The sequence below is a fragment of the Lynx canadensis genome, chromosome C1 (assembly GCF_007474595.2).
Source record: "Lynx canadensis isolate LIC74 chromosome C1, mLynCan4.pri.v2, whole genome shotgun sequence".
Taxonomy (NCBI): Eukaryota; Metazoa; Chordata; class Mammalia; order Carnivora; family Felidae; genus Lynx; species Lynx canadensis.
Window position 1 is genome coordinate 83,598,515 of NC_044310.1, and position 144,179 is coordinate 83,742,693.

Sequence of the window (144,179 nt, forward strand, 5' to 3'; positions counted from 1 at the left end):
ATGTAAAAAGATTTTTTTAGGCAGAAGAAAAATTATATAGGTCAGAAACACGGATTTATATTTTGAAAAAGGAAAAGTATGAGAGAAAAATTCTATGAAGGTAAAATACAATATTTTTCTTACCCTTCTTTTCTTGATAATCCCCATTAATAATAAAACCAACATTTCAAATTATTATGGATAATTAAAGTTATGTTTATTTTCATTCAGAAAAAAAACTTTGCATGATTTTTATTTTTAGCAGTAGTTATACATTTATTTTTCGTTATAATTTTGTTTAGTTACTTATTTTTATTTTTTATTTGAGGTTATAATTGACATATAAATTATGCTACTTTCAGTTGTACAACATAATGATTTTATATTGCATATACTGTGAAATGATCACAATATCTAAGTCTAGTTTACCATCTATCTCTACACAAAATTATAAATTTTTGTGTCTGTGATGAGAAATTTTAAGATTTACTCTATTAGCAACTTTCAAATATGCAATACAATCATTTTACATAATCTGTACAATTATATCCCAGTACTTATTTATTTAATAGCTGAAATTTTGTTACCTTTTAAACCCCCTTTACGCATTTTTACTCATCCCTCAACCTCCCTCTCTCTGGCACCCACCGATCTATTCTGTGTATCTATGATCATGAGCTTTTTTTTGTTTTATTTTGTGTTTCTTTTTTAAGATTCCACATATAAGTGAAATCATATGGTATTTATCTTTCTCTGTAGGACTTATTTCACTTAACATCATACTATTAATGTTCATCAGTGTTGTTATAAAGGACAAGATTTCCTTCTTTTTTATGAACGAGTAGTACTCCATAGTGTATGTATACGACCTCTTCTTTATTCATTATCCATCTCTGGACATTTAGGTAATTTACATATGTTGTCTAATGTAAATAATACTGCAGTTAAACTGAGGTGTATATATCTTTTTGAATTAGTTTTTTAGTTTCTTTAGATAGATACCCAGAATCGGAATGTGGAATGATACAGTGGTTCTCTTTTTAATTTTTGCTGTCAATCTTTGGTACTGTTTCCCTAGTGGCGGCACCAATTACATTTCTGCCAACAATGTATGAGGCTTCCCTTTTCTCCACATCCTCACCAAAATTTGTTATCTCTTGTCTTTTGATAATAGCCATTATGACATGTGGGGGTAATCTTTCATTATGATTTCTTATTTTTTAATTTTTTTTTTCAACGTTTTTATTATTTTTGGGACAGACAGAGACAGAGCAGGAACGGGGGAGGGGCAGAGAGAGAGGGAGACACAGAATCGGAAACAGGCTCCAGGCTCCGAGCCATCCGCCCAGAGCTGACGCGGGGCTCGAACTCACAGACCGTGAGATCGTGACCTGGCTGAAGTCGGACACTTAACCGACTGTGCCACCAGGCGCCCCTCATTATGATTTTTTTATTTATGTTCCATGATGATTACTGATGTTGAGCATCTTTTTATGTGCCTGTTGGTCATCTGATATCTTCTTTGGAAAATGTCTATTCAGATTCTCTGCCCATTTTTATCTTATTTTATTTTAAAATATTTATTATTTATTGGAGAGAGAGAGACACACAAAGAGAGAGGAAGACAGAGAATTTCAAGTGAGGCCCCATGCCTCAATTGTAGAGCCTGATGTAGGACTTGATCTCACAACTGCAGTACTATAACCTGAGACGATTATCAAGATTGGACACTTAGCCAACTGAGCCACCCAGGCCACTCCATATATGAGCATTTTTTAATTGGGTGGTTGTGGTTGTGGTGGTTGTGGTGTTTGAGTTGTGTGTGTGTTCTTTATATTTTCATATATAAAACCCCTTATCAGATACATAATTTGTAAATATTTTCTCCCATTCCCTAGGTTCCTTTTCATTTTGTCTATGGTTTCCTTCACTATGCAAAAGCTCTTTAGTTTGATGAAGTCTCACTTGTTTATTTTGTTTTGTTTCCTTTGCCTTTGGAGTCAGGTCCAAAAAGTCATTGCCATAGAGTGATGTCTAGGAGTTTACTGCTTACATTTTCTTCTAGGAATTTTATGGTTCAAGTAAACATTCAATCTTTACGTCAATTTTGAGTTTGTGTGGTGATAAAGGTATTAGTCTAATTAATTCTCTTGCATGTCCACTTTTCCAACACATTTATTGAAGACAATGTTCTTTACTATTATATTCTGCCTCATTTGGTCATAAATTAATTTGACCATATATGCATAGGTATATTTCTGGGCTCTCTGTTCTGTTTCATTGATCTATATATCTGTCATCAGTACCACTACATATCTACTTTTATTACTATAGCTCTCCAAAAATTTTGAAATTAGAGAATATGATGCACCTACCTTTTTCTTCTTTCTTAGATTGCTTTTTGTGGTCATACAAACTTTAGGATTGTTTGTTCTGTGTGAAAAATTCCTTTGGAATTTTGATAGGAATTTTATTAATCTGATTGATGGCTTTGAGTGTATGGACATTTTAACAATATTACTTTTAATCCGTCAACATGTAATGTCTGTATACTTATTTGTGTCTTCAAGTTTTTTATAATATCCATAGTTTTCAATGTACAGGGTTTTTACCTCCTTGATAAATTCATTTGTAGGGTTTTTCTTTTTCTTTTCCTTTCTTTGAGAGAGAGCAAGTACATGAGTGAGTGGGGGGGGAAAGGGGAGGGGAAGAGAGAATCTTAAGCAGGCTTCATGCCCAGCATGGGGCCCAATGTAGGGCTCGATCTCACCACCATGAGACCATGACCTGAGCCAAAATCAAGAGTCAGACACTTAACCAACTAAGCCACCCAGGCACCTCTATTTATAGGTACTTTATTCTTTTTGATGCCTTTGTAAATGAGATTGTTTCCTTAATTTTTCTTTCTGATAGTTCATCCTTAGTGCATAGACAAACAACAGCTTCTGTATATTGATTTTGTACCCTGCAATTTCACTGAATTCATTTATTAGTTTAACAGTTTTTTGATGGAGTCTTTAGAGTTTTCTATTTATAAACTCATTCCATCCACAAATAGTGACAGTTTACTTTTCCTTTCCAATTGCATGCCTTTTATTTATTTTTCTTGCCTACTTGCTCTGGTTGGGATTTACAGTACTGCGTTGAATAAAAGTGGTGAACTTGGGCATCCTTGTCTTATTCCAGATATTAGAGGAAGGACTTTAAGCTTTTCGCTGTTGAGTATGATGTTAGCTGTGAGCTTGTCATAGATGACCTTTATATGTTGAGGCAAATTCTTTCTATACCCATTCTATTGAGAATTTTTATCATAAGTGGATGTTAAATTTTGCCAAATGTTATCTCTGCAGCTGTTGAAATGATTGTATGAATTTTATTCTTTATGTAGTCATATGGTGTACCATGTTTATTGCTTGGTAGATGTTGAACCATCCTTGCATCCCTGGAATAAATCACATTGGATCATTGTATAATCTGTGATCCTTTTAATGTGTTGTTGAATTTGGTTTGCTAATATTTTGTTGAGGATTTTTGCATCAAAGACATTGGTCTGTAATTTTCTTTCTTTCTTTCTTTCTTTCTTTCTTTCTTTCTTTCTTTCTTTCTGTCATGTCTTTGTCTGGTTTTGGTATCAAAATAATGCTGACCTTGTAAAATGAGTTTGGAAGCTTTTCATTGCCTTTAGTTTTTGGGAGGGTTTGAGAGGGAGAGATATTTGAATATTGAATGTTCTGTATGTATTTAAGTCCACCTTGCCTAATGAGTTAAGACTTATGTTTCCTTTTTGATTTTCTATCTGAATGATCTATCTGCTGATATGTATGGGTTTTGTTGTCCATTTCTTAACTTAGGTCTATTAATATTTGCCTAATATATTCAGGTACTTCTATGTTGAGTGCATAAATATTTACAAATGTTCTACTTTCTTGTTGGATTGACTTTTTTATCATTATGTAATGTCCATTGTTGTCTTTTATTATGGTCTTTGTTTTAAAGTGTATTTTGCCTGATTAAAGTATAGCTAATTCACTTTGTTTTGATTTCTATTTGCATGAAACCTCTTTCTTTTTTTCCATTACTTCACTTTCAGTCTGTGTGTCCTTACATCGTTTTGTGTAGGTAGCATATAGATGAGTGGGTTTTTTAATTGACTAGGCCACTTAATGTCTTTTGATTGGAAAACTTAATCCATTTACATTTAGAGTAATTTTTGATAGGTATGTACTTATTGTCATTTTGTTATTGCTTTCTGGCTGTTTTAAGAGTTTTTCTCTGTTCCTTTCTTTTTCTCTTGCTCTCTTCACTTGAGATTTGATAGCTTTCTTTAGTGTTATTCTGTGACTCCTTTCTCATTATCTTGGGTGTATGGTTGCCATGAGGCTTATACATAACAGCTTATTTATGTGTATATATGTATTTGCATATATATGTATGAATACATATGTATATATGTATGAATGTATGCATGTGTATATTTTAAGTTGCTAGCAAGTTAAGTTTGATGGCATTCTAGAACTCCACATTTTTACTCCCCCCCTGCCCCACATCTTATATTTTTTTTTTTTTAATTTTTTTTTTTGACGTTTATTTATTTTTGGGACAGAGAGAGACAGAGCATGAATGGGGGAGGGGCAGAGAGAGAGGGAGACACAGAATCAGAAACAGGCTCCAGGCTCTGAGCCATCAGCCCAGAGCCTGATGCGGGGCTCGAACTCCCGAACGCGAGATCGTGACCTGGCTGAAGTCGGATGCTTAACCGACTGCGCCACCCAAGCGCCCCTTATATTTTTAATGTCACATTTTACATCTATTTTGTATATCACTTAACTAACTATTGTAGCTGTAGTTCTTGTTACTACTTTTGTTTTTAACTTTTATATTAGCTTTATTAAGTGATTACTCCACTACCTTTACTGTATATTTACCTTTGCCAGTGAGATTTTTAATTTCATGTTTTCTTATTACTGATTATTGCCCTTTCTGTTCAGCTCAAATAATTCCCTTTAACATTTCTTGTAAGGACAGTTTAGTGGTGATTAGCTTTAGGTTTGTTTTCAAAATAACTCTTAATCTCTCCTTCAATTCTGAATGATAATCTTGCCAGGTAGAATATTCTTGTTGTTTTTCTTTGTTTGTTTGTTTGTTTGTTTTTCTTTCAGGGCTTTGACTGTGTCATGGCTACTTCATTCTGGCCTGCAAAGTTTCTGCTGAAAAATCTACTTATAGTCTTATGGGGTTTCTCTTGTTTTTTGTTTGTTTGTTTGTTTGTTTTCTCACTACTTTTAAGATTCTGTCTTTATCTTTTAACTTTTGGCATTTTAATTATAATGTGTTTGGTGTGGCTATCTTTGAGTTCATCCTTTTTGTAACTTTCTGAGCTTCCTGGATCTGGATATTTGTTTCCTTCCCAAGGTTAGGAAAGTTGTCAGACATTATATCTTCAAATAATTTTTCTGCCCTTTTTTCTCTCTTTTCTCTTCTGGTCCTCCTCTTATGCAAATATTAATCCACTAGATGTTGTCTCATAAGTCCTGTAAGCTATATTCAGTTTTTTTAATTACTTTTTTTCTTATTGCTGCTCTGTTTGCATAAGTTCCACTGCCCTGTCTTCTAGTCACTGATCTTTTCTTCTGCTTCATCAAGTCTTCTGTTGAACCTCTCTAGTGTATTTTTCATTTCAGTTGTATTCTTTAGCTCTGTGACTCCTGTTTAGAAATTTTGAAATATTTTTGTGTCTTTGTTGAAGTTCTCACTGAGTTCATCCATTCCTCTCCTGAGTTTGGTGAGCTAAGAAGCTCACCCTTACTGTTTACTCTTTATCAGGTAGATTACTTATCTCTATACCATTAAGGTTTTTTTTTTTTTTTTGAGGTTTTGTTTTGTTATTTTAGTTGGAAAATATTTCTTTGTTTCCTCATTTTGCTCAACTTGTGGTGTTTGTTTCTATGTTTTAGGTAAAACAGCTGCATCCCTTGGGCTTGATGGAGTGGCCTTTTGTAGGAGATGAAACTTCTCCTTCCACCTTGCCCTAGCTCTTGGTTTTTCTCTCAAACCTTTATTATTGCCTGAGCAGCCTGATTTATTCTTGTTAGATCCAAGTTGTTGAGTGTGTGCCAAGACCTGTCAGTGATCCAAAGGGAGGGGTCTTAGACAGGAACTAGTTTCAGGCTGATTGGAAGCCAGATCCTTAAACAGTAGTTTTTAAAGTAAATAAAACTGTACAGTGCTATTTTATTTCCATTGTGAACCCTGCTGGCTCCAGACCAAGTGATCCGAAGATGTCCCATTGGTGATAGTTACAAATATTGGGGTTCTAGACAAGTGTATAAGCTCCTTTCTGGGAAGTCTTATCAAACTGTGGCGAAGACAATGGAGAGAACTAAGATGGCATCTCTTGGCCTATATTCTCTGAGTACTCCTCCATAGCTTCTAGGTGTTTGTCAGACTTGAAGCCTGTCCCTCAGGCTGAAGCTGGAAGACAAGTAAATAGGCCTTATTCCCAGTAAAACTGGGGTCATGTTTCAGTGTGCTGTCTGTGCTGTGTTCTGGGGGGTGATAGCCTGCTAAGAAATATCTCTCAGATTGTTTTAGTTCTGTGGGTCCAGAAACACAGGCCCCACTGGCCACCGTAGCAAAGACTCAAGGGAAGCTTGCATGTGTCCTCCAGCTTTAGCAAAGGAAATTGGGAACACAGGGCCAGGGCACACTGGCCAATAATTTTAGACACACAACAGGAGAGTGCAGGGCCAGGGTGCCCCTACTAACTTAGTAAGGTAAGGTAGAGTACAGGGACAGGTGTGCCTGCTGGTTTTAACAAGTCAGCAGGAGGGCACAGTATTTTTCTTATTCTTAACTGGCAAAAAGTTGAAACTAATAATAGTAACAGTATGTTGGATAACTATAGGATATGGATAAAGTAAATGAATGACAGCAATGTTATAAGATATGGAGGGACAGATTGGGTATACCATGTTAAAAGATACCTACACTACACATGAAATGAAACAGTGTTATTTCAAGGTGGGTATTTCATGCTGTGATGGGTTAGAGTTGTAAACATCAGTGTGAACTCATATTTAGCTTACTGTAGATACAGATGGTTACATATAGAACTGTTTGTAGATTTGTTACTGTATATGGTTTCTACACCATATACATGAACACTTATACATAAAATATACACAACATATACATTAACATGTATAAACAAATATATCTCCTTGTTTTTTTTCAGCTATACTGAAAAAAGACCAGGCCCATGCCTAATTTCCATGAAAAGGAATCAAGGGTTCTTGGAGAAATAGTTGATTCTAAGGCTAGTGTAGGAAATATATAAAATTCATCTGGTGCATCTGGTAGTGGCAGAAAGTATTGAAAACAAATGAACAAATAAATTCACAACAGTGAGGATATATCAAAGGGATAAAGGAGCCAATGAAAGAGCTATCAATGGCCAAAGCAGGAAAAAGTTGAGTTAAATAAATAAATAAGTAAATAAATAAATAAATCAGATTATATCCCAAAGTATAAAATAAATACCCATGAGTCTATGTGTTAAAAATACACAATTGAATACATAGTATTGGATTATATCCCAAAGTATAAAATAAATATCTATGTATCCATACATTAAAAATAAAAAGTTAGATAAATTAATAAATAGTGGGAAAACAGACAACTCTCTCATACAGAGGAGTCCCAAATAATGTATGTAGATTCTCTGCCCTGTAGAAAGTAGAATATAACTCTCCACTCCTTAAGTGTGTGTGCTTCACACTGTCACTTGCTTCCAAAAAAAGGCAGGGTGGAAAAGGGAAAAAAAAAGTGCCTTGGCAGTGGAGAAACCTGACAAACACTACCTTAGGCCAAGCAATCAAGATTAATATTAACAGTGATAAGTCAAATTGATAGTATGTATCCTTGATATGATGTGATAAGAATGGCACTTCACCTCTGTGTGAACACCTCTGTGTTCTTCTTCCCTAAAACACATTACCCAGTCTAATCATGAGAAAAACATCAGACAAATCACAATTGAGAGACAGTCTCCAAAATACCTAACAGGTAATCCTCAAAACTGTCAAAGTCATCAAAAACAAGGAATGTCTAAGAAACTATCACAACCAAAAGTTACATCAGTAGACATGATGACTAAATGTCATGTGTGGTCCTGGATGGGATTCTGGGACAGAAAAAGGAGTTAAGAGAAAGATCAAGGAAACTGAATAAAGCATTGACTTTAATTAATGAAAATTTACCAATATCGGATAATGAGATAATGAAAATTATACAATATTAATTGTGATAAATATAGCATACAAATTTAAGGATTAATAATACAGGAAACTGAGTATGGAGTATAGGGGATCTCTCCATAGTATTCTTACAACAATTTTTTAAATCTAAAACTGTTATAAAAGAAAAAACTTTTATTTAAATTTAACCAATATTTCCAGAATTTTTAAATCATTTATTATTTTGAAATCTAGAATGATCAAATAATAAAAAAAAAGAAAATTTTAATATCCTAGGGTTTTTTTAACAGGAGAATAAAGGAAAAATTATTTCAGAATGGTGGTTTACATGTAATAAAAGATCTTATAGCTGAACTTTTCTAGGTATTCACCATGTAGAATACAGAAAGGAAAGAAGGGTAGCTGCAGGATGAGATTAAGCATAAGAAAAGATTTTTTGGTTGTTTCCTTTGCTGTGCAGAAGCTTTTTATCTTCATAAGGTCCCAGTAATTCACTTTTGCTTTTAATTCCCTTGCCTTTGGGGATGTGTCGAGTAAGAGATTGCTACGGCTGAGGTCAGAGAGGTCTTTTCCTGCTTTCTCCTCTAAGGTTCTGATGGTTTCCTGTCTCACATTTAGGTCCTTTATCCATTTTGAGTTTATTTTTGTAAATGGTGTGAGAAAGTGGTCTAGTTTCAACCTTCTGCATGTTGCTGTCCAGTTCTCCCAGCACCATTTGTTAAAGAGGCTGTCTTTTTTCCATTGGATGTTCTTTCCTGCTTTGTCAAAGATGAGTTGGCCATACGTTTGTGGGTCTAGTTCTGGGGTTTCTATTCTATTCCACTGGTCTGTGTGTCTGTTTTTGTGCCAATACCATGCTGTCTTGATGATGACAGCTTTGTAGTAGAGGCTAAAGTCTGGGATTGTGATGCCTCCTGCTTTGGTCTTCTTCTTCAAAATTCCTTTGGCTATTCGGGGCCTTTTGTGGTTCCATATGAATTTTAGGATTGCTTGTTCTAATTTCGAGAAGAATGCTGGTGCAATTTTGATTGGGATTGCATTGAATGTGTAGATAGCTTTGGGTAGTATTGACATTTTGACAATATTTATTTTTCCAATCCATGAGCAGGGAATGTCTTTCCATTTCTTTAAATCTTCTTCAATTACCTTCATAAGCTTTCTATAGTTTTCAGCATACAGATCCTTTACATCTTTGGTTAGATTTATTCCTAGGTATTTTATGTACCATATGGTTTCACTCTTATGTGGGTCCTGAGAAACTTAACAGGAACCCATGGGGGAGGGGAAGGAAAAAAAAAAAAAGAGGTTAGAGTGGGAGGGAGCCAAAGCATAAGAGACTGTTGAAAGCTGAGAACAAACTGAGGGTTGATGGGGGGTGGGAGGGAGGGGAGGGTGGGTGATGGGTATTGAGGAGGGCACCTTTTGGGATGAGCACTGGGTGTTGTATGGAAACCAATTTGTCAATAAATTTCATAATTAAAAAAAAAGCATAAGAAAAGAAAGAGAATATCAAGATAAAGTGTAAGAAATTAGAAATTGTATACTGAAAACTGTATTGACTGGAGTTTGGAATTTGTGATCTAGCTGTAACAAAGATTATGTCTATGACTTTGTATAAGAAGTGTCATTTCATGGGCCTGAGATTTCTTGGCACCATAGTCTTTATGTCAAAGGATTAATGAATGAGTCAACTTAAATAGTACTAATAAGGCACTGAAGTAAATAGTAATGATTATAATATTAGCAGGAGCCACTGCTTAATAGTAATACGTATTACTAGTAATAAATACGTATTATATGCTGTCATATTACATGTATTCCTTCCTTTTATTCTCATAAGTTTCCTTGTGAGAATGGTAGATGTTACTATTCCCATGTTTTGATGGCAAAACTTATGTTTATAAAATACCAAAGTCACACAGTTAGCAAATGCAGAGCCAAATGAGATCTGTCTGGCTTCCAAATCTAAGCACTTTTCATGATACTAGAAAGTCCATGAAAGTGTAAAGTATTAGGGCCCCAGATATGAGTCAGATGCATGATGTCAGCATTCACAGAGCAAGAGTGTGAGTAATCTAGTCTGGTGTATCATCTACAATACATTTCTCCTGGACTGGTAATGCGGTGTTTTTAGGATATCCATGTTTATGACATATTTATCTAATTTATATTTCGTACAGATAAATGTTAAATTTTATGTGCATTTTTGAACATTCTTCAACTAATGATGCCAAATTGGAGAAGGCAACCCAGAAGTGTACTCACTTGCTTACAGGATAAAGATTTATACTTTATCATTTATTTATTTGCAAGTAGATAATTGAGAGGCTCTCGGTGTTAAATTGTTTGCACTCTGTTAAATGATTTGATGCTGATGGGCCCCAGATGTACTGAAAATGTTCCCACACCACTGATGGCTTCCTCCATACACTCATTACTGCTTTAGCATGGCTGAACATATTTACAAATTTTAGGTCACCATCTGCAAAGATGTTATGTTGTGTCTATTTCAAATAAAAAGTGTACTCATCACATACTACAAATAATATGCTCTTTGAAAAATGTAATAATAGTAGAGTATAATGATCATTAGTGTATCTTTATGGTTAGAAGTTTCAGCCTATGTGTCAGACAGACCTGCTGACAGTCTTAGAATTCTGTTTGTTAGTTGTTTGACTTTGAACAAATTACATAACTTCTCTGAGCCTCAGTTTTCTCATCTGCATAATAGGAAGAATAATACCTCTCCAGGTTGTCATAAGAATTACATCCAAGGGCCAGTTCTGAGCATATAGTAAGTGATTAATAAATGATTGGTGGTGTTAGAAAACCAGTATAGTAATTTTGCAAATGTTAGACAAATTTTGAATTTAATTTTAACTTCTCTGCAGACAATGTTTTCCATAAACTACTCACCTTTGAGATCACTCTATTTTTCCCAATGGGGAAAAAATGGATGTGGAAGTCAGGAATTGTATAGAAGTGATTTCTTACTAAATTTTTTCAACTCTCATTTAACATAACATGCTTAGTTATCCAGAATATTGAATTTAACGTGTCACAGATATGAAAAAAAAAGTAAGAGAGAATCTACTCACTTGGGACCTTGGAAGTGATAAGAAGAAGAAATAGTGGGAATTACGGGTGGGGGTAGTTTTCTTTCACTCCCAGTTGGGACTCTGAGAAGGCCCAACTGCTTAGGAACAGACACATCTCAACAAATCTGGTACAAAGTGGTTGGCCTGAAGAACAACTTCCTGCTCAGCTTTTTTGAGCTGACGTGGACTACTCAGTATAGATAAGACTTAGAAGGTCATCACTGCCTCTTCTTTTATTATTATTATTATTATTATTATTATTATTTTAATTTAATTTATTTTTTTAATTTACATCCAAGTTAGTTTGTATATAGTGCAACAAGATTTCAGGAGTAGATTCCTTAGTGCCCCTTACCCATTTAGCCCATCCCCCCTCCCACAACCCCTCCAGTAACCCTCAGTTTATTCTCCACATTTATGAGTCTCTTCTGTTTTGTCCCCTTCCCTGTTTTTATATTATTTTTGCTTCCCTTCCCTATATTCATCTGTTTTGTATCTTAAAGTCCTCATATGAGTGAAGTCATATGATATTTGTCTTTCTCTGACTGACAAATTTAGCTTAGCATAATACCCTCTAGTTCCATCCACGTAGTTGCAAATGGCAAGATTTCATTTTTTTGATTGCCGAGTAATACTCCATTTTGTGTATATGTGTGTGTGCCCCTATATATAGGTATAGATATAGATATAGATATAGATATAGATATACACACATAGTGGTGTATATATAGATATATACACACACACACACATAGTGGTGTGTGTATATATATATATATACACACACACACATAAGTGGCATATATATATATATATATATATATATATATATATATATTCGCTGTGCAGAAGCTTTTTATTTTGATGAGGTCCCAGTAGTTCATTTTTGCTTTTGTTTCCTTTGCCTCTGGAGACATGTTGAGTAAGAGGTTGCTGCGGCCAAGATCAAAGAGGTTTTTGCCTGCTTTCTCCTCGAGGATTTTGATGGCTTCCTGTCTTACATTTAGGTCTTTCATCCATTTTGAGTTTATTTTTGTGTATGATGTAAGAAAGTGGTCCAGGTTCATTCTTCTGCATGTCACTGTCCAGTTTTCCCGCACCACTTGCTAAAGAGACTGTTTATTCCATTGGATATTCTTTCCTGCTTTGTCAAAGATTAGTTGGCCATACATTTGTGGGACCATTTCTGGGTTCTCTATTCTATTCCATTGATCTGAGTATCTGTTCTTGTGCCAGTACCATACTATCTTGATGATTACAGCTTTGTAATACAGCTGGAAGTCCATGCCACTGCCTCTTCTGAGTTGAAAGTTAATGAGTATAGCATGGGAAGAGGCCAGATGACCCTGAAGCAGAGTCTGAGATTATTGTACCTGATTAGGGGGCTCAATGGGAGATGAGACATAAAGATTCAGGTGGTCCAAGAGCTGCAGAAGGGCTGCATTAGTGCACCCAACTGAGGTAAGAGGTATCACAGCATCAGAAATGACAGACTTTTGTTATTAGTATCCATAAAATAATCAGCAACCAGGTAGACCAGAGAGACATCATACCTGAGACATGAAGATCCAATGATACTGCCCTTGAGGTCTTCCTCTGCCTCATGTAGCCTGAGCCTCAACATTCTCCACTTGGAACCTGGATGCCTTCTGGAACAGGAGCTAGTTAGAAGGGCAGAACACATAGAAACATGAGAAGCAACGGCTTTCTTTTTTTTTCTAAGTTAAATTGAGCATTATCTAAAAGAACATCTTAATTTTCTAGATCAGACTAAATTTTAAAACAGATATAACCAAATATTTTGGGGTTTTTTTCTCCTTCAATATCCAATATGTTGGGGCTTAGGAAGAAATTCAAATTAATGAGTCCTAAAATTAAGGTGCATTTTTTTTCTATACTTCTAGGTTGTAGTATAAGGAAATCTGTGGCCCCATTCTATTATTACTATTATTATTATTATTATTATTATTATTACTACTATTATTATTATTATTCCTACTACTCTAGCTAGGGTCATTGATACTCCTTACACCCTTTAACCAGCCCACCTCTGAGTGCAGTATTCAGAAATAATGATTGGTTTGCATTGAGAACCCTCTCTTTTACTCACACTGGTGTCTACCACATGTTTAGAATTTGTCCTTTCATAGCCTTTGGAAGTAGAATAGTTTTTTAATCTCAACAATCTCCAAAAATCTTTCTAGTTCAAAGTGGATCAAAGCCACAAGCTTGGTTTTCTTAGCACTGGGTACTAACCAGCTGAGCCAACTAGAACTGTAGGGAAGCCAGACAAATAAGCTAAGCAATCCATGAAGACTTTCAAATATCATTCTTGATGTTTCTAACTACTCTCCTCTTTAGGGATATTGAAAATTCCTGTCCTTTTCATGTACTTTTTCCTAGATTGTCAACAAGTAAACGAACAGTAGTAAAACAAACAAACATAAAAGGGCTTCCATGAATGGATAGTAAATTTTGAGCATAGCATAAGAAGGCTCATTCACAGCTCTCACTCTGTATAGGGACATTGATATATTTAAAAAATGAGAGAGCAACCAACCAATATGAAAAGTCCATCTAAGGGTTTTCATTAAAGGAAGTGGGAATAGTTAAAATTTCAGATTTTCACATGCCTGCTGGGCTGCTATCTGATTGTGTGGTTTGCACTTTAAACAGCCCAATACCTTCTATGCTTTTTTCAGTCATGTTTTGCATATGTGTCAGTGAAATAATCTGAATTTGACATCAAGAGACTTATCTGTACAGACTTATATAATGTCTAAAGTTTTTGGAAATCATTCGACCAAAAAAGAGCCATTTCAGCCTCTCAGATTCACATTGCTTCCACCTAAATGGAGTAGTGCTCTACTTAATTCAGTCAAGGAAGCTACAGAATACAAACACTGACTTCAGATTACTTCCACATTTTAATGTAACAATATAATATAATGGTATATAATAAAAAGTGTGTATATATATTCTATAACATATATACTCTAAGGTACATAATAATAAATACTGTATAATATCATCATCATAATAGTGCACCTACTGTATTTAGGCTCTATTCTTGGCATATACAGGTAAATAAGGCATAGCCCCTGCTCTTGAGAATGTTATTGGAGAAAAGTTACCCAATGGAAGTTGGAACCAAAGTAGGCCTGTCAGGCAGGAGTTCAAGTCATGAAGGACATGCTGCCACAGGCAGTGTGGCAGCTGGGGATGAAATGTCCTAGTATTCATGTTAAGCTTCTCTTCTCCTGTTCAACATAAACAGTTTTACAGAGTACCAGAATCAGACCATTCTGTGATTGTAATAAATCAAGACAAAAACAAGACCATTGTCTAATATTGTATATACACAGACAAAACAAAATATTATTCCCACCACAGAAATACACCAAATATCCTATCCTGGCTAACATGAGTGTCTACAGCTTTACTACCAATCAAAATTTTAGCTTCATTCCATTCTTCTCACCTTCTAGATAAGAGGTGTTAAGATACCTAATCATAGAATTGCCTCTGCTTCCTCTTAGCGTCTGATGCAGGATAAAGCCCCAGTTCCTCAAAGCCTCCCCCAAATCACCTAACTTCAGACAAATCCTAAAACAAGTCATTTCTAACTCTGTCTTATTGAGTCAATAATGCAACAAGTCAATAAACCCTACTCAGGTCAAATGCAGTGTGTCTCTGGCTAAAGGAAAATGACACCACTTTGCCTCTTTTTTTTTTTAATTCATAGAAGTGTAGACTCATAAAAATTTGAGGCCATATAGTCTGAATTCAATTATGTATGTAAAATTTTATAACATCCTTGATATCTTATTATGTATCCTTTAATAAACATCTCTGCCATTAAAAACATATTTCACAAGGGATTCTCTTCATGTATTATTACATAAATAACTATAATTATTAGGAAATTATTACTTACATATTGAACCACGATTTGCCATTCATTAACTCTATCAAGGCTTTGTTCTTATATTCATGCACAATGAAACAAATCTCTTTTCTATGTGACATAGATTCCACTCTTTTAAGATAGCTATTATAGTCCCCATATTTTCTCATTTTCAGATTCACTATCATTGGTATGTTAACAGTTCTTTTGACTATTGATTATTTCCTCTTATTACACACTCTATCCAGTCCCAGTCCTTCTCTGAACATACTTGTTTGCCACTGTTCTCTTAAGGAGTGTGGGCCATAATTGAGAACAATATTTCAGAGACTAATCATTGCATAGCCTCTGCCTTGGTTTGGATCTGTAGAATAAGATCAACCCAAAAGCACATTACATGGTCTAAGTGGTTTTACCACACTGTTGAATCCAATAGATGGATAGAATATATTCTGGAGCCGGACTACTTATTTTCTTATCCAGTCTCTGTGGTTTATCAGCTCTGTGGTACTGGTCAGTTATTTTAAATTTAGGTGCTTCAGTTTTTCCATCAGTAACTGGGGACAAAAATGACACATTATAGGTTGGTTTTGATGAGTAAATATAAGTAAACTAGTTACAAAAGTATTTTTCACTAAGTGCCATATAAGGGTTTTCTCTTACTATTTGATGTTATCTTTGAAATATATCTTTGTATCTATAATTTTGTCTATTCTGGGTTCATCTGTGCCTTTGAACTCTAAGTTTTTAAGTTTATAATTATCCTTATTAGATTTTTTTTAGGTTTGACTCATAACTCTACCCTTTTGGGGACATTCTTTTTTTTTAATGTTTATTTATTTTTGAGACAGAAAGAGACAGATCATGAATGGAGGAGAGACAGGGAGAGAGGGAGACAGAATCAGAAGCAGTCTCCAGGCTCTGAGCTGACAGTACAGAGCCCGACGCGGGGCTCGAACACACAAAACTATGAGATCATTACCCAAACCGAAGTCAGATGCTTAACTGACTGAGCCACCCAGGTGCCCCTACCCTTTGGGGGGATATTCTTTACCTTGAGCCTCTAACCTACTTTATTCAATATCCATCTCAGTTTTATGTCACCTAAAAATTAGATAAACTCTTCACTGAAGACAGTGAACATATATTTGAGTAGGAAAGAGGTGAGGACAGAGGTCATTAACATGTCCTTAGGCATCTCCCTCCAAATTAGTGGATTTATTAGCAATACTTTTTATAAATAATCATTACAGAAATGATGAATCTACCCAATAGTACAACTACAAGCCCAAATTTCTTCATTTTTTTCAAATATATTTTAAGAAGTTCTATCAAATGAGTTTCTGACATCCTGATATAGTCTTTAATGTAACTCTGAGCCAATATCTAGAAATACCGTTATAAGTAATATATTCACCTGACATAACTTAATCAAAATATTCATGCTGTCACTTCTTTAAATCTTTTTAGATATATCATTTTATGATAATCTCTGTCACAATACCAAACTCACTGGCTCATAGGTGTCAACGACTTTATCCTGTGTTGTTTTGTTTTGTTTTGTTTTAATCAGGACAATATATACTAATACTTTATTATTCCTTATAGCTGCTATTTGACATAGCTTTTCATATATTATCAATATTGTTTTATCAATTTCATCTGAACTCAATAAAAAAGTTGATAAGCTCTTCATTGAATTCTGTGAAAAATGTTTGAACAGGAAAAGTTTGAGAACTGAGCACTTTGACGTTAACAGACCACAAACCCTTTGGGGATGGCCTTTCGTATCTAAATTCAGTCATTCAAGTGTTCCAATTAATTAGGTTTTATCAGTAACTCTCAAACTTTTAATGGTGAGTCACACTAAGAAATATACTTTATATCGACCTCTGCTTCTCTTTTATACACACACACACACACACACACACACACACACACAGATCATGCTTTAATCTTTACTGTATGATATTTTCTATTCTGTTCTAGAAAAGGCTACACCCTAAACCCACCAAATTGATTTTACAGCTCACTAATAAACAAGCCACAATCCATGGTTAAAGAAACACTGCTCCTAAACATCATTTTTGCATCTTTTTCTGATTGAACCTACTATAACATTAACTATCCCTGTAAAACTGGTTTTGATTTCTCTCTGTCAAAATTGAATAACTATGCTGCAGTAACAGACAACTCCAAAATCTTACTGGCTCAAAACTGCAGTGGTTTATTTGTCAATCTTCATGTCCATGGCAGGCTTCTAAGGTATCCTCATGTAAGGGCCCAAACTGAGGGAGGTTACATCTCTGTGTTACTACTATTGCCAAGTAGGAAAAAGAAATATGGCAAAGTCATCAGCCAGATCTCTATGTTTCCCCTGGGAGTTGGCACTGTAGTCATGTCCACTCCCATTTTATTTGCCAAAGCAAATCATGTGGACACCCTCAGATCGAAGAGGTCAGAAATATTTTAACTTACCATATGTCTAAATGGAAGAGAAATAGAAACATCGTGAACAGTGGTAATGACTACTGCAATCCTTGTGATAACCACTGAGTACAGATACTCAATTCAGTATATCTCTTCCATCCAATCAAGACATCAGACTTAAAGGCCAGGATATCCAAGTGATGCTCAGTGTTCTCAGTGGCCTTTATCCCTGCCTTGTATGCTTTGCCTTCTCTGTTAACCCTCTTGGTCACCTCTGAAATAAGTGTTGAAAATTATAGCTTGGAGGTTGGAAAGTCAGTGGTCATCATATGTCAGATTCCCTTTTAGCCTGATAGTCTTTTTGATAGTATGAATTCCTCAAAAAAAAAATGCTCCTTATTTATAACAGTAGATGTATATGCAAATGATCACATCCATTGTTCTGTTTTTTTAACATAATTATTATTATTTCTCCGTATTTTTTACTTTCTCCATGTCCCCACACCATGTGTCTCACTCTGTTTAAACACATAGTGATTTTTAATCTCTTTTCTCTAATCAATGTTTTTTTCTCCAATTAAAGGGATTTACCAGTTGCCAGTATTGTAATTGGGTCTTTGCTTTGAGATTAATTTAATTCATGGGTGTGAGAACCATATCCTTGATTTGATCCTCCTCACAAGGCTTAATTTTAATAGGCGTTTGTTACCCAAAAGCTTCCTCAGTTTTATCTGTTACCATGAGGGTTGAAAAGCACTTATCTTTCTAACCTTATGAAAATACTCGTCTGGGCTCCCTCTAACCCCTTTCATTCTTGCTTGCAAGCCAGCCAATGCTTTGTTGTGCTTATCTTGTTTTTGTAATGCCTTGTCAAATGCAACCATGATTAACTCTAACATACACTGACATGCTTTTCCAGTCTCTTCTCCCAGAATTCCCAAGTTCATTAGGTACTTGTTTACCTTTTAAATCATTGCAGCAACAGGTTTAATAAATAGTTTGTGACTTCATAACATGGGTCTCCAGCTTTCCAGCCTGCAATAATAGTTTACTTACTGACTGTCAACAGAACGGTAAGCAAAAACAGTATTTGAGTACGGTTTAGGTTCATGTTATGGCACAGTTGTAGTGCTGGCAACCAGTATCTAAGCCATTCAGTGAAGGCCACATTAGGCCACATTACACCACAATGGTTTATTTTTTACTCATGCTGTGTGCTCATGTGGGTACTCTGGAGTCCCCAGCTCTCCAGTTGTCCTTGTTCTCTTCCAAGTACCAGGCGAAAGGGGATCAATTCACCTCTGCACTTTTTAATTGCTGAGGTAGGAAACGGGAAACATGAAAAGTGTGTACTGGCTTGTAAAACTTTGGCCTAGAAGGTCACATGACAGCTCCTGATTTCAAGGACATAGGGACATGAAATCATAATATGTGCCCAGGAGGAAGACACATAAAAATATTTGTGACTAGCATTAATGACTACCACTTTGTGTGCATGTTTCTAAATACACATGTGTATATGTGTGCAGTACACATATGTACTGCATAGGTCTTCTCATGTAGTTCTTAAAATAATTGTGTAAGTTGAAAATCATTATCCATTTTTTTTACCATGTGGAAACTTGAGACTTGGCAAAGGAGAAAGACATACTAGTAAGTGGCTGAGCCAAATATTGAAAGTGGGTTTGTTTATTTCCAGTGAAGGTGCTCTAAGTTACTTACATAGAGTGAGAAAAGCAAAATTAAATGTAGGACCATCAGACCCTGGCTCTCTTCTCTGCAGATACTTACTGCTTAAGTCCCTCAGGTGTGTGATGCTCTTAAATGATTCTCTTCATTCGTTCCCAATATCTTCCCAAATGTTATTGCTCACCATCTCCTCTCCCAATAGAATATTAATGAGGTTAGACTGAAGCACTATAACAAATGGATCCTAAAATATTTCTCAATATGAGTTCATTTCTCATTCGTGTAGTAGTGCAAGTCTTTGTTCCTGTTTATCAAAATGGTTGTCCTCTAGATTTGATTTAAGAGTCATACTAATACACTGTGGCCCTAGAGGACTTGGTGTCATCTGTATTCTGTGGTAGAAGCCTTAGCCAGAAGTTATATACCTCAATTCTGCTCATATCCGGTTGGCAAATATTAATCATATGGCCATATCCAGCTGTAGGGGAAGCTAGAAAATGTCGTCCTTAGCTGTGAAGCTGCTTCCTAGCTATGACTCTATAATTAAAGAAGAGGATAACAGATTTCTTGGACAGTTAACTCTAACACTTGCACATACATGGAAACACACACACACACACGTAAATACACACATATACCCATACATTCCTGCCCCCTCAAAATCTATCTCTAGGGAAGGCCTATAGTCATCATTTATACCTTAATGTATGTTTCATTCAATGTCTCTTCTAAAAGGTTTTCCATGGAAAGTTCTTATCTTCCAATCTGAGATATATTGTATAAAACCTCTTCTAAATGGGGCCCCATGATCGAGAAATTTTGGAAGTGCTGGTTGAAAGAAAGAAAAACAGGTCTTTTTCTTGGGATTTTTTTTTCCACAGTTTTTAGTGTGTTAATAGGAGTTACAAATCTTTAAGAAATGATTATATGTTGATTTTCCCCCAAAATAACTGACCACAAAAATTTTTGAAGACTTGCTTTTCTCATTTAGAGTTGGTAGGGTACTGAGGGCACCCAGTTTTGGAAACATGGGTTTAGCAGAATTTAAAACTGTAGTGAGCTTAAATAAATCAGGATCTGGGTTGGTTCCCAGCCCTAAAATCATAACATATAGGGAGTTATTACTCCACCTATGTGTAAACTCGTCCTCTCTAAACTGGTGTCTGTTGTTTTGCAGTAGATCACTCTGGAAAGAAGTGCCCCAGAGCCCTGACTCTCTGAACTGCAGAATACCTTCTGCTCTGACAGATGGGGGCCTAACAAGCTGTTGTTGCCATCAATACAATGCAAATGTGAATTCTCTTTACAGCTTTGAACAGTGTTCTTTTATAGCACCAGAGGACTGGTCTTAGGCCCTCAGGAGTGCTACCAAAGGAGTAGATGTCCTCATTTCTGTGAAGTCTCCACCCCATTCTGTGCTCCCTGTCTGGAGCCAGATAATAAAAATAATCCCAAAAACAAACAAAAGATTTTGCTTGCTGGCCAAATTTCAGATCAATAGAGCAGTTGGGAAGGAGCCAAGATTCAGAAGCTTTCATGGTGAGAGAAGCTACAGATCATTAAAGACAAACAGAGCCATAAAACACCAACACAATTGGCACAACCAATCGCAGTACTTTTGGCAGGCTGTGCACAGAGGCCACAGATTGAATATTCCTGGAAACTAGCACAGCCCTCTCCACAAACACTGTGGCTGAGGCCCTCTTAAGTCACCTGCAGGGGGGTGCTGGGGTCCACACAGGAAGCTCGCTTTGCCCCTCTGGATGATTGAGGTGTATGTTGCGTAGTGCTTGGGAGCTGTGTACTTGTCACAATCTGGCACTGCCATAAACACAGAATCCTAGGGTTCTTTTCAAACTTTTCATGCCTGGAAAGAGTTGGCAAATAAGTTCAATATCCTGAAGGAGTGGTTAGAAATCATAGCTTAAAGCCAGTGCTAGTCTTTAACACATATTATTTTCAATTTGCTGGAAAATGGCAGTCTCCACTCATAGGTTATTTCTCATTCGTCAAAATAAATGTATGAATGCGTTTGTAGATGAATGAGTAAAATCTATTCTGAGCTTGAACTTTAGAGTGTAGAGGGATAGATTGAAAATCTGTGTCCATTAGGGCTCAACCAGACTTGTCTGCTTGCTATCCCTTACTTTAAGAAAACATTAAATTTTAAAATTAATTATTAACATAAATAAAAAAGGTGGAAGTTGCTTACAGATTGTTTTCTTTACAAGAGATTTTTTTAATGTAATTTATTGTCAAATTGGCTTATATACAGTACCCATTGCTCATTCCAACAGCTGCCCTCCTCAGTGTCCATCACCCATTTTCCTCCTCTCCCATCCCCTGTCTACCCTCAGTTTGTTTTCTGTATTTAAGAGTCTCTTGTGGTTTGCCTTCCTCCCTCTCTGTTTGTCTTTACAAGAGATCTACCACAAATTTACTTTTTTAAACAAAAATTGAAGTTCAATTTACGTAGAGCAAACATGCAGATCTTAAGTGACCAATTTGACAAGTTTTGTCAAGTGTGTATATGTACATAGTCAATGCAAAAGTCAATATACAGTACTTAACACCTTATCTCTAGGGGATATGTTCCAAAACATCAGGTAGATGCCTGAAGCTGCAAATAATACTGAACCCTGTGCATACTGTTTTTTTTCAATGCATACTTACTTATGATAAAGTTTAATTTATAAATTAGGTACAGTGAGATATTAGCAACAGTAAGTAATAATAAAATAAAACAATTATAACAATATACTGTAATAAAAGTTATGAGAAGGTGGTCTCTCTCTCAAAATAATTTTATACAATACTCATCCTTCCTGTGATGATGCAAGATGATAAAATGTCTATGAGATGAGATGAAGTGAGGTGAATGAGGTAGACATTGTGATGAAGCATTAGGCTACTATTGACCTTCTGATGATTTACCAGAAGGAGGCTCATCTGTTTCCAGACTGTGGGTAACTGAAACTGCAAAAAGCGAAACCATGGATAGGGGGGGACTACTGTATAGCCACTTCCATCATCCCAGAAAGTTTCTTCATGTCCCTTTTTAGTCACTTCACCCCCACCTACCGCAGGCAGTCACCATTCTGTATGTTAGTTTTGTCTGTTCTGACCTTCATATATTAAAATCATACAACATGTAATCTTTCATGTCTAGCTTGTTTAGTTCTTCAGTTTTGTGAAACTCATTAATCTTACTGAGTGTTATCAGTATTTCCTTCTTTTTTTATTGTGTAGTATTCTGGTGTATGAATATAGCTTCCACTGATGGATATTGTTTCCTGGTTTGGTTTATTATAAATAAATGTGTTAAAATATTATTCTTTATTGATATATAATCAACATATATTGTATTAGTTTCAGATGTGCAGCATAATGATTTAATATTTGTCTATATTGTGAAATGATTACCACGTAAGTTTAGTTAACTGCCATCACCACACAATTTTTTCTTCTGATGAGAACTTTTAAAAACATTCTTATCCAGATCTTCTTGTGAACATATGTTATTGCTCTTAGATAAAAACCGAGAAGTGGAATTTCTTCCTTAGAGTGTAGTTGTGTGTTTAATTTTCTAAGAAACTGCCAAATAGTTTTCCATAGTTGTTGGATGTATTAGAGTACATGTTCATCCATAATCTCACCAATATTTCCAGTGTCAGTTCTAACATTTCCAGCAAGTGTGAAGTGTATCTCATCATGGTTTTAAGATACAATTTTCTGACAGATAATGATGTTGAATACATTTTTATATGCTTATTGGCCATTCATATATGTTCTTTATACTGTAGAGTTATTTTTTAAGACTTCTATGAGAAATCATTTTAGTATCTCCAGCACACAGGAGGTACTCAATAAATGCGCACTGAATTGGGGTACCTGGGTAGCTCAGTCACTTACTAATCTGACTCTAGATTTTGGCTTAGGTCACAGTTCATGGGGTGAGTCCCATATTGGGCTCTGTGCTGATAGCATCGAGCCTGACTAAGATTATCTCTCTCTCCCTCTCTGTCTGCCCCTCCCTCCCCGCTCACACGTGCTCTCTCTCAAAATAAATACATAAACATTAAAAAAATAAAAAATGTTCACTGAATTAAATAGAAAACTAGCATTTTCAAAATGCAATATGATTTTGAAATTTATTTGGTTAAATATTTATCCATATATAAGCTGAGACATATTTATGAGTGAGTTTAGCAATAGGTGTGCTTTCTGCCATTCATGCCCTGTCAGAATGGGTTTACTCAGTATCTTGATTTGTCCAAGTAACATAAGGCACAAAGAAATCCATATTTATGACTCATAACGAAATCTCTGAGTGGGGCAATGGAGTAGTCAATACTAGATATTCAACACAGAGTAAAGGAGAAAGAGACTGAACTTAACCATGAAAGGTCTAAATCCAAGCCCATGCTCTGCAGTTAGCTAGGTGTGTGAATCATTCAACCCTTCTGAGTCCCAGCTAATCATATGTATAATGGGTATAAAAATACCATCACCCTCAGAGATCTACTGATGAGAAATCAATTGCACAAATGTGAAGAAACATAATCCTGGGTTTGCATAGGAAAAAGGGTGTCCTTAGACACAACGTATGTAAAGAATTCCTGCGTTCATCTGATTATATAGATCCCTGGACAGCTAAAAGACTGAGAGGCTCCAGAATTATATAAAGTGTCTCAAATAGTGCCAGACTTTTAAAAACAGACTGTGAAGATTATTTACTACCCATGATAAGATTATATTAGGTCTTCAGGTACAGGTCTTGGGTGAATGAAACAAGATTATTTAATTAAAAGCAAACATCTCCCAAACTAACAAAGCCTATAGAAAACTTGTAGTAATTAGTACACAAACCATATATATAATGAAGACCATTCAAACAAACAAAAATAATACAAAAATACACTTACTGTAATTACAGTCACTGATTCAAGGCTTGTTTTTATATGAATAGTAACATTCTCTTGAATCAACATTTAAAAAAATCTTTTCATGAAAATGATACACAAACTTGCTTCACAGTTTGGAAAAAGATGTTGATACTAATAAATTTCCAGTGTTATTGTTGCAAAGCATATATCCACATTTCAGCATCAATCTTAAAATAAAGTCTCTTCTTATAATTCTGTCTAAATACTTTTCCTATACTTATATAACAAATTAAGAATATAATAATGAGAAGACAAAATGTTGATGATTTACTTACTGAAGGCAAATTTATATCAGTCACAATTTAAAAAAAAATTTTAATGTTTATTTTTGAGAGAGACAGAGCATGAGCAGGGGAGGGGCAGAGAGAGAGGGAGACACAGAATCTGAAGCAGGCCCCAGGCTCTGAGCTGTCAGCACAGAGCCCGATGCGGGGCTTGAACTTGTGAAGTGCGATCATGACCTGAGCTGAAGTCAGACACTTAATTGACGGAGCCACCCAGGAACCCTTATATCAATCACAATTTTGACTTAACATTTTGATCATTTCAGTATTACCACCAACGTTCTTCAAATTATGAAAGTTTCTTCTTTTAATAAATGCATTAGGATGCAGTTCTGAACTGTATTTTGTTTTTGCAAGGAGATGGAGGTAAAATTTGTTTTTCAGATTTTTTGTTTATGTAAATAACAAAAGCTTAGCAAAAGTGGTTTAATTATATTATATTCAGAATTTAACTATACACACACACACACACACACACACACCCCTAGGTATAAAGTTAAAATTTACTCTATCATAATTTCTGTTTCTTTAAGATATGTCTCTAGATGTTTCTATTTTTGTTTTGGTTTTTTTTTTTACTCTAAGAGATAATCTTTTAGCTAAAACATAGTCATAAGTCTGACTGCAAATAAAACAAAATTGTGTGTGTGTGTGTGTGTGCATTTTCACTTATTATAAAGAACTAAAAGACAATTGGAGAGAAAAAAATCAAATAGTTGTCTCTGTTCTGAAAGCAAATGCAATATGACTAAGAAATTGATGTAATTTAATGATAAGTTTGAATTCTCATTGTGTATCTGATATTCAGGGAATTCTGTTCATGGTTTATAGAATGTTTTAGGTGGCTTATGTTCTCTCTGCAATTGTTGTATTGCTGAAAAAGATACTACTTGGAAATCAAATCCATATTTGATACTTGGAAATCAAATCCATATTTCCATATTTTACATTCATTAGGTGGGTTAAAGAACTCCAGTGAGGGGCGCCTGGGTGGCTTGGTCAGTTAAGCGTCCGCCTTTGGCTCAGGTCATGATCTCACGGTCCGTGAGTTCGAGCCCCATGTCGGGCTCTGGGCTGATGGCTCAGAGCCTGGAGCCTGCTTCGGATTCCGTGTCTCCCTCTCTCTCTGCCCCTCCCCTGTTCATGCTCTGCTCTCTGTCTCAAAAATAAATAAACGTTTAAAAAGATTTATTAAAAAAAAAAAAGAACTCCAGTGAATTCTGTCAAAAATCATGTCAGTCTTTTATAATCCAAATTCTTTCTTCCTAATTTATCAAGTTTAGAAACTTGAGTTCTTATAAAATTCTTATAAAGTGAGTGCTAACTCTACATCTTCCCTCCTCCACAGTGTCTAATAAGCTATAATTTGTATTATTGTAGTATGCAACACCGTGTAATTTCGTATTGCCCAAGCAATAAATAATATCCATTAGCTGCTGTATACATTTGTTCCTATTCCTCAAAATTGGATTTGTTTCTTGTATTCAGGGAGGAAGGGCCAGAGTAGTATAATTAGCATAGGTTTGGAGGAAAATTATATTTGTTTAAGCCATAGTAATCTTATTGACATGTTTCATAACATATAGGAAACATAATTTGAAAATTTAGTCAGAAAGGATTCTCAATGTCCAATATAGCCCAGAATTAGAGAATTAGTAGTAGAAGGCAAAAGGAGGCCTCCATGATTTTCACTGAATCCCCTTTAATAGGAATATTCTCAGTAACCAGGGGAAAGGGGAAGGAAGTAATTTATGGGACAGGCGGAGGGGATGGGAAAATAGTACAAGTAAGAAATCCAAATATCCTGGCGTGCCTGGGTGGCTCAGTCAGTTAAGCATCCAACTCTTGATTTCAGCTCAGGTCCTGATTACATGGTTCATGAGTTTGAGCCCCATGTAGGGCCCTGTGCTAACAGTGTGGAGCCTACTTGGGATTCTTTCTCTCCTCTCTTTCTGCCCCTTGCCTCTGAAAGAAAGAAGAAAGAAGAAAGAAAGAAGAAAGAAAGGAGGAGGGAGGGAGAAGGAGGAGGAAGGAAGGAAGGAAGAAAAAGAAGACAAGGAAAGAAAGAAAGAAAGAGGAAATAATAATAACGAATAATAATAAATATAAGAAAAAAGAAAGAAAAAACAAAGAAAAAAGAAAGAAAAAAGAAAAAAAAAAGAAAGAAGAAAGAAAGAAAGAAAGAAAGGAAAGAAATCCAAATATCCTGAGGTGGTTTAGGCTGAGTAATCTATCCTCTTGAGGATGATTGCTTACCCAAGTGGAACAGAAATATATAAATAAGTAATTAACACTTGCATCTTAATTAACACGTGTGTGTATAGACTGAAAGAAATAAGGCTGGAAGCAATGCAAAGGGCCCGGACAATAGCCTGGGGTCAAGGAAAGAGGTCAGGGTTTCTTTTAAATTTTTTTTTTTTCAACGTTTTTTTTTTTTAATTTATTTTTGGGACAGAGAGAGACAGAGCATGAACGGGGGAGGGGCAGAGAGAGAAGGGACACAGAATCGGAAACAGGTTCCAGGCTCTGAGCCATCAGCCCAGAGCCCGACGCGGGGCTCGAACTCACAGACTGCGAGATCGTGACCTGGCTGAAGTCGGACGCTTAACCGACTGCGCCACCCAGGCGCCCCGTAGAGGTCAGGGTTTCTTAAAACACAAATCCATTGTGGTACTCAACCGGGTTGTCAACAGGAATCCAGAGAAGCAAATACAGATAAAAAACAATAGATACCCAGAAGCCTGAGCTTCTACTCAGCTCCACTCTGGGAGCAGAGGCAGACAATAGGTAGACATCCATGCAGGCTGGCTGGCCAGTCTGTAGGGTAAAGCCATGAAGAATTGGATACTAGGCCTGAATTATGTACCAGTTAGGCTACAAGTCAGGTATGTCTGACCTACTTCCAGGCTATTTCCTAAACATTTGAACACTACCTTCAGCTCAAGATTCCTGTAAAAAAGCTGTTCCTAGTTATCCAAAAGTATTTCTCTAGCTTTGGCATTTATCTCTGCCTTAACTTTCCATACACCCACTCTGTGATAATCAGAATTTGGCTTTGTCCTTTGATTTTTTCTCCTTTGCTTTGCCTTAATTTAGATTTGGTTACTCAGCTCCAGCCTATTTCATCACTGACTCAGAATTCCTAGAGGGTGCTTCTCTTGTCCCTAACTCTATGCCAAGAAACTGTACCAAAGTATTACCCATTATGCTCAGATCTATTACTGAATACCACCATTCAGATCTATTACTGAAACCACCCAAGATTCTTTGTTGTTGTTGAAATATACAATGTTACATTAGTTTCAGGTGTAGGACATGGTGATTTGACAACTCTATATGTTGTGCTATGCTCACTACAAATGCAGCTACCGTCTATCACCATACAATACTATTACAATACCACTGTTTTCTCCATGCTGTAACTTTCATCCCTGTAACTTATACATTCTACAACTGTAAGCCTGTACCTTCCACTCTCTCTCACCCATTTTGCCCATCTGACAACCATCAGTTTGCTTTTTGGTATTAAGAGTCTGTTTCTGCTTTTTGAAAAAGTTTTATTTGTTTATTTGTTTTGTTTTTTAGCTTATACTATATGCAAATCATATGGTATTTGGTAATTGGAATCATATGGTAATTGTCTGTCTGCCTTATTTTACTTAGCATAATATTCCCTAGGTCCATAGTTGTCACAAATGGCAATATCTCGCTATTTTTTTTAACTAATTTATTTTTTATTGGGGCGGGGAGGCAGAGAGAGTGAGGGAGAGAGAATCCCAGGCTGTGCTAACATTCTATCAATGGACACTTAGGTTGCTTCCACATCTTGGCCACTGTAAATAATCCATCTGGTTTTTTATTTAAGAAAGGAAGTTGAGGGGCGCTGGGGTGGCTCAGTCGGTTGAGCATCCGACTTCGGCCCAGGTCATGATCTCACGGTTCGTGAGTTCGAGGCCTGAATCGGGCTCTGTGCTGACAGCTCAGGGCCTGGAGCCTGCTCGGATTCTGTCTCCCTCTCTCTGCCCCTCCCCTGCTCACACCCTGTCTCTCTCTCAAAATAAGTAAAGATTTAAAAACAATTTTTTTTTAAAGGAAGGAAATTGATTATGGATTTGCTAACTTGGTTAGAACTGGCCTGGTTAAGATTGAATCTAAAGAGTAAATATATCAGCTAAATACCAAGAAAAACTTCAAAAATAAAGGATGAGAATTTTTGTGGTACAGAGTTTTATACACATTATTTAATTTAATCCTTGTAACAGTACCATAGGAATTATTATGTCTGTTTTGCAAGTGTGAAAACTTAAGCTCAGAGAAAATAAGTAGTTGAATGTAGGTTGTAAAACTGCTAAGTTGTGAAGCTGGCTATAAAATCCAGGGTTTCAATTATAAGATACTAAGTTCTGGAGATCTGATGTACAACATGGTGGTTACAGTTAATAATTGATACAAGAAAGTAGCTAAGAATAGATATTAAGTGCTTTCAGCACACACATACAAAATAACCATTATGGATGTGTTAATTAGCTTGATTATGGTAATCATTTAACAGCATATACATGTATCAAATCATTACATTATGAATCAAATAATATACATTTTCTGTCAATTATACTTTAATAAAGCCCGAAAAAAATCATATAGGAAGGAAATAGTGTTCTCCTGTTGAGTCCTATTCTATACTATACCTAAGAGGAAACAAGGAGAAGAGGAATAAAATCTGTGGTTATTGAGTTCAATAAAGTTTAGTTATTTAGATGAGGGTTGAGGATGTATAATATCAAGATGATTGAGAGCAGTCATTACCATCAAAGTGACCAGTTTGGTGTCTGGGGCACCTGGGTGGCTCAGTTGGTCAAGCGTCCGACTCTCAGTTTCAGCTCAAGTCATGATCTCATGGTTCATGAGATTGAGCCCTGCATCAGTCTCTGTGCTGACAGTGCATAGCCTGCTTAGGATTCTCTCTCTCTCTCTCTCTCTCTCTCTGTCTCTCTCTCTCTGCCCCTCCTTATGGTAGGTCCCCTCCCTAAGGAAAGAGAAAAAAAGGGAAAGAAAACTCTGCCCCTCCTCACCTTGTGTGCACGTGCACCACCTCTCTCTTTCTCAAAAAAGAAATAAAATAAAGAAACAAAAAAGTGGGGTTCTGAATATATCAGTTTAAGGTAGGGGATTCAAATTGTCATGTGTCTGATTTGACGAATGGATGGCTTTTGTTTGGCCCACAGTGACTTATTTGATTTTTATTAAAATGTCTTTAGGCAGAGTATACATTCGGCAGCGCACCACAGTTTCTGTAATTTTCTATTGCCTTGCTCTGACTACTTAGTTCATTATTTATTACCTATGGACCTGTTCTTAAAGGCATTTAAGATTGCACCTCTGGAATGGAGACTCAGTAGGAAAATGATTATAGGAACGATAAAGAGATGGAGAGGATATTCACTTGTACCTCTAGTCCCATTTAATCCCTTTAAGTAAATTTATAAGGGTGTGTGTGACTACCATTTTACAGAGGAGAAAACTGAGGATCAAAGAAATAAAATCATTCTTTTTGAGCACACAGGCCAGAAAGAATTGGACAGAAGTCCAACTCAAGTCTAATGCATCTGAAATCAATATTTTTGGTGATACTGTGCTGCCTGCCTGCCTCCCTTTCATACCTGATCACCTGGGCATAGCTCTTTAAAATCAAAACATATGGTCTCTGGGAGATACAGTAGTTGGCCTTTTATTTTTTCCTTTACAACATTTGCTCAGCAATTTCAAACCTTAGCAGTGGTTCTCAACTTATATGCTACATAAATATTACCTGGATAATTTATGAAAAATACAGATTCATCATCTGACCACACTTGGAGAAACCACAATATAGAAGTTGAAGCATATAGTAGAGTGAAGCATTGTCATAGACATAACAAAGGAATGAGACCATCTACTCTGAATATTAATGGCAGCCCCTTTTCTATGTGGGTAGTTAATGTTTCCAAACATCTAATGATATATACAGGCTGTGTTGAGTTCAGTGAACCCAGAATTCTTTCTTTAGCAGTACATTATCGAATTCTAGGACTTTCTCTATTCAGCTAAATTCTTTTGTTAGTATATATAATTGCAAATTAAGTCAGTGAGAATCATGCCCAAATGCTTCAGAATTGATATAAATACATTTGCTGGAAGAATTAAATATTTGAGCTAAGTATTTCCTTTAACTGATTTTAGTGAGAGAATATGTGGTCATACCAAGTTAGTATACTGTTATAAAATCAAGTTTATTATCAATTTATCAGATTATATCTCTTGAGTCCCAGATTACTCTCTAGGTTAATGCCTGACATACAACGAAATTTCTATACACTTTTGTAAAATGAATACATACAAGTATTGGATCAAAAAGTCATGCACTTATTACAGTATTTTTTAATCAACAAACATTTGGGTACTCCCTTTTTGGAATTTATTTTCATTTCAGTTAATAAGTGTACTTAAGAAAACACTGTTTTATACCAAAGGATTATCTATCATCTTGCCTTTTTCATCATATGGTACAAAATAATTTTTCTCAGTTTCTAAACATCATAACCTATATTTACAAGAAAACTTAAATGTGTGTGTGTGCATTTGTGTGTGGTAAATCCACCTGTCTCTGAGGATGAATTCAAGAGAGGGACATTCCTAAGACATTTGAAGCAACTAAGCCAAATCGTAATGATTTTATAACTATCTGATGAGACAACTTTGAAAAGGCAATACTTAACTTTATGTACAAGTTCTGATTTCTTTCTTTCTTCTGATGTCAGAGGCTCGTGTGATCCTAGTCAAAGCTAGTCACTCTTTATGTGTTTTTATCTAAGCTACAATACGATGCTCCTTCTTCAGCACTTCTTTCTCCTTAATTTTTAGCTGGCTACTTGCATATTATCTCCCTCTCTATCTCCCTTTTTTCTTGTCTTAGCCAAGATTCTTGATAAAAGTGTGTATAGACACTGTGTCCACTTGCTTACTTCCCATTCACACTTCAAGCAGCTGCGGTCTGGGTTTATTTACAGAGTCTATTGACAAAGTCTGTGGACTTTGGCAGTCCTCATCCTGCTTGATTGCCCCATTTCATTTGACCCTTCTGACAGTTCCTGTTTTCTTTAATATTTCACTCCTTTGGCTTCAGTGAGGCTGCTTGTAACTGGCTCTCCTCCCACTTTTTTGATCCCTCTTTTCTGTTTCCTTCTTGCTCCTTTTACTCTCATCTCCACTAAACCATGGTGTTTCCCAAAATGATATCCTTCACTTTTTCTCTTTTCACTCTACACACTTCCCCTAGGTTACTTCATCTTAGTGAGTCCCAAGTTTATATCTTAAGACTCAGCTCCTCACTTGAGCTCTCTATACACACTGGATATATCCACAAGGGTTCATGACGGGCATCTCAGAACAGCTTCTTCGAAATGGGCTCTTCTTTTCCTTAACAATCTGCTTTGGCTCACATAATTTTTATCTTGGGGAACAGTATTACCAGGGAAGGATAGATAATGCCCACCAAGAAACCCCTTTGATGCTTTCTTGCTCATATATTAATATGAACATTATATAAGCATATATTAATGTGTGGAATATAATCATAATCTGAACCTGTATTAGCTTTCTGTCCTTGTTATACCCCATACTGAAACCCTCTTCTGTACCTCCCCTAACACTTCTAGGAGGTAAAAGATAATGAGAATTTAAAGTCAAGTACTGGCAGGCCTTTTCTTCCTCTCTACGCTCAACACTCTGCAGTCCTATTCTCTCTGCCATGAAATCTCAGACTCCCAGTTCCCTATAATTCCTGTGGTAGAATTTATTTTTCTGAATTCTGTTTCCTCAAATTCTTTACAAACTACTATGTTTGTACCTCTTACACATCTGTTTCTTTGGTTTCAGTTAAGGGATTATGTTTTATTCTTCTCTTTACACCAACCACAGAGCACTTTGTAGAGTCTCTATAAAGACATTTAATACATGTCTTAATTTTGTTGAGGATTAAACACTAGAATTTGAATGAAGTACAGGTGTATAATCAATGATAATATTATAAAATTAAGACCATATAAAATATGATCCCTGGCCACAATGGAATTGAACTAGATATCAAAAAACAAAACAAAATACTAAGACAATTTCTATATATTTGGAAAATAGACAACACACTTCAAAATAATCCATGGGTCGGGGCACCTGGGTGGCTCAGTCGGTTAATTATCCAAATCTTGATTTCGGCTCAGGCTGTGATCTCATGTTTGTGAGTTGAGCCCCGTGCTTGGGATTCTCTCTCTCCCTCTCTCTCTGCCCATCCCCTGATCTCTCTGTCTCTCAAAATAAATAAACAAACATTTTAAAAAAATAATCCATGGCTCAAAAAAGAAGTTTCAAGTGAAATTTCAAACTATGTTGAAATAAGCATATGACAAGATAGATGCCCAGCATCATATGTCATTAGGGAATTATAAGTTAAAACAATAATGAAATACCACTACACACCTATTAGAATGGCCAAAATACAAAACATGAAACTAAATGCCCATGAGGATGTAGAGCAAAAGGAACTCTAATCATTGGTTGTGGGAATACAAGTGAATACAAATTCATTTCCACTTTGAAAGTAAGTTTGACAGTTTCTTACAAAACTTAACTTATTTCTGCCATACAATCCAGCAATCACACTATTTGATATTTACCCAAAGGAACTGAAAACTTATGTCCACGTCTACACACAGATACTTATAGCAGTTTTATTCATAATTGCCACAGCTCGGAAGTAACCAAGATGTCCTTCAACAGGTGAATGGATAAACTGTGGAGGGAGAGAGGGATGAATCAGCTGAGCACAGAGGATCTTTAGATCTCTGAAACTACTCTGTATATATGTATGTATGTATGATACTATACCAGTGGTTATGTATCATTATACCTTTTTTCAAATCCCATAGAATGAACCCTAGTGTAAACTGTAGACTTTGGGTAATAATGATTTGTCAGTGTAGGTTCATTGATTGTAACAAATATACCACTCTGACACAGGATGTTGATAGTGGGGGAGAGTACACATATTTGGGGGAATATGGGAAATCTCTATTTCTGCTCAATTTTGCTGTGATCCTAAAACTACTCTAAAAACATGTTTTAAATAAATAAAATAACTTGATTTCTAAAGGTAATTTTCTAAGAAATTAGAAAAAGAATCAAAATAACCCAAAAGTGGAAGATACAAGAAATTAAAATAAAAGCTAAAATTAATAAAAGAAAAAAATCACTAGACGGAATAAGTAAATCCAAAATTTGGTCTCCTAATAAAAACTAAGATTTTAAATGGAGTTTTCTCAAAAAATTAAACATAGAACTATAATATAATCCAGCAATTTCACTTCTAGGTATTTATCAGAAAACAAAAACACTTATTTTTAAAAGGTAAGTGCACCCTCATGTTCACTGAAGAATTATTTAAATAGCCAAGACATGGAAATAATCTAAATGTCCATCAATGAATAAATGGATAAAAAAATGTGGCGCACACACACACACACAAGAGTATTATTTATTAGGAAAAAACAACTGATATCTTACCATTTGCAACAACATGGATGGACCTTGAAGGTATTATGCTAAGTGAAATATATGAGACAGAGAAAGACAAATACTCCATGATTTCACTCATATATAGAATCTAAAACAAACAGAGAAAAAATAAGAAAACAGAAAAAAAAAAGCAAGTTCATAGACATAGAGGAAAGATTGACGGAGGTGGGGCTGGGGCATGGGAGAAATGGGTAAAGGGGGTCAAAAGGTACAAACTTCTTGTTGTAAAATGAATTAGTCATGGAGATATAATGTATAGCATGAAGACTATAGTTAATAATACTCTACTACATATTTGAAAGTTGCTAAGAGACTAGATCTTGAAAGTTCTCATCAAAAGAAAAATAATCTGTTACTATGTAAGGTGGATGTTGGCTTATTTTGTGATCATCTTGCAGTATACACAGATATAAAATCATTATGTTGTCCACCTGAAACCAATATAATTGTATATGAATTGCACCTCAATTAAAAAATATTTTAAGTAACGTCCTTATGCATTTGGTGTTTTCTAAAGTGATAATATGCACAATCAAGGAGAAAGGAAATGTAATTACTGATTACAAGAAGTAAAAGAATTACAAAAAGTATTATGTTCCTTTATAACAATAAATTTTAAAATCCAGATGAAATAGATGTTTCCTTAGTAACATGTAAATTCCTAAAATTTAATGAAGGGAAAACATAAAAAACTGAATCAGTTATTTACTATTAACTATTGAAGAGATTGGAAAGGTAATTAAAAGTCAGTCATTATATAAGATAATAGGATCAGATAGGCTCACAGCTAAATTCTACATCACCTTTAAAGAATAAAGAATTCTTTTTTTTTTTTTTTTAATTTTTTTTTCAACGTTTATTTATTTTTGGGACAGAGAGAGACAGAGCATGAACGGGGGAGGGGCAGAGAGAGAGGGAGACACAGAATTGGAAACAGGCTCCAGGCTCTGAGCCATCAGCCCAGAGCCCGACACAGGGCTCGAACTCACGGACCGCGAGATCGTGACCTGGCTGAAGTCGGACGCTTAACCGACTGCGCCACCCAGGCGCCCAAAGAATAAAGAATTCTAATATTATTCAAAAAACCTGCACAAAAGAAGGAAAGTTCCTAATTTCATTTTTTAAAATGGTTATTTGTTTATTTTGGGAGAGTGAGAGCAGGGGAGAGGCAGAGAGAGCTTGAGAGAGAGAATCCTGAACAGGCTCCATGCTGTCAGCAAAGAGCCCAAAATGGGGCTCGACCTTATGATAGCAAGATTATGACGCAAGCCTCTATCAAGAGAACCATGCTTAACCGACTGAGCCACCCAGGTGCCCCATTCCTAATTTCATTTTATGAAGCTACCATAACCTTAATAAAAACTGAATAAAAAATAAAATTATATTTAAAAAAAAATCAGTGGTTGCCAGAAGTTAAGAGAAGAGGAAGGATGAGTAGGTAGAGCACAGAGGATTCTTAGGGCAGTAAACTATTCTGAATGACATGATCATGGTGGGTACATGTCATTAAAAAAAAAAAAAACAGTCCAAAAGGATTGATGTAAAGAAAAATGAAAACACAACATATCAAAATCTGTGGGAGATGGTTAAAGCAGTGCTTGGAAAGAAATTTTTGTACCAAATGCTTCTATTAAAGAAGAAAGGTTTAAATCAGTCATCTAAGCTTCCACCTCAATAAAACTAAACAAACCTACAGCAAACAAAAGAAAGACAAAATTAAGATCAGAAATCAATAAAATTGAAAACAAAAATAGAGAAAAATCAATGAAAACACTTATTTGTTTAAAAGATCAGTGAAACAATAAACTTGTAGAGTTTATACTTCAAAAAAATGAGAGAAGATCTAAATCATCAATATCAAGAATGAAAGAGGAGGTGTCATTATAGATCCCACAGATATTGAAAGAATAATCAGAGGGTACAACGAACAACTCTGCACACATTAGTTCAACAACTTAGATGAAATGGACCAGTTCACGGAAAGACACAAACTACCAGCTCAGTTTCACAGAATTGTAGTCCAGATGGCAAATATTCAGGAAAAGCATGGCTTGTAATGCTTGTTTATCTATCTAGGTTCAACTTTTTCTCAGATCTAGAATTTTTAATAATAATTTCTCATTCTTAAATATATGTATTATAATATATGCTACATATATATATTTAAAGTACCATGTGCAAGTATGTAGCAATAAATTTTAAAATCTATCTTCTTTATGTGTATATATAATTTATGTTATATTTATATAATATTATGTCATGTTTGTATTATTATCTGTGTTTATATTATTTTATTATATATATTTAAATTGTATGTCATCTAGAATTTATAGTTGGGTCTTTGTAGGAGAATTACTCCAATTCTGCCAGCAACAGCTGCCACATCTGCTTGAGCACTTAACTCTGTTCTACTGTGGAATTCTAAACTCAATAAAGGCAGACACTATGTCATGTTTATTTGTAAGCCTTAGAGCTAACACAGTTTCCTGAACACACTGAATGAAGAGGTTTAACAGGATTGAATTCTTTAATACTCTTGTTACAAATTATCTAATCATCTTCCAGAAATACTACAGAAATTTACATTTCAACTGGAAGTCTATAAAAGTTAACCTGTAATTTGCTTTAGGACTGTGCATTATTATTATTTAGAAATCATTTCTGCTTTTTAATATTTCATTTAAAAATTTTCTTTCCTTAGCAATCATGTTGAACCTTTTTACCTTGTGTTATTTATACATTTATATTTCTTCTTTGATAGAGGACCTATTTATATGTTTTTATCAGAATATTTTTAAAATAATGCCACAATATCAACAAAATTAAAGGAAGAATGGAGAAACGGTATTTACAATATACTTGACAAAGGTTAATGTCACTAATACAAAATATTCTTATCAATTAATAAGAATATGATGCACAAATTAATGGAGAAAAATCATCAAGGACAAAAACAGCCTATTTTTGGAAGAATAAATACAATTTACAAATGAACATACTTAAAGTGTTTAACAGAGAAATACGATTGAGACAAAATTTTTTCCTTCATTCTTTCTCACATTATCTATGCATCCTTAATTCTTTTCTGTTTTCTTCTTTTACTTTCAGGCTTCACCATCCTGAAGTCATATAGTATGTCTACATTTGATCCTAATATTTTATGCTTTAATTTTTGTCACTAACCCTTTAATCTAAATGGAATTAAGTTTTTCTAGCATATAAATTATGGGGTGGGATTTTATAAATATGTGGTGGAAGATTTTCTTTTTCTTAATTACAGTGACCTTATTATCAATGTGCTTTGCTATCAAATACACAGTATTTAAATTTAGAGCAGGTGCATGAACGTCAATGCTCTTTGAATTTATTTTAGTATCTGCATTATAATCCTAGACCTTAAGCATTCCATTTAAATCTTATTGTAAAAATTGGATAAGGCAGCACTCACGTAGTAATAAATTAAATCACTTAGATCCCTTAAATAATCAGTACATTGTTGGGGCGCCTGGGTGGCTCAGTCGGTTAAGCGTCCGACTTCAGCTCAGGTCATGATCTCATGGTCCGTGAGTTCAAGCCCCGCATCGGGCTCTGGGCTAATGGCTCAGAGCCTGAAGCCTGCTTCTGATTCTGTGTCTCCCTCTCTCTCTGCCCCTCCCCCATTCATGCTCTGCCTCTCTCTGTCTCAAAAATAAATAAACGTTAAAAAAATTAAAAAAAAATAATAATCAGTACATTGTTGAGAGTCAGTAGACTGCAATAGTAACATTAAGATCTAGGTGTGGGAATATCCCAGCTATCCCAACATATCACTTAATGTTGGATAACTTACTTTCCCTGAGCCTCTATTTGTTCTTGTGCTATATGTGATTTGTATAGGTTTTTCTTTTTAATCACAGGAACGTTGATCTGCTGTGATCTAGTACATCCTCCACAGACAGAAACATTTTATTTTCCCTCTTTTTAATTTTTGCCTAAATAATAAGTAAATATAAGTATTTTCTTACTCTTTTATTTGTATTTTATGACTAACAGTAAGATGAAGAATGCTTTCTTAAATGTATTGTCCTTTTAACTTCCTGTCATGTCAATTATCTTTTATCGCTTGCTCGATTTTCTATTGGGTTGTGTCCTCTATTTTTTTTTTCCTTTGAAAATTAGAGGGTATGAAGAAAACAAATAGTTCTCACCTCACTCTTGGGTCATATGGATATGAAATCCTTTCTCTAATCTAAGGTTTAAATGTATTCCTTTTAAATGACATCATTCCAAACAATTTCCGTGAATAAAAATATGACAGTTGTCCTCAAATTTTTGTTTGAAATTAGTTAGGTTATTTATGTAGTTACATGAACTGGGCAAAGTCTAGATCAGTGCTACTCAAAGTGTGATGTGTAAACCAGCAACATCAGCATCATATGGTGCTTCTTTGAAATGCAAAATCTTGGGACCAAACCCTGCTGAAATATCTTCATTTTAACAAGATCCCAACTGACCTCTAAGTAAGTTGAGAAATGATATATATAATGCATTAAGATAAAATCCCAATGTAATAAGTAACTTATATCTGCTAATATATTAGCCCTTTCTGTGACATATGGGTGGCAAATGTTTTTCCAGTCCATAATCTGGGTGTTTTTTTTTTAATTTTTTTACTTCTTGAGAGAGAGAGAGAGAGAGAAAGAGAGAGAGAGAGAGAGAGAGAGAGAGAGAGCATGAGTGGAGGAGGGGCAGAGAGTGGGAGACACAGAATCCGAAGCAGGCTCCAGACTCTGAGCTGTCAGCACAGAGCCCGATGCGGGCTCGAACTCACTGACCGTGAGATCATGACCTGAGCTGAAGTCGGACGCTCAACCCACTGAGCCATGCAGGTGCACCTGGGTGTATTTTTAATCATAGTATCTTTGTCATACATTTAAAACCTGCTAGGTATTCAAGAATACTTATCCTGTTCTTTATGAATTCTGAGTTTTGGCTCCCTTAGAAGAAGCTTACCCAACTCAAAATCATACAAATATTTTGCTGTATTTTCTTTCGATGTTTTCATTTTTAAAAACCTCACTACTTCTGCATGTAATTAACTCTTTTACAAGAAGCAAAACATAAGAAATTTTAAGAGATCTGAATGTGGATTTAATTTATTTTACTTGAGGGGCACGTGGGTGGCTCAGTTGGTTAAACATCCTACTTTGGCTTGGGTCACAATCCAGCAGTCCGTGAGTTCAAGCCCTGCCTGGGGCTCTGCACTGACAGCTCAGAACCCAGAGCCTGCTTCAGATTGTGTGTCTCTCTCTCTCTTTGCCCCTCCCCCACTTGCACTCTGCCTGTCAGAAATAATAAACATCAAAAAATTTTAATTTATTATACATGGTAGGCTATTTTATAATGAGGCAACTTTTTTATACCTCGTGTTCACTGGATTATTTGGGGGTATTTTTCCAGATGCTTTCCAGCCAAGAATCTGAAGAAGAGCTATTAGAATGAAGCAAAGTATTTTAAATTAATAGATCCACAAACTAAATGTCGTTGTATGATATTAGCAGGATGGGCTCTGTCTTTTTTTGTTGACTAAGTCTAAGGTAAATGTGACAATTTTATATGCTTACCAATAGTAACCACCATGATATTGTAGAATCATGATTTGCATGTTCCAAACATGGATGCATGATTCATTGCTATTGAATCATTCTTGAGGAAACTGAGACCTGATACTTTATGTACCATAATGCTGTGCAATATGTCTATCCTCAAAGGCAATATATTTTAATATGTAAGAGCTCAGATTCTGGACTCCTAACTGCCTGGGTTCAAATCTCAGCTTCACCGTTTAATAAAGCTGTGGCACTGGCCAGTTATGTAAGTCTTCTGGTTTGTTTTCTTCATCTGCAAAATGGAGATAATAGTACCTACACCACAGTGTTGTTAGGAAGATTAAATCAGTTAATATTCACAAAGACCTTAGTTCAGGAACTGGCATGAGTATATGCTAAGGACTATTATTTTGTCTAAACAGAAATGCAAAACCATATGGAGACAAAGATAGTTATTTAATATGAAGAAGAGGGGTGTTGTTCTAGAAATTTCCTGTGTTAGAAATTAATAGGTAACAGTTTATTTTCTTTTGGGGTAAATTCATATAGAAATAAAAAGATGTGAGGAATTTCTTTAAGTATCAGTTACTAGTTTCTTTATCCATCTCCCCAGTCCAGATGCAATTTGTATTAGGTCTTTTCTCCCTCTGTTCAGTGTCCCTCCTTATGAAAAACAGAGACATTCAAAAACATAACCTCCAATTAAATCTCCTGAACTTTGTTTGTTACATAACAAATAGGTTTGGGTATTCAGAACATATTCACTTATTATATTGTACAGTCACCAATATAGCTCCGATAATAAAAACAAATGAGGGTTTTACTGTTAAAGTGAACATTACTTTTTATAATGAGGAGACATAGTCTTCCTTTGACTTTAACATTTTGTCTTGTTAACATCTCTGTTTCCCCTCCTTCCACTCTATCATAATAAAGCTTTTACTGGAAAGGGGGAAAAAAAAACTAACAACAACAAAGAATCACTGCTCTTAAGGGAAATAGGAGACAATGACTGTTAAGGATATCAAACTGGATAGCATGTTTTATGTCCAGCTTCTTCCTGCTGCATTTTATTGTTGCCGAAATAAATATTGGCTACTGAAGCCTTATGATAGTATATAAGTAGCCATATAAATCTGGCTATGACTATGTAATCCATCTCTTTATAAAGAAAAAGAATAGTTCTCCAAGAGTTGTACAAATATTCTGCTTTAATATCTTCAGATTTTTGTAGAATACTTTAGCAACAAATTTGAAAATAGTTTTGTGGCTATATTTAAAGTTTGAAATTGCACCCACTTTTGTTTCATTTCACAGTAGTTACTGTGCAGATTGTTCCATTATTTCTCAAGTTATAAAGTAATTTTACTGAAAATTCTCAAAAACACTTCATTGGCGCAAGCTAAAACTGCATTTTGCTTACAACCAAACGAAGCAACATTTTTGCCATCAAAACCCATTATTACTCTCTTTCCTAAAACTGTGAGAAAGAAATCAGAATATATATTTTCCTTTTTGAATAGGAAACTTTTCCCTTAGGTATATATCTAATGTTTGTGTCTGATTTTTCAAGCAGAACACTCCAATTGCAATCCCCAAACCAAGTGGAGAGATAGATTATGTAATTTCTTATCTCTGTGGCATAGGTACTATACACCCAAACCAAGCATAAAATAACAAGATGAAAATATTATCTGGGTGGCTCATTTAGTGAATAGAAAACCCATCTTCTAGCACCATATATGTTTTCATGGAAATAAAATTGAAAAGGAAGACTAGGTTTCTCACAATGTGACTAATATGGAAATACAACATTGATAAAGCTAGAGAGAAGAATGTCATTGTTTCCAATACCTCATATTGGCTAGCTGTTTGTTATGTGCTTTTTAACACCGTGAGTGTAGAAGACATGGGAAAATGTATTTTTTAAAATAACATGGTTAGATTTAGATAGTTTTGCAGTGTGAACTCTGGAGATCCTTCTAGGTACAGACAGCTTCTCTAAGAACAATGATTTTATAGAGCCTCTTGTGCTTTCCATTTTTTTCTTTGTCCGGATTATTTATTTTTTTTAACTATTTCCTTTTTTTTTATGATTAGCTTATAGCTCTGTAGTTCCAGCTGTTTCATTCTGTAACTCTAAAACCCTATCGCTGGGGAGTTCTGTGTAATTGCCCATAATATGTACCACATTATCCATTTCAGGAACTGTGCTGAAAGACAGCAGCAATAAGGGGGTTTCTAAAGGCAGTCTGGTTTACACTAATGGACCTAACAGGAAGGAAATGCAATTTGAAAGAAGCTGATGCATATGTTCTATTGTTGAATATAATGTTTGATTTAATTATTAACTGTCAGTGATGGAGAGGCAGATCCTGTTCAGGCTTACTTAGAGGGCAATGCTTTGCATTCAAAGAAAATAAATGACAAAAGTTTTGTCTTTCAGTTCATGACTTAACAAAAGAATATGATATTTCTCTCCACTGATACATCATAGTTTTGAAAATTACCTTTACTTTAAGGGTAAATTAGACAATGAAAATTTCTCGTTAGCATTTGTTTTTAGTTTCTTTTTCCTTGTTTATTTGTTTCTTTCCTTCTTTTTCTTTCTTTCTTCTTGACTAATATTGTACATGAAAACTTCCTCTGTTAAGTGGTTTTGAATTAAATACTGAGTGCTGGACTGAGTAACTTTCTAAATCTCCTTCTAGTTGAGGGTTCTATCATGTGTTGACTGGCAGAAGACATTTCGGTGAAGAGGGCTAAAATGCATAGCTCTCTTTGTCTTCCTCTTTTTCCCAGAATGAGTGATTTGGCGCTCAGCTTCTGTCCATTTCTTTTAATTGGCATTTTGTGACTTCCACTAAGGCTCTCCCTTGCTTTAAAAGCCCATAATTGTGTGTGAAAGGCAGAGAGCAAGATGTAAAGAACAGATTCATTAGAGAGCAAACATATTCATGCCTCTTCTTAGTTACTTTATTCCTACATTGGTACAAAATGACCTAATATGGACAAAGAAATGGGCATCAGCCCACCAAATTTGCAAGGGAACTCAATGAACAAATGCTCTGTTGGGTCAGTCAGCTGGAAAAGAGTGGTTTAGTACTATGTGTAAACAGAATAATGGGGCCATGTAATTTTAGTTGTGCATTTTATATCTATCTGGTGAGATTATTATCTTTGACACTAGCCTAGGCAGATGCATAACTGGAGCTGAAATTAAACAATAGTGATGATATTTGGAACTCTTCCAAAATGCTCTCTATTGTTTGTGTAAGTGGCTCCAACATCATTATTTGATCCATAATTTCTCATTTTTTATTACACATATGTTCTTGCATATAACAGCACACAGCATCAACTCAGTGGGAGGCATTTTTTCTCTATGATTTCAAAAGGAATTGTTTATTTTTGTCATGAGGATAATAGAAAGCAATGACGCTTCCTGGAAATACAATACCACAATTCAAATGTCTAATTGATTTAGACAGATTAAGAAAAAAATAATATAGGGCCAATCTATATTTTTGTTCTTTGTAGCAGCCCAAATGTCTTATTTGAGTGTTTCCATTCTTATTCTGGGCTGATAGAGTCACTACTTTAGTTATGAATGACTGGGATCTGGCTTGTGTAGAGTTATTCCTCAACTGATAGAGTTCAATTCCACTGTTCTGAATTCTAAGGAATTTAGAAGACTATAATTTATCTATGCATTGCCTATGAGCGCAGTGTTTGATGAACTTGAAAAGGTTCAAAAGCTCAGTTCCTAGAAGCTTATCAATCACAAATACTGAATTATGCTACCCAATTCTATCATTTAAATCAAACTTCAGGATAGTCAGGCTTTCGTTTCCCCCATAACTGTATTGTTAAATAGATTTGATGCATTCCCAAAGATGATTTTAATAGGACCTCAAATCGTCCACACTTTACTCTTGTGGAAAATAATTTTCCGGTAGGCACTGTTGTGCTTAAAGAGCTACCTAATCCATGTACATAAAACACATTCTATGTGCACTTATTAATTTATATATAACGCTTTAAAATAAAGTCATTGTGAATAATGGTTTTAAAAAGTATAGTTGTCATTGTATTTTGAATAGTCACTTGTAATTTTAAGCAATTACCCTCTTTTTTTTTACTTTTCTCTTAGAGATGATTATTTCATATTCATAGTTATAAGTTTAAGCTTAATTTTCAGAGATCTGTATTTAAAATATTTTTAAATGCTCAAAGAAAAGTGTATATTTTGTCAATGGCCTGCCTGTCCTTTTCAACATTCAAAACTATCATGTGTGGAATCTGTCTTATCCTATTGCCAAAGTGGGGTATTTGCCCCTTGATTTGGATAGTCACCCCTTCTACACACACACACACACACACACACACACACACACACACACAGAGTAATCTCCATGGAAAGCGCCAACACTTCAAATCTGCTTACGAATGCAATTTTTAAAAAATAGCCCATTAACAAAATGGGACTGAGGTCATTTCAGAGGGCAGAGTCCCACACCTTTGGACTGATGGGAGCATATTCACCCCAATACTAAGAGCTCTGTTTATAAACGCAATGAAAATATTTGAGTGTGCAGGTGTATCTTCATTTTGAATATGATTCCTCCAGGCAGCAAAACAGGTGTTCTGGCTGCATGCTAATCAGGAAAAGGAACGTTTGAAATATGCATCTGCACGCTGGCATCTGGGCAGAGATTGGCCGAACACATTCTCAAGTGCAGAGTCTTAGAAAACAGGCCTCTTTTGCTTTACTCAGTACTGTGAGGCATATTTTGCAGGAAGAAAAACTCACATTCTCCAGCCATTAGGGACTGCTTCTGTGTATGGCAGATGAGGCAGCCAGAACGCAGACACGGACTAACAAGCTGGCTGAGTTTAAGACAAGTTGGTAAAAGTTTCTAGGTTTTCTGGAAGAGTAAAGTGTTCCTTGACAATGGGATTGGATCTCCAGGAGGGTAGAGGTCAAGGGTTGTTGGAAGGAAAACAGGGAGATGAATGATGTTTATGCAAAAATCTCCTGTTCAGGTTCCTTCATTTAGTTCTATTCACTTTTTTTTTAATTTTAATTCCTCCTTTTTTCCTCCTCAGGGACACCTCTGCTCTTTTCCTCCTTCTTAAGACGAGAACTGAATTTTAGTTGATGGGATTTTCAGAATACAAAAATATGGTGAGTTGGATTAATTAGAATATTTCACAGAAACCTCACTGCCTTCAGTTATCCTCTTGACAAAGATAAATGCAAATTCTTACAGGATTTATAAACTCAAGTCACATTTTCTAGATACATTCCTATAGGTGCTAGACAACTAAAGTAGCATAATAAAGAGGGAAACAGCTGAAAAAATGAACAAATAGAAGACATGCTGTAAAATGTATTCACAGCTCCTGTAATTTGTTCAGTTCTGAATTTATATTTGGTCCATCTGCCCTACCATATATTAACACCATAACTTGTCTCAAAGATAGGCATTCCTATATCTAAATATTGAACATCAAAGTGGATTACCTTGGATTATTATGTTTTGAGTGGGTGTTTGTACTTGTTTAAGTTTCAAATTAAAATTATCCTGAGAAAGAAATAGCCGAACCCTTTAGTTCATAAAAATAAACTACAAATTTTACCATATATTAAATTCTCTGACTTTCACTCATTAACGAAGGAAGAAGGTGTGTAGGAAACAGCCACAACCAAAACAGTCTCTCCCTACCAGAGGCCACCTTTATCCCAAAGTCAACTCCAACTGGGCCTCTGTTAGATTTGTGTTCTGTCACATCAGTGGCTGAGAAAAAAAGATCCAGTGGGCAGTAAAGTCCACATTTGAGCAACATTTGTTGGATTTATCCAAATTCAGTGCTGTTTTTTTAAGAATTCTAAGCACTGTGTGCTCTAGCTAAAGTCAGTGTTTCCTCTATAATAAGCTGCCCATTTTTAATTATCAGAGAAGATGAGATCTTAAAGAAACATCTCCTAAGATTCTACAGTTTTCCAGAAGTCCACCTAACAGCATCAGCAGTAGTAAATTGTAGATGTTGTAATGATGTGAGGTTTGACAGAAGATAAAAAGAAGCCTTTCATCACTACCTTTCCCAACACCCCCCTGCCTGCACCTCTTGCCATCTGCTTCTACTTCAAGGCCACTTCAAATGACACCAGCTCCATAATTCTTCTCATCATAACTCTATCTAGGAATCAAATCAGTTCCTTCTTATTTGAAAACTATGGTATTCAATTTATATTCTGAGAGAGAGAGAGAGACAGAGACAGAGACAGGGGAGAGATTAAGAGATTGAGCGAGAATAAGAATCATTGCTTAAATGACCCTAGAGCATCCAAGAGACAGACTTTAAATGTACAGATTAAAAAGAAGAAGAAGAAGAAGAAATTCACATTACAGTAAATATGAATTACAATTAAGCTTATTCAAGCTTCAAATCTTCTTCTTAGAACAAGGTGAACAAAAAATAATGAAAAGTTTTATTTTACTAATTTCATCCTGAAAATGTCCTATCCTCATTATTGATTACAATTTGTAAAGAGACTTGAAATGAATGGGCTTTAATGGGGTGTAAACAAATCCTCCCTATAGAAGGTTTCCTGTGACCTGTCTTGACTCTCCTTTGCATACAACTTCTAGATTCCTTTACAGAGAACCAAATATCCTGGGTATGACCCATGTAAATATCTTGAGATAGGTTTGTAGAAAGGAAATCCTTTTCCGGGTCATTTCTTATAAGGGCTATAGTCACTTGTATTATTTGGCAGCAGATGGAATTGGCATATAGTAAGAAAAGTTATTATCTGCAGGTAGAATAATATTGATTGGGGCTGTTTTGTTGGTAAAAGACACAACTGACATGATTGGAGCTCAGATTTAACAAAATACAATTTTTAGCTTTTGTATGAGGAGCCGAAGTTATAGTGGTAAAGAAATATTAAGCTTCTTTGGGGTTTGTCATAGGGTTTCTGAAATACATTTCGTAAATGAACAAATTGTGTAAAAGCAGACATCACAAGTATATCTATGCCTACTTATTTTAGCCATGTCTATTCATATAAATTAATTTGAGTAGAGAGAAATTGAAACCAAATAATAATTTCGTTTAAAATAGCCAATTAGTTTTTGGCTGAATAACTTAGCCTCCTCCCCCCCCACCTACCCCCAAACTGCTTTGCCTACTTTCTATCAGCCAATTTAAGTTAAAAAAAAAAAAAAAAAGAGTGAAGTGCAAGAAAAAGAGGAAAACGGTAATCATTCCAGAAATTCTGTAAGTCTACATGGTACAAGAAAATTTGTGTTGTTTGGAGCTTCAAAGAAGGAAAAAAGAATAAATTAAGAGTCTCAGAGAAAGGGGAAAATATCTGAGTAGTCCTGAACACTTCTTGCCGTGAGCACTGCTTATTGAGCAAGTGACCTTTATGAAATTATTGTTTATGATCACTTGGTGTGTGCCAAGAGTATCCGGAAAGAATATTCCAATTTATTTCAAAGGTTACATATCAAAATTGAATATGCAGTACAACTGCATTATCATATGGTATAAGTTTACATAAGAAGTTGGAGTCGAATCGTATCATTGTTTCCCTTCAACCCAGTGTGTTTTGATTTATGTCTGCAAGACATATTCCCCCTAATTCCTAAAAAAGAATATAGTACAGTGATGCAAATAAAGGACAAAATGTTGTTTTGTTGTTGTTGTGTCTCCAACTGAGAAACTTAGTTCAAGTGTGAAAGATCTATAGGATTATTTCCTCAAGTGTATTCCATCCAAAAGTAATAAAATTTAATACCAATTTCATTTTTTAACCCAGTGATCACTGTCTTCTAGCAAAGTGCATATGATGATTGAAATAACACATGAAAAGTCACATGGGGTGCAGCAGGAGGGAATTCTGCATCTAGGAGGGAAGGGAAACTGACCAACAGGGACATTTTTTTTTCCTGCCCATAAAAGGCGTTTAGAGAGAGGCAACTGCACATTTCGCTTTCTTCAATTTTCCTGTGCATACAACTTAACGTTTTAGTTCAATAAGCCTCAGCCTCAACTTTATCACTTTGCACAGAGTGAAACATAAACCAGGAGATTCACCTCTCCTCTTCCTTTTCTTTCTCAGTTGTCAAACTCAGTTGTCAGAGAAACTCTTGTACAGCTTTGCCCATAGCTAACCTTATTTCTTTCTTTAAATTTGTAATGTGGAAAAAAAATACTGCCTCACAGGGTAAAGAAGCATTTCTTTAAATCAGCAGATCAATCTGCAAATATTTACTTAATGTCTGCCAGACCTTCAGCACATGTTGGTGTCAAAGTTCAACAACGAGGCAATGACTTTATCTTGGGAGCAAGAAAAATACATAGAGCAAATGTCTTCTCCTTTTCCTTTTATCTCCTGCCTCCTAAATCCTCCCCAGGAATTGCAGACCTGGTGGAACAGTATGGCATGTGGCCCCTCAGGAAGGGCTGCTATCTAAGAGCCCAAACACAGAAAACATTTGCCCCTCCCCACCCCAAAACTGGGAATTTTAAATCAGGATTCTCTATGATTAAACTACAATACATTTCAAACCAGTAGCACAGAAGAGTCCCTCAACCATCTTCTGGCATCAGAGCCCCTTTAAAAAGAGAATCTGAATAGCTCCTGCAGCTTTTGAAATGCCCTCTGATCTCCACCACCTCTAATGCCTGCTTTCACGTACTTCCGTGGGTTCTGGCGGTAACTGACAACGTGGCTTCCTGCGACTTCAAAGCCAAACTTTTCTCTTTGTCTGGTGAAAGGGAATTTAAAGAAGGACAACAATGAAGCAGACATAATGCTGGAAACTGGATCTTGAGGTAAACAAACCTGAAAGACTTTATACAGAAATAGAAAGTTGCATCATCACAGGAGAGAGAGGACAGGGACACTCAAACCATGTGGCTCCTCCTATGTGCAACTTCTAAGTTTCACAGGCCTGTCATTCAACTTGTAGACTGGCACTGATCTTGTAAGAGACACCTTGTTAGAATGTTTTCTCCTTCTGTATCTGAAAAGCAAGAATGAAGGATTCCATTTTTCCCAGAAAACAGTCAGAATGCTGTATCATTACAGAATCCATCAATTTATTTTCTTTCTTCATTCATTCACCTGCTCAGTAAGTGCTCGTCGAGTATCTCCTCTGTGCCAGGGACAGTACTGAGGGCTTTTACATACTTTATTTCATTTAAAAGTATTTTATTTCCATATACAGTTTAAAAAATTGAGACTCAAAGAAATTAACTTACTTGTCCCAAGTCACAATAGATGAGAGCTAATCATGAACTCAGGACTTTGGACCCCAAAGTGAGTGTCCAAATGAAAATATAGTGACAGACTGCTATGGAAGCAGTATGGTGGGGGAGGTTAAAGGAGAAGAGGGTCAGGAAGTCTGAGAAGAATCTCTAGAAAACCAGCTGTATTAGGGTTTGAAAGATAATCACTGGTTCCTTATACACCCAAAATGAAAGGGCAGTTTACATTGGTAGGTGAGAAGGCACTGAAATAGAAGAATGTGGATTGAATTCTGAAAGTACCGAGAAACAGATGTTCAGAGTGAGGAGCGATGTGGTAAATTCGGGGCTGGATGCAAGTTGGGTTCAGATAATGAAGGGCCTTGAAAACCACACAAAAAGGCTGACATGCATGTTGAAGCATGATGAAATGCTTCTGAGCATAGGTAGGTGAGGTCAGATTTGCTTTAGGATGATTTTCCAGCACCAGTTTGAAGCTGAAGAAAGGAAGACATGGGAGGCAAAGGCTGCTGTGCTTAGAACGCCACTGAAATATTTCAGGCTGGAGTAAAGGAAACCCACCTCAAGGCTGGGATGTGGAAAGAAGAGGGTGCATCATCAGGGACTGCCACAATGGTGTTGTCCTCTTCTGAAAACAATCCTGTCTGTGCATACTGATGAAGGTCAGTGTAGGTGAGATAGCTAAAGCTCAGGATACGCAAGCACCTGGGTCAGAGAGCCTCCCTGGCTAGTTTAACGTCTGTGAAATGGGATCAGGATGCCTTCCTTCCCTCACAGCACCTGGGTGGGACCACTGCCATTCTTCCAGAGCCTGTTGGTATATTGTGACCAGCTCCTTCTTGGTATACACATACGTCAATGGCTCTGCTTCCCAGCAGTGCTCAGATAGCTCCTGCTAGTGTTTTTTTTTTTTTTTTCCCTCTGGCCCTCCCCACTTCACCTGTTCCACCTCATCTCACTAGTTCCCAGATGCCTAGACATGCCTCCTACTTCATTGCTCTCATCTCTGCAGCTTCTTTTAGCACATCCAGGCACAGGGAAGCAGTAGTATATATCCCTGGTTGGTGTTAATAGCACCACCTCAGTCCAAGCAAAGAAGTAAATTGGAACTGACACTATCCACTTAGAGTTTTAGGTATTTGTTTCTGGACTCTCTCAGAGCATTTACTGGTAAGATCGAATAAAATATATTGTGGGGGTTTTTTGTCTTATCTACAGCCTTTCTTCAAAGGATCTTTTAAAGACTTTAGTAACAACCACCTCATTAATCTTCACAGCATCTCTGTGATGAAGGAGGGACGTGGTCACCATTAACAACCCCATTTACAGAAAAGAATTCTAAAGCAGGAAGAGGTTAGTGACTTGCCCAGAGTCACCTTGTGAATCAGTCCTCTGGGGGCTAGGGGGGCAGGGAAGTCAATACAAACATTTCTGTTGCCCTCAAGAAGTGTCCCTGCTTTCCCAGAGGGAAATTTAATTCAAAACTGAGATTTGAACCCTGGATGTCATATCACTTCTTGTAATTACATATTCTTTGTATTCCTTTGAAAAATTTTGTTGTTGAACTCTAGTTGATGCACAATGTTACATTAGATTTGGGTGTACAGCATAGTGAGTCAACAACTCTCTGTGTTGTGCTATGTTCACCACAACTGTAGCTACCATCTGCTACCTTACAATGCTCTCACATTACCATTGACTATATTCCATATGCTTTAACTTTCATCTCCTTGGTTTATTCAGTCCATAATTGGAAGCTTGTACCCTCCACTCCCCTGAATCCATTTTGCCCATCCCCCCATCCCCACCCCTCTGGCAACCATCAGTTCGTCCTCTGTATATAATTTCCTAAACTTGAGGTCTGTGATTCTAAAACTGTTGCTCTAGGAAACTCAAGGGTCCACGATAGTGCTACAGGATTTGGGACAAGTAATAAAATATTTTCTGCTGAACAATGAAGATTTAAACTGCTAAGGAACTCTAACTCTTACCTCATTTATATATTGAAGTTCTGTGTAAGAATTCATTGTTTTAAAGTTTGAAAATCACTGTGTTGCCCAAAGTAAGCTAGGGTACGATATTCACAAATCCACTCTTTATGGTAATGCTACATGCATAAGAATCAGAACTAAAAGAACCAAGATAATTGTATAATGAAGAAACAGTTTCTCAGTCAAGAGAGGTACAATCCAACATTTTCTGAAATAATTTGAGATGGAAGGCTTTGTGTGTTTGTTTTTTTGACCATCTATTGTTGACTTCTGTTGACCAACCAGGTACTGAAAGAGTTTCAATCTATAGCACGTGTCTAAGTGTCCATCCATCACTTCATGATTTCATATCATACAATAAAAATAACATTATTTCCAGCTATCAGCCCCACCCTAGATCTGACTAAAGGTATTCAACTAGTCTCCTAAAATCTCAAGATCAGAGAGTGCTTCTGCTGGTATTTAGTTTTAGTTAGAGGTTTAGTTCCAAAATTTTGAAGACCCTCTTTGACTCTGTTAAGTTTCTTTGCTATAGCTCATGGCAGTAAAAAGTATATTCAAGGAATATCCTCCCCAAATAACACAAGTTTGCATTTTCCAATCTTCATAGACCCCCGCCCCCACACCACCACCAGTAAGGCACTCTTCAAACATCATTCCTTCTCCAGAGTGACCCAGTTAATCTAGCTAATGAACTCCTCGTCAGCCTTCAAGCCCCAGCTCAAGTGTGTCCTATGATCCAAACCTTCTCCACTGGCTATTTTTTGTTCACCCTACATTGACTCATGGTTCTTCTCCTTTTTGATCTCTGGCTCAGAAAACTAACCTGTATCGACATCATCAATGGACTCATTTGCTCTTTGCCTTCTGCTTGGGATCAGCCAGTATGAGTACCAGCAGAAGATCAGAGGAAAGGAGGAGAGTGAGGTGAGGGTTTAATCTCCTCAGCTTCCTGCTGGGGTTGGCGAGGGCTGGTTTCATCCCTGAACTAAAGACCACAACTCCTGTTAAGCAGATTTTTTCCAATCAACTCTTTCAATTCCAGGACACAGGAATTTCTATCTCCCCCTACTCCATGAAGGCTGGGAGTATAATGACCCCTTGCATATTGCCCTATCTTGTTTCCCTACCGTTACTCACCTTTCAGTAAATAGTTACTTTAAAGCCTTTTCTATAATTATTCAATCTGAGGGTGCCTGTGCTTTCTTGTTAGGATCCTGACTGGGATGCTGTCCCTGACCCCACTCTCTGAATCAGAGTGGACCTCTGTTTCCATTCCACTTCCACTGCAACTTGTGGATAGGTGCCCGTACACCGTTACAATGATCTGTTTACAAGTCTGCATCCTTTCCCAGAGTTTGAAGATACCCTTAAATCTTTGCAGTGTTTGGCATATTATAGGAACTCAGTTAAAGTCTGTGAAGATATTTCAGCCACTGCTTATTTCATCAGTCTACCAACGTGCTAGCAAGCCTTTTGAAGGAGCAGAGCTTCGTAACACAACTACATCTAAATGCACATGTCATTTCCATTCTGAGCTCTGAGAAAAGAACATATAAAGAGGCTTAATAACATCTGTATCTCTCATGTGTAACTGAATTCTTCCAGGACAGATTTTCCTCCCAGTGCTTACCAAGTGCCTGACAGAGAGTGAGTGCTCAGTAAATGTTTGTGGAGTAGACAAAAAGGTCTCCATTTTCTTTTTAGCGAAATCCGAATAGTCAGGAAAGAAACAAAGTAAATGCTCTTTTGTTTTCTTTTCTTTTCTTCTTCTTTTTTTTTTTTTTTTTTTTTTAGCAATTGATATTTTTCTTTATACCTTAAATCTGGGAACTAGAGTGCAATGGCACTGTTGATGCCCAAATGCTCAAAAGTTAAATCAAAGAAGTCCAGCAAGGATAGTTAAAGATTCCTTTTCTGTGTAAGATTTGCATGTTATTTAATAAAATCAGTAACCTTTTATTAATGTATAGGATTACTACATTTTTTTATAGTTTCTGAGAACTTGGAAATAGAAACAATCTTAGCATCTCATCCAGTCTTTCATGTTAAAAATACTTATCGTACACCTACTATGTGCCTGGCACATTTTACAGGAAATAACACTGATGAACACATAAACTAAAATCTCTGCACCCATGGAGGTTACATGTTAATGAGAGAGACAAACAATAAACCAGAAAAATAAGCAAAATATAATGGATTAATTAGAAATAATTATTAAGGGAAGGACTAGGAAATATCAAGGGGTTACTTCTTTTGGACCAGAAGGTCTACCACCCGGATTGCCTGTGTGGCTCAGTTGGTTGAGCATCTGACTCTTGATCTCAACTTGTGTCTTGGTCTCTGGGTTGTGAGTTCAAGCTGCCAACACTTGACCTTGTCTTGCTAGTTTAATAAGAGCAATTTATAGTCATATACATTTTCTGATAATTGATAAAAAGCTCCTTAGTCATTTCTTTCCTGTTCAAATTAGACACATTACCAAGAAATTAGCAATATGTGTATGAAAGAGCAAGATAAAGCTTTAGTTTCTAAAATGTTTTAACTTTTTAAAAAAAGCACGTCACCATGTGTTTTGGAGACAAAGACCGGTCCATGCTCATCTCTCTGTATTTAAGTATGATTACTTACTCATTTGGACACTTGTGCTGCTTTAAAATCGTTAGCATTTGGCTGAAAATAATTTCTCCTTCACGTAAAATCTGAATTCTCTGACTGCAAAGATCATGGAATAATGTCATTCTGAACAAAGAGATGGAAGAACCTATTTAATGTCCTAGGATATAATTGGCCCTAGAAAAGTCTCTCTGTAAACACAGAGCATTGTTTCTTAACCAAAGGCAAAAGCATGGAATCCAGTCCTAGGAAATGCCTTGTTCAATACAGAAGGTAGCTAAAAGCCCACATTTACAATGGAGCAACTGTAGTTAAACCCTTTCTATGTCCTGGACAACATCTCACCTCTAGGTTCAGCAGCCCAGAGACCCTGTCACATATACTAAATTATAATTTGTAAGTCTTTAGGTAACCTAGTCAGAAAATAATAGGCAAGTGGGAACAGAGCCACATCTTTTAGGATTACATAGCTATCCTTATTATTTTAAATTCCCAACATTTTGTTGGGCCTTGTGGCCTTCTAGATAGGGAGAGAAGTGAAAATTTTAATCAGAAAAATAAATGATCATAGACTATAGGTAATGTCAGAAGGAAGGATACAGCAGAATGAATGGAAAATGTTAGTGGAGGCTGGAAACTGGAGGAACGAGATGCATTACCAAAGATATTTGGCTGGAGATAGAAAAAATTTAAGTAGCAAATATCAATTAGCTTTCCTCTCATGTGCAACGATAGTGAACAGTGGACTGAGAATAAATGATGAACCTAAGCCACTGGTGCAGTCATCACCATTGCACAGGTCTATCATAAGAGGAAGAATATGGCAGGGCATCGCTGTAAGAGCCACAGAATGGAGTAAGTCTTAATGAAAATACTTGTCCTATCTCCCAGCCTGTACACTAAGCTGGTGGACACATTTAAGATCTAAAATTTGGCACCAAGATATATGTGTGGGGAAGAGGAGGACAATATGTTCAGTTTTATAAACAACTACTGAATTCATGTTGCCTTTTGTTAAATGTGTTACAGTAATTCAATGGTAAGAAATCCAGAGTTCATATTTCAGACATGTTCATGCAGGCTAGGAAAGGGGGAAAGGCCAAGCCGGGACATCTCAGATCTCAGAAGGGACATTGCATTATTATCGGAACTAAATTTATTGTATCTGTGTATTTAATTGAATTTCTGAGTCTCATGGAATATATGTCTGCCAAAACGTGCCTTCATTTTCCTTCACAAGGTCACCCACCTAACAAATGGCTTGCAATTAGCCATGTGTGGTGATGGGTAATGCAGCATCCCCTACATATTTTGAGAAGTCCATCCCTCACCTTCACTTTCACATATCTTAAATCTATCCATGGGGTGAGGATTAGAGACATGGATTCTCTCCATTGTGGTTAAAGTGGTAGAAAGTAGTAAAAGTGTTAAAGAGTGGTATACTTTTAAATTTCTCATTTTAATTAATAAAGGATAATTTTCTATAGACTGTCTTGTGTCTCTTGAACATGTAGATCAGCTACATTTGAAAATAAATAAGCTTTTGATTTAAAAGGTTAAATAACTACCCAGCATCACAAGCCTTATTCCTGGAGGAAAATGCATTATGAATGTTCATATAAAATTTCCAAACGCCACATTTATCAGTATGGGATTGCAGGAAGGTGGAAATTGGAGTCCCGTCTGCTCTCTCTGTAAAGTGTTGGTAGAGAGGGGTGGTCTGATGGCAGTGTAAGGTACTTTGGAAATTTCACAGGCTTTACTATTTAGGAGCCAAGAGTACCTTAGACTTGACACTTGAAGTCTATGAGCCTCTGTTGCCACCACTAGAAAAAACTAGGTGCTAATAAAAACTCTTGATAAGAGTTTTGTGAGAATTAAATGAGAAATATGCCTTAGTATCCAACATGTACTCAAAAAATGGTAATGCCTTTTGTCATAGTGTTACCCCTTCTTCGTTCTGTTTTCCTGTAACACCATTTCCAGATCCTCTTCTCCCCAGCTTGATGATACTTTCTAGTTTCTTCCACACCTGTCTCTACATCCTTGCTTTATATCTAGACTTGAAGCAACATTACTTTATAGTCTACCACTGAATTGGATTCTTTCCTTAACATCCACTTCCCCTGAAAGCACTTTGTTTTTTAAGGAAGCTTTCTATAGGTCAGCACACCTCCTTTCTGTCAAAATTTGCCATGTAGTTCACAAATATTATAATCTCATTTGGTCTTCTCAATAACCTATGCAGAATTTTGTGGGGGCAAATCTGAGGCTGGCTGTGATTATATAATGTGCCTATGGTGGAAGAGCTGGTTTTATAAAAGTCCCTCTATCTGTAATATTATAGTTTTCAGTTAAGGTTAGAGGGAACAGTTTTCCTTTTGGAGTAAGCAGAAGGAGAAAAAAAGCAGGAAAGAAATCATAGAAGAGAAGTGAATCGGAGAAGTGAAAAAAGAGGAAGAAAAGGAAATGAAGTATGTGTGAGGTTCACCTGATCGAAATTCCCACCGTCCACACATTGAGAGGATGTTCAGGTGTTTAAGCATGATGGCCGTGTCTTTGCAAACAAATTTTAGTGTGCGGGTCCCTTTTCTATACCTTGTCAGAGATGTAATGGCATACTCTGGTATTTTTGTTCACAGATCATGTTGGCAAAACATAGTCTAGTGAAAACTCAGAACTCAAGGTATGTAGCCTGTTTTGCTGAGTGCAGGTACTACAGCGGGTTGTGGCCTTTTCACAGAAGGGCAGGGCAGCTCTCACTCTGCTTTCCTAGCTCCAGCATTCCTGGCTTAAAACAAGGGAAAAAAACAAACAAACAAACAAACAACGTGACATGTCTGTTGCTTCCCTCTGAGACATACCATAAAACACTTCTATCACCACTCACACTTGGAGTAATTTCCTTTTAGGCCTGGCCCCTCCTCTGAGATTTTCAGGTAAAGAGCATGAGATTAGTATATGTGATGTATAGTAGAGAGCATGAATGCTTTTTACTTCAACATTCTTATTAAATTAAAGCCACAGAAAATAAACTTAATGTCACACTGATTTTGAGCATCACTATAAGAATAAGTTATTACAAAGGAATCCTAATATCAGGGAAAATCTCGATCATCTACATTTTATCTTCAAAGAGTGGATTTTACAGGAAAACCTCTATGTCCTGAAATACGTGTACAATTCCAGGCAGTCAGTTTCCTTCAATGGCTCTGTCTACACAAGTGCATCAAGATTGTGGGTTTTTTTTTGTTTGTTTGTTTTTTGGTTTTTGGTTTTTTTTTCTGAGGCTGAAGTTTCCTGGCTTGGCAACAATGTGGCATAGTGGCTGTTAGCTTAAGACTATTGATTCTTCCCCTGACTTTGGCACCGCACTGGAATGGCTCCCAGTCCAGAATCAAGAAGGGAAGAAAAAGAGAACTGAACAGACACGAAGGAAGGGAGAGAGAGAAAGAGAGATTACTGACAAAACACTACTTGAAAACCAACGTTGTCAGTCCAATCATTGTCACTCGATTTAAAATGGCACAATTTACAATTCATAATATAGTCTATTTTAACTGTGAAATATACAGGTTTTGAAAGATTTTATTGCAAAAATGCATGCTATGAAATAGATGTTTCTTTTTTCCCTACGTTTTAACCTTTGAAGGTAGCTTTACTCTAAATTATATGAAGTTGTAATTATCAGCCACATCCAATTAAAAATGCTAAGCCAGCTTCATCTTGAAAAAGAGACACTGACAATATCTAAATATATATGTATATATATATATATATATATATATATATATATATATATACATATATATATGATAAATTAGTTATTGTCAAAGCTATGGCCTCTCATTGTGCTTATACAACAGTGTCATCTAGTGGACATTGGTCAGGCAGGTTGTAGCCAAGATTCCTAAAGGAGCTTGTTTAAAATGAGATAGTATTAAATGAAAATATGCTTTGTCTTTTTCAATTTCCTGAAACTGAGGCAATTTAAATAATTATTTCTAATCTAGGCTATCATTTTGATTCATTTTTTTTCCAGAATAGTACAGGAACTGAAAACTTTTTATGCCTACAGAAAGAAAAATAATTTTAAGATAATTTTTCTTTTTTTAAGATAGCAAAGAACAAAAGAAAATAGCTAAATTACAGTAAAAGGTAGATGTCAGTATATGTATAGCAATTAGGAGGAGGAATCTGAAGCTGAAAGATTATTGGGAAGTATTTCAGCCTTTAAATCTAAATGAATAGTGGCTTACAAACAAAATGACAAAACAAAGGCAATATATGGGGATTCTGTTGTCTTATTTCCAAAGCTTTGCCATTTTCCTAGTATCTTTTTTGCACATTTAAATAGAAAATATATCTCTTTTAAAACAGGGCTATTCAAAAGCTCATCATTAAAAAAAAAAAAGCGTAAAATGGCCATTCATTCTGAGTTAAATTTCTGTTTTATCAAAGCCACTTGGCTTTAATTTTTCTCTAAATCAAATCCTGGAAGTACGTAATGGGCACTGTAATACACTCCATAATTTTGCTGATTCCCCGTATTTTTTATTTAAAAATATGGAAAAACTGCATAGTCTAAAAAACATCCAAAAGTTAGGCCTTTCAGCATTTCATCAACATAAATATGGACAGTCATTTTTTTAAACCACAATACAGTATCGTGAATTTTTTTATTGCTTAAGCAACTATTAGCAACCCCTTGCCCATCCCCTTGCCCTCTGTTTTGATACCACTAAGGTAGGATGCTGTTGTAAAGCTTTTTTGTTGCAGAGAAAGAGAAGGAAAAGGCATACTTAAGGCTGTTAAGTATAAAGTTTCTGTTTTTCAAGTCTCTAATTCTAGTTTCCTATTTCAGTTCCTGTAAATGAATGGTTTACGCCAATTTGATATCTTTGATTGCATAATATTATTTGGCTTGAAAATGTTAAAGTGATACTGTAAGAACAAATTTATCACTCTTTGATTGGACACAATATATTTTTTTTCCTGTCTGCTGGGATTAAATGCCTCACCTGATACAGTATGGCAGCTGCCTTACAGAACTATGGCACAATGCTATATTGGTATGTTGTACTTGAAAGTTCTTGCCTGAATGCTCCTCTACATTAGTAAGAAAATACCTAATTGTTAAGGTAATTTGCCAGTTGGACATAAAGTAAGCATTTAGCAAATTGACTATTTATTTGAAACAGACTATTTTTTCTTCAGTAAACGGAAAAGACTCAGCCCTGCCCTAATACTATTTGGTTTTACCTTTAGCTTTTACCCATATAATGCAAACAAACTAATTAAAAAATTTCATCTGTCTTCTGGATGTAATTTTTATTGAATATTAATTCAAATTAGGAGGCTGTTGGTACTTAACACTGATGGGTTCATAATTCTCATGTAAAATTCACTAATTCCCTGTAGTGTAAAACCTGTCCTAACTAAGCAGAGATGTCCTATTTTAAAACATATTTGCAGGGTATGTGTATTTGAAATGTTGCTTTAAAATTACAGTTCTTGTAAATTAATGTAGTAGAAATGTGCAAATTATTTGGGCCTTTCAGAGAGAAAGAAAATCTAGAATTTTGATGTCACCAGCAGAAGATAGATTCTTTTCAAATATGCACAGTTTTTTATTTTGCAGAGTAAGTGAGTACTTTGTACTCACTCAAAATTAAATTTGCAAGTCATAGAACTGAACCGAGAGCTGACAGGCAAGGCCCAGGTTTGGTATTTTCAGCTGAATCTTATCCTATCCATCAATATTTATTGAGTACCTACCAAAGACTATGAAAGACACGTGGGCAGAATAGAAAATAGGATATATGTTCTATGACCTTCCCAAACCTTACAATTCAGTTGCAGAGATAAAACATACATAAATGAGAAATTAAATGGCAATGCAAGATTTAAATAACAGTTCAATTCGATAATAGACATGTCACGGAGAGGTTCATGCTCATTTATCACATAAATAGTCCAGGAATTGAGAAAATCCCCTACCTACAGAAGCAGGAGATTTTGTGATAAATCCTGAAGAACAGATTACTAATAAAGGTCTTTGTAGGGCAAATGTACAATTAAGAGAAAGTAAAAGGTACCTGTGACTTCACCATCCATTCCGCCTTTTGTTTTCCACGGGAATTTTAGTAATGAGTAGAAACCAACTTTTCACTGTAGATGAATGGAATTTATTCCATTTCTATGAAAATATCAACTTTCTCAGGAAAATCAGTCTCAAAATCTACCCCTCTTGTAAGTACTACTCAGCAGATAAGGAACACAATCGGTTGGTTTGCATTCATAAGTGGTAAGTGACGTCCCTGACACCTTAACAGGACCTTGATGACTGAGCAACCAGAAATCTGATGAACTTGAAAGCAGGCATCCTGATCTAGTTTCGAGTCATAGATTCCTTGGAAAATCAGATCAGTACCAGGAACACTTTCTGAAAAAAAGGAGACATCCTCATAAAATATTGTTCTGCTGCTCAAATTACTTCTTCCTGGTGTTGTTTTATTCCTGAAATACTAATACATACCTGATGATGCTTTCTTCTACTACAATTGGATAATAGATAAATAAATTTTAAAAAGTGAACAACTCTGAAAAAGAAAGTGAATGACTCTATGTATTATTCTATCTCAATTACCTAATATTATGTAGATTTTTATATTATTTTTAGTAATTCACCTATTCCTTGAAGATCTCAGATTTTAATTGTATATGTAAAACACTAATACAGTATCTTATTAAAAAGCTGACTAATTTTTATATCATTACATCATTGGCTCTTGGTCCAAGATATATGATACAATTTCTTTTTCCATCTACACTGACCATGACTATTTTGATTCATAAGACAGACTGATTTGATTTTATAAATAAATTTTCCCAAGTGTAATTGCTGTCATCTAATCTATACTCTCAGTCAAATAGTGCACATTTTCCTACAGTGAAAGTTACTGCATACTTTACCAGAAACTTCTGTTTTAGGTAGATGTAATAGAAACTAAGAACAGATAATGTGTACTTCTGAGAAGGAATTAAAGAAATCAAAGAAATTAAGAAACACCAACTCTGCATTTTTCTAAATCAAATTGTGAATTTAGAATCTGCAGTTGTTGGAGGACAGAGGGTAGACATTTGGAAAACCTCACCTGTGGTTGTTGGGAAATTCAGTCATTCATTTATGCTTTCAATTCATCATTCCTTCAATCGTTTATTAATGAATATGCATTGATTAGTACTAGATCTTTACTAGGGCTACAAGTTTATCTCAAGGAGATGAAAGACAAATAAGAAACACATGAGTCAGTATCTAGATTTAAATTAACTCAGTTGCTACATTTTGTACAGCAGAGGAAGGGTACAGAGCAAGGATTCTCTCACCTCTCCCTGCCTTTCTGGAACACCCCAATCGTGACCTATTTTAATAATGTTGCTGTGAGCCTAGACAGGTCCACAACTACTGATCATTCCCCAGAGTTCAAAATAAAATCTCTAATAACTCACTTGTTCATATTTTTTTATTTTTTATTTTTTTTTAAATGTTTATTTATTTTTGAGACAGAGAGAGACAGAGCATGAACGGGGAGGGTCAGAGAGAGAGGGAGACACAGAATCCAAAACAGGCTCCAGGCTCTGAGCAGTCAGCACAGAGCCCGACGCGGGGCTCAAACTCACGGACCGCGAGATCGTGACCTGAGCCGAAGTCGGATGCTTAACCGACTGAGCCACCCAGGAGCCCCTGGTTCATATTTTTTTAATAACAGTTTTGGTTTCACTTCTGTTTGTAGAAGTAATATTGATGTATAAAATTGGAAAATTATAGATGGATTTAAGAAAAAACTTCATGTTGGGACACCTGGGTGCTCAATTGTTAAGCTTCCAACTTTGTCTCAGGTCATGATCTCGTGGTTCATGAGTGCAGTCCCTGCATCAGGCTCTCTGCTGTCAGTGCAGAGCCCACTTCGGATCCTCTGTCCTCCTCTCTCTCTGCACCTGCCCTTGGCCTTGCACTCATCTCTCTCAAAAATAAACATTTAAAAAAAAAGAATAAAATTCATGTTGATACACTCAAACAAGAAAGAAGAATCCCTGGGTGTATTTTATTTCTTTCTTTAGTGTGTGTGTGTGTGTGTGTGTGTGTGTTCCTTTCTCTAAAACTATATAAATATATAGTTTTTGTTTTTCCATAATTGAGACTATACCGCAAAGTAAGTTTATTTTTAACACATCCTTCAAATGAACCTAAGAACTAGTGTTTATATGATTTGGGGCTTAGAGAAAGCAATCCTCCCTAAGGCAGTCCTGGGACAGACTATCCAAAAAGGCACAGAGGAAGCACTTTCTCTTATATGCTGAGGGAACATCCATTTCCAAGACTCAAGGGAGAAGAGGTTTGTTCACTTTGTGCCATTAAGTTAATGTCGTCATATTATGTTACTTGAGTGCTTGAGCTCAACTGCATATGGTTCTTTTCTTATTATGCCCTGGGGACGCTCATCCTAAGGCCCTGTTCCCATCCTGACCAGACTTCTTCTCTACCATGACTCTGGGAAACTGAGTCCTTTGGAGTTTTGATGGGATTCAGCCTGTTGATTTTTTGAAACCAAAATAAATGCACAGTTATGGCCAAATTCTACTGTTCTTGGAACATTATGCAATACTAGTATGGCCTCTGAACATTCTACTTTATGTGAGAGAGCAGTTTTTCTCCAATACTAGTTAGAGTTTCTTGAGAAGAGAATTTTTGTTAAGGGAATTGTTTTGGTTACAGTGAGAGGAAAGATAAACAAATGGCTTCCTGAGCTGATACCAGAGTAAAGACAGGAATGGCAAACTATTGAAGCAAGTAACCCATAAAGGAAAGCATTGCCTAATGAGACCCAGCCCGAAGTACTGTGTAAGGCTCTGGGTGATGAGATCCTTTAATTTAGGAGATTAAACTGATTCTAGGGCAGACAACTGTTTAATAGAGTGGGGATCCCTCTGTTTCCAAGAAAGAGGATTTGACAAAGGGCATTACTTTTTCATCGAAGCATAAAGAAGGCATTTCTGAAAAATAGTGTATCATATTCATGAGTTTACACTCCTAGTCCCCAATGGCTATTCTGCCTCTCAGAGACTATTGACCCACCTTGCTTATTATCTCTGTAACCTAGAAGACTTTTTACGTGCAAGCTCAACACTAGGCAATCCCACAGAAAATTACTCCCTAGCAGCATTCTTCTAGCATTGTATAACTTCTCATCCATATGAAAGAGTAGTTTTAAAACTCAGCCATGATGCACTTTCCTGGTCACCAATTACCATGGTAGGTCCTCCAAAGAAGAACCCGAGGGTGTTTTGCCATCCTGCCCATTGCCAGCTTTTCTCCTTGAACCCATCTTTAATATGATCTAGGAGGTTTCTATCAGAGAGAAGATTACAGAGATCTACATCTATCCATGAGATAAACATCACAATAATGGAGATGTAAATAGCTTTCTTTCCACCAACCTGAAAGAAATGTATTGTTAAAATCATGCGTTTTTCAGAACCTCAGTAGTGATTCCACACTTTGTATGAAGCCAGATGAGAGATTCCTTTTTTAAGACTCTGCTATCACTCAGAGCTCATTTACCATCTACTGTGTCCATAGGTATTTGGTTATGTGTTACCTCCTCCATGAGATAAGCTTTTGGAATCTCAAGATTATGTCTTCTCCACCTTTGTAACTCTGCAGAATTAAGAATAGATGCTTTTTTTTATGTAGTCATAATGTATGCATTGTGTAAGCAGTAAGTTTTAAATGTAGCAAACATTCCAATTATTAAAAACAGACAAAAGCTGGGGCACCTGGGTGGCTTAGTCAGTTAAGCGTCCGACTTCAGCTCAGGTCGTGATCTCAGGGCTTGTGGGTTCAAGCCCCGCACTGAGTTCTGTGCTGACAGCTCAGAGCCTAGAGCCTGCTTTAGATTCTGTGTCTACTTCCCTCTCTGCCACTCCCCCACTTGTGCTCTGTCTCTCTCTCTCAAAAATAAAATAAACATTAAAAAAAAACTTTAAAAATACAGGCAAAAGCTTATCTATGCTTTGAGAAGTCTGGAATGTGGTTAATTTCACAAGAGGTCTATGGACAAAAGAAGAAATAAGGGGCTTTGGAGAGCTAGTGGTAATGTATTTTTGACCGGGGAGCTACTTATACAACTAGTGTGTTCAGTTGAGCTGTAAACTTATGTGCATTTTTTTTATTGTATTTCAATAAAATCAAAAAATATATATGCCAAGTGCTATAGATAGGACTTAACAATTGTTTTTCCTTTTTTTAGTTAATATTTTAATGATGATATCTTTCAAAAGAACATGGTAACTTTGGTGGGTGACTGGATAGAGGAGGTGTATTTGGTAAATTTTATAATGAAATTAAATGCTTATTTAGTTATGTAAATAAATTTCACTCAGATGCTCTCTAGAGTGTCCACTTTAGTACCCCTGATGAAGAACACATTCAACTAATTATAGATACATATATATAGATATGGGTGTATACACAAACCACATACACACGACTTCAGAATGTTATCACAATTTTTATCAATTGGATTAATAATTACATATGTAAACTAGTCATTTTGAGTGAAATGTTGGCTTCTTAAGATTATGTGATTAGTCAGTAGGTCAAGAAAATTGTAATGAAATATTTTAATCTGGCTCCCTTTTGAGAATGTATTTATTTACTTATTCAACAAATATTTATTATACCATGCTGGGAGATAGAGATACAAAGATAAGTAAAACATGGCACCTTCCCAAAAATTCAAAGTCTGCTAGGGAAGACAGGCATATAAATACATAATTTCAATGGGATGTAGTTAAGTCTAATAAATGAAGCATATACAAGGTATTTGTAGTGTAAAGGAATACATTATTTTTCTCTAAAGGGCAACAAAAATGCTTAGTAGAATATGAGCCTCTTGAACCAGGTGTTAAAATGTAAGAGTAAGAGAATATCAGATGGATTAAAGATTTGCAGAGAAAGAAGTCATTCCAAGCAGAGATAAAAGCAAGAGAAAAAAAAACCTCATAGTCCATTTTATCAGAAGCTACTGGATAAATGGTGGAAAGGGCCAAGGCTTTAGGCAATGCTTAAGGACTTGAGGAGCTATAATCTCACAACTTTTAAAATCTCTTCCCCCATCCATACCTCTCTCTCTCTCTCTCTCTCTCTCTCTCTCTCTCTCTCTCTCATTTACTCATTCTAACTCTCTATTCCATCTTATTTCATCTACTTAATCTGACTCTCCAACTGGAATCTTCTTTGCACATAAATTGTGCCTGCTTATCTGAAATGTTTATACATCACACCCACACCTGGGCATCTTTTTTTTTTTAAGTTTTATTTATTTTATTTAGAGAGAGAGAGAGAGAGGGAGAGAGGGAGAATGAGCAAGGGAGGGGCAGAGAGAGAGAGGGAGAGAGAGAATCTCAAACAGGCTCCGAACTGTGAGCACAGAGCTCACAGGGCTCGAACCCCCAAACCGCACGACAGTGACCTGAGCCCAAATCAAGAGTTGGATGCTCAACCAACTCAGCCACCCAGGCACCCCCATACCTGGGCACCTTAATGACCTACATCCTCTCCAGATTAGATACACCAAAATAGTTTTGCAATAAATCATACCTCTGAAAAAACTCAGTAGTAGTGGCAACTTCAATTCATATCCCAGTTCTCATCTCTAGCTATTCAAGTACATCCATAGAATATCACAAAAGCACATAAAAAAGACCACCTGAATGGTGTTCTTTTTGTTATTAACTATTACTCATATGTATTTCAAATACCTTTTGGTGTCCTTACAGCAAAAGTCACCACCTCAAAAGTTTATACAGGCCAGGTAAGCAGCATATATAAACAGACATAAGAAAGACAAGGTACAAGCTTTATGATGAATGACAGTTGTCACTGAACTTGTGTCAGGGAGAGAGTAGGGGTGGGGAATATTGAAAACTAGAGACTGCAGACCACTCTTAAAGCAGACACTTTCTATGAGCTCCAGCCAATTATTGCCAACTAGGAATACGAATTCTGTGTTCACAGATATTTGGATTTTTTAAAGAGAAAATTCAAATTTTGTGTGAAATCTCTCAATTTTTAAATGTGGTCATTGAATAAAAATGTTCAAAACCACATTGGGTGGGTCAAATTAAACATGCCTGAGGGTCTTACCAGCCATCGTGCCACTAATTCATATCCTCTGTCTTACAGGTAAATACACTACGTTCACTTGTAATTGGTTCACTTCTAAACCCCTACTTTATTTGTTGACTGTGTTCTCCCAGTAACTGATAAATTCTTCAGAGGCAGGAACTGGTGTCTTAGAAGTCTTTTGGTGCTAACAGCATATGGTAAAATCTCCATAAATTATTACTGGTGAATTAAAATTGCAAAGTGAATTTTTAAGGCACAAGATACATCACATGACACATCACCTCCTTAGCCTTACTTGATTGGTTGTATTTTCTACCTTGGAAAAGGATGTTTTCACAGTAATGTAAAAATTCAGTTTTTCCTACTCATTAGTAAGTTGCCTAGGAATCCCCTCCCCCATCAGATTGTGGCACAGTTCGTTCAGTTTAATACCACATAAGATCTTGGTTCTGCATTCAAATTCTTGATGTCCTTTTTTCTAGATGGTTGACCTGAGCCATTACATTTTCCCTCTAAATCTCCTTTTCTTCATGTGCAAAATGGAGTTGATAATAAATCTACCTCAGAGGGTTGTTTGTGAAGAGTTTAAGTGATAATTAATCAGAAAAAAAGTGCTGGAGACAATGCCTGTAATGAGATTCTGAGGTTGTTGTTATAAACAGTTGGATTGATTATAACCCCTGAAAAGAAGGTCTATCTGGAAAGAAATGACATCAGGTGAATTAATAAATCTCCCTCTCCATCAGAGATATCACACGGATTCATTCACTGTGGATGCTTGGATTTAAATGACATTTTAACATATCAAACCTCTGCTAAAAACTAAAAATAATAATAATAAAGAAACAATACAACCACCATGACCTAACAACAAAACAGATCTTCATTCTTTCAGAAGCCAAGACTTCTGTTTCCTCTTTCAGTTTAATCTGAGCATTTTTGCTCAGATTTTTTGCTCATAACCTTGGCCTTGCCAATGTGACACCTAAGTGAAAAAGAAATACACCCCAGGGTTTCAGTGAAATCTCAGAATGACACCTCCTAAGCCAGCCCTCTGACTACATTAGGGTGGCATTACAATGTGACGATATTGTCTCTTTTGGGGAAGGACAGATGAGAAAGCTCCATCTTCTCGGCCTCACGTTTGTCTTCACAGCCACCACACCTTTTCATACGATTCTTTTTAGAATGTAATGACAGAGTGAAGCCAACAGAGAAAAGTTCCAACGAATGGAATTGCCATAGCAACACCCTACATTTTCTCATCAGGTTTGGTCTTGTGTGGATCATCACATTAAAGCTTGTTTTTCAGCTTGGTGAAAGCCATGGCTGTAATCTTCCGTGTGAAAATCTCTTCGGCCCATCCAGAAGTTAAAAATAGAAGACAATAATTTGAATTATTTTGTGAACATAAAAATCTGGAATTGCAGCTCTCCCACAAATGGAATTAACTCCTAGAACGCAGACATTTGGGGCCACTTAAATATCCCCCTACAGTTTCAAATTGGATTCAGTACTTGTCATCATGACTTATTATTTGTTGAGTGCTGACCAAATACATGGTTCCTCCTTTCTGAGCAAAACAAAGGGTACGGTACTCATCTCATTCAAGGGACAAAATACAGAAGCATAACACTGAAGAAGAATCTGTAGGAAGGCTGTGTGTGAGAGAGAAGGGGGATGGAGAAAGAGAGATTGAGATTTGTTTTCCTAATAGCTAGAAAATTAGTGTATCTTAGGTCTTCTGTAGCCAATAAAGCATTATGTTTAAAAAGCTTTGCATTTGAGAGTTCTGCTCCGTGATGACTTCACAGACAGAACAACAACGACAACAAATTAAGAATTCTCGGAAAAGTAACTACATTAAGTGGTTTTTAAAACAATGTTCTTCCAGGATTGCAAACTAGTCTTTGTTGGGAAGCCTGATTTTTCACTTCAACTGTGAAGATCAGGACATCTGAAATGTAGGGAATATGAAAAGTAGCAATACTTTTTCAAAGTGTCATCTGTAGTAGTTCTAAAAATCAGATGAATTCTCAGAGAAACGAATCACACATTCTTAATTTACCCCAATAAGTTGTCTGTCATATGAACACGTAAAAAACGTGTAAAACACGTTGCAATTTAAGGATATATACAGTTATTACTTACAAAAACCTAACCCATAATAAAAAATATTGAAAATATACTGTGCCATTTTTTTGTAGCAATGTGATATTATAAAGTCAACATCATTGTCAAGGAGTATAAACTTGAACTACAAATATTAATTCAAGGACTAATTAAATTATAATTATAGAATTGCTATCTAGAATTTACAGTATTAGTAAGAAAAAAAAGATGAACCTGTAGATATGCAACATTAGGTTGTTTTTTAAAATAAAGAGATTGAAAAACCAAACTACTTACCAGTACATAAAAATATATGTACTATTAAAGTTGATCATTTTCAAAAACAGATATCCATGAAATTCATTTAGTATCAGTAAGACTCTGGAGTAAAGACTTTCCTTTGTTTTATGCAAGGAAACAGAGCAATTATTATTACATTTTAAACATTCCTTCTCCGGAACTGAAACAGACATAGTCATGCAATTGACATATTTTCACAGCCGTTGGCAATGATACATGCAATTTTAATCACGGATATTAATTCTCTTCTTTAAACCTCTAGCCCATTCCTCTAACTACTCTATTACTTCACCCTGGTATTTATTTCACTGCCACAAGCAGTGATGCATGGAAATTAAACTATAGATGTTCATTATTTTCCTGCTTTTGCCTCAGTGCATAAAATTTTCACTTGTATGTTGTTAAGAGGTAAAAATTTCATCATAGGTTTACCATCATGTGATCTCGGCCTGTGGTGATTAAATGTTATGAGGGTTTGGCATAAAGATATCAACCAGTAAGGATGAGCTACAGTAACTGGTGACAGGGAAGATGACAGCTGTGAAATAACCTATGATCTTAAGGAAAAGTCAGCATTATACACTATAACCCTAACTATCACTTTCCAAGCTAAAGTTCCCCAATGAAAAGACCAGAAATTCAATTGTTTTCAAATGACATATTGGGTTACAATATTTTTGTCAGCAATTACTTTGTCACAAAATCGTTTCTTCTTTTTTTTCTCCTGTAGAGTTAGTGATGGGGACGCTGGCTTTTCCCAAAATAACCTTTAATTATAGTTTTTGATCTTGACATTCTTGAAAAATGCCCTACTGGCTAGTCTTCTGTAAGTACCATCTGTAAGTTTTGATCATAAACTAACTGGTCCTAGAATCTGCCTGGCAAAAAGCATTACGAGACAATTTGGAAAAAGTCAGGCATAGTCAATTTTCACAGTCTTGAAACTTGAAATGATTTCTTCCAGCTTCAGGAGAAAAAAAATTTTTTTCTGGCATGAAATTCTGTGTTAGAATTTTTAAACAGAAATAGAGAGGAAAGCTGGAATATAGGAAAAACAACAAAAAAAGATACAGTAGAAATCTGAATATACTAGAAATCGTATTTGACAAGAAAATAAGAATTTGCAAGTTTATTTTCACAGTTAAACCTAATTATGTACACCTAAAATGTGATGAATTTATATTTCTGAAGCATGCATCTAAAATGGAAACAATTTTTTAAAATATAATATCAGTAATTATTAAGGGAAAGTACATAACATCTTTGAATCAATTAGGGCCTTAATAAACATCTAAAAGATGGTTTCAACCAAGAAGAAAACCAAAGGAGGGTTGAAAAATCATGTGCATGCTTCTCTATGCTAGATGGTGCTAACTTGCCTTTACCTGGTCCTTGGTTAGTGTTGTTAGAAATAATAGCATTGCACATACACCTTAATAGTGAGACATTTAAGACATTTAATTCTTTGAATAATTGCATGACTAATTGAGAATTTGACAAAAAGTTCTTCTTGCAAAGATGGGCTGGCCTCTGTCATAAGTGGTATTTATAGGTAAGGTGCTATTTGTGTTAAACTGTGTCATTTGCCTTTATTGTTTATTCTGTCAACTATAGATTCCTTGAAGTATGGGGTCTGTTATGAAGTATTCTGTAAATACCAAAACTTCTTTATGAAATAAAAACACATCCCCGGGGCACTTGGGTGGCTCGATCAGTTGAGTGTCTGACTTTGGCTCAGGTCATGATCTCATGGTTCATGGGTTCGAGCCCCACATCTGGCTCTCTGCTGTCAGTGAAGAGCCTGCCCCTCCCCTGCTTGTTCTGTCTCCCTTTCTCTCTCTCAAAAAATAAATAAACATTAAGAAAATTTCAAAAAAAAACTCCCCCCCCAAAGAATCCTGGGGTTTATATCTGTACCAATCCAGAGAACAATTCACATTTACATTTTTCTACAGGGTCAAAAGTCTTGTGGAAGGTTTACCTTTCACATCCTAGCTAGTCATGGAATTAGCATGGCTTGATATTTGATAATAGTTCACACTTGTATTTACCAGAAAACCATGTCCATGTTCATTACAAATAATTTTAGGAGAAGTAGTTTATGGGTCACATTATCTTCTGACCTCAGTTTCCTAATGACTCCAGTATAACTTTCTGGAAATGCACAGAGTGCTGTGATTATAGCCCCTCTTTCAAATGTGAGTTTTATCTCTAGTTGCCATTAAGCTTGCTAATTTAAAGAGATGGAAAAAAAATGCACCTTTGTTCTCTCATACTTTTTTCCCCAGTTTTATTGGGAAGTGATTGACAAACATCACCGTATAAGTTTAAGGCATACAGCATGCTAGTTTGATTTACATATATTGTGGAATGATTACCACAATAGGTTTGCTAACATCCATATTCTTGTATAGATACAGTAAAAAGAAAAAGGGGGGAAAAATTCCTCATGATGGAAACCCATAGGATTTACCCCCTTAACAACTCACCTACACATACTCACTTTATCTTTTTCTTTGTGTGAACATATGTCAGCATAAAAACCTTTGCTTTATATTGAAATAATATGATGCTATACTAACGTTAATAATGATTGTGCTTGTGTGTGCTAACTTGAGAGCCTACAACCTGTCAGCTACAGGACGAGGTGGCTGCTGCTGCTGCTTCTCCTTCTCTTCCTTCTCCTTCTCCTTTGCTCTTTTTCTTCTTCATCGTTGTCCTTACAGGTGTTGTTTATTGAATGCTTACCTGGGAATGTACTCCACATGTGCTATCTATTCAAAATCCTGCAAATAGAAGCTCAAAAAAGCCTGTAACTGGTAAGAAGTGGAGTCTGGTGGGGCGCCTGGGTGGCGCAGTCGGTTAAGCGTCCGACTTCAGCCAGGTCACGATCTCGCGGTCCGTGAGTTCGAGCCCCGCGTCGGGCTCTGGGCTGATGGCTCAGAGCCTGGAGCCTGTTTCCGATTCTGTGTCTCCCTCTCTCTCTGCCCCTCCCCCGTTCATGCTCTGTCTCTCTCTGTCCCAAAAATAAATAAACGTTGGAAAAAAAAATTAAAAAAAAAAAAAAAGAAGTGGAGTCTGGATTCAAATCCAGGTCTGTCTACTGCAGGATAGTAGCCCCCGTTCTCCCAGAGTTGGGAGAGCAGCACAGTGTTGCCTGGGGAATTTAATTCATGATGAATAGATTTGAACGTCTGCTCATGATCACCATATCAAAGGCAAGGCATTCAATAAAACTCTAACTCCCATGAGCTTGTTGAAAGTGGATTCTTTGTGGAAACAAGTGAAGAGACTTAATTGTGTCCTAGTACTGGAGGCAAAAAAGAGCCAGTCCACGTGAATGCAGGGTAAGCGTGAACGTGGTTTCCTACACCACCGAGAAAAGTAGTACTTTGGAAAAATGTAGGAGCAGATCTCATTATTGCTTTCTTTGTTTCAATTATTGAAGAAGAAAAGTGCAGTCTCTCATTGATTAGACTCATTCTGCCATTTTTTCTCTGAATCCCATTCATTGTAACTACCTTAGTAATGATTTCTTTTCCCTGCATCTTAATTCTCCTGTTCTCTGCTGGTTTTACCTCCTTTACCTACATAGGTGATCTGGAAAATTTTTCTTCAGTCATCCTACTTTATCAAGCTACTGTCTTGTCCTCCCATTCCTGTCTCTTTCCTTCTCATTGTCACCTGACTTTTCAAATGAGTATTTGGTGTTTCTACTACTATCTTCTTCATTTATCCCTTTGCAGTTTTGTGACTCTGTATACCCATGACATCCCTCTTTTGAAGGGTAACACTACCTTGCTATTCACCACGTCCACTGGCCTTTGAAAACAAAATAGCTTAATCAAGGTATCATCTATACGCAATAACATTTTTCAATTACAGGTGTATATTTTGATGCATTTTAACATATGTGTATAGTTGTGTCATTACAACCACAATCACTATGTTGAACATTCCTAACACCCCCAAAGGTTTCCCTGTGCTCCTCTGCATGAGGAATTCTCCTTTTTATTTTTAATTATCAAAATTCTTAAGACTACTTTGAACAACAGCAACAGTAACTCTTAACATTTAGTAGTGCACAAGATTCACTTGGCATGCTTAGTAAAACTGCAGATCTCCAAACCCCATTCCCAGAAATCTGATGTGTTATAAACTTGCAGAAATCAGAATCTGATCACAGCCCTTCACTGCTTAAAACAATACAGCGATTCTCCATGGCCTCTGAAAAAACTACCAGCTACACAGTGTGGCTTCAAAATTGTCCCCTGCCTATATTCTCAGGTTTATCTCGGCATTCTCCATCTCCCCTACCCTCAACCTAAGCTCCTGAAACATCAGTCTGTCTCATGTATCCTTGACTTTGCTACTGCTGCTCCCTCTACCCAGAATGTTCCTGTTCCGCCACTTCCTAAGCACAAAATATACTCACACATTTCCCAACACTCAACAGCTCATTCCTTTAACCAATGGAGTGATGTAGCTATCTTTCCAACGCAGCTACATCACACATGACCTGGGGCTGCCCCTATTCATTACAAATATTCCCCCTAAACCACAATAAGCAACTTGAAGCAGAATTTTAGGCTCAATTCCCTTCTCTTCATTCTTTAAACCCACCAGGCCCAGTGCTACCTTGGAGCCTTGTCTCCCTAGACACTTCCCTTGGGCAAGTTCAGCTTATTATTCAGGTATCATTGTATTTGTCACTTCTTTTAAGAGGTCTTGCCTGCTCCTCTAATCTAAATGAGTACCACTGTCCATTGTCCACAGGACCGTTAATCGAAGTCTATTTATGTATTGGTTTATGTATTTATGTATTTATTTATGTATGTATTTAATTATTTATATTTATTTATTTATTCTTATTTGCTAAAAGTCTGTCTCTAACACTACTTGGTGTTCCCCTTCCAGGAGGGGAAGAATTCTTACCAGTTTTGTCCACGTCTGAACAGAAGTATCTGGTCCATTGTAGCTACTTAAGGATGTGCCGATTGAATGAATTAATGTGTTTTGATACGATATGCTCAGTGGCAAAAGTGAAAACTGGATTCTGATGCTGATAAATATAAAATGTATTGTCTATAGTGCTTATTATCTATACTACATTATCTTATATTTGACAACATGTCATTTCCTGCTTTTTTTCTTAATATTTTCTCCCACTGTTTAGAGGTAATTTCCTAACATAGCAAACACCATGTATTCTGTATCATTTATACCCTCCACAACATTGACCAGTGCTGGTCACAAAACTAAAATAAAAATTATAATGACAACAACAATATATTAATAATGTCTAGTTTTTTTTGAGGATTGTTATCACTAGGCAATGTGCTAACTGTTTTAAATTAGTCAAAAAATCTTAACCATTGGAACAACTGCACCAGGTAGCTGTGAGTATTATTCTCATCTTACAGATGAGAAATCTAAAGTTCACAGGGTTGCTACATGGTTACTAAGTGGCTGTGACAGGAGAGAGATCCAAGCAATACAACTCTGAATATTAAAGCTACACTTTGTGTAATTTATTTCTCAATCATCATTTTAATAAAAACAAATGTGTGCACTTATATTTATTTCTATCCATGTCCATATCTACAAGTTTCATGATGATATTTTCATCTTTGAAATGTACTTTAAAAGTTGTGAAAAAAGGCTTCATTAAAGAGGCAGGAAGAAGTCAGAGAAAGTTCTTTATGAGCTTTTTACCCCTAGAACTTCACTTTGTAAAAAAGTGAATTTCCATCACTTCTCCCTAGTTCATAGCTGCCTTTTGATAACAGTTAAAATACTGGAGTAAAAGATTCATAATTTAACAGAAAATAAAAGTGCTTTATAAATGTGATAATGTTAATATCACCTAGTAAGTCCACCAGAAATAATTACTACTAGAATATGTACTCAATAATTTATACTTATTAGATTCAAAGACACTTTAACCATTTTTACTATATAAAAAAGATACATCCATTTTGTTTAAATAACCTCAATAATATCTGATTCTTTAAAAGAAAACCCTTCTCAAAAATTCATTAATTTAATTTAACTGACTGTAGAACAGAGTTTGAGAAATAATTACATAATGCTGAACAAAATGGCATTTTGGCCTTCTCTATTAAAAAAAAAAAATTAGTTCAAAATCCAATAATGCCTCCAGCCTATTTAAATGTTATGTTGTATCAGTGAATATATAATCCGTTAAATGAAGAAAATATATTTCCAGAGAAAACAGCAACTTTTATTTACCTGATATGGCAACAGTCTGATTTGTCTGAGACACTGTAATCGGCCCAATAACTTGGCATGTTTCAGAAGTGACCATGAGATAGCTGACTGTAAATAAATGCAAAAAGAAGAAGTTGCTGTATTTCATATTTTAATGGTAACTCCCAACCCTTTCCCCCCCCTTCTTTTGGCCACTGAGGGAAATGTAATAACTCTGCTGATAATGAAAGTCTTACCCATGGTGAGAAGTCCTATCTTTACTATACATCAGGGACTAGTTTTTATATTGCTTCGATAACTCTAAAGCTTTAAACTGCTCTTTCTAGGGCAAATTCTGCCCTCCAAAACTTAATTGGGCAGAATCCTATGTTGACTCAGAGGGAATAAATGCTCTCAAAGTAAACCACTCACCCATTAATTTTTCCAAGGCATCAAGGTATCATTTAGTACCTGGAAGGAGGTAATTTACCACATGGTACTTCGTAGGAGCTACTGACTGAGCAGTTTACTCCTAGGGAGAATGCAACTCACCCTGGGTCACTATAGAAACAGCTTCCTATTATAATCAGGATTATTATCCTCCGTTTACTCCCGTTTTCTGCCTGAGTCTCTCAGTAACAGCTGGGGGCCTCATTTATAAACAACCTGTGCTGTAAAATGCCCGTGATGCTCACAGTATGAAAACAGAGGAACACAGTTTATCCTTGGGCATATTATTATTTTATTATTATTTTATACATATTTGGTGCGTGTTCTCCAGGGAGCTGAAGGCATTTCATGAACTTTAAATAACAAGTTGGGTATAAATCTAGGCCACTGTCTGTAAGTTATAGTTACTTTAATAATAATAAAAACAATTTGAGAATGGAAAATTGGTATTATTTATTTATAGTTAATGCATGAGAAGGAACAAGCATTTCAATAATCACAGAAAAAATGCCATTGTGAATTTCCTTATTTTATTTTATATGACAGAACTAACTAAGTTTGTGAGTATTCGTTGCATAGAGTATAACAGTTCTGTTTGGAATGACTTACTTAATAAATGTTACTGACTGATCACTAAAATTATATTTTAATTGTATAAAATTGTGTAAAATGTATCTCACCTAGATTTCCACAGCCTAGTTATTTCTAGGTTTCCAGGCATGGGAGAACAGCCTTTTCTTGAATATTTTGGTAGATCTGCCAGAACCCTAATTTTGTGTGTAGAAACCCATACCCACCCCTGTACCCACAGATAGCTCCTAAATTCACAAGGGGCTTATTTTTTCAGGTTGTATCTTTCTCTGAGGTCTTGCTTCTGGTGGATTTTCAATTTCCACTAAGTCTTAGTTCTTAGGTTTCATGAGTGATTTTCATGCTGCATTGGCTTCACCCTTATTGCAGACAGTTCCTATGCCTTCATTCCCTCCCTCACATCCACCAAACCAGTAATGGAAGGACATTCCAGATTTTCCAGAGGCTTGGAATGCTGGATATGGATAGATATAGTAGCATAGCAAAGTTCAGATGAAATTTAAAATCCATATCAGCTATAAGTATCCTTGCAATGTCAGTTTCTGGCCAGCTGTGTCCCTCCCCACTCAAATCTAGTTTCTAGTTGCTAAATTACTATTTTCTCAAGTATCTCTTTCCATTAGAGAACTCTTCTTTTGTCCACTTTTTAGCCAACTTACATATACTGAATTTATGTTTATTTCTTAGAACAGTTTAATTCTTATTTGTATAAACTGTCTTAGCTAAGGAAATATCAGTTTAAAAACATATATATACACACACACACACACACACACACACACATATATATATATATGTTTTTCAACGTTTATTCATTTTTGAGAGAGAGAGAGACAGAGTGCAAGCAGGAGAGGGGCAGAGAGAGAGGGAGACACAAAATCCGAAGCAGCCTCCAGGCTCTGAGCTGTCAGCACAGAGCCCAACGCGGGGCTCGAACTCACGAACTGTGAGATCATGACCTGAGTGGAGGTCAGATGCTCAACGGACTGCGCCACCCAGGCGCCCCCTTTTTAATTTTTTTTAAAACAAATGTATATATTAAAGTAAAAGTTTTCTCTCTCTTCTCTCCCTAGCACCCCCAAAATTTTTCATCTTCAACAGAATTCAGCTCCTTTTATAGGATGTGTCCCAGATGGCATGGGATAGTTTGGTTTTTGCTTGCTATGTTGGAGTAATTATTAATAGTACCCTTTCTCTCAAAGGTCCTCCAGTTTTGATGACTGTGCTTTACCCACCCACTTGGCAAATATTTTCTTATAATCTTTTAAGAGAAAAGTCTTAAAAATGCATGTAATAACATGTGTTCATCTATACTGACTCACACAAGTGTAATGGGACAACAAATGATGAGGGAGCCAAAGGCAAGCTGAGGACAAAGCACAGGCTAGCAAGGCCACCACCTCCACCACAGGTAGGATATGTGTGACAACCCTCAGGCTCTCCTGGCTGCCCAAGAACAAAGGAAAGGAAAAAACAAATGGTAAACTAATAGAGATCACAGTCACTCAGGACATGAGTCCCCATCAGTTTACAAATGTCATAGTAAATTACAAGAAAAAGGCAATCTTATCAATAGCCTAATCTCCAGAAAGCCATAGACTCAGCTTCCTGGAGCCCTAACATCACCCTCCCCTCTGTGGTGATGTGGGGAACAAAGCAAGACAAAAATATAAATAAAATTAAATTTCTTTATAACCTGCAGCCCACTGACAAGTGCTTGAGATAGGCAGAGTAAAACATTCCTCCAGGAACTCCCTACTGTCTTAGTGTTAATACCTTACTAGAGGAAAAATAGCTCAGAAATAACAAGGCCTCCAGTATCTAGTGAGTCCGCTTTAGCATATGAAGGCCCTTTTGGAAACTTCCCTTTTGCCTTTACCTCCCCCAACTCCCAAGTATATAATCAGCCCCTCCTCACACTTCTAGTGCAACTCCTTCTGCCCACAGGTCCTGTCCCCATGCTTTAAGAAAATCACCTTTTTTGCACCAAAGATGTCTCAAGAATTCTTTCTTGGCTTTTGGCTCTGGACCCCCCACCACCACGCCAAAACCCCATCACAGATGTGAGTGATTCTACAATGCAGAACATATGTAGCACCTCAAACTTAGCCTAGTCTTATAATGTAAAATGTTCCTTTGGTTGCATATTACTTGGTATTTCTTACCCCCGAAACACTCTACCCCCAACCCAAGAGTTCTTCAAGATGGCGTTTAAGTGTTCGCAATCTCATGGGACAGGTGAAAAGGTTCTCGCAAGGCATGTTTGCAGGCTCCTCTAGACCCACAGAGGCGTCCGTCCCTGTCTGTGCACTGCTTAGCAACCAGCACTTGTGTCTGTGTTGGCTGAAGTAATCTAAGGTAGGAGCCTCTCTCAGATTGGTTGAAGCTGCTCTCACTGGCTGGTTTGGCCTGATCTTACCTCATCTCAGGGACTGTGGTCTGACAATACATAAAACAGTCTCTTCCTGGATTGATCGCCCTGTAGTCTCTCTAAAGAGGCATTTCATCTCTTTCACGTGTCTCCCCTTCCCTGCCCCCACCACCGCCACAAGCACTCCAGGTAGATTCTCTTATATTGGGCTCCTTTTATACACACAGGAAACAGAGGCACCTCATGAAAGCTAAAAACCATATTCATATCAGGTCAACTCCAAGCCCACCACTTCCCAGAGTCCCAAATGAGGAGTTAGGACAAGAGCTTTCCATTATCCTCTCCCACTGAGTTATTATCACCTTTTTGTTCCCCTTTTGCTCTCCTCCCAGCGCCCCCCAGCCCCCAATCCTGTGCGCGCGCGCAAACACACACACAATTACTCAGAGCTGAAGCTCTCCGAGGCAATTATCAGTCACAAGTCTGACCACTCCCTTCTCCTATCACCACAAACTTTTGCAACACAATAGGATGCCTCTTGGCCTTGCTGTCCCCTTTGATATTAGTATCTTCCCCTATACTTTGGGAGAAACCCTCCAGGCTTAAACTGGGATTGCTTAAAGATAAAGACATTTAGAAAATGTTCCCTCAGGGGAGTAGACTGGATTGTAAGAAAATTGATTTATTACATAATCTATTTTGAATCCTAGAGATGAGTTCCTTCCTTCTGTTTGCATTCCTTAAGTAGCATTTTTTTAAACGTTTATTTATTTTTGAGACAGAGAAAGACAGCATGAACTGGGGAGGGTCAGAGAGAGAGGGAGACACAGAATCTGAAACAGGCTCCAGGCCCTGAGCACAGAGCCTGACGCAGGGCTTGAATTCATGGACCACATGATCATGACCTGAGCCGAAGTCGGGCGCTTAACCGACTGAGCCACCCAGTCGCTCCTTAAGTAGCATTTTTAATTTCCCCGCCCTCTACACACTCCCACCCCTACCTTCATCTTCACTAAAAGCAAATGATCCTTTTGGAAAACGATAGCGGGTGCATTGAAGATGAGGTGTTGATATAATCCTAGTCTTAAATTCTCATCTGTCTCTCTCCTAGACTTGAGGAAACAAAAGGCACAAGATCCTGGCCTGGATTGCCATCAGAACTTCTGGTGCGTTGCTTCCAAAATTTTAGAAATGCTTATGAACAGACTGCTGACAAAATGTGGCTGCTTTCTAGACCCAGCAGCCAATTACAGAGTTTTTGACCATTAAGGACAGTATCAGCTCCTAAAACCATAGCAGTCATGATGTTTAATTGCCCAGAGAAAGAGTGAACAAGTTAGTAAGTTTTGTTTTCTGCCAGGTCAGCAATTACTCATGATATGAAAGTATCCATGGTACTCATCTTTAACTGTAGAGTTACTATTCTATATACTATTATGAAAAGTTGCTGTGGAGTTTTATACCAAATCTTCATATATCTACTATTCTTATCATTATCATTATTATTATTTTGCTCAAAACTGTATTCAAAAAACATTCTTCAGTGGACTAGAATAAATTCTCAGGGTGCCCGGTGGCTTAGTCAGTTAAATGTCCGACTTCAGCTCAGGTCATCATCTCTTGGTTCATGAGTTTGAGCCCACTTTGGGCAAATTGCTGTCAGCAGGGAGCAGGCTTCAGATGCTCTGTCCCCCTCTCTCTCTGCCCCTCCCCCACTTGCACGCATGTGCTCTCTCTCAAAAATAAATAAACATTTAAAAAAAGAAAAGAACAAATTCTCATAAAGTTTCTGATTCCATTTATGACTTTCCCATATGGAAAGCCCAAGAAAGAGAATGTCTGCTCTACTCAGAATTCTCCGGCCCATCCTTTCAGTACACTGAGAAGGATGGATGAATAATAATTTTTTTAATGTTTATTTATTTTGAGAGTGAGAGAGAGTGGGGAAGGGACAGAGAGAGATAATCCCAAGATAATGGGAATTATCTATCAGACAATCCCAATCTGATAGCACAGAGCCTAATGCGAGGCTCTGTACCATGAGCTGTGAGGTTGTGACCTGAGCCAAAATCTAGAGTCAGAAACTTAACCGACTGAGCCCTCCAGGCACCCCGGATGAACAAAAATTGTAAGCAAATGGTACTGTATTTCAGAGGAAATATTTGAAATAAGCAGTAGGGAAAGGAGAGATTGCTAAACAATTTTTTACAAAAAAGATGGAGAGGGCAAAACTGCAACCCAATACAATAATTTTCATACAAGAAAACTAATAAATTAAGCATTCTTTTTTTAACACAAGAAGAGGGAGTAGCAGTAGTAACCTGTATGATAGATTTTTATGCCAGTGAGGTTGAAAGTATCTTTAATTGAAAAAAAAAAGCAATTGAGATAAGTTATTAATTAAAGGTATAAAATGATATTCTGACAAATTGCAGTAGGGAGTGTTGTTAAAACTCACAAATCCATGAGATGACCCTTGGCATGAATTTGGTTTCTTTCAAGTTCAAATCAAAATCACCACTTTTATCATTAAATTAAGGTTCTCTTTTTCTTTTGTTATCCGTGGTACCTAACACAAGAGTCAGCCTAAATTGAGTTCTTAAGCCATGCATACTTATTTAATTACAGTAGGAGAATCTGAAACAAATTTTAAATTACAAATAGGGAGGCTGCCTTGTTTTTTATTTATTTATTTTCTCTCCTGCTGTTCCCTGAAATCAAATGCAAACTGCCTATTAATATGAACAAAGCATATTTCAAGGTGGTTATGCCTTTCTTTTCTCACTCATTTCTCATGTATTCACTCATTTATTCAAAACTATGTGCCTATTCTCATTTAGAGAATGTAAAAAATGATGCATTTTCCCCTGTGATATTCCCGAGGGCCTCCAAGTTCTGAGAGTTAGGCATACACAGGGGAAATTTCCCTGAGAACCAAAAATCAGGCTCTAAATACAGTGCATCATCACTCATTCACCATAAGGCTGACCTCATACTAGGGGATGGAAATAGAATGACAAGCAGGGAGATAGTTCCTGCCATGAAAAGGCTTGGTCTAGGAAGGTCAGGAATGACTTCTCAAACGTGGCAACAGCCAAGCTCACCAGTTATGGAGAGTACATTACTAAATAGTCCATTTCAACTACATGATGGTATAATAGTTTCAAAAACATTTTGAAAGATGAAGCCAGAACTGTTCAGGGGTGGAGTGTGATTTACACTCAAAGCTTGAAAGTTCACCCTTTATCCATCTGACTCTAAAAGGCTGGCTATTCAAAGTTTTAGTCAAGCAAGAAAAATGACCACAGATGTACTGCCTCCAGGAAAGCAGTTTAGTCAAGTGGTGGAACAAAAGACATCACCAAGGGGTGAGCAAGTCAAGGGTGGTAGGCATAATGAGAAAGAATATAGAGGTTTTAAGGCACTATATGGATTTCATGGAGAGGATTTCCCCACCCCAACCCCCACCATGAATGTTATCCAAGCATATATGTTAGGCAGCCCAGAAAGTGGGAATAAAGAAATTGAGCAAATATAAAAGGATAATTGATGAGACATGCTCCAGAAGGCAATGGCAAAAGTATCAGACCAAGAACATTGGTGGATGACTTTCTCTTGGAAATAAATAATTCTTTTTCCTGAGAAGGAGAAGAAGGTCTCAAGTGAAGAAACAGTGCAACACTTCAGTTGCATATAATTTCTCACTGTTCCTACACAGGTCATGCTTTTTATGCCTCTATGCATTTACACAGAATGTTTCTCCTGCCTAGAATTTTCTTCACTGTCTTTTCCACTTAGCTCATACAAATCTGCACTGAACTCTATCCCTGCTTCTGTTTTAAGGAGATTTTTTTTCACTACTTCACATACTCCCACATACTTTATATATGCTAAAATTATAGCCATCATTTGCTCACTCAATAATTCAAAAATATTTATAAATGTCTACTATAGAACAGACACTGTTTAAGTCTGTGGAATCACAAGGATTTACAGGATTTGCATAATCTCTGCCTTCATTAAGCTTATATTCTGTTGGGGGAGACACTATAATCAAGAAAGCAGACAAATACGTGAAATACTTCCAGTTTTGGTAAGTGTTGTAAAGGAAATAGCAAACAGAAGGGAGAGATAGACAGTATAAGGGGTCAAAATGTGAAGAGATTTCTGCTTTAGATGAGAAGTTCAGGAAGAAGAGGAGAGCACCCTTAAGCCAAGTTCTCACGGAAGAGAATGAGTACCATGTGTACAGTTTTATAAGAGTGCAGGGGCAAACACGAGGCACTCCAGGTAGAGAAAATGGCATGTGCAAAAATCTTGAGAACGAAAACAACTTGCTATGTGAAAGAAACTAATAGAACTGATAAAACAGCTGAGTAGCTAGAAACATCCTAATAGATTAGTAATCCACATGTGTATTTAAATTTAAATCTAAACTTAAATTAATATTAAATAAAATTTAAAATCCAGTTCTCGGTGTCACTAACCATGCTTCAAGTGCTCTATGGTCAAGTAAAGGTGGTGGCTATTGTTTTAGATAGCGCAAAAAGAAAAGATTTTCATCCTCTTAGAAAGCTCTAGTGGGCAGTGCATGGATACTACATGGACTAGGCCATAGGAGAAAAAAGTTGCATACAGAGAAAAGACAACAGGCAGACCATGCAGGGCCTTGAACATGCAGTTACTACAGAACATGACCCTTCTATGAGCTTCTTAATGGTAGGGATAATCCCTGTTGTCCTAGACAAAGGAGCATCAAAACATTTTTGATAAATGAGCAAATAAGTGAAATGAGTGAAAGTTGAGGTTATTATATCAAATTGGCTTCCACTTTCCTGCTCATTTAAAGAGAATAGCTCAAACAGACAAGACTGATGGTGGAAAAATGAAGAAAGCAAAACTGGAAGGAATTTGAAGGAGTTCATTTGGATCTTAGCAAATTAGAAGTCATTTGGTGGAAGGGAGAGTGGCATGAATATTTCTAGGAACAAATGATGTAGGAGAGGCAAAGGAGACTTAGTAGGTAGACTTAAAAATAAAACTGAGTTACCTGTCTGAGAGGAGATGACTTACATTTATGGTACTCTCAACCTTCAACCTTCTCCACTTTCTCTGTGAAAGAATTAAGGAAAGAACATTCATTCATTCATTCATTCATCCATTCATTCACTTGCTTAACAAGTATTTAGTGATTACATACTGAATGCCAGGAAGTATTCTAGAGGCTCTTGAATCCATATTAAATAGGATAAACAGATTTAAAGAAAAGGCATTTTTAGACTGTGACTTACTGTGAGGAAATAGGCTGGCATAATAAAGAGTAATTGGGGGCAGGGTGGGTATATTAGATAGGTTGAGGAATTTGGAGATTGGCAGGGAGTTCATCCCGTTGGGACAGTCTTTCATGTAATATGACATTGTTAACAATAGAGGCCAATTTTAGTTGGTGAAGCAAGTGGGAGGTATATAAGGAAAGCATAGAGAAATTTAGGGTCTGGAGTCTGAAATAAAAACAAAGATTTGGTAATTAAAAAACAGTGCCATTAGAAGGTAATATATGACTGTAGTCAAATGGAAACTCACATTTGAGATAATGGAATTGGAACAACAGTAAATAATAGCAAGGTGTAATTTTTCTTCCCATTTTTTCTTCTAATGTTAGTTTAATCATGCTTTCACTGGGAAACCCTCCTTTGACCTCCCTAACTAAGTCAATTCCTTTATTATACACAATTACAGCAGAATACATTTATCTCTCATAGCAGAGTTGTAATTTTACGTGGCTTTGTTGGTACTTTGATAGGAGGGTTGATGGTATGGTCTCTGGAATTGAACGAAGATGAAAGTAAATAAGTTAAATTTGAAGAAGATGGAGATTTGAAAAGAACTATAAAGTCTTAATACCAGTAGAAATGATAACATTGATGTGAGAAAGAATGATACCTGGGCTGATTTGGACAGGAAAACTGTATCAGGTGCTAAAGTCAAGAAATGCCTAAAGTACATCAGCTAGGAATATTGTACCAAGTCAAGATTATTGAGAAATTTACTCACAATAAAAGGTTGCATTTTAGAGAATCATTTCAGGCCTAGTAGAAACGACTAACACCTAGAGCATAGTGGGAAGAGAACATGGAAAGAAGTAATTTGCACTGGGTAGTAGTCAGGGAATCACCAAAGACTTATGGAAAGAGACATTCCAGGGAGTACTGTTTGTTTTCTGGAAGGGTTAAGAATTAATTTACCCCATCTAAGGAAGAGTTAACACTTATACTCTTGAAGCTGTTCCAAAAAATAGAAATGGAAAGAAAACTTCCAGACTCTTTCTATGAAGCCAGAATTACCTTGATTCCAAAACCAGACAGAGAACCATAGTCCTCTGTTCTCTGTTGGAGAACTACAGTCCAATTTCCCTGATGAACATGGATGCAAAAATCCTCAACAAGATATTAGTCAACCGGATCCAACAATACATTAAAAAAATTATTCACACTACCAAGTGGAATTTATACCTGGCATGCAGGGCTGCTTCAATATCCGCAGAACAATCAATGTGATTCACCACATCAATAAAAGAAAGGACAAGAACCATATATTCCTCTCAATAGATGCAGAGAAAGCATTTGACAAAATACAGCATCCTTTCTTGATAAAAACCCTCAAGAAAGTAGGGATAGAAGGATCATACCTCAAGATCATAAAAGCCATATACAAAAGACCCAACACTTAATACCATCCTCAATGGGGAAAAACTGAGAGCTTTCCCCCTAAGGTCAGGAACAAGACAAGGATGTCCATCCACTCTTGCCACTGTTATTCAACATAGTATTGGAAGTCCTCGCCTCTGCAGTCAGACAACACAAAGAAATAAAAGGCATCCAAATCAGCCAGGAGGATGTCAAACTTTCACTCTTCACAGATGACATGATACTCTATGTGGAAAACCCAAAAGATTCCATCAAAAAAACTGCTAGAACTGATTCATGAATTCAGCAAAGTTGCAGGATATAAAGTCAATGCACAGAAATCGGTTGCATTCCTATATACCAACAATGAAGCAACAGAAAGAGAAATCAAGGAATCGATCCCATTTATAATTGCACTGAAAACCATAAAATAACTAGGAATAAATCTAACCCAAGAGGTGAAAAATCTATACACTGAAAACTATAGAAAGCTTATGAAAGAAATTGAAGAAGACATACAAAAATGGAAGAAGATTCCATGCTTCTAGATAGGAAGAACAAATATTGTTAAAATGCCAATACTACCCAAAGCAACCTACATATTCAATGCAATCCCTATCAAAATAACACCAGCATTCTTCACAGAGCTAGAACAAATAATCCTAAAATTTGTATGGAACCAGAAAAGACCCGAAATAGCCAAAGCGATCTTAAAAAAGAAAACCAAAGCAGGAGGCATCACAATTTCAGACTTCGAGCTATACTACAAAGCTGTAATCATCAAGACAGTATGGTACTGGCACAAGAACAAACGCTCAGATCAGTGGAACAGGTAGAGAACCCAGAAATGGACTCACAATGTATGGCCAACTAATCTTTGACAAAACAGGAAAGAATATCCAATGGAATAAAGACAGTCTATTCAGCAAGTGGTGCTAGGAAAACTGGACAGTCACATGCAGAAGAATGAACCACTTTCTTACACCATACACAAAATAAACTCAAAATGGATGAAAGACCTCCATGTAAGACAGGAAGCCATCAAAATCCTCGAGGAGAAAGCAGGCAAAAACCTCTTTGATCTTTTCCTCAGCAACTTCTTACTCAACATGTCTCTGGAGGCAAGGGAAACAGAAGCAAAATGAACTATTAGGACCTCATCAAAATAAAAAGCTTCTGCATAGCAAAGGAAACACTGAGCAAAACTAAAAGGCAGCCGATGGAATGGGAGAAGATATTTGCAAATGACGTATCAGATAAAGGGTTAGTATACAAAATCTATAAAGAACTTATAAAACTCAACACCCCAAAAAACAAATAATCCAGGAAAGAAATAGGCAAAAGACATGAATAGACATTTCTCCAAAGAAGACATCCAGAAGGCCAACTGACACATGAAAAAATGCTTAACATCACTCACCATCAGGGAAATACAAATCAAAACCACAATGAGATACCACCTTAGACCTGTCAGAATGGCTAACATTAACAACTCAGGCAACAACAGATGTTGGCGAGGATGTGGAGAAAGAGGATCTCTTATGAACAGCTGGTGGGACTGCAAGCTGGTGCAGCCACTCTGGAAAACAGTATGGAGGTTCCTCAAAAAATTAAAAATAGAACTACTCTATGACCCAGCAATTGCACTACTAGGCATTTATCCATGGGACACAGGTATGCTGTTTCGAAGGGACACATGCACCCCCATGTTTATAGCAGCACTATCAACAGTAGCCATAGTATGGAAAGAGCCCAAATGTCCATCGATGGATGAATGGCTAAAGAAGATGTGGTATATATATATATATATATATATATATATATATATGGAAAAAGCCCAAATGTCCATCGAATGGAGTATTACTTGGCAATCAAAAAGGATGACATCTTGCCATTTGCAACTATGTGGATGGAACTAGAGGGTATAATGCTAAGCAAAATTAGTCAGAGAAAGACAAATATCATATGACTTCACTCATATGAGGACTTTAAGACACAGAACAGATGAACATAAGCGAAGGGAAGCAAAAATAATATAAAAACAGGAAGGGAGACAAAACACAAGAGACTCTTAAATATGGAGAACAAACAAAGGGTTGCTGGAGGGGTTGTGGGAGGGGGGATGGGCTAAATGGGTAAGGGGCATTAAGGAATCTACTCCTGAAATCATTGTTGCACTATATGCTAATTTGGAGGTAAATTTAAAAATTAAAAAATAAAATTAAAAAATAAACAAAATAATAACATAGAATAGAATAGAATAGAATAGAATAGAATAGAATAGAATAGAATAGAATTAATTTACCCCAAAGCTCTAATGGGGGCAATAGTTACATTGGGAGAATAAGATCCAAAATTAGGCAGAGCTTCAAGGTGATGCATGACTCTGTGTTATGGATTGACCTACATTTGTATCATGTTTTAAAATCAGCAAAATAAATTTTAGATGTAGGTACATAGAAATCAAATGATATGCCCACTTTTATGTAGCTGGTAAATGACCAACTTCAGACTCAAACACCAATTCCATTTATTTCATATCATATCACAAGGGTATATGGAGACAGATGGCCAGCAGTATGCATGCCTAAGAGTAGACCATAGCAGATGCAATGACCATAATGATAATGGCTGCAACAGTTATTATTTGTTAAGTATCCACTTTATGACAAGAAGTATATTGGGAGCTTTTCATGAGGTGGTAGTCATTTGGATTGGTCACAAATATTTATTTCTCTCCTTCTGAATATGAGATAGGATTGTACTTTCCTACTTTGTTGAATTCAGTTTGCCCATCTCCCTTTCTTTAGTTAATGAGTTATGAGTGGAAGTGACATGACATGGGCTGAGCATTAACTGCCTGTGTACAATCCTGTAGAATTCTCTTTTCTTTCTGCCACATGCCAGCAATATTCCAGATACTGGCTCTTCCAGATATTGAGGACCACGGTGATGTTGGCAGAGCCCCCAACCACCTCTTGGTTAGAAAGCATACTAGAATAAGAGACACATCTTTATTGACAGGCTTTTTGTGAGAATCAAATGAGATGGATGTCGATGTAGCACCCAGGAGAGTTTAGACTGTGCTGTAGCAACATACAACCCCAAATCTTAGTGGTAGGTGGAAACTACACAGGCCCTAAGGAGACCACGAACTCTTGAGCAAGACAGTGAGAAAATTGTTATTGGAGGCAATGAGGACATCTTTTTGATTAAGTGCCAAACATTTCAGTAGCATTACAAATGGAAAATATACCTAAGAATTGATAGTTTTGGGTAAGGAGACTTTCCAGCTTATGTTGAAAATGCCAACATTTTTAGCCATAGATAAGGTGTGAATATAGAAGAGATGCACTAAGATGAATTTTATTCAATTTTCTAACGTAGGTTGTAGAAAATATAAAGGACTTAGGACTTGCTGGGTTTAAACAAATATATTTTTCATCCTTTCTTTCTTTATAACCAGCAGAAGATTCTCAAAGTAAGAAATGCCTTAGGGCATGTATCAAACCCAGGGCATTGCCAGTAAATTATAGCCCCAAGGGTATGGCTGCAAGCTCTTTTAGAACACATCAAAAAAAGCATCTTTTAAGGCATGCTTTAAAAGAATCTTAGGGGCGTTGCCCCTACTCTAATGATTTTTAGCCAAAGATAGAAAATAAACTACTTTGAAAAGATTTTGTAGTTGAGGCTTTTCCCCCCCAAGACTGAATCCCAGTAATATTCATAAAAAACTCACAGAGTTTTAAGAAAACTGTATTGGCGGAAGCACCACCAACTTGGAAAGGACAGTTTAAAATGAAAAGAGCTTTTAAGGCTCCAGCCTTTCATGGGCAGAAGCAGGCTGAGAACGATATTCAGTGGCAAACACAGGCCATTTATAATAAAGAGTGAAGGGTGATTCATAATGAAGAGTAGAGAATCACTCTCAGGGACCATGACTGGGTCCTAAACAAGGAACTGGTGATGTGTGCTTGCCAGGATTTCAGAACGGTAAAATAGTGATAAATTCTCTCTCCCACCCCTTTTTGGATGCAAGTTTCTACTGTGGGTATCTCATACTTGTCACCATTTTATGTTGAATTAAGTTATTAGTTGGGGAGACAGGGAACTTGTGTCCTTAGTTCAGAAGACTTAAAAATTAAACAGGATGATGTGCCTAGACCTAATTTAAATGATAAGCTGCTCAACTTCAAGCTTGAACCAATACAGTAATAGGATGAGACTTTGCAGATCTTCAGTGGGGGATGAATAGATTTAACATTTATAAAGGATATAAATTGCTGGAAACCAAAGACCAGACGGTAGTTTACAAAAATAGTCTGAAAATGAGCTACACGTCTCCATATTCACAACACCTCCACTTGAATCTGGGCTGGTTCAGAATTTTGACCAATAGAATATACAAGAAATAATTCTTTGTTATTTCCAAAGGTGAGTCTCAAGGAGTCTTGTAGCTGTACCTGGACCTCTTGAAACATTCACTCTTGGATATTCCCACTTGGAATCCAGCTGCCATGCTAGAAAGGCTAAAGAAACATGGAGAAGCCATGTGTAGGCATTTCTGTTGATAGCCCCCCTGAGCTCCCTAAAAGTAGCCAGAATCAATTGGTAGCCATGTGGATGATGCATCTGAAAACCCAATAGATTGTAACCTTTAGATATTTCCAGCCCAGCTGATGACAAATTGCAAATGACATCACAGATCCCAAGTCAGAACCATCCAGCTGATCTTAGTTTACAAATATCACTGTCAGAGAAAATAATACATTTTTGTTTTAAGTCCACTAAAAGTCTCCAAGTTTGGTGTGGTATGTTACACATGGGGATATGATCAAAACAGACAGTTAATATTTTCTATAGGCATGATCTAATTCCCATTGTAGATCATAAGCACCATGACAATATGGTCTGTATCTGACTCATTTTTAATCTACTATAGTGCTCAGTGTGTTTTGCATTATGAATTTAGTAAATATTTATTAAGTGAATAAATAGATACTTCCTACACAGCTAGTATCCTGTAGAATCTTTACTTAATGTTTAAACAGAGTACAACAAAATAAAAATAATTTAGTAGAAGACATGCATGTTATGTTATGTTATGTTATGTTATGTTGTGTCGTGTCGTGTCGTGTCGTGTCGTGTCGTGTTATGTTGTTATGTTATAATGTCTTTGTTTCACTGTGTTTTCTAATTTGTGAAAGCTTAAGTTTTTTCCCCTCCATTTTGGAAGTAAACCACTGCTTCTAAGTAAATAAATATCATCATATAGAAAATAAGATTTTAGAATCAAAAAGATTTTGGTTATATTCTGTTGTGAACTTTGTAAATCATTTACTAAACTTTAGTAAGGCATTCAGCTATAGAATCTTTATCACCTGTGAAATAGAGAAGAATCTATATAATTCATTAGATTATTCTAAAGACTATACAAAACAATGTCTTAAAAGTGCTTGACATACAACAAGCATTAAATGTATGGCTATTATTTTTAATTTTGTCTTTTAAATTGGATATAGTAAAATTGACTTTTAAAACATTTTTTAGTATAGTTGATACACCATTTTTCATTAGTTTTAGGTGTGTAGCATGGTGATTCCCCAACTTTATGTGTTATGCTATGCTCACCTCAAGTGTAGCTACCATCTGTCACCATACAACACTAGTACAACATCAATGACTATATTCCCTGTGCTATACCCTGTAGTTCCCATGACTTATTCAGTCCATAACTAGGAGACTGTATATCCCATTCTTCTTCACCCATTTTTCCCCTCTCCCCACCTTCCTTGCCTCTGGCAACCATTAATTTGCTCTCTGCATTTATAGGTCTGATTCTGCTTATTTTGTTGTTCTCCTTTATTCACTTGTTTTGTTTTTTAGACCTCACATATAAGTGAGATCATATTTGTCTTTCTCTGCATGACTTATTTCACTTAGTATAATAATCTCTGAGTCCATTTTGTTGTCTCAAATGGCAAGATCTCATCCTTTTTATGGATGAGTAATATTCCATTATATATTTTATATATATATATATATATTATATTATATATAAAGCCACATCTTCTTTATTTATTCATCTATCAATAGACATCTGTTGCTTCCATATCTTGGCTATTGTAAATAATCCTGAAATAAACAAAGGGATGCATATATCTTTTAGAATTGGTGTTTTGTTTTCTTTTGCTAAATATTCAGTGGCAGAATTATTGAATTGTATGGTATTTCTACTTTTTTTAAGCTTATTTATTTATTTTGAGGGAGAGAGAGAGAGCATGAGCAGAGGAGGGACAGAGAGAGAGGGAGAGAGAAAGAATCCCAAGCAGGCTCCATATTGTCAGCACAAAGCTCCATGTGGGGCTTGATCCCACAAATTGCAAGATCATGACCTCAGCTGAAATCAAGAGTTGGATGCTTAACCAACTCAGCCACCCAGATGCCCTCGTATTTCTATTTTTAATTTTTTGAGGAAACTCCATACTGTCTTCCACAGTGGCTGTACCAATTTACATTCTCATCAAGAGTGCATGATTATTCCTTTTTCTCCACGTCTTTGTTAACACTTATTATGTGTTGTCTATTTTATTCTAGCCATTCTAACAGGTAGGTATTAGGTGATGTCTCTTTGTGTTTTGCTTTGCACTTTCCTGATGATCAGTGATGTTGAGAATCTTTTCATGTGTCTTTTGATTATTTGCGTGTCTTCTTTGGAAAAATGTTTATTCAGGCCCTCTGTCCTAATTTTTTAATTGGATTTTTTTGTGTGTTGAGTTATATAAGTTTTTATATATTTTGGATATTAACCTCTCATTGGATATATCATTTCCAAATATCTTCTACCATTCAATAGGTTGCCTTTTTGTTTTATTGATAGTTTCCTTCACTGTGAAAAAGGTTTTTATCTTGATGTACTCCAAGTATTATTTTTGCTTTTGTTTCCCTTGCCTTCAGAGACCTATCTAGAAAATTTTGCTGTGGCCAGTGTCAAAGAAATTATTGGGTATGTTCTCTTCTAGGATTTTTATGGTTTCAGGTCTCACATTTAATCCATTTTGAGTTTATTTTTGTGTATGGTATAAGAAAGTGGTCTGGTTTCATTCTTTTGCATGAAGCTAATTTTCTCAGCATAATTTATTGAAGAAATTGTCTTTCCCCATTGTTTATTCTTGACTCCTTTGTCATAGATTATTTGACCAGGCAATCCTGAGCTTATTTCTGTGTTTTCTATTCTGTTCTATTGATCTATATGTCTGTATTTGTGCCAGTACCATACTGTTTTGATTACTATAGCTTCATAGTATATCTTGAAATCTATAATTGTGATACTTCTGGTTTTCTCCTTCTTTCTCTAGATTATTTTGGCTATTCTGGGACTTTTGTGTTTCCATACAAATTTTAGGGTTATTTGTGAAAATAACCCTAAATGCTGTGAAAAAAATGCTGTTGGAACTTTGATAGGGATTGCATTGAATCTGTAGATTTCTTTGGGTAATATGGACATTTTAACAATAGTTTTTCAATCCATGAGCATGGAATATCTTGTCATTTATTTGTGTCATTTTCAAATTCTTTCATCAACATTTTATAGTTTTCAGAGCATAGGTCTTTCACCTCATTGGTTAAGTTTATTCCTCAATATGTTATTCTTCTTGAGGCAAAAAGATATAAATAGAGTTGTCTTAATTTCTCTTTCTGTTACTTCATTATTAGTGTATATTTAGTATATATTAGTGTATATTATTAGTGTATATTAGTGTCTATTTCTTCTACTTTATTGTTAGTGTATACAACTGATTTCTGGTTGTTAATTTTGTATCCTGTAAGTTTACTGAATTTATTAATTACTTCTAATCGTTTTTTGGTGTAGTCTTTAGGTTTTCTATACATAGTTTCATGATATCTGCAAGTAGTGGCAGTTTAACTTCTTCCTTACCAGTATTAGTGCTTTTATTTCTTTTTATTTTCTGATTGCTGTGGCAAGGACTTCCACAACAATGTTGAATAAAAATGGTGATAGTGGACATCCTTGTCTGATTCTAGATTGCAGAGGAAAAGCTGTTTTTCACCATTGAGTATGATGTTAAAAATTAACTTTTTTCATGAGTAATTCTATGAGTGCTAACACATGTATAGATTTATATAACCCCCACAATTGGGATGCAGAACAGATCCAGCACTCTCCAAAGTGTTATCCTTTTGTAGTCACATCCTCCCCTGATGGCTATCCCTTGTAACCACCACTCTATTTTTTTAACATGTAGTTTTGCCTTTCTGAGAATGTCATGTGAATGGAATCATACAGCATATAACTTTTGCAAATGGCTCCTTCATCCAGGAATCTGTCTTTTTCATTGGCGTGTTTAAACCATTTACATATATTTATTGATATGTGTTTTGATATGTTAGAATTTAGTTATATCATGTTGGTATTTGTTTTCTGCTTATTTATTCTCTTTTCCTTTCCCTGTTTCTTCTTCCTTGCTTCCTCTCCCTAATAATGAAAAAAATATTTAATTTTTTATATTTCAATTTTTAATTTACTTATTAGGTTTTTTACTATTTCTCTTTGTGGATATTTTTTTTTCAGTGATATCCCTAGAGATTATCATTGGCATACTTACATTTTTAAATTCTATTTATAGTTCATATTTATCACTTCAAGTGTAATATAGAAAACTTAACCACCATGTAGGACCTTTCAACCTTCCCTTTATGTTGCGATTTTCATATGTATTACATCTGCATATATAGAAAACCTTATTTGACCATGTTTTTGCTGAGATTTCTATTCTTCCCATTTGTTTCAAGTATTCTTGGGACATAGTTATAACAGCCTCTTTGAAGATTTTGTCTAAAATTCCAGGATGTGTGTTTTTCAGCATTAACATCTATTGATTGTCTTTCCCCTTGTGAGCTGATATTTTCCTGGTTCTTTATATGCCTGCTTCTTCATTTGGATTGTATCCCTGGACATTTTGAATATTAGATTATGAGACTCTGCATCTTGTTTAAATCCAATGTGATGGTTAATTTTTTGGTTTTGTTTTGTTTTATTAGGCAATCAACCTACTTAGACTCAGGCTACGATTTCCATCCCTCCTCTCATAGGCTTTGGTTCTAGTGAAAATCTTTTGCACAACTAATTCAGTAGCCAGTCTAGGGCCATAGTTCTCAAAGCATTTGTTGTGCTTTTTTTGGACCAGATCCTTGCATGTGCAGCATGGGGAGGTGAGCCCAGAAGTTTATACACCGTTTATGCAACAGCTCTCTAGAGTTCCCTTCTCTTTTGTAATCTCCTCAGTGCTTCTGGTTCTCAGGGTCCTCATTTTATGGTCCTCTAATCAGAAACCCAGGCCTTTAGTTTCTCTATTTTTCCACTTTCTGCAACTGATACTGTATCTGGAGCCAAGCAGTGTGAGAACAGACAGGAATAAAAAGCAAAGTAAATTCCTCCCTTGCTTTTTGATTCCCAGTCTCTTTGGTCATAAAGTAAATTTCCCTCCTTCAGTATTTAAGGTGACTTCCCAGTCTCTGTGTCACTGAGGTATTACCTGGGGGCTGGGGCAGGAAGGAAAGAAAGAAAAAAGATGGGAGAAAGAAGAGAAGGGAAGGGGAGGGAAGGGTGGAGAAGAGAAAGACTGGACTTTGGTGTCTTTTTTCTGGCTTCTCAGTACAGAAAATAAGGCCTTTTCTATATATAAGGCTTTTTGTATATATTTATGTGTATATATATTTTTATGTATATATTTTTCTCTCTAGGTGGCATTTTCTAGGTTTCAGGTTGCCTTTCAGTCCATGTCCGGTGATAACAAAAGGTGGAAAAAAACGATATTCACCATATTGGTGGTACATCCAATTCTGCACTCCTTCCCAGATCTGCTTGCTACCATTTAAGTCCTCAGATACTATCTATTTATGTCTTCTGTTCAGAGTTTATATTTGCATTCAATTGTAGAGACAGAGTGTGCCTACTTCATCTTGCATAGAACTGGACTCAGTATACAAATTACTTGAGCAAATATTTACATAATATTGAAATAACTTTTTATATGCTATAGCCAAGTCTAGAAATAATTCTTCTTATTAAATGAACATATAAAATACTTTGAATATATTTGATATAATATAGAATCATTCATAAAAGCACTGTATAATAATGTAGTCATTTTGAATAATAGGATCTTTATATATTTAAGTAATCATATTTTTAATTACACCAACCATTTTTCTGTGATAGATTTCAAGTTTATAAATGTTAAAGGCATTTGTGTTTTTAAATGTCAAATTCATATTTCCCAAAGGACAAATAAAAGTATTTGATGAAATTACAGAGAAAAAGAACAGAAAAAAATGAGAGAAAAGAATCACCAAGGAAAAAAAGTAAAATGGTAATAGGGACTAAAATGTTCAATAATTTGGCCATTCAACATATTTGGATATGGCAGTCTATTAAGCATATTGCCATTTGTTTTCCTCAATAACCTGGATTCTTCATTGAAAGCTTCATTTTTCACTGTGTTGGGGGCATTGTTCCATTCCTTCAACTCAGAAAACGAACTCATATATCAGAAAACAAATTAAAATTTAAGGAAAAATGGCCCCAACAGTACACTCTCTTGAAAGCCAAGAAAGAAAAAGAAATGTAAGGAAATGTAAATCAGTCTGTCTTTTTAAGCAAATCTAAAGCACTACTTAAAGATTCTGCATAAGGGAAATACAACCTTCATGCCAGCTGTGGTTTCTGCCTATTGTTGAGTCTAATGAATGGTTATTTTCCTTCAGATGTTTATTCTAGAATAACAATAGAGGTCATTGATCTCAAATTTTAGGTTGTTTTTGCCATTCATCCACCTACAGTTATATATATATTTTTTATGTAACATTAAAATTTTTTCTCTAAATTTGCTAACAATTTTTTGAAAGGAAGATTTCCTAGGTTTTAAAGTCATCATTTGTTAATCTAAGCAAGCTAAAAATCCAAGGCAGCACATTTTCTTAGGTTGTCTTTTGACATTGTGTTAGAGACTTTTTTGTTGTTTTATTTTTAAGTCATGTGCTCACATTCTGTTTTTCTCTGCTCAGTTTCAGAACATCTCTAAGGAGAAATAAAGCATGTCTTTGGAAATAACATTTTGTTTAAAAAAATAGAAGAAAATGTTCTCTGACAATGATAGGTTGATACCTAGTTCAGAATGCCCATAGTAAAAAGCTTTTTTTTTCCTGCTCATTTTTTCATCTGAATGCGAAAGTATGATATTCCTTTAAGTGATAAAATGCTTTCATTGGATTTCAAGGAAAAAGGAGATGTTAGATTAATCTGGGCCAACATTCTTATCACCATAAGCTTCAATAAAACAGAAGCTTCACATCAATAATCCAAAGAAAGTGTAAGAAGCATTGGCAAAGGGTCATGTTGCTCAACCTGGCTCTGAATAAGAAATTCATATCCACATACCCCTATTCTGTGCTCTATCAGCAAATGTTCCAAAATATCCCCATCTTAAACCTTTCTTTTCATCTTGTTCTTGGTGTTGCCTTATCTTTGGCTCTCTACATCAGTAAGAACATTCTAACATGCTGGAATGGAACTTGTACACACCTTTGAACATTTACATCAAAAATTCTATGTCATCAATGCAAAGATTACATTAGTTTTAAAGGAAGCTAGTGAATCAAGGGAGTTTGATTCAACTATGGATAATATCAAGCTTGTTTAAAAATTTTTATCGACACTTCTGCCTGAGAAATCTTTATACATATACATATACATGTACATATACATATGTATATATACGTATATATACATATGTATATGTACATATATACAGTATATACAGTATATATACACATATGTATACACACATATACATACATGTGTATACATATACATACATGTGTGCATACATACATGTATACATAGATATAGATGTATCAGTAAGAGTTTTTCTTCATTCAGCAAATATGTTTTGAGTACCTACTCTATGCCAGGCAGTATTCTGGATTTTAGGAATACAATAATGGATAAATTATATAAAAATTTCTGTTCAAAGAACTCACATTCTACTTGAAGAAGACAACCAATTGACATAATAAATAAATTATAAACATGTTAGAAAAAGTTAAGTACTATAGAAAAAAATAAACCAGGATAAGAACACTGGGGAGCCAGAGTTGGGGTTACAGTATTAATATTTACAAATTTAAGAAGGTTGGGGTGCCTGGGTAGCTCAGTTGGTTAGACGTCCAGCTTTTGACTTTGACTCAGGTCATGATCTCACATTTCCTGAGTTCAAGCCCCATATGGGCTCCATGCTGACAGTGCAGAGCCTACTTGAGATTCTCTCTCTCCCTTTTTCTCTCCCTCTCCCCTGCTCGTGGTCTCTCTCTCAAAATAAATAAAATTAAAAAAAAATCCAAATGTAAGAAGGTCACATTTGGACAAAGACTTGATAGAAGTAAGGAAACTATTCTTTCAGGTTATCTGGCTGAAGAGCCTTCCAGACAGAAGAAACTGTCAAGGCAAAGGCCCCCAGGCCAGAATTTGCCTATTTTTGGAAAAGCAGCCAGGATACTAATGTATAGTAAGGAAGAAAGCAGCCTGAGATAAACTTAGAGAAGTAAGAAGGGCCTGAAGGAATATGGCCCTATAAGGCCATTGAACTGACCTTGACTTTTTACTCCAACAGGGAAAGTCATTAGTAGGTTCTGAGCAGAGGAGAGAACTGAGTATAATTATTCTTCAGACTACCCCAAGCTGCTCTATTGAATATAAATTGGAAAAAGGGGTGGGAGAAAGGAATGAAGCAGGGATGTCAGAGAGAAAGCTTTTGCAATTGTCTCACTAACTAAAAGATGATGATGATTTTTTGACCAGGATAGTGACCATGGAAGAAGTGAAAAATTGATAGGGTTTTGGGTATACTTAAAAAAGTGAATCTAGAGTTTACTGACAAATTGTTACATGTGTAGAGAGGAGTCATGGATGACTCAAAGATTTTAGCACATAAAACCTGAAAGAATGAAAGGCCTATTAACTGAGATATGGAAGACTAAAGAGGATAAGGTTTCTGAGAGAAGATAAGGAGTTCAGGAATCTGTTTTAGATATGATAGATTTATATTATGTATTAGAAATCCCAGTTGATATGTCAAGGTATTATTAGAAATATACTTTCATAGATAAGGTGAGCAGTTTGGGCTGGGTTTATGCATTTGGGCATTTTCAATATCTAGATGATATTTATTGCATTTAGACTGGTTGTAGTCACCAAGGGAATTATGCAAAGAAATTAGAGAGAAAAATGCTTGGGAAGAGTTATCTGTACTCAATGAATCTACTTCAGACTTCTCATTCTCTCCTGAAGCCACACTCCAATCTGAATTTTATCCCAGTACCCCAACAAATAAATTCTTGCCACGAATGCAATACCTCCATACTGACAAAATGGTCAAAAGTCAGTCCTCATCAGAGTCAAGCTTTCAGTAGCATTTGACACATTTAAACATGCTCTCCTTAAATTACTTTCTTCCCTTGGATTTCAAGATGCCACACATTCTCTTGGTTTTTGTCTTATCTTACTAACTACTCCCTGTTAGCCTCCTTTTTTGCTATATTTTCTTGTCTTGTAAGTTTTGAATAATATAGTGTCCCAACTCTCAGTCCTCATACCTCTTTCTGTACTCTCATTCTCTAAGGCTTCTTAACTAGTCTCGGGGCTTTAAATTCCATTTATATGCTAACAACCCCCAAATTTCTATTTCTAGACCTCTTTCCTAAACTCAAGACACGTATATCTAGTTGCTTAGTAGACATTTCCATTTGGGTGTTGTCTTAACCTGAGGCAAGGAGCTTGTTTTCCATTATTTTATTATGGAACACTATCTTAGGGATAAAGAATGAGAGATAGGAAAGTGAGGCCAGATATTAGGGAGAGCCAAAATGAGGATGTATCATGGACCTGACTACTTCCAAGTTTGACTAATTATTCAGTCCTTTGGGATATTCTGCATTACATGGAGAAAGAGAGAAGAATATATTTATCAGTTCCTGCCCCTCATTGATCAAGGATTCCAACCAAGAGCTAGTTCTTGCTTCTCATATATAATCTGTGCTTTATTCCATTTTATCACCTTTTATGCTTTTGTGGCCAATTCCATAGTTTTCATTTCATTTTATCTCATTTTTTATTAGCTACAATTACTTATTCAGTAGTTGTTAAAGGCATATAGTATACATGTTTAACTTATTGCATCCTCCTTCAAGTAATCTATCATTTTGCATATAAGAATTTTACAACAGTATTTTCTTTTCTCCTCTCATCTCATATTCTGTGCTATTGTTGTCATATATTTTACTTAAATATACATTATAAACCCCATAATGCATTGCTATTATTTTTGCTTTAAGCAGCTATCTTAAGTAATAAAATAAGTATTTTATATTTACCCACATGCTTTGCATTTCCAGTGCTCTTCATTTCTTTTTATAGATCCAGTTTTCTCTCTGGTATTATTATTATTATTATTTTCTGCCTGAAGGACTTCCTTTAACATTTCTTGTAGTGCTAATTCATGGTAATGAATTCTTTCAACATTTTTATGTCTGATGAGGTCTGTATTCCACCATTGTTTTGCTTGGTGTAGATTTCTAGGTTGACTATGTTTTCCTAGCTGTTCTTTAAAGTTGTTGCCCCACTATCCTTGCCTTGAATTACTTTTGACAAGAAGTCATCATTACACAGTATCTCTGGCCTCTACTCACTAGACACCAGAGGTGCATTCATTCTGTCAGTTTCGACAACCAAAAATGTATCTGAACATTGTCTAGTGTCATCTAGGGAGGGTAAAATTGTCTGCAGTCTAGAGCCACTGATTTATATTTATCATATGTGTCGTTCTCTAGCTGTTTTGCTTTTTATAATTTGATCATGAAGTACCTTGCAGTAGTCCTCTTTATGTTTGCTTGGTTTTTTTGTTTCTTGCAACTTCAGGTTTATAGTTGTCATCAATTTGGAACTTTTCAGTCATAACTTTTAAAAATATTTTCCTATTTTCTCTTTCTTTTGCCATCAGTAGCCCCTGTTACATGTACATTAGCCTGTTTGAAGTTGTCCTACACCTCACATTCTGTTCATTTTTTCAGTCTTTTTTCTCTGTTTTATTGTGGATAGTTTCTGTTACTATGCATTCAAGTTAACTAATCTTTTATTCCACAGTTGCTAATCTTCTGTTAATCTTATCTATTTTTTTTTCCCTAAAGAAATTGTGTTTTTCATCTCTAGGAGGTTGATTTGGGTCTTTTTTTTTTTTATCTTACATGTATCACTTAATGTATCTTCCGTATTTCACTTCTTTACATTTTTTTGACATATAAGATTCAGTTTTAAAAACTGTTTTAAAGTTCTTGTCTACTGATTCTAACATCTGTTTCATTTTAAGTTTAGTTTCTATTACTTGATTTTTTTTCTCCTTCCTATTATGATACTTATTTTTGTTTCTTTGAATGTCTATTCATTTGGGGTTCAATGTTAATCATTATATGTTTTACTTTTTAAGGTCCTAGATATTTTTGTATTTCTATAAATGTTCTTGGGTTTACTTTGTGGATTTGGTGACTAATAATCTTATTAAGTCAAAAAAAATTCAGTGCTATGTTTAGAGACATTATGTATGTGTATATATACATATATATGTAGATACATGTATATAATGTATTATATATAATATATATTTGGTATATTAAAATTTATATGTATTATATGTATATTAAATATATATTATGTATTATAATATATTAGTGATCTAATAATCTTTTTTTTTTTTAATTTTTTTTTTTAACGTTTATTTATTTTTGAGACAGAGAGAGACAGAGCATGAACGGGGGGAGGGGCAGAGAGAGAGGGAGACACAGAATCAGAAACAGGCTCCAGGCTCTGAGCCATCAGCCCAGAGCCTGACGCGGGGCTCGAACTCACGGACCGCGAGATCGTGACCTGGCTGAAGTCGGACGCTTAACCAACTGCGCCACCCAGGCGCCCCAGTGATCTAATAATCTTATTCAAACATAATTCAGTGCTATGCTTAGATACATTTTATATATAGAGAGAGACATTTTATAAAAATATACACACACACACTATTTCAGGACAAGTCTGTGGAACATATTCTTATAGTTAAGTTAAATTATTAAATATGAATTTAATATAAATATTTTGTAATATTTTATGTAAAACTTAGAAATCAAGAAAATTATCCTTTCTCAGATAATTCATCACATTTTTAAATTCATTCACTGATACATATAATAGATAGTTACCCATGAGCCTGCCACTGGGCTAGGCACTAGGGATATAGCAGTGATTATCAGAGACTGAGTCATTGCAAAATGAATTTTATGATCCAGAAAAGAAAATGGACAGGGACAAGAAACTTCAGTTGTATATGTATATATTTTTAAGTTTATTTACTTATTTTGAGAGAAAGAGAGTGAGAGCATGAGCAGGGGAAAGGCAGAGAGAGAGGGAGAGAGAGAGAATCCCAAGCAGGCTCCACACTGTGTGGAGCCCCATGTGGGGCTCAAACTCATGAACCTGTGAGATCATGACTTGAGTCAAAATCAAGAGTTGTACGCCTAACCAACTAAGTCACCCAGGTGCCCCCAATTGCACATTTTCTTACAAAATATAAATGCAACATGTTTATAACAGGGAAGCCTAATCTGCTTAGATATGTCAGGGATGGTTTTCCTAGGGAAGTGATGTTACATTGAGTCAAAAGGTGAGGAGGAACAAACTAAATGAGGATGAGATTGGAGATGGAATAAAGGACTCTTTAGGCCACTAATATACATATCTCACATTATCAATCAGTATAGGCTAGAGAGCAGGTGGTAGTGTTAGTGTTGTTGGAATTCTACTTTTTTATAATTATAAAATGATTTTGGTTTGGTTTAAAATGCAAATAGTACAAGATATACAAAATATAAAGTACAATCTCCCTACAATCACTATGCTGTTAACAATTTAGGGTGTCTGACAGAACTTTTTCTATCAAATATTATGAACACACATAAACATTTCAGATAAATTCATACCATAATAATGTTCTCCATGTATACTAAAACTCCTAATGGGCCTTTATTTATACCAAAAAAATATAAATATAAACACACATTATATTTATGGAGCTCAATATTGGTTAAGTCAATTTCCATGTCAACATTGTTTCCATTTCTTAAAATATTACTAACAATGCTGGAATAAATATTCTGTGCATACATTTTATTCATTTTCCTGATTTTGTCTAGCCTGAACTATAAGAGTTGAAATTTCTAGGTGAAATTTTACAATTTGATGTTTAGAAAAGGCAGTTCATAAATAATATAAGTGCTATAGTCAGTATGCTCACTTTTTAGATAATAGATTGTCATCCATTTCTTACCAAGAAATATATTAAAATATCTTAATGCCCTTCAGTTGTAGTCCACATTTACTCAGAATATCACCTCATTAGAACATATAAATAAATAAGAGATCTTTTGGCCAAAATGAAACAAAAACTCCTAAATGTAATTAATAAATATTCACTTACTTAATTGGAAAATTGCAGAGGAAAATAATGAGACTAAATATGAACTTTTTCTCTTTTTTTTTTGAGTGATAATTACTAACTAAATACTAAAATGTGAATTTATTGTTTCAATTTTAAGATTTGCTTTTTCTGCATTTAGTTTGGTGTCTTTGGTTGTCCGATTCTTTTGGTATAACTTTGGATAATATTGACAGAGTTTGATGAAATTTGGCACACTAAAATATAAACTAAGATTCATCTTGATCTGACCTACCATATTAAAAGTAAGATATACACAGTAAGTTGTAAAAAAGACTATTTGTAATTTAAAGAAATATCATCAGATGACTCAAATCTTTATTATTAGCCAATGTTGAGCTACATTTAAAACCTGTAATTGATTGTTTGTGGATAATGGCGGTGGTTATTTATAAAAAGGAATGTAGTTCAATTTCCTTTATCATGTTGTTGTTACAGTCTAAATGTTTGTGTCTCTTGAGGCACCTGGGTGGTTCAGTAGGTTAAGTGTCTGACTCTTGATTTCAGCTCAACACCTGATTTCACCATTCGTGGGTTCAAGCCCCACGTAGGGCTCTGTGCTGACAATGCAGAGCCTGTTTGGGATTCTCTGTCTCTCTCTCTCTCTGCTCCTCCCCCACTCATGGTTGCCCTGTCTTTCTCTCAAAAATAAATAAATATTTGTGTCTTTCCAAAATTAATATTTTGAAACCCTAACCCCAAAAGTTGATGTTATTAGGAGGTAGGGCCTTTGGGAAGTGCTTAAGTCATAAGGGCCAATCTTTCACAAATGAGATTAGTGCCTTATAAAAGAGGCTCTAGAAAGATCCCTAGCCCCTTCTACACAGTGAAAAAGTGCCAGCTGTGAACTAGGAAGAGGTCTCTTACCAGAGAACACAACTATGCTAGTGCCTGATCTTGGACTTCCAACATCCAGAACTCTGAGAAATATATTTTGCGGTTTCTAACTACCAGGTTTGTGTATTTTGTTATAGCAGCCCAAAGAGACAGACTAAGACATATATAAACATCAACTCTAAAGTCTGATCCTAAAAGTAGAAGTTCTCTTTTTTTTTTTTTTAATTTTTTTTAACGTTTATTTATTTTTGAGACAGAGAGAGACAGAGCATGAACAGGGGAGGGGCAGAGAGAGAGGGAGACACAGAATCCGAAACAGGCCCCAGACTCTGAGCCATCAGCCCAGAGCCCGACACGGGGCTCGAACTCACGGACCGTGAGATCATGACCTGAGCTGAAGTCGGACGCCCAACCGACCAAGCCACCCAGGCGCCCCATAAGTTCTCTTGTTTTTATTTAAACAAGAATTTTCATCTTGAACCAGAATCTCTGGTCCATAAATAGGTAGAATTTTTCAACTAAGTACATGAACACTATGCTCCCATTTCGGTAAATTCATAACCATCTTTTTTTTTTTTTTTTTTTCAACGTTTATTTTATTTTTGGGACAGAGAGAGACAGAGCATGAACGGGGGAGGGGCAGAGAGAGAGGGAGACACAGAATCGGAAACAGGCTCCAGGCTCCGAGCCATCAGCCCAGAGCCTGACGTGGGGCTCGAACTCACGGACCGCGAGATCGTGACCTGGCTGAAGTCGGACGCTTAACCGACTGCGCCACCCAGACGCCCCCATAACCATCTTTTATTCGTGAACCACAATCCATTTTTTGTCTCTGACTGCACATGCAAAGTTGAACTTATTCTATCAGCAAAGATATTAAGATAAAAATGATCACTGTAATTGATTTCAGATTCATTGCTCCAATTAAGAGGGAAAACTTGATGACCACAGAGCTTTCACTGGACTATGAAGGACAATCTGCTAATCTACTTCTCACCACTGCCTTTGTAAACTGGCCACTGTCACATACTGATATTTTTCTTTGGTTACGTTAATGGCAGTGGATAGTTAAGGTACAGTGAAGAGGAGTTTCTTATTTCCAATAGATTATTGTCTAACTGATTTAATTCTCAGAGTAAAATATTATTTAGCCTAATATCAACTTCCAGATATCTCTCTGTACAGCCTCCTCACAGCACTTGCTGGCTTTTTATCACACATAAACTTTCACAAACTGATGGAAAAGTTCATGGAAATGTGACTTCTCAGCTATGGCCATTAGGCTCTCACAAGCTAGAGAGTGGAAAATGGTTTATCACCATCCTGTTTCAATAAAATGTAATAGATATGAATCAGGAGTGCAAAGATTCCAGATGGCTTGGTGCATTTAATTTCAGAGTTATGTTTTTTCTTATTAGAAAAGTAATATTTAATCATTGTCAGAATTTTGGAAGATAAAGAACTATATAGAAAAATAAATAAAAATTATCCAAGCATCTAACTTCCAGAGATAATCCCTCCTAACAGCTTGGTATATTTCTTAACAGTCTTTTTCTATGCATATATGGTTGTCAATTATTTTAATAACTGTAATGATACATACTGTAAATTGTTTTATATGCTGCCTAAAATTTCCTCCTGTCGCTAAAACTTTCTCTTGATCATTTTTCCACAGCACTTGTACATTTACTGAGTAAATGTAGTGGGTGCTCAATGAAGGTTAAAAAGATTCACTAGCCTGACCTTCTTCAACTGCTATCTGCTGTATCTCTGCATTTTAATTGTCCCTCCTTATTGCAACCCTTAGCGTTATTCACCCTCTTCTCTCCACCAAGACAGTTTATTCTGAAAAGATTACAAACCTATTATTTTGAGCAATAATAGTACAATAAACACCCATATACCTTTCACCTATGTGCACTCATTGTTATCTTCTGCCATATTTGCTCTTTTTTTTTTAATCTGTACACACTTTTTATTCTGAACCCTTTGAAAGCATGTTAGAGACTTCTTGATACTTTGCCCTTAAATACATTAGCACAAAACTCCAAAAAATACAGAGCATTTTCCTACATAACTACAAACCATTTCTACACCAAAGAAATATAACATGTATGCAATACTGGTATCTACCATGCCTAGAGTTTATATCCATATTTTCCCCACTAGGCAAACTATGTCCTTTATAGCTATTTTTGTTATTTTTTGTTCTGCTGTTGCAAAATTCAGTCACACATCATTCATTGCATTTAGTTTTATGCTTTTTCCTGAACATTTTGGTTGCTGTGTAATAGATCATGTAGTGCCTCAATTTAACATTTCCTCACTGCTGAATAATTGTGCTGTCATAAGTAAAATTTTAAATTCAAATATTTTTAACATAAAATTAATGTTTCATAATATAGAAATCAGAAAATATAGACAAAAACTAAAGAATAGCTCTGCTTACATGTTGATGTATATTCTTTCTGCTATGCTTTGTGTGTGGTAGAGATTTATATAAAAATGTTTATGAAAACATAGTAGTAAATATACATGTATATTACACACATGTATGTATGTGTGTATATATTTTTTAACAGTATTTAAGGAAGTATTTCTTCATCAATAAATAGTCTTTGATTATATTATTCTCATGGCCGCTTAGAACTTTTTTACTTATTTCACAATTATTTAATCAGTCTCCTATTTTTGTATAATTAAAATTTCAGCATTTTAAGAGAGCAATAATAAGTATTATTTGAATTAAATTATTTTAGTTAATTAATCATTATTTCTTTAAGATATGTTGCTAACCTTGAAACTGATACATTAAATAGAGTCATTTTTAGGCTTTTGTTCTTTATTGCCAGAATCCTCCAGAGAAAGACTGTTGCCAATTTCTACTCCTATCAGAAGTTTGTAGACTGTTTGGAAGAATACAACTTTTAGTTTTCAAAATGGTTGAACCATGTGTTCATTAAACTGTTCAATAAAACTTTCTCTGCTGTGTGATTTGAAATGTTTAATTTAGCACAGCAATTTTCAAACATTTTGGTCTCAGAACCCCATTACACTCTTTAAGTATTTTTGACAACCTCACAGACCTGTTTATGGACTCTAAATAACAAAAACAGGTTGCATCTCTCAATATTTACTGAGTTAGAGATGAAAACTCAGAAATTTGTATAATATTTATTTATTGAAAACAATAAAAGATCCATTACATGTTAATGTAAATAACACTTCATAAAAATAATATTTCCAAAAGAAAAGCATTCAGTGAGATGAATGGCTTTGTCTTACATTTTTGCAAGTATCTTTAATGTCTAGCTTAATAGAACGTAGCCTGATTCTCTTACCTGCATCTGCATTGAATCTGTTGTAATAATACATGCCATGTAGCCTCTGGAAGCTCTACTATATGCTTGTAAGAGAATGAGAGTGAAAGGGAGAATAATACTTTAGTAGTATTATAAAAACACTGCTGATCTTATGTTTGGAAAAGTCTCAGGGACCCGAGAAATCCTCAACGCACACTTTAAGGACCTCTGCTTTAGCTTTACAGTAAAAGCGGTTTAGTGCAGTGTTTATGAGCATGGACTCCAGGAACCAGACTGCCTGGATGCAAATCGAGTCTCCATAACCAAGTTGTGTGGCTTCAGGAAATTTATTTGCATCCTACCAAGCTGTATCTATAAACAAGGGGCTAATAGTGCCTATCCCACAGAGTTGCAGTGAGAAGGAAAGGAATTAATATAGTCAGAGGCTTAAAAACATGCCTGGTCTAGGATTAATGCTGTATGTTTGTGCAAGCTGTATATTGGAGTGTGATTTTGTATTTTCCATTCTTTCCTATATATCTTTCTATATCTGTCATAGTCCCAAGCTGTGTTAATATTATAACATTAAGATACATTTTTAATATCTGGTAGGACACAGCCTCCTTCATTAATCTTCATTTTCAAAATATCTTGGCTGGTAAAGCATGTTTAGTCTTTCAGATCATTTACCAAGTTCTAATAATATTGAGAAGTGATCAGGATTACATAATTAAAATTAATTTGGCTGGAGTTTATATCATTATAATATTAGGCTTTTAAATTGTGAAACAGGATATTTATTTGTTTATTTGAACAGACACATTGAAATCTCAGTAACTTGTAAATAACTCAAGCTCTAAAGTTGCTAGGAAATCATCAGAGTCTTCATCATGAAAAGATTTCCATTTTTAAAACTAAGAAATAAAACTTTAGCTTAGAAAAGATTTAATAATTTGAATGTAGCCTCTAATAATAATGGTTTTCATAAACATGAAAATAAATATGTTCAATGCCTTCATTGGGTCTGGATGCTTGGAGGCATGATCAGCAGCATTTAATTTGGGTAGATAACTCCTTTTTGTGAAATAATTCACAAATAAATACATTTCTATGATCAAAATTTTCTTATATCAGTAATAGGAGCAGATTTTCTTTCACACTAATTTTTTTTATTTCAGCAGATAATCATAATTAAAATTACATATAAATCTCTTATGTCTATAGACTTACCTGATTACAAAACTAACAAAGAATGATATTGTTAATTGCACATGTGGTCAGCAGAAGTTGGAAAATTTTTCATCAATGTAGAAAACAGCCCAGAACCACCTGAAATAAAATAAAACTAAATCAGAATATGTAAAGGAAAGTTCTATCTATAGAATGTAAAGATGCTGTTTTCAGTGGAAATTTATATGTAAACACTGGTTAAGTACACATTTATTGAATGCCTAGCATTTTACCAGTAAATATCTTAGGCCATTCCATATGACATGTAGTCTCCTCTTTTGAGCTCTGAATGGTTACGTCATTCGCTAGAGATAAATCATACAGCTATGAAGTAACAGAGTCCAGTTTTCAATCCAAATCTGTTTGGCTTCAAAAGACTGTGTATATCCTATTTACATTTTTTTTTACTCCTGGGGAATCGGGAGCCTCTGACACTGCGACAAATCTCCTGAGGATAAGGAGAGCCTGTTCACAAGTGTTATTCCTGTATAGGCCTCTAAGACCCCTTTATTTTTGAGGTTTTCCCCAGTCCTGTAGAGCCTCTTTCTCGCCAGCTTTAAAGTAGTCAAGTTAGGGGCTCAGTCAGTTGAGCCTGTGACTCAGTTTCAGCTCAAGTCATGATCTCACAGTTTGTGAGTTCATGCCTTGTGTCGGGCTCTGCCCTGGCAGTGCTGAGCCTGTTTGGGATTTTCTTCCCCTCTCTCGCTGCCCTTCCCCTGTTTGTGCTCTATCTTTTCTCTCTCAAAATAAATAAATAAATTTTAAAAAATTAAAAAATAAGCTAGTACACCAGGGACACCTCAGTGGCTCAGTTGGTTGAGCGACCAAGTTTGGTTCAGGTCATGATTTCAGTTTGTGAATTAGAGCCCTGCATCAGGCTCTGTGCTGACAGCTCAAAGCCTGGAGTCGGCTTCGGATTCTCCGTCTCCCCCTCTCTGCCCCTCTCCCTGGCTTGCAGTCTCTCTCTCTCTCTCTCCCTCAAAAATAAATAAATAAAACATTAATGATAATAATAATAATAATAAAAGTACTCCACTGAATGCCGGTAGAGTCCCTGCAGCCAGTATGGTGGTCAAAGTTCTCTTCTTACTGTTTCTTCTCAGAACACATTTTCCATCAGCCCTCATGGCCACTCTCTGTCCACAACCCTTTCCTTTTTTTTTTCTTTCTTTTAACTATTATTCTTCCATTCATGTATTTATTCACTCCTGCTCAAGTATTTATTGAATGTCTACCATGTGCCCTAGTGCAAAGTTCTAAGTGCTGGTACCTTCCACACTCCTGTCTCTTAGCCCTTCTTAGTCTCTTACTAAAGTCACATTTTTTATTCCAAGGCTCCATAGTTTATGAGCGATCTGAATTAATCCTTTGAAGTGAAGCAGAGCTAAAAATATTGCCTGGCAAAATGCCATGAGGGCCTAAAATAAAGTCTTCTTTTTAATTATCCTGTTTAGTGACCTTGGTAAAAACTTCCCTTGTCTGACTTCAGACTTTCTTTCTTTCCCCTTTCTTTTTTCTTTCTTTCTTTCTTTCTTTCTTTCTTTCTTTCTTTCTTTCTCTCTTTCTTTATTAAAATTCTTGTAAGTATATGTAGCTGCTAAAGCTGGATATTGGTTAACTTCACACCTGTCAGTCCTGTAGTGTCCACAGAGGCAGGTCACTTAAACGCTTATGAGGTAAATAGTGACATTACATAGTTACCCTGAGATTATACTTCCACTCTCCTTTATGAGGAAAATTTGAATCATTTGTTCTGCCAATAAATGGTATTCTTTAACAGTAACCTCCTTGTGGAAAATAAAAAAAATGTTTTTCATATTTAATTTTTCCAGGCAAAAGAGCCCCCCCAAAACACAGCTAACCTTTTATAATTCAAAGTAGAGCAGATTAAAATCAAACCCTTTATGTAGATTATAAAAAAATTCATTTTTTGACTGCTTTCAATTCACCTATTAATGGATGCCACAAGGCATTAATTAGAAATTATGATGTCACACTTACCGCCAATTTAAAAAATGTCCAAACCCTGGTCTTGTCGCAAGACCCAAGACCCTGTCGCAGTAGCAACAAAATCTTACATTGAGAAAAATTGGTCTTTTAAAGAAGGATCAGGTGAATTGGTCAGTGTCCCTGGACAGCAAATATGCATTTGGCTTTATAAACACAATACATTTCTACACACTTAAGAATGTTAGCATGAGAGGATAAAAGAATTTATCCTAAGAGACAGAATTAATCATACATCTAACTTTACTCCTTTACTAAATTTGAATAAAACTCATGAGTTTAATTTTTGGAGAAATAGAGATTATTGTACTTTTCCTCCGACCACCACTGTAAGGTGTTGGTTGGAAAATAGTAGAGATGATTTTTCATGTGTTAAAAAAATCTTTAAAGAGGTGCAAAAATTAGGACAGCAAATGACAAATAAACCAAGTGCTTGTTATGTTACAGTGTTTAATAGGAAGTTATCTTGGCACTCTGACAGTCCTAGTATCTTTTGCTGAACATCTAGCTATTAAAATGTAAAGTTCTTTGATTTTTAATCTGTGCACCTACAAATATAAATAATATTAAGACCATGAGACTTGACCACATAAACTAAGTCTGAGAAAGTTGGCCTCTGGTAGAAAAATTTACAGAGACTGCCACACAAATACTGTCTCATAATAACAAAGCAAACACCATGTATTCAAGGAGAGCCAACCACCAGATCCTACATGAAGCAGGACTTCCAGAATCTCATGGGATCCCTCATCAGCCCTCTTTCATCCCAGTTAGCTCTATTACTTGCTCTCACCAGTGGGCTCTAGCCTGTCTAACACCTGGAATTGATTTACTGACTGACATTTATTTAAATTCCTATTTGGTACAGAACAGTGCCTTACGTGCATTTTTCTTCAACATTATCTCAAAGGCCCTCATGCTTCTTATGGACATACTTCCCTACTGGCCTTGACCTCTCATCAGTGTTCTTTCAGTTTTTGTCTTGTCCACCTCGTTTCCTGAGCCATGCATGACTCTAATTCCCAGTGTCCACCCACTTGCCACTGGTAAGCTCTTGCTCTGTCCTTTTCTACTATCTCAATAATTCCTAGATTTCCTCTAATAACTTTGGTTTCTGAGTACTCTTATGTGTCTGGTAACATTCCCACCACCTGTTCTCAGTCTTGTTAGCCCACATGTTTCTAGGCTTTGCCAAAGTTCCCATGAGTGATGGAGCAGGATGATTGGATCAGAGTTTGTTCTATATTGTACTTTCCTTTGACGACATGTATTTAAAACAAAATAGCATTGGAAACTTAAAATGGATGAAGGAATGAGTAGCACACATAAGGTAGAAATCCCAGAAAGTTGTTGTTGTTTGGTTGGTTTGCAGTAAATGTCTCCCTTTCCCTCCAACTCTCCCTTCCAGCTTAGCAAACAATTTGTTCTTGCTTTTAAGAAAAGTATTACAATCAAAGGTTCAAAATAGCCAAAGTAAAACCAATGAATCACTGAAATAGTAATTAGTAAAAATTTACTGTGCATACACCAAAAAGTTTGCAAACTGAGAATACTCAGACCAGAACATGCAATGAGGCTCAGGGGTATATCGTTTTAAGGCGGCTTGTATCATGAGAGAGCAGTGGCCATTTATTCTTCATGGTGATTGGCTACAATATTAGAATTTTCAGTGATTATCTCATATCAGCCTTAGGAAAGGGTTCAAGTTTTGCTTATCATTTACAGAAACACAGCAAAAAATTACTCAGGTCACGTTAGCCTTGCCAAATAAGCTAAACTGAGCTTTGTATGATTACCTAGTTTTGTCTGCTCAGAATTAAAAGGATTGAGGGAGAGAAAAAAGTGTTAAGATCAAAATAAAACCCATTGTCCCCAGGACCAAAGGTCTCAACAGTAAGTGTTCAATAAGTATTTGTTATTGCTACTAATGATTGCCACTTTTGACATTTCGGGAGTCAAATGGCCCCATTAAAAACAAATTCGATCATATTTAAAACATTTTAAAAATGTAGAAAAAAAGAAGTCACTTGATGCCCTAAGTGACTTTGCTCTTTTCTCATGGATAAAAAGAAAGAACAGAATAGCTTTAAATCAATTTTAGGATTTTTACTAACTTTCAAGTATAGCAGCCCTTTAAATTGATCCCATCATGCTGTAACCTTGATGAGCCACATAATGTCTGTAACCCTGAGTTTCTTCATTTAAAACACAGGAGATGGACAGTAGGATTATAAAGAAGCATTTCCCCCTATATACCACAGATGTATGATTTTAAACACATGGGTATATTAGATATATTGAAATGTGTTGCAGTGGCAACATCATCCCTTATATTATTCAAGGATTTTTTTATGCAACAAGTTCAGTTTTTTAAAAAAATTAATCATTCAAACTGGCATTTATGATTTTAAAAATCCTTAGTATTGAATGGGTACAGGTTTTAAATTGATAGAAATTCAGTTGGTAAAGTGCCTTTGATGAGGTTTAAGATTTTAGGATGGATTTTGATGTTGTTAGGGAAATTAAAATAAAATCAAGCACAAGTTACCTACATTAAGAGAAAATAGTATATTGCCTGAGCTTTAGGTAGTGTCAAAGATCATAAATAAATACCTGACCTTTTAAAGTGTATTCAAGCTGAAAGTTGAAAACCTAATTAATTTTTAAGGTTGAAAACTTTTTATAAATTTGTAAAATTGAAATACCACTTATCTTTTTAAGAATCACTTTTTAAGAATCACTTCTTTTTTTTTTTTTTTTTTAATTTTTTTTTTTCAACATTTATTTATTTTTGGGACAGAGAGAGACAGAGCATGAACGGGGGAGGGGCAGAGAGAGAGGGAGACACAGAATCAGAAACAGGCTCCAGGCTCTGAGCCATCAGCCCAGAGCCTGACGCGGGGCTCGAACTCACGCACCGCGAGATCATGACCTGGCTGAAGTCGGACGCTTAACCGACTGCGCCACCCAGGCGCCCCAAGAATAACTTCTTAAGAACCACTTATCTTTTTAAGAAAACTTATACAGTTTTCATTGAAATATTTGTCCTAAATATATTACATTTCAAAGTGGAAATATAATTCTAAAAATGAGTGTAAATATTTTTTCCTTGTAATTTTTGGCAACTCTTGAATAAAGGAGAAAATATCACAGAAAATTATATTAATCTATAAACTGTGGTTCCAATTAAAACATTCCCTTAAAATTTAACATAGTTCAATCATGTTTTACAAGAAAGAGCCCAGAAAAAGGATTTCCACTGCAATATCCAGCTTTTCCACTAATTTATACTTGTCTTTTGTATATCAGTTCACTCCAGTGGACCTCAATTTTATCCTATATAATAAAGGTGTCACCTTAGATCAGTTGCCTAAATTGTGATTCTGAAACAGTAAGTTCAGACTGTATAAAAGTTCAGACTGTATAAGACAATAAAGGTATCTATTTCAATTTTTATGTTTGAAAACATCAATGAAACAACCATTCAAACTTTGCTCTTTAAAGTGAAACTGTCAGAGCCTGTGTAGTTGCATACTTGCAGAATGTCTCCACATTAATATTTTCCCAGTAAAACCCTTCCTAATTTCAACACACAAACTTCCTGGAATGTAAATATTCTTCAGTAATTTTTTCACTTAATGTTTACATATAGAAATTATATATTGACATCCTTGGAACTCAATACAACATTAAAAAAGTATTTTATGGGAAAAGTCTTGAAATACAATCCAATTATAATTAGTAGTAACTATAGATTATTTGAAAAGTGTCAACAAAACATCAGTAAAGTGATTATGCATCTCAAGTGCTGCCGGTATTAAGGGAGTCCATTGTATTACATACACAAAGATGTTTTTGTTTCGTTTTTTACAAGCATGTTGTTTGATGGTTTCAAAGTGATGGTTTCTGTATTCTTAATGTAAGAATTTGTTTTTATATACCGTCCTTTTTTCCCCCTCGCTCTGATTAGGAGTTTGGAGTTGACCAGCAACATTTTTCCCTTTTAAAGAAATGCCTCCTGGCTAGATTTTTTTAAATTAATATTTAACTTAATTAAGTTTTTAATTTTAATTCCAGTGTAGTTAACATACAGTGTTATATTACTTTCAGGTGTACAATACAGTGATGCAACAATTCTATACATTACTTGGTGCACCTATTTCACCCATTCCCCCCCCTCCCAGTAACTACTGGTTTATTCTCTATAATTAAGAGTGTTTCTTGGTTTATCTCTCTCTCTTTCTCTCTCTCTCTCTCTACGTCCCCCCCCTCTTATTTTGCAAAGAGTGTCTGAATGGATTAGTAATGTTAAGCTAGAGATTCCTATATGTAACTTTCTACTTTATCACATTTTGGTTAATTATACATGTAATAAAACATTAGTTAAAGACAGAAAATATAGGGGAAAGAAATAAATATCTGATGGAAGAGTGCATAAATTAATCACCAATAAGTTCTCTCTAGTAATGGGAAAGACTTTACAGTAATTATTTCTATTTTTTATTTTTATTTTTTATTAAGTTTTTTATTTTATTTCCAGTATCGTTAACATACAGTGTTATATTACTTTCAGGTGTGCAATATAGTGATCAACAATTCTATACATTACTCAGTGTTCATCATGATAAGTGTATCCTTTATTGTTTTTAATAAGAGGTATGGAATAAGGTTGAAATAGGATAATAAGACATGTCAACAGTAAAGAAAAAAAACAAAGATGAAGGGGCAAAACTTCATATCTGAGTTCCAACTATAAGCCAGTCAATGTATTGGGCACATGTGTATGATGTCATTACACATCTTTCCCAGAATGCTATCAGATAATTAGTAGTATTTTTATCTTACAACTAAGAAAGTAGCCTTAGTGAAGTTATGTAATTTACCCAAACCTACCTGGCTGTTGTGATGTAGAATTCAGATTTGAATCCAGTGTCTCAGTCTCCAAAGTTCATTCTTATTCCTCCATAAAAAATGCTACCTCTAAGAGAGCAAATTTAAAGAAAGAAATTAGAATAACTAATATTTTAGCTAACTTGTATTAAGTGTTCATTTGCTGCACACCAAATGATAAGCACTTTGCTTACATTTAAAATTTTTTTCTTAACAATTCAGATTTGGGGGCATCTGGGTGGCTCTGTTGGTTGAGCAACTGACTCTTGATTTTGGCCCAGGTCATGATCCCAGGGTCGTGGGATGGAGCATGGAGCCTGCTTGGGATTTTCTCTCTCTCCCTCTGCCCCTCTCCCCTGCTTGCATGCTCTCTCTAATTTTAGTATATGTGCTGCTGAAGTGAGCACGCTCTATCTCTAAAATACAATACAATACAATACAATACAATACAATACAATACAATACAATAAATTCAGATTTATATTCACTACATTTACCTCAAGTAAGACATGAGAAATGAACAAGCCCACTGGGATCCTTCTAAACCATACTATGTGTGATATGCCTATTCCCTATGTGCCCTCCATTCCATTTCTGCTTCATTTTTATCCATAGTTCTCACCATCTAGCATAAATTACTCATTTTGTTTATTTTTTGTCTCTCATATCTAGAGTATAAGTTTCATGGGACGCCTGAGTGGCTCAGTCAGTTAAACGTCTGACTTCGGTTCAAGTCATGATCTCACAGTTGGTGAGTCTGAGCCCCGCGTTGGGTTCTGTGTTGACAGCTTGGAGCCTGGAGCCTGCTTCAGATTCTCTCTCTCTCTTTCTCCTTCTCGCTCTCTCTGTCTCTCTCTCTGTCCCTCCCCCGCTCATACTCCGTCTCTCTCTCTCTCAAAAATGAATAGACGTTAAAAAAAAATAAAGTATAAGCTTCATGAAGGTAGAAATGTTTATTTTATTGTTTGTTTGATTTCTAATTAATGCAACTCCCATCCTTGTTTATGTTTGTTCACTCTGAAAACTATTTGAATCTCTTTAACTTTCATGTTCCAAACTTTGATGATGCTTTAGCTTTGGGGGTAGTGGGGTGATATTCAATGGTAGCTTTCAATCTGATGATTTTGATCTTCACCTCTGGAGAATTTTCCTCTATTCTTTATTTGATCATCCCCAACACCACTCTCCATTTTCTCTTGTCTGCTTTTCTGGACCTCCCTTGGTCAAAGAGTTAACAGACTTTTTTCCCTTCTATGGTCCCTTTGTCATTTTCTCTTTCTCTCTGAGAGATTTGCTTAGCTTTATCTTCCACTCTCCTTTAAAAATTTTGGTTTGTCTATCTCCCTCATGTTTTCTGATTATTTTTTCATGGCTTCATGTTCATCTTTGATGGAAGTGGTATTTTACCATCCTGATGTCATAGTCCTTATTAAGTTTGTTTAAAATTTTTAGCTTTTCCTATCTCATCTCTGTTTTTTCAGAAATCCTTTTATTGTATGGTTTTTTTTTCTTTCTTTTTTATTATCCCTCATTCATTTGGAGGTTCTCTTCAAATATCTGATTATCTCTGGCTGTTCATTCATATTTTATTTAAATTTTTTTAAAAATATTTATTTTTGAGGGAGAGAGAGAGGGAGAGAGAGAGCAAGAGGTAGAGAAAAAGAGGGAGAGAGAATGAATGAGGGAGAGGAGGACAGAGGATCCAAAGCGGGCTCCACACTGACAGTAGCAAACCCGAGTCAAGATCATGTCCTGAGCCAAACTCAACCAACTAGGACACCCAGGTGCCCCTGTTCATTCATATTTTAAAATGTAGCTCTTAAAAAGCTAATTAAGTCAAGGCTGGTTAGTCTCATCCTAGCATGACCAATTAGGCAGCAAACTGACCATTTAATTTAGTGCTAGTCCCACTTTACAATTTGTTAGAATTGGAAGATCCTTTCTCTTAGAACTTTTAGTTTCTTCAGAAGAGATTAAATGCCCACACTGTTTTTTCTGGAAGTAGAGACAGGTTGTCTTTCAGTATACAGACTTTTTACTCGGTCCCTAGATAGTACCCCATCCCTCTGCAATGCTTACCATCCTGTAATCCAGGCATCTTGATCTCATATCGAAGGAGACGCAGAAGCTATGTTAAGTAAAAAGGCTGGGGGAGGTATTGAAGTTAAAGTGCCAGTACAGCAAAGGCATAAATGTCTAAAACAGCAAAGTATATTTGCAGAAAGGCAAGTAGTCTGGCTTGGTGGAGATCATAGTTATGTTTTCCAAACCTAGTGATCTGCATCTCAGGTTTCTGATTTTTGGCATATTTATGAAGCAAGTATTAAAACTTTCATGTGATTTTTTCCATATTTGCATATCATTTATATTAATTCCTTAGTATCATCATTAAATCACTCAGTTCACCTCTTAAATGAAATAAATGTATTTTGAAAGGAAATTCTATTTCACTGTCCTAAGTTTTTTTAAAAAAAATCACTTTTTGAAAATAAAAAGTAATACAATAAAACCAAAACAATAAATTATTTAGTTCTAGCTACATAACATTGACAGTTAAAAGGCTGTAAGAGGATATCCACAAGATTTTGGTTCAAAGGAAATTAGTGTTAAAACAAAAATGAGGTTTTTCTCTTGAATTAGTCTCAGTATGTGAAAGAGAATTGAAAGAGTAGTATTTTCTTGCTATGTGGTTCCATCTTATTTAAGACCATGTTCATGTATTTTCCAAAGTCATCTCAAGTACTACCAGTGGGACACATTTCTCACTTTAGAAAAGCTGGCTTACAGAATTTTGGTGGTGGAGATAATAACAAACAAGAGGGAAGACTTCAAATATTTAAGGCCTATGGGGCCCAGCCTACACAACTGTTAAAATGTAGTACAGATTCCTTACACTATAAAAAACAGTTAGGAAATGCGTCAGGACTTAAAGGAGAACAGGGCTGTTAAGGCAAAGAGAGAAGCAGTTGATACAAGAGAAAGTGCTTTGGCAAAATATAGATGCTCAAAAAATGCTTGTTTCATGGTCCACTAAGTCAGGGGTCAAAAAGAACACAAGTGTTAGACAGTAAGGAAAAAGTCTTTGGAAGAAGTAAGAAATCTGTTTAATAAAGAGGGCATGAGTTATTGATTAGATTGAATTAGCACTGTTTCCCTCTAAAGTCTGTTCTTTCCCTCTTTCCTCTTTCGAGGAACGGCACTACTTCTTAGACGTGAATTTCTCTGGTTACAGAACTGGAAGTGGTTATGAGTTTCTGTAGCAGTAGATTTGTTGCTACCTTCCAGGCAGTTGCCTGGATCTTGTAACTGATCATGTTCCTCTTACTGAATAACCTACTAAACATCTTGTGCTAAATTGATTTGTGGCCCATCTCTAACAAGTTTATTGGTGTTCATTAAATTTGTTCATGTACTCATGCCACTTCTGATTTTATTTTATTAAAAGACCATATTTTTCTATTTGGATCTTTTTATTTTTCTTTTCCTTTTCCTTTAAAATTTTTTTTCCACTGATATTTAATCATCTCAATTATGAATCTTTGTAAGCCACCTTAAACATTTTTGAAAGATTGTGTGTTAGTATACAAGATAAACAGACTTCAAATTCCATTCAATTACCCAAATCAGAGACTGTAGTCAGTTTTATTATCAACTTTTTTCTATATCTCCATATCTAATCAAACAATAAATGTTACCTGTTCTATTCTCAACATCTTTCCAATCTTTTTTACATCAATTCACAGTTGCTGCTTTCATTATGCATTCAGGTTTCTTAAATAAGTCAATTGCAGAGCTTTCTAACTGGTCAGATGGACTCCAGTGCCTTCTGATCTAAGCTTTTCTTTGTAGAGCTTCCAGAATGGACATTTACACCACAAATTACACAACAAACAAAAACCACAATTCATTAATATGTTACTCTCCTGCTGAGTGTCACTTCAGTGGCTCTCCAGCTTTCAGAATCAAGTCCAGCCTCTTCCCCAGAGCATATATATGACACCTAACAATTTGCCTTGCATCGTTTGCTGACCCCTCCTTCAAACTTCTCCAGCTTCATCTCTCATAATGAACCTCTTAAATGCTATGGTTTAGATCCACTGACTTTTTTGTGATTTTCTACCATACTGTGTGGTCTCAACTCTCTCTGGTTGAAATACTCTTTCAAAACTGTGTAGTGCCAGAACAAATGGTCCTTCAATTAATAAAGTGTCAGATGGCTTTTTTTTCCTTTCCTTTTCTTTTTTTTTAAAGAGAGAGAGAGAGAGAGTGCAAGCAGGGGAGAGAGGCAGAAGGAGAGTGAGAATCTTAAGTAGGCTCCAGACTCAGCACAGAACCCAACGTGGGGCTTGATCCCATGAGCCTGGGTTCATGCCTTGAGCCCAAATCAAGAGTCAGTCACTCAACTGACTGAGCTAGCAAGGCACCCCTCAGATAGCTATTTTTTACTTAATGAATATTGGCCAGTAGCCCAACTCTATGAGCAAAGCCATGTTAGGAGGTAGATGTCAAAATGATGGATGATCTTGTCCAGAGTTGCTAAAGGAACTAAGAACAGACAAGTCTCAACTCCACATTGCATAAGACAATAAACTTATTGTAAATTCAGTCACCATCTTCTATCACCATTTACCATCATGCATTTTAGATTATTGGTGGATGGCCTAGTGATTATATGAACAATGCAAGTCATTGAAATTTGTGGTCAACTGGATACCATGACTCTCAAGATGCTTTTCTTCTTTTTTATAAAGGTAAAGTAAGAAATCTTAATTTATGACAGTCTCTGCAATCCTTCACTTCTTGAAAGAATCTGTACATAGTGGGCACTTATGTACCCCAATCTGAGGAGATACACCCACCTGATCTCAAAAGATATAAGGTATGTTTTTTATAGAATGAAACTCAAAATTGTATGTTACAAAAGTCTGTATTTTAAAATTCTTTGTTATAACTTTTATAATAACATAAATTATTAATATCCAATTGCATCTTTGCTTTCTGGCATGGAAGAACAACTTTAAATTTCCTTGAGAGAATATATAGATTCTTAAACACAGCAATATCAATGCCAATAAGGGGAACAGTAATTACTTGGAATCAAGAAACTGCTCCTTCAATAGAGGAGCGGATGTTAGATTTAAGCGATGGACTCCATTTGAGAAAAGTGTACCCATTAAAAAATCAATACTTCTAGCTCTAGGGGGTCAGAGCAGATGTTTTCAGATCCTGCCAAAAAATGAAAAAAAAAAAAAAAAAGGACTTGGGAGCATTTCACCTGGCCAACATTTTAAGCTTAAGTTTTGTCAGATTTTTCCATTTAAGAAGATGTAAAACAAAATCTCTAAGTATTGATGGACAAAGGATTTGCAGAATCAAAGTACCAAAAAAGTAGTATCTATACAAATGAGCTGTACAATCATACTTATGAAAGAACTGCCTAAGTCAGGAGGCAGGATGCATATCGTCTTCTTATGCTAAAAACGAAATAAGAAAATGTGAACTTAGCTTCTCTAATAATACAAGTTGAATGAGTTCTTAAAACTGATTGGCACTGATTTTATGTGTTCGGAGTTTTTGAGGGGATTTGCAAAAATTTTAGTCTTGCCATTTTGAGGGTAATATTCAACTGCTAGAGGTTTATCTATCATCCCAGTGGCATATTTGATAATTTGGTTCAAAATCAATGGCAGTCACCATTCCCCACAGGGCTTCAGTGTTTCTCTTTGGAATCTACAGGAAGTGAAGGCAAGAATAAACAACAAATTTTATTTGGGATCCCCAGCTGAGATAATTCTGTGGTAAGCTAAAGAATGAAAAGTCCAATTCTTCTAAGGCTCAATCAAAATATCTTGACTTTAAAACCAGGGAATCATCAATGAAAATAACACATTTGGAATCAGTTAAATGTGTTCATTTTTTTCGCCTGTCAGCTCACCATATATCAACACAGATCTACCCCCTCACAATAAACTAGAAGGGAACTTGCTACATTCTCCCATATCACTATTTTATGACTTACAGGAAATAAAAAACAAGTAGAACACATATGTGAACTCTGCTTAAAAAGGTGAGTCACAGAGGCAAGGTAATGTGAGAGAATTACATGGAATTTCCCCTAGGGTGCAGGATTATTTTATTCTGATTGGACACCTGCACAATTTATTTGTTCATGAAATATGAAAGGGATTATTAGCAACACTAATGATATCTTTTGCTTGTAAGTTAAAAAAAAAAAACCTGAAAGTAACTCTGATGTTTTTATTCTATGAAACAATTAGACTGGCTAAGAGGAACAAAGGAAAATGCTGGGTAGGTGTGGCTATTTCAGCTGCATGCAAAAAGCCTCATTCAATCTGTGCATTTAATTTCTACTCTAAAATAACCTAAGAGATTCAGGGCTTTCAATTCTTTTTTATTTTTCTTTTTCCATATCCTTTTATAGATACTTATAGACATCTAACAAATTTATATCCTTTCAAACATTGTTTTCTTTTTGCAGGGGAATTTTTTTCTAAGCAACTAGTAAATATTAGGTCAAATCCTAACATCAATTTGATTCCTGATTTGGGTCAATTTTATAAGTCACCTTTGTATTTCTCCTTGACTTTGCTTATCTTTCCTTGAGCCTTTCTGTCTAAATCATTCTTTCTTAGATTGCTTTCCAATAAAGAGAGCTCTGTATCATTCTGTTGATATAAAGGGCTACATTTTGAAGACAGCAAAATGGCAGTTAGATATTGATTTGTTGATACACTGGAACTTTACTACCACATATCCTACTAATCTTAGACTTCTGGGACATGATGGATTCCAAATTTGATGATGCTGTTGTTTTGAACTATTCAAAAAGTAACACCATAAGAGGCAAAGAGTCTTATAGGGTAAATGCACAGATGGGACCTCAAATCATCCACTCAAATCCCTCAGGTCTACAAATGAAGCAATGAACCAAGAGACATTAAGTTATGCACCTAAGGATGCACATTTACTAAGTAGCACTAGCAGCACTTGAAATTGGGCTTTGTGATTTCCTCTCTAGGGAGGAAATACCACCAATAACTTCCCTATGCTAAATATGGGCATGTGTTAGTACTCTAATATACTTCCTTTATAAGAGTTAATCACTCATTTGCATTTAGTTGAGTAGTTCTTCATTTACTAAAAGTAAAACTGATATAAGAGAGTATAGAAAATTAAATATTTGTATGTCCAGTAGCATCTGGAATCCCTATGTATTGAAGTCTAAGAACTATCTCAATTAAAAAAAAATAATAGTTTTATATTTTGTTCAATGTTTTTTTATAATTGTTCTCATGTAGACCCCAAAACTACTCTATGAAGAAGGTATAAATAGTATCCCTATATAATATATGAGCAAATTGAGGCCTAAAAAGGTTAAGTAACTCACCCAAGACCACACAGCCATTAAAACTGTAGCCACTGGGGAGCCTGAGTGGCTCAGTCAGTTAAGTACTCAACTCTTGATTTTGGCTCAGGTTATGATCTCACATGTTTGTGAGTTTGACCTCCGCATTGTGCTGTGTCCTGACAGTGTAGAGTCTGCTTGAGATTCTTTCTGTCCCTCTCTCTGTGCCTCTCCCCTGCTGACACACACACACACACACACACACTCTCTCTCTCTCTCTCTCTCTCTCTCCCTCAAAAAAACTTTGTGGAGCCACTTAGAAGAGATAGAAATTAGGTTGTTCTGCATAATAGAGTTTTCCCATTGCCTTTAGTTTTGGGACCATTGTTCAGGAACCACAATAATTTTATCTCTTGAAGAATTACTCCTTACTCCTAAGCTGTATTCCACGTTATGGCCTTGGCCTACATATCTCAGGGCCTATATGTATAGCTGAGCACCATGGGTTCTGCCCAATGTCATTGAGAGCCACTGGCATAGAAGGCATTGCAAATGATATCTCCTACAGACATCAATTACAGAAGACTTTGCATAGAAGCATGGAAATAGAAATATGATACCATTACTAAATTTATTATAGGGAAGTTGTTGAGGAGCTCATTTATACAATGAAATTGCCCCTTTTGTGAAAAATTTTTTGAGACAAGTAGTTACCTAAATACTGGGAAAATCTTTTCTAAAGAATAAGTTCCAGGGCACCTGGGTGGCTCAGTTGGTTAAACATCCAACTTCAGCTCAGGTCATGATCTCGTGATTTGTGAGGCCGCATGTCAGACTCTGTGCTGACAGCTCAGAGCCTGCAGTCTGCTTTGAATTATGTGTCTCCTTCTCTCTCTGCCCCTCCCCACTTGCACTCTGTCTCTCCCTTTCAAAAATAAATAAACATTTTTAAAAATTTAAAAAACAAAAGAATAAGTTCCTATTTCCCTCATGGAAAATTTAGATTAGTGTTCACTATTTATATTTTGACTACCATGAAGTTCAGCTTTAGGATGACAGCTAGGACATTGACAGACTAAATTTTTTCTTAACCTAATTTTTTATTCTATTTTTGTATTTCCTAGCTTCTCCTGTGTTTTATTTTATACCTTCTCACTAACTTGAATATGAATATTTGGTGCACCTATAATAGAAGACTGTAATTACAAGGCCAAGTTTTGCTTCAAAGAGAATATATAAAACTGGCTATCATTTTCAGGAATTATGCTGTGTAAATCTCATTCCCATTGCTAACAGGGACCCCCCCTTTTGTAAGTCTCAGCAACATTAAAAAAACCCATTTGAAAGTTACAATTATAATGTTACAACTTAAAGAAGAAATCTTAATGGAAAGGAGTTTTAAAAAATGGTAATGGAGTGATGCTTGGGTGGCTCAGTCGGTTAAGAATCCAACTTCAGCTCAGGTCATGATCTCACAGTTCATGAGTTCAAGCCCTGCGCCAGGTTCTGTGCTGACAGCTCAGAGCCTAGAGCCTGCTTCGGATTCTGTGTCTCCCCCCTCTCTCTGTCCCTCCCCAACTCACACTCTATGTTTAATGTTTAAAATAAACATTAGGGGCGCCTGGGTGGCGCAGTCGGTTAAGCGTCCGACTTCAGCCAGGTCACGATCTCGCGGTCCGTGAGTTCGAGCCCCACGTCAGGCTCTGGGCTGATGGCTCAGAGCCTGGAGCCTGTTTCTGATTCTGTGTCTCCCTCTCTCTCTGCCCCTCCCCCGTTCATGCTCTGTCTCTCTCTGTCCCAAAAATAAATAAACGTTGAAAAAAAAAAAATTAAAATAAACATTAAAAAAATTAAAAAAAAAAAAGAAATGGTAATGGAAATGAGAAAACTCATGGTAATGGAAAATGGTAATGGAAATGATGAAAGCATTATTATCAAAACTTGCAGGATACAGATAAGCATCTCTTAGAAGAAGTAGTATTAAATGCATTTATTACAAAAAAGGATTTTTTTTTAATGAGGAAAGGATTCCATTCAGTAAACTAGAGAGTAAAACTAAAGACAATAGAAACAATAAAATTGTGATGCAAAATCTCAAAATAACAAAATAGAGATAATAGAAAACTTTTTGATTTTGTGAAATAGAAATAATTATGAAACAAAATGACTCTCAGAAATTTCTGATTAAAATAAAGAACAGAGAAGTTCTGTTTTTTCAAAAAGTGCAAATAAACAGGACAGTAGTAAAATGTAATGGTTAGCAACACAGGCAATACAGCCTCTAAGGCCTAGGAACAGAGCAAAACTAAGATTCATGTTAAACCAGCAAAACAGAAAACCTTCCTTGTGACCACAGTTAGGCTTTCAAAATTGGAGTAACAAAAGACAGTAGTCTACTACTAGGGAGAAGCAAGACCTTGGAGAAACCCCCTACTCCACCCCTTCCCATGATTCAGATGTATAGGGATGCATAAATACTGAGGGTAGAGCACAGACATTGAGGAAAATCCACCAGCACTCCAGCCCGCTCCCTAAGTACAAGGTATTGTTAGACTAACGTGAAGTCTGTGGTGCATTGTAGATAACCATGGCAGTACCAAAATCAAACTCATTTTCATGACTACATTTACTCATTCCCCCACACTAACTGACAGAAGAGTGTCCATTTATAATCATAAATGCTATTTACATTGTCTTTACTGTTCTGCTTTTGATATGTGTCATTACATTTTTAAATTTTTAATTAGTTATGAGACACACTGAAAAGGAAGATAAAACAACTCATTGTCAAGACACAAAGCAGCCAACAGACTGAGACTCAGGAAAGCCACATGCTAGCATCAGGAAGCAGGGTATTCAAGTTAGTATAACTCTTATAATAAACATTTTATGGAAATGTGGACAACATGTATAAACAGGTATGGAATTTGGCACAGAAATAGAAACCAAACAAAGAAACAAACAAAACAGATCAAATGGAATTTCTACACATTAAACACACAGCATGAGATGAGGAACTTCTTTGACAGATCCCTCAATAGAATGGAAATGGTTGAGGAAAGAATCAGAGAACTTTAAGAAAGGTCAGTAGGAATTATTCATTGTGTAAAAAACCAATAAAAAGCATTCAAGAGTTGTGGGACCATATTTAACAAATGTGTACCTCAAGTCCCGAAAGAAGAAGAGAGAAATTAGGGCAGAAGAAATATGTAGGGGCGCCTGGGTGGTCAGTCGGTTAAGCGTCCAACTTCGGCTCAGGTCATGATCTCGCGGTCCATGAGTTTGAGCCCCGCGTCGGGCTCTGTGCTGACTGCTCAGAGCCTGGAGCCTGTTTCAGATTCTGTGTCTCCCTCTCTCTCTGTCCCTCCCCATTCATGCTCTGTCTCTCTCTGTCTCAAAAATAAATAAACGTTAAAAAAAATTTTTTTAAATAATAAAAAAAAATTTTTTAAATAAAAAATAAAAAAAATATATGTAAACAGGTAATAGTCACAAATTTTTCTGAAATAGGAAAATAGCACAAACAGCATATCCTGGAATCTCAGAGAAACCCAAACAGTATAAATAATTTTTGAATCCCCAAATTAATACATATTCAAATTGTTAAAAGAGAAAAAACAATAAAGATAATCAGAAAATGTGAAGACTGGCGGTTGGAGGGGGGCGAGGAGACACATTACAGAGAGGAACAAAAATTAAAATCACAACAGACCTTATTAGAAACTATACAAGCCACAAGACAATGTCATCTTTAAAGTACTAAAAGAAAGACAGGAAGAAAAGAAACCTGTCAGCCCAGAATTGTATATCCAGTAAAAATAAAGATTTTGTATTATACACAAGAGATAATAGAATTTACTACCAGCATTTATACACTTTAGGGAATGTTAAATTGAGTCCTTCAGACAGAAATTTGGAAATATGTAAAAAAATGAAAAGCTTTAGAAATAGTAGAAATTATGATCAATATAAAGAAATATATTTAAATGTTGTAATCTAAAATTACCTAAAGTGAAAAACAAAACAAAACAAAAAAACACTAACAGTATTTTTAAATTCATAACATAGGTAAAATAAAATGTATGGCTATAATAACACAACAGAAAGGAAAGAGGAATTGAAAGTATATTGTTAAAAGTTTCGTACAGGATAAACAAAGTGATATTTAATATTTGAAGTTAGATTGCAATACATTAAGGATGCATACTCTAAACTCTGGGGCAACCACTAAAAACAAAATTTGAGAAAGTAGTTTAACTAATAAAACAATTGTGGAGATAAAGTATAATCATAGGAAATATTCAACTAATAAAAAAACACAAAAAGATGACAAGAGAAACAAACAGGCCTCACAAGAAATGTTAAAAAGACTTCTTGAAGCTGAAACAGAAGGGCAGTAATTCGTACAGGAAAACATAAGGAAGTATTAATTTCACTGGTAAAGGTAAATGTATCATAAAATCCAGAATAATCTAATGTTGCAAAATTTGTGGGTTAATCACTTAGAAAGCTAGTATGAAGGTTAAGAGACAAAAGTAGTAAAAATAGCTGTGTCTACAATAATCTGTTAATGGATACACAAGATAAAAAAGTTGTACATTTTGACATCAAAAACATAAAGTGTGGTGGGGGGATAAAAATGTAGAACTTTAGAATGTGTTCATACTTGTTACCAACTTAGACTGCTATAAGTATAAGTTGTTTTATGAAAGTCTTTTTTTTTTAATTTTTTTTTAACGTTTATTTATTTTGAGACAGAGAGAGACAGAGCATGAACAGGGGAGGGGCAGAGGGAGAGGGAGACACGGAATCTGAAACAGGCTCCAGGCTCTGAGCAGTCAGCACAGAGCCCGACGCGGGGCTTGAACTCACGGACCGCAAGATCATGACCTGAGCCAAAGTCAGACGCTTAACCGACCAAGCCACCCAGGCACCCCTATGTAAGTCTTATAATAACCACAAAGTGAAAACCTATAGTAGATACAGAAAAGATAAAGGGAAAGAAACAAATAACAGATAAGAAAAATAGAAAAAAAAACCTAAAAGTGTTGATTTAAATCTAACAATAACAATAGTTACATTGACTGTAAATGGCCTAATAAGCACTCCAATTAAAAGGCAGAGGTGCAAGAACCTAATTTTAAATATAAAAATAGTGATATGTTAAGAATAAAAGAATGGAAAAAGAAGACATACCTTGTAAAATTTAGTCAAAAGAAAAATTCATCGCTTACATTAATATCAGACAAAGTGGCTTCAAAACAAGGTTACCAAAAATAGAAAGATTACATAATTGTTAACTGTTATCATTGCTAATAGTAAAAGAATTAATTCATTAAGAAGGTACAATAATGCTAAATGTATATGCATCTAACAACAGAACTTCTGGAAATACATGAATCAAAACCGACAAAGCTGAAAGTAGAAATTGACGAATCTACAATTATGGTTGGAAATATTGGACATCTCTCTCTCAACAATTGGTAGGATATATATCCCAGATATCAATAAGGATATAGAAGAATTGAGCAACACCATCAACCATCTTGACCTAATTAGCATAATAGAACACTATACTGTACAAAAACTGGTTACATATGCTTTTCAAGTACATAGAGACATTTTTCAAAACAGAAGATATTGGACCATAAAACAGACTTCAGGTCTGTTTTCAGGTGGTGACTTAACAGTTCATGAGATCAAGCCCCAAGTCAGACTTTGTGCTGACAGTGCAAAGCCTATTTGGGATCCTCTCTCTCCCTCTCTCTCTGCCCCTCTCCCACTCCTGATCTCTCTCTCTCTCTCTCTCTCCCTCTCTTTCTCTCACTTTCAAAATAAATAAACTTTAAAATAAAAATAAAAACAGTTTGTAGATTTATGAAGTTAAAAACAATATGAATCATCAATCCGCAAAATAAGTGTTAAGTCAAATGAAAACATATTTTCATATGAAAAACCTGTATGAGCATAATTATGGTGGCTTTATTCAGTCATCAAAAACTTGAAACAGCCTCAATGTGCATCAACTGGAGAATAAACATATGCAAATTCATACAATGGAAGCCTACTGAGTAACAAAAAGGAATAAAGTATTGATACATGCAACAAAATGGGTAAATCTCAAAAGCATTATGATCTGTAAAAGAAACTATACTCAAATGTTCTATATATTTTATTATTCCATTTATATGATATACTGGAAAAGGAATGTCTGTAAGGATAGAAAACAATCAGTCATTAGGTGTGCCTAAGTGGCTCAGTCGGTTAAGCATCTGACTTCAGCTCAAGTCATGATTTCATGGTCTGTGAGTTCGAGCCCCTTGTTGGGCTCTGTGCTGACAGCTCAGAGCCTAGAGCCTGCTTCAGATTCTGTGTGTGTCTCTCTCTCTGCCCCCCCCCCCAACTCATGCTCTCTCTCTCTCTCTCTCTCTCTCAAAAATAAATAAATATTTTTTTTTAAATTTTTTTTTCAACGTTTATTTTATTTTTGGGACAGAGAGAGACAGAGCATGAACGGGGGAGGGGCAGAGAGAGAGGGAGACACAGAATCAGAAACAGGCTCCAGGCTCTGAGCCATCAGCCCAGAGCCCGACGCGGGGCTCGAACTCACGGACCGCGAGATCCTGACCTGGCTGAAGTCGGACACTTAACCGACTGCGCCACCCTGGCGCCCCAATATTTTTTAAAAAGAAAGGAAGAAAACAAATCAGTCATTGTCAAGGACTATAAAGCAGGGAAGGGATTGACAACAAAGTGTCACAAGTGAACTTTTTGGAGCAATTAAATGTTATATTTCTTGATTATAATAGTAGCACCATTTTTGCATTTTTCAATATATTCATTGAACTGTACAACCAAGAAGGGTGAATTTTATTAAGTGTAAATTGAACTTTTTAATAAATTTTACTATAAAAAAGAAACTCTAGTCTTTAAAATGAGATTTAACACAAAAATATATCAAACCATTCAGTATAGTAACATTCTCATCACATTAAATTCAGAAAGAGTATTTACTAAAATTCAAATCCCTTTTATTTCATCAAAAGACATATAATGTATAAATATTTACTAGCATCTTAGTTTACATTTCCTTTGAAGAATCCTGAGACAGATATTTTAGTAGAAATCTGTTGTTTAGTAGATGACCTCAGAAAACACCAGTAGAGGAGTAGGGAAGTATGACAGAGAAGGAAGCAAGCCAGTAAATTATGCATTATCAAGAAAGTTTCTGCTGTAGGCAACTTGAACTGAATTTCACCAGGAAAATCTAGGAAGCATGACAGAATAGCCATCTCAAAGCCAGCCCACTTAAGGAGCAAGAGATCAGGATATTTATCCAACAATCCCTATCAGTCATTGGTAGAAGGTTGCTTCTAGATGTTTTCAATGTCCAGTGATCCTGACTTGCCATAAACACTGGAAAAAGAGAGAAAGTTCTTAGACAAAGGGATGTATATGCTGGAAGCTGGAAGTACTGCTGATGTGACTAGAAATTATAAGACCCAAAGATATAAACAAGACAGGTCTACCACATTTAAAAAACTAGGAGAAGAGAACATTTCTACAACTTGAAAAACATACAGCCAATATTATTCCTATTGGTGAAATTTTGGAAGCAGTTTCCTTAAATTAGAAATAAAACAAAAATATCTACTATCACTGATGCAAATCAATATCATATTGGTAGATCTTATTGATGTCATAAAAACTGGATAAAGAGATAAGTGACATAAGGACTGGGAAGGAAAAGATGAGATCACCATTATTTGAAGATTTTATATATATATACATATATATATATATATACACACACACACACATATATATACATATACGTATATGTATATATGTATATATATATGTATTTCTACATAGTGAATGCTAGTAAAGTCATAGACAAACTATGAACTAACATTAAGAGAGCTCAGCATGATTTCTGAACATAGATCAGTATATGAAAGCAAGTATTCCTATACACTAGCAATAACCTAAGAGAAAATGTAATATAAACATAGATCATGTACTCACTAGCAATAAAAACTATAAACTAACTAGGAAAAAATAATAACATTATAAAGAAAGTTATAAAATTTTACTAAATAATATTTAAAAATCTAAATAACTTGAATGAAACATTTTTTATGAATGTGAAGATTCAATACTGTAAAGACATCAGTTCGCTCAAATTAATTAATAAATTCAGTGCCATACCAATGGAAATTCAAATTATAATTCTAGGGAACCGAAAAAATCATTCTAAAACTTACATAAAATTATAAAGTTCTGAAAGGACTGTAGAAAAAGATCTTATATATCAAGATACATTACAAAATTACAAGCATTAAAACAGTGTATTTTTGGCACAACAGTAGGTAGGTATATCAACAGAAGAGAATAGAGAACCCAGAAAGATACACAACCCTTGCAAAACCTGTTCTAAGACAAATGGGACATTTCAAATTAATTAAGAATAGACTATATTCCATTAAAAGCATTGGCCCAATTGGCTTTTTTCTATGGAAAAATAGTGAAATCATAGCATTACTTCCACTATGCAGAGAAATAATTTCCAGTTGGATTAAAAAGCTAAATATAAGAAAATTTTAAATAACTGAAAAAATATGAGGTTAATTTTATGCACCTAAAATAGGAAGCTTTCCTTAACTAAAGTAGCAAAAACTAAATTATAAAATAAGTATTGCTTAAATTTGACATACAAATTATTTTTTGTATAAAGCATAGGCACTATAATATTTTATAAAGAACAGAATGGGAAATATCCCAACTCATTTACCAAGCATGTAAGTCAGATGGCTGATACATAGAACAGATTAGATAGGTAGATAGACAGATAATAATAATAATGATAGATAGTTGGATAGATAGATAGATAGATAGATAGATGATAGATGATGACAGATAGATGATACATAGATAGATGATAGATAGATAGATAGATAATTTCTTTAAGAATTCCCACTAGAATTCAGTTAACCACTTTCTCTACATCTAGTAGACTTAAGTTACATATGCCATTCACAGGCACCTGGAGGACTCAGAGGTTAAGCATCTGACTCTTGATTTTGGCCGAGGTCATGATCTTACAGTTTCATGAGTTTGAGTTCCATGTCAGACTCCTCACTGATGGTGCACAGCCTGCTTGAGATTCTCCCTCTCTCTCTGCCCCTGCCTCTGCCCCTCCCCCGTTTGCACTCTCTCGGTCTGTCTCAAAATAAATGAACTTAAAAAAAAAAAACTTAAAAAATTATATATACCATCCAAAACAAAAACACTTTTCAAATTGTGCATTCAGGCCCCAGAAACATAATCCAGATACTCACTGTTACTTTACTTGTGCTAACTTTTTTTAATGTTTATTTATTGAGAGACAGAGAGAGAGAGGGAGAGAGAGAGAGAAAGAGAGAGAGAGAGAGAGAGAGAGCGCTTGCAGGGAAGGGGCAGAGAGAGAGAGAGGTAGAAAATCCCAAGCAGGCTCCACACTCAGCACAGAGCCTGACATGGGGCTCAATCTCATGACTGTGAGATCATGACCTGAGCTGAAATCAAGACTCAGACACTTAACCAACTGAACCACCCAGGCACTCCATGATTCCTAAGTAGTCACCTAATAATATTTTTCTGTTTTCAGTTTTCAAGATATTGTGCAGTTCAATATTCTACTTCCAGTCAAGATGGAGTAATAGGGACTAGATTTCCCCCCATTTGAAACAAATAACAGACAATGAATATAAAACAAGGGCTTACACCATACAATGAAGGCTAATGATCTCCAAGACATGGGGAACAGAAGAGATGAGCCCCACAATTGCTACAGCTTTACTGCTTTGAATTTCTGGGAGACAGTGCTAGAAGAGGGAATGGAGACAGAGTCAGTTGACTCCCTGAGCTGAGGAGATAGAGCTGAAGCTTGGAAACACTAAGGCAACTGGAACTGTGGGGCAGAATGACAGACAAATGAGCACTGCACAGATAGGGAACACAGGACATCTACAGATGGTCCCACAGCGAATTCTGTGGACTATAGATCAATAAGTACACATGAGGAAACACCCACAAGGCTGGGGAGAGAATTATCTGAAAGGAGTAGAGGGAACAATGCCCAGCTCTTACACTGCTTTGCCCCCAACTCAATTTCAGCTAACTGTTCTCTTGTCTTTACCAATAACTGTAGTCCTTCCATACCCCATTTTAAACCTTTCCATTCTCTAGCCACCACCTGTTACCTCTGGACTTACTCTCTTAGTATGTTGACCGCAGCAGTATCACAGGGAAAAATAAGAAAACTTTGGCAAATCACTAAATTAATATCACCAAAACAGATAAAATTTATTTCATTTCTAGCACAAAAGAGATGCTATGATAAAGGGACACCCAAAAAATACTTTGAAGCTAAAAATACGATAACCAAAATTTTTAAATTCCATGGAATGGCAAAAAACACCTTCAAAAAAGTACAACTAAGAAAAACACTTTGTCAGGCACCATTTCTCTGAAAGCTAGTGAAGAATGTCATCTAGAAAAAAAAAGGCAACAATCCATAAGGAGGAAACTATAGGATCCAGGAAACAGGGGTCTAAAGCAGAAGAGTAGGAAAAGAAGTCCCCAAAGGGATATCTGTGCAATAGATGAATCCTGTCCAGAACAGAGAATAAATAGAAGAGTCTAGAGGACATTCTCCACAAAGAAAGTGTGTGTGTGTGTGTGTGTGTGTGTGTGTGTAAGGAGAGAGAGAGGTTAGTTGTATGAGCATTTGGAAAGCCATAGGAATTTGTTGGTTCTATTGGAAAGAATTAGCAACACAGGCTTAAAGTAAATGAAATGAAAAAGCAAGAGAATTATTTATTCCGGGCATGTGGAAGACAAAGAAGATTGTACTAGAAAGGAAACAATCATGATACACTACTTGGCTCTGCCATGAATAATATCCCTATGAACATGAGGTAAGCACCGCCGATTGACTTAAATGTTGTGATACAGCTATTTTTAAAAAGACGCAGAGGAGAATCAATGGGGGATAGGAGAACGAGTATAAAATAAAGCAAATAATATATTAAAAATTAAGCCAAGTGACAGCAACAGAAGTGTATTATATACAAATACAAGGAAAAAATTAGAAATAGTTGAAAAATTATTGTTTCTGAGGAGAAAGACTGAAGGATAAAACAGAGAGCTTTTAATCCGAACAGAGGATCCAAAGCTGGGTCTGCACTGACAGCAGTGAGCCCGATGAGGGGCTCAAACTCACGAACTGTGAGATCATGACCTGTTTTCTGAAGTCAGACACTCAACCAACTGAGCCACCCAGGCGCCCCTGTGGCTTTCCGTTTTTTAATCAAAATTGTTTTAGTTATCTTTATGAGAGTTATATGTATGTTTTCTCTCCAACAGACAAAAGACAGATATTCTCCTTCATACTGATGGCATGGACTATTTCTATTAAATGAAACATTTTTAGAAATTGCTGTAGGTGTTGACTAAGTGTGCAGCCCATTCTCTCTTGTACCAGCTTCTGTTTCAGCTTTGCAAAAAGTTTCGCTAATTGTGGCAACTGCCTTCCCCAGGGTGCCACTGATTAGCTGGTGTGCACTGAGTGTTATTGCTGCTGCTGATTGTCTCCTCTTGGCCAACTCAGCTGATACTCCGTGTTTGACTACAGTCTTAGCAAATGCCTCTTTTCTGGAAATTTTATGGTGCCATGCTGGCATGCAGAACCTTACCGACCCTAATTAAGGACAAACCCAAAGTTGAAATGTGATGTGTTTTAAAGATACTGAGAAGCCAGTAGGCCTGAGTTCAAATGTCTGATTGCCCTCTGAGCTATTCTGATCTTGAATTCAGCATGGAACATTACTTAACTCAAAGAACATGTGTTTAATCCTCTTTCTGTGAATGATTACTGACTTCCCTCTCTCTATCAGCTGTCTGGTTCTCCTCCAGAGCTCTGGGCCACTCTAGTGTTTGTCCTATGTCACCATTTGAAAGCAACCACAATGACTCTGCTGCAGCTTCTTTAGTCTGTAACTTATCTTCTCCTTCATTTATTCCTAATCTTAGTCAATGTGCCGTTATTTATGTGACCCTCATTCTATTTCCTGAGTGCCTACTTCTCAGAATCACCCATGAACACCCTACAAAATGCACATGCTTAGTACCCACCCAGACCTTTTGAATCAGAATTTCCAGGGATGAGGTTAACTATGTGTAATTTTTAAAAGCACCACAGTAATTATGCTATGGAATTAAGTTTGACAACTACGATATGTCTGTTATCTCCTCTTCTATTCCCTCAGTCACTGTCTGCATTTAGACCCCATCACTTCTTGTCTAGATCATTGCTGTAGTTTCCAACTGCCTTTCATGTATCCTGTTTCAACCCTTTTCATACACTGTCCTTCTTTAAAAATTTATTTAACAAATATTTATTGGAGCCCTTGCTTGGCAAAGGGTTTTTCTCCACCATGTTGCTAGAATCATTTTTCTAAAACATGTCTTTTTTTATGTTTATTTATTTATTTTGAGAGAGAGAGAAAGAGAACTTGAATGGGGGAAGGACAGAGAGGGAGGGAGAGAGAGAATCCCAAGCAGGCTCTGTGCTTTTAGTGCAGAGGCTGAGGGGAGGGGAGGGCAGTGGGGGTGGGGGTTGCCCATCTCATGAACCATTAGATCATGACCTGAACCGAAATCAAGAGTCTGGCACTTAACGGACTGAGCCACCCAGGTACCCCCTAAAACACAGGTCTTACATGAGATTCTGTTGCTTAAAATCCTGTTATAGTTCTTTCTTCACCTCAGGATAAATTCCAAACTCATTAATAGAGCACCGATCTCGCTCCATTTCTTTACCAGCTCAAATCTATTCAGTGCCTTGTACATGGTACTTGCTGGTTTCTAAATAACTTAAAATCTAATGGGATTGTATAATGTAATATTTAAGAGCTCATGCATGGAATCATTTACGTCTGATCTCAGTATGCCTGTTTGGTACTTACTATCTACATGTCCATAGTAAGGTACTTTCTTTTTTAAGTCTCGATTTTCTGCTCTGCAAAATAGATATAATAATGACTGTCTTATATGGATGATTCAGATGAGTTAATTAAATAATTTATCTAAAGTGCATAGCACAAAATAAGTACTCCGTTTTAATGACTATTATTGGCGGCTATTATTTACCCACGTTATTTTCTGCTTAGAATGTTATTCCTTCACTTTTTCACCTGAATCATCCCTACTCAATATTTAAACCTCAGCCAGTCATGCTTTTCTCCAGGAAGACTTTACTTACAGCCACTTTTCACAGGAACATTAATCTTTCTTCTGTCTCAGGGCTCCCCAAACTGTGGTCTACAGACCAAATATGGCCTACTACCTATTTTGTATAGTCCAAGAGAAAGATGTTTTTTATATTTTCAAACGGTTTAAAAAGAAACCAAAAGAAGATGCAAGGGGATCATATAAAATTTAAACCTCAGTGTCTATAAAGAAACTTTTAGGGGAACACACTCATGCCTATTTGCTGACAATTGTCTATGGCTGCTGTAGCACAACAGCAGAACTGAGTACTTAACAAAAACCGTGTGACCCAAAAAGCCAAAAATATTAGCTATCTGACCCTTTTCAGAAAAAAGTTTGCAGATCCCAGCTCTACCTCATCCTAGAAGAGACCATCCTGTATTGTCTTTTCAGTTGTCTGCCCACAGCCAGTGACCTCCTTTAGGTCAGAAACAGTGTTTGATCCTTTCTCCAACGCTTAGTACATGCCCTGTGTGCTCTCATATAGTAAGCTCTCAATATTTCCTTACTGAGTGAATGAAAGAATTATTTTCCTGTGTTTTTTTTTCTTTGTCAAATATGGCAACAATGTATAACTAAACATTTTTTATGAATTCAGAGTAATATGAGTTCCTAATTTAATTTAGGTGTTACCTCTGTGTCAATTTTATAACCCTGACATAAATTACTTCATAAAGTACAGCCCTAAGAAATGAATCCTATTATCATTACTTTTTTGTATGTAAGGAAGCAGGAGCACAAAGAGCTCAAGGAACTTGACCAAGGTCCCAGAATTAGGAAGTGACATAACCAGAAAATCTCACTGAGACCCCTCTCAATTACTATGTTGTAAAGTCTTCTTACAGTGAAAGTGAAGAGGGGGCTGCAATAAGATGAGGTGTTTGTTTTAATAAGCACTATTTTAAACAGCAATGTTCTAAAGTAAGTTCAAAATAATATGCCAAAATGTAGACTAGCTCTCCTGGACAATCCTTTGTAATAAAATACAGAAGAGTACCTACTAGATCATAGTACCTGCTCGAATCTTAATGATCTGTTCTTGTTGTCACTTTTGTGAGGCAAATACTGGAAAACATTCAAAAAACCTTATTACTTCTCTATTATAAGCTGTATCTTAAAGGTAGACTAATGGTTTTACTTAACATTAAAGTAAACAGCAAGAATACAGGACAAATGCAACCCTTTAGAAATATAATTCTGTCAGCCTCCAGAATTTACCTCACATCTGAGATGCATTTAAGGAAACATTATTAAATAGAAATCCTCAAGAGTCATGTCAAAATTCATAAATGATCATCTAAGTGCTATAGTAGAGAAGAGTTCAGTTGCATTCAAACATGTTGACAGCATTCACTTAAACATTGATAAAATATGACAAAAAGAAATAAGATCTTTAAACACAAATTGAGATTATATGCCAGTATAATTTCAGTCTTTGATAATATATCTCAAGTTGCTTTACATTTATTAAATAACTCCACTGTTATTGTTTTAGCAGGAATTCTCATTGTTTAAGCCCTTTTCATCGCAATTAACATCATTATTACTACTTTTGTATAGCATGAGTTCATCTACACACAAAGAATGATTACATTATTTTCAACTCTTTGCAACTCATATTAGAATAAAATAAAAATTGAGGTGATACATCACATACTTATAGAAATAAAACTTTCCCCAGGAGTGTTAAACTTTTCTGCATATTAAGTAGAATTTGTAAGTTTAATTTTCATTAGAAAATAATAGGCAAAGATGGTGGGTCTTTATGGTTTTCTGTTCTATATGTAATTTATTTATTTTTTTATTGAATTGTAGTTGATACACAATGTTACTTTCAGGCATACAACATCGGGGTTCGACAAGTCTGTATACATTATGTTATGCTCACCACAGGTGTAGGTGGTGGATCTTTAAATGTGCAGAAAATGCAGTGATTTCCAATGCTTCAACAAATATTCAAATAGCCTGCCTCGCATAAGGTGGATGAGAAAATACCAAGCTTAGCCTTTTGGTCCTCTCTGATGGCACTCTTGATTACGTGCCAGACAAAATATAATCTCTGAATGAAGTTCCTGATTTAGCAAAGATATTCTCATTCCTTCTCAGAAGAAACGGGTCAAGAAACTAGAGTAAAAGAAGAAGGAGAAGGGAAAGAAGGAGGAGGAAAAGGAGAAGAAGAAGAACAAAACCAAAACAAGAAGAAAAATATTTTCTTAAGGATGGAAACATAAATTTTGTATTTATTTAGAATATACCTTTTCTTTTTTTTTCCCAAGATCAAAGCTGAGAAGTTGAACCCTCTTCTTTTAAAATAGGAATTATTACAATAGGGGCAATAAGTTTAATTTTCCATCAGAAAAAAAAGATAGGAAGTTTTATATGCATTCTCATGTCATTTGTGAATGAAGACACTTCTCTATCATCCTTTACAATCTGTGTGCCTTTTGTTTGTTTGTTTGTTTGTTTGTTTGTTTGTTTTTCTGTATATGGCACTGAATAAGATTTCCAGTTCAGTATCAAACAGCAATAGTGAAAGGAGACATTTTTGCTTTTGCTTTGTTCCTAATATTAGGGGGAACCATTCTTTTTTCACTCCTAAATATGTTAGAGATAACATTTTTTATTTAATTTTAAACATTGGGGCGCCTAGGTGGCTTAGTTGGTTAAGGGTTCATCTCCTGACCTTTCATGAATTGGAGCCCCACATCGGGTTCTGCACTGACAGTGCTGAGCCTATTTGGGATTCTCTCTCTCTCTCCCTCTCTCTCTCTCTCTCTCTCTGCCCCTCCCCTGTTCATTCTCTCTCTCTCTCTCTCTCTCTCTCTCTCTCTCAAAATAAATAAATAAATAAAATTTAAAAAAATTAATTTTGAACATAATTGATAGATTCAAGCAATAATAGTAACAATGTAGTTTAGTAGGACTTAGTATGACAAAAAAATAACACAAAAGACTACAAGAGGAATGGAATTACATGCTTATAAGATTATTAATTATATATGAAGTGCCATTATATTGTTTGAAGGTAGATTGTGAGAAGTTAAAATGGATATTATAAAACTTATAGGAAAGAGGGTAAAAGGGATAAAGTACATACAAGAAAATTAAAAAAATTCATAGCAATATGGCAGATGTAAACCCAAAGATAACAATAATTATATTAATGAAAATGGTAAACATTGAAGGTAAAAGACAAAGATTATCAGAATTGATTTAAAAAAAAACGACCACCAAACTCCATGCTGATTTAAAGCAATCTATTTAAATATAAAGACTCAGGGGCGCCTGGGTGGCGCAGTCGGTTAAGCGTCCGACTTCAGCCAGGTCACGATCTCGCGGTCTGGGAGTTGGAGCCCCGTGTCAGGCTCTGGGCTGATGGCTCAGAGCCTGGAGCCTGTTTCCGATTCTGTGTCTCCCTCTCTCTCAGCCCCTCCCCGGTTCATGCTCTGTCTCTCTCTGTCCCAAAAATAAATAAATAAATAAACTCAAATAGGTAAAAGTAAAAGAAAAATAGAAAAAGATATACCATGTTAGTGCTAAGCATAAGAAATTTGGAATGGCTTTATTAATGCCAAAGTAGATTTCAAAACAAGAAACATTACCAGAGAAAAATATATTCATTTAATTATGACAAAAGGATCAATTTACCAAAAACATACAATCTTAAATGTTTATATATACAATCATCAAACCTCAAAACAAATGAGGCAAAAATTGACAACTAAAATGAGAAAACGGGCAAATCAATTATACTTTAAGTTCAACTATATTCTCTCAGTGATTGATAAGACAGAAAAGCAAATGAAGTTATGGAATATTTTAATAACACCACCAACAATCTATTGGACCTTATGAATACATAAAATAGGTGGTATAATAATAAGTAATATAATTATAATAATAAATAATTATATGAAATTATTATATATCTAAATAATCTACCCAACAACAGTTAAATATAAATATTTTCATGTGTAAATAGGACATTCACCAAGATAAAACATATTCATGCTCATTCATAAGATAAATCTCAGCAATTTTAAAAAGAATGAAGTCATAAAGTTTGTTTTTTTTAACCATAGCAAATTTAAGTTAAAAATCAATAATGGAAAGCTTCCTAGAAAACCTCAACATTTGGAGATTAAACAATACATTTCTAAAAATTTGTTGATCAAAAAGAAATTAAAAAGAAAATTATTATATATATATATATATATATATATATATATATACTTTTTAAATTTAAATCCAAGTTAGTTAAGATAAGGTGTAATAATGATTTTGGGAGTAGAATTTAGTAATTTAGTGATTCATCACTTACATACAACACCCAGTGCTCATCTCAAGTGTCCTCCTTAATGCCCCTTGCCCATTTAGCCCATCACTCCACCCATCTCCCCTCCAGCACCCATCAGTTTGTTCTCTGTATTTAAGAGTCTATTATGGTTTGTATCCCCCTTCTGTTTTTATCTTATTTTTGCTTCCCTTCCCTTATATTCATCTGTTTTGCATCTTAAATTCCACGTATGAGTGCAGTCATATGATATTTGTCTTTCTCTGACTTATTTCACTTAGCATAATACACTCTCATTCTATCCACATTGTTGCAAATGGCAAGATTCCATTCTTTTTGATTGCTGAGTAATATTACATCATATATATATTCATCTTCTTTATTCATTCATCTGTCGATGGACATTTGGGCTCTGTCCACACTTTGACTATCGTTGATAGTGCTGCTATAAACATTGGGGTGTATGTGCCCCTTCGAAACAGCATACTTATATCCCTTGGATAAATACCTAATGGTGCAATTGCTGGGTCGTAGGGTAGTTCTATTTTTAATTTTTTGAGGAACCTCCATACTGTTTTTCAGAGTGGCTGCACCAGTTTGCATTCCCACCAGCAGTGCAAAAAAGTTTCTTTTTCTCTGCATCCTCACCAACATCTGTTGTTGCCTGAGTTGTTAATGTTAGCCATTCTGACAAGTGTAAGGTGGTGTCTCTTTGTGCTTTTGATTTGTATTTCCCAGATGTTGAGCATTCTTTTCCGTGTCTGTCAGCCATGTGGATATCTTCTTTGGAGAAGTGTCTATTCATGTCTTTTGCCCATTTCTTCACTGATTATTTGTTTTTTGGGGTGCTGATTTTGATAATTCTTTACAGAATTGGATACTACCCCTTTATCTGATATGTCATTTGCAAATATCTTCTCCCATTCCACTGGTTGCCCTTTAGTTTTGCTAATTGTTTCTTTTGTTGTATAGAAGCTTTTTATCTTGATGAGGTCCCAAAGTTCATTTTTGCTTTTGTTTCCCTTGCCTCTGGAAAGAAGTCAAGAAGTTTGCTGTGTCTGAGATCAAAGAGGTTGTTGCCTCTTTTCTCCTCTAGGATTTTGATGGCTTCCTGTCTTATGTTTAGGTCTTTCATCCATTTTGAGTTTATTTTTGTGTATGGTATAAGAAAGTGGTCTAGGTTCATTCTTCCGCATGTCGCTGTCGAGTTTTCCCAATACCATTTGCTGAAGAGACTGTCTTTTTTTCCATTGGATATTCTTTCCTTCTTTGTCAAAGATTAGTTGACCATACATCTGTGGGTCCATTTCTGGGTTCTCTATTCTGTTCCATTGATCTGTATGTCTGTTTTTATGCCAGTACCACACTGTCTTGATGATTACAGCTTTGTAATACAGCTTAAAGTCCAGAATTGTGATGCCTCCAGCTTTGGTTTGTTTGTTGCTGTTGCTGTTGCTGTTGTTGTTTTTGTTTTCCCAGGATTGCTTTGGCTATTTGGGATCTATTCTGGTTCTATACAAATTTTAGGATTGTTTGTTCTAGCTCTATGAAGAGCCAGAGAATGCCACTGGTATAGGAATAAACCAAACAGACAAAGAAGTGGAGCGCTGTTAAGGAACAGACCCATAAATTTTTGCAAATTGATGTCAAAGTAAAGGAGGCATCCAAAATTATGAAGATAGAATTGACTATTTCATAAATAGTGTTAGACGGCTGAAAAAAAAAAAAACAAACCCTGAATTATGTGAGTAATGTTTTCAAATTAAGTACCTCAAAAGCAAACTCACACTGGTTTCAGATAATTTATTGGCTTACCCAACAAATGTTTAGGGGAGTACTGAATTCATGTGTGGCTTCCTGCCACAATGCATACAATATTATTAGGATCTGGTTGTCTTAATCTCTTAGTTTTGTTCTGCTATTTTTCCATGTATTGGTTCCACTGTTAAACAAGGTCTTTGCCCACACTACAGCAGCTCTAAATGTCATATTTCTCTCTTCACATCCAGTGAATAGTCTTATAATTTAAAATAAATTGAATTTAATCAATTATAATTCATGATATTAATAGACTAAAGAGAAAAAATTATGTAATTTTCACAATTGAGGCAAAACACGTATTTGATAAAAGGCAAGCTGTCATTATCTAAAAGGCATTATTAGCAAATTAAGAATAGAAGACGACTAACTTGTAAGATATATATACCAAAACCTACAACAAATTTTGTACCTAATGGAAAAACTTTTAATGCGTTCCTTATAAGATGAGGAACAGGACAAAAAGGTCTACTAACACTGCTACTATTTAACATGCTATTGGAGGTTCTGGCAAAGACTATAAAGAAAGAAAAATAAATAATATATGCAATAGAAGATGAGATATAAAACTGACATAATTTGCAGATAATGTGAACACCTATTTAAGAGAAATTTGGTTCTCTAGACCAACGATAGCCAAATAGAAATTAACTTTAAGATGATAATGCAAAAACAGACACATAGACCAATGGAATAGAATACAAACCCCAGAACTAGACCCACAAACGTATGGCCAACTCATCTTTGACAAAGCAGGAAAGAACATCCAATGGAAAAAAGACAGTCTCTTTAACAAATGGTGCTGGGAGAACTAGACAGCAACATGCAGAAGGTTGAAACTAGACCACTTTCTCACACCATTCACAAAAATAAACTCAAAATGGATAAAGGACCTGAATGTGAGACAGGAAACCATCAAAACCTTAGAGGAGAAAGCAGGAAAAGACCTCTCTGACCTCAGCCGTAGCAATCTCTTACTCGACACATCCCCAAAGGCAAGGGAATTAAAAGCAAAAGTGAATTTCTGGGACCTTATGAAGATAAAAAGCTTCTGCACAGCAAAGGAAACAACCAACAAAACTAAAAGGCAACCAACGGAATGGGAAAAGATATTTACAAATCATATCGGACAAAGGGCTAGTATCCAAAATCTATAAAGAGCTCACCAAACTCCACACCCGAAAAACAAATAACCCAGTGAAGAAATGGGCAGAAAACATGAATAGACACTTCTCTAAAGAAGACATCCGGATGGCCAACAGGCACATGAAAAGATGTTCAGCGTCACTCCTTATCAGGGAAATACAAATCAAAACCACACTCAGATATCACCTCACGCCAGTCAGAGTGGCCAAAATGAACAAATCAGGAGACTATCGATGCTGGAGAGGATGTGGAGAAACGGAACCCTCTTGCACTGTTGGTGGGAATGCAAATTGGTGCAGCCGCTCTGGAAAACAGTGTGGAGGTTCCTCAAAAAATTAAAAATAGACCTACCCTATGACCCAGCAATAGCACTGCTAGGAATTTATCCAAGGGATACAGGAGTACTGACTGATGCATAGGGGCACTTGTACCCCAATGTTTATAGCAGCACTCTCAACAATAGCCAAATTATGGAAAGAGCCTAAATGTCCATCAGCTGATGAATGGATAAAGAAATTGTGGTTTATATACACAATGGAATACTACGTGGCAATGAGAAAGAATGAAATATGGCCTTTTGTAGCAACGTGGATGGAACTGGAGAGTGTGATGCTAAGTGAAATAAGCCATACAGAGAAAGACAGATACCATATGGTTTCACTCTTATGTGGATCCTGAGAAACTTAACAGAAACCCATGGGGGACGGGAAGGAAAAAAACAAAAAAAGAGGTTAGAGTGGGAGAGAGCCAAAGCATAAGAGACTGTTAAAAACTGAAAACAAACTGAGGGTTGATGGGGGTGGGAGGGAGGGGAGGGTGGGTGGTGGGTATTGAGGAGGGCACCTTTTGGGATGAGCACTGGGTGTTGTATGGAAACCAATTTGACAATAAATTTCATATATTAAAAAAAAATAAGAGCATAATGCAATAGCAACAATAACAATAAATTGCTTTCTTAAAAAAATACATAAGACCTCTGTGAACAAAACCTCAAAGCTGTAAATAACATAGAAGATGATTTAAATAAAGAGGTGTTTCATGCTTTTGCGTATGTCTCAATATTATAAGAAGTCACTACTGTCTAAATCAACCTAAATAAATATTCAAGGGAACCACAAACAAAATCTGTTGTATGTTTTGAAGAATGATTACTCAAAAATTTATTTCAGAAAAAGAAATGAGCCACAGATAGTTAACCTGTAAAAGCAAAAGAGAGTCTCTGGCCTCCCTTAGCTCGTGGAGGAACATGGCTGATAGGCTCACACAGCTGCAGGACGTGGTGAGTGCCCTTGCAGATCAGTTTTGTAATGCCATTGGAGTGTTACAGCATTGTGGCCCTCCCGCCCCTTTTCCTGATGCTCAGACAGCAATGAACGAAGATCTGCCAACTAATCCTACAGAAGAATACGTCTAGCTTTTTGCCGCACTGATCGCAAGAACAGCAAAAGACATGGATGTTTTGGTCCATTCATTACTCAGTGAAGAATCTACAGCTGCTTTACATACAGGCTGCTAGCTTGTACAAGCTGGAAGAAGAAAGCCACGAAGCTGCTACATATCTGGAGGATGTTATTTATGGAGGGGACGGGCTTCTGGAATAGATAACAAAGCGCACTTGCTCCTGTTGCATAGTCACAACTGGAGACGAGGAGTAGTACCCATCCCCAGTCTCTCCCAGACCCACAGTACCAGTACATACCTTGCGGTTGAGAAAATAACTATTTCAGTGTCATTAAGAATTCTGCATCAGACGTAGGTGTAAGCCTTACCAAC

The 144,179-nt window shown here is 35.8% G+C and overlaps 1 pseudogene; it reads left to right on the top strand.

The window, feature by feature from the left end:
- The first annotated feature begins 143,652 nt into the window (after positions 1-143,652).
- Positions 143,653-143,888, top strand: LOC115519762 (annotated as a pseudogene).
- Positions 143,889-144,179: the final 291 nt, after the last annotated feature.